The sequence below is a fragment of the Anser brachyrhynchus genome, assembly GCF_964034855.1.
Source record: "Anser brachyrhynchus genome assembly, chromosome: W".
Classification (NCBI taxonomy): Eukaryota; Metazoa; Chordata; class Aves; order Anseriformes; family Anatidae; genus Anser; species Anser brachyrhynchus.
The window spans coordinates 1,699,047-1,836,593 of record NC_137704.1 but is presented as its reverse complement, the minus strand read 5'-3'; the positions used below and the strand labels follow the sequence as shown (position 1 = coordinate 1,836,593).

Below are 137,547 nucleotides of genomic sequence, written 5' to 3'. Positions count from 1 at the left end.
AAAAATACAGAAGAGATCTAGGATACAGGATTTGATCACTGTTCATTACTCAGACAATGCGATGAGTATAATGTGCTAAAAGAGCAGAGCAAATAATAGTTCTCCTACTATACTGAAATTTCTGGCTGATGTGGGAGTAGCAGACAGGACTAATTCACACAACACCCAGAAAAAACTTGCTCTGGCAGGAGCAGGAGCATGAAGCAATTTTGAAGACTTGTTGTGTCTCTCATGCCTGAAATCTCTCATGTCTCTCCGACCTACAAGCTGTGTCACATACTCTACAGATTTGTTTGTTTTCCTCCTGAGTGCTGGCAGCTTCAGTACAATTGCTGTTCCAAGGCATATGTCCAGCTGGAACAGGAACTCCACATGCCAGAGGTGGGTGTGCAGCAGCCAGGTCTGCCATCTCCGCAAACATTTGGCTTTCCCCTGGGACGGGTGCCTGCAGCAGCTTTCCTTGAAAGTCATGTTCAGTGTTGTCTTCCTTTGTAGCTCCATCTCCTCCTCCAGCTACCCCCTTAGCACAAATGGCAGGCTCAGTCGCCTTTCTCCTGTAGCTCCCCAATGATCCTCTCTTGGACAGCCCTTTCTGCCTCCCTCTCCTTCATGCCCACAGCTCTTGGGTCAGGAGCCCGCTGAGCTGAGCCAGGCATGGGGGTCTGAGCAGGGCTGCCCACACTCCCTATTGACTGGAACACCTCCTCCTACTTCCTCATGGGGACTCATACACTGAAGGTTTAGGCATTTGCTGAAATGTACTAGACTTGAGAATCAATGATTAGGGCAGGGGCTATACCATCTAAGAAACAGCCTGAAGTGTGCTTAGGATATTAACTGCAATTGGTAGATAATAATAAAAAGTTGAAGCAGGTAAGCTGGTTGTGGACAGCTAATTCATGAAGTGAAAGGGAGGGAACACTTGGAAGACCTGAAAAAGTTCATCATATAAGGCATGGGTTTAGCATCCAAGCCAGAAACCCCCAGAGAATTGTGATTATCACTGGACAGGCTTGTGAAAAAGTCTCCAATTTAACACTACAAATCCTGGCACTAAGGTGTGTGACACTGCACCCTCCTTGCACAGTGCTCAGTGAAGATACCACAGTGAGATGTTATCACCTTTTGCTACAAGATCACTTTCTGCCCTGAGAAACAGATATTGAGACACTTAACAGTATGGTACCTGTTAAGATTTTCCATGTGTTACTCTGTAAAATTACCACTATTTCTATTTAGAGCTAGGGTTGATGACATCTACTAACCTTAGTTACTGGCAACATTTATTTTTGAATGCCTACTTTTGCAGGTAGTGGGTACTGTAATTCTCAGCCAGTATGAATTCCATTTTTGTTTTCTTGATCACTGTGCTTAATCCTTTAGGTATAGATCATTTTACAATTAGCTCATGATATTACACTCAATCAGTGTGGAACTTGAAGAACCACCATGTATTTTGTCTTTAATGTTTTTATGTATTCTTAGCATTTTGTAGACTGGTGAAAGCCAATGTTCACTACCTAAACATTTTTAAATGGACTCAATGGATATTTAAATAACCTACTTAAATTTATGAAGGATTGCTGAGAAAGCTATACTTCTATGTCAACCTCTAGAAACCTCACACTTTAGACAGTATGTCTGTTCAGCACAGTATCTCATCTTTATGATAAATGACTTCTTCATGGTATATAGACTTGAAATTCTAAAAAACATAGTTTACTTATCACTAGCATAGGTTGCTAAAGACTAATTTCTTTACAGAACTTGAAATAGGTATTATCAATTGGAAGCAGCGAAAATGCTTCCTTCCTGTAGCACGACTGTAATGTTTCTGAAAATTTTCTCCCTTTTATATTCTGTTTAATATTTTATGGTGGTATGGATAAAGAATGATTGATACAAGGACAGAAATTAGTTTTATTAACAATGGGATATCCACTGTAAATGTCTTTTAGTGACTATTTTACTACTTGCTGCAGTTCAGGTCTCTTCTAGGACTTAACAAAAATAGATTGTTTTCCTATAACTTCATGTTGGACAGACAGATATCTGTATCTGATATTTATTACAGTACAAGACCTATTTTCCCACTTTGTGGTTTGTTATCTGATGCATCCTAACAGCTTGTTTCTGCCTTTGTGTTTTTCTTTAATATAAATTATCCCCTGAATTTGCTCTACTATTCATGTGTTTTAATGCTCTGATGGATGCTTCCTGGCCCACCCTCCCTACCTGTTCTGACAAAATTATTTTCTAGCTTAATTTAAATGCCTTTTGCCCTACCCAGTAATTCTAGCTTTTGCCTATTTGTCTTGAGAATAAAATTACTTCTTTAGGCATTAGGAGTACCTGCAACTCATCTTTACTCTACTCTTGCACTCAATTGACCCTAGTTAAAACTATCAAAACATTGCCAGTGCTGTCAGCTCATTCTTCAGCTACATCTATATCTAGAGACATATATGCTGCCATTTCTACTTGATGTATCACTGGTTCCAATTTAGTCTTTAGTCTTCCCAAAGACTTACCAAATGATTCCTTTCCTGCTGCTTTGAACTGTTTTTTGCATACTAAAATTCTTCCCCATTTCCTGTACATAATGTATGACTTTGGCTCCGGGAGCTTAGGTAGTACCTCTGTAGTTTTTTATCTTGTCAAAGTATCACCCTTTACATTTACAAATGGAATGACTGACATTGACTGTGCTCTCTCATTTGCAGGCAGCACACTTTTTGCTAATACCAGTATCTATTGGTATTAGTTTCTAGCACATGCAAATTCAGCCATGCTGGTGCAAAAGGCTTTTTTTTTTTGCTTTTTTTTTGCTTTTTTTTTCTTTTTCCCTCTCCTTCTGTTTTTAAAACCTTCATGTCTCATCTCCCCATGGAACTGCTGTTTCTAGCTGATGAGCCTCTCTGTTTTTAGGAACTTTCATATGTATGTGATTGGCTGTGAAATTTCAGACCAGATCCAGCAATTAGAGGCAAACAAAGTTCAGACAAAACTGCAAGACAGAAAGTCTTTCTAAACCCCCTGTAACAAATTAAGAATTTAAGTAAGAATGCAAATCCACAGAAATGACCATTTGCCTGAGGCAAAGATCTGGAAAGGGCATTGTCATGACCAGTGTTCTACATCCATGCAAAAAGCTGGGATGTTGTCAAAAAGCCCAGTATCTGCAGTAAATGTGGGACATTTTATGTGAAAGAGTATTCAAAACAAAATTAAAATCTTTCATATGTCTCACTTGAAGGCAATAGCAATAAATGAGTCATTACATCTCAGACCCCTCTCATCATTGCAGATCTATGGCTGCTACTGTGTAAATCATAGAGTGCTGCCCATCTTTTAAGAAACATACCAGCACTCTGGTTTCATTCATTTTCCAAAAATAATGTATTGAAAATAGGAACACTGCACTGATGCAATACTTGTGTCTTAATTGCTGTCTACTTTAATACCGTTAGAGAAGTTGATAACAAGCTAAATATTATACAATTGGCAATTTTCTGCTTCAGCTGCCAATTTGTAATGAAGTAAGGAGACTTTTGTTACTGATTAAAAGGATACTTAGTGTTGCCCTTTTAATCATACATATTTACTCATTGCTACTTCTTTTTCTCTTGAATGAAGTGTATAAAAGTTATCATGCACACTTTTGGCTAATAAACTGTATATACTTTCACTTCACTAAGTGTATTGGACCTTAGGATCACTGACGACTTATGCTATGAAGGGATTTCTCAATCCTCTGGATTAATATCCTAGACTTTTGTGTTCTTTGACTTATACTGCATTGTTCTTGTTAGATCAGCTAAAAATTAACAATTAAAAAAGTAAAATTTTATTTAAATTCAAGTTTCTTTTTGCTCAGGCCTGCCTCTGGCACCAGCTAGATGTGGTGTTAGGTAAGAATGTTCTGTGATAGTTAAGTGAGAATGCCAAAAGAAAAACTTTGATGGGAGGAAAAGGAGTTTGCAGTTTTGCTGCAGGACTACACAAGCTATTCATGTTTGAGAATTCTTTTAGATCATTGGGTGTAAAGTTTTGCTTGAGCTAGAGATTTTTCCTTTTTTTTTTTTTAATTTTAATTTTAATTTTTTTCCAGAGGTACTAACATTATTTCTGGTAGTAGGCTTACAGATAGTGCTCTGGGTAAATACTAGGATTTATGCCTGTGTAGATCAGACTGGCATTTACTGCAAAGTGATAAAAAGAATCCCACATGTTACAAGCTTGCTAATATGAAGTTTTTGAGACAGCTGCTGCATGAAATTAGAATCTTTGCTGAAGATGCCTTTATAAGTCTTTACACAGTATTGAAATGTTGAAATGTCCTGGTAAAAACATCATTAGAATTATGTGACTCAGAGAATCCCACATGAATGTGTTGCAGAGACAGGCAGTACATAAACAATAGATCCCATTGGTAAAAACACAGAACAATGTTGCTGGAAACGTGACCTCAGAGATGAAGATGAAATCTAGAGGCAGAAATGATGTTGCTCCAGAGGGTATCATGGAATGGTGAGTGGCATAAAAACCTTTCACATCTTTGTGAAAATTTCTTTTTGGAGGAATGCTTTTGAATTATAAAAGGAATGGTATGTTCAGTTTACAGCACGTGAGATTTGTTCTGTGTGTTTAGTACATCCAGTTAAGTCAAGTCTAAACAGACTTTTTCTCAAAGCAGAAAAATAATCCTTTCGCCTTTCATTAGAAGATACCAGCTGATGACAGCCAAAATCCCTCCCCCAAACTCTCCACCCTGTGAAGTGTTGAATAGTTCAGACTTGCAATTCATTGAGCTCCTGAAATGTTGGATTTTGCCACATCGAAGAGGGGGTACACTAGATAATGTTGATGTAACCTGCTTCTCCTCTAAGTATGTGAAAAACTGGGTTTGCAAAAAAAAAAAAAAAAGTTTTTATTTCCACAATCATTCAGCCCCAATTTTTCTTTTTGCTAATTATAATGCCAGCAATATTTAGTTATTGCCATAATGAGCACAATAATGTAAAAAGTTTCTGAGCAGTAAGCCTAAAGAGACAACTAATTGCTGGTTTACATGATAGTCCTGGTATTCATTTTATCTCTTCTTTCACTCTGCCCTTTGCTGAAAATTGTAATGTAACCCCTCCTACAGTAACCCTTGGTTGCTTTATTCAATGCCACTGTGGTCTTCCACAATTATTTTCTGTGGCATTCACTGACACATCATAAGAACAGTCAGCAACCACTAATCATCTATGCCTCACTGAAACTGGGTTTGCCAGGAAAAAAAATTATCATCTTCATTTTATACTGGAGGAGCAGAGTGGCTGACACACAGCAAACGCACTGCAGAGCTGAGACGCCTCCTCACTCATAGTCCCAACCCCGTTGTTCTGCTTCACCTACCCTCTTCCTGACCGTAAGAAAGCACCGAGATTCCAGAAATTACCACAGATTTCCTCTGGTTTTCTGTCTGTGTTGTTGATTCTTGAATTCTTTTTAAAGACACTTTTGAAAATAATCATTTTCAATTTGGCACTCTGTGAAGATGTTTCCAAAAAGCCAATTTCCTTTTGTTACTGCCTGTACCCTGGGATGGCATAGCTGTGCTTCTAAATGACTCTCCTTCCCCTCAGGGTTTTTATATCAACAACTTTGCCTTGCTATGTCTTATATAAAACAAAAATTACTTCCTGACATCTGTCCAGCAGCTATTTTTTCTCTGTTTCCCTCCATGTACTATGCAGTTGTCTGTCCTAACATTTAAGCATGTCATTTAAAATTGTTGGGAAAAGTATGGAAAATATCCTTAGAATAAATTTCAGAGGCAAATTGCATACTTGACTCAAAACTGTATTTAAAAAAGAAAGAAAAAAAAAAGAAAAAAATCAGCTTAGTCTTTACAGAAAAAAATACATAAAATTGTTTTCTCATTGATACCATGGAGGATCTAAAAGACAGGTTCCATATTAATTTGCATCTTTCAGCAATCATGTTTTCTGAGACATTCATATTTATGTCTCTTACCTGATCAGACCTTACTGACATTAGTTTCAAAAAATTCAAAGACGTTTTTTGTTTTGAGAAAACCACTGAGGAAAAAAACCAAACAACTTTATTATAGTAAAGTTTCTTCATTGTAGTAAAGTTTCTAATTGAAACTATTAATATATTTAAATTGCCTGAGCAATTAAATATATGTTCTTTGTGGAATGCACTAGAACAAAAGAAGCCAGATATTGAACTTGACAAAACATTGATAAAGAAAAAAATGGTCTGGTTGCATTGTGGGAAAGCAATCTCTATGTTGAAAAATCTTTTCTGAGTACATGCTCAACAGGAAATACTTTCCACAAAGCCTTAGTAAAGCTCATTCTTAATATTGTATCCTTAAGGCACTCTAATGAAATGCGTGATAAAATATGTAAGTTAAAGAATGCACAATACTGCTGAAATAATATCAGATTTTGAGACTTGATATTTCCACTTCTTAATTCTGGGAGATTTTCACTTCAAATTGTGAACTGTATGTTAACATTTCTGCCTTTGATTGCTTGCAAACGGAGCTGCCATTAAAAATGCATTTACCAGAGAGAATAAGTATAAATGTCCATACACTTTGGTTAAATGTATCTTCAGTGATGAAGATATGTTATCTCCAGTTGTGAAAAGTCAAAGAACTTTAATGATCTACAGAAGAGTTAAAAACCACTTTGAGCTTGGACAGGTTTGTTCTCTGCTAATGCTTATGTAGTCTAAAGCCATTATACCTGGTCTGGGAAGAAACTCTCCATAGTTGGGTAGAGTCCCAGAGATCCCTTAAAACATCCCTCTTCTTTGGCTAGGACAGTTTTTTTCCTTCCTTCCTTCCTTCCTTCCTTCCTTCCTTCCTTCCTTCCTTCCTTCCTTCCTTCCTTCCTTCCTTCCTTCCTTCCTTCCTTCCTTCCTTCCTTCCTTCCTTCCTTCCTTCCTTCCTTCCTTCCTTCCTTCCTTCCTTCCTTCCTTCCTTCCTTTCTTTTTCTTTTTCTTTCTTTCTTTGTTTTTCTTTCTTTCTTTCTTTTTCTTTCTCTCTTTCTCTCTTTCTCTCTTTCTCTCTCTCTTTCTCTCTTTCTCTCTTTCTCTCTCTCTTTCTTTCTCTTTCTTTCTTTCTTTCTTTCTTTCTTTCTTTCTTTCTTTCTTTCTTTCTTTCTTTCTTTCTTTCTTTCTTTCTTTCTTTCTTTTTCTTTTCTTTCTTTCTTTTCTTTCTCTCCCTCTCCTGTAGCAACCTCCAGTAATATGAAGGGCCACAGTAACTTTTCAGGTAACACTCAGGTAACACTTGATTGAACTCTCTTGTTGTGGTTTAACCCGGCTGGCAGCTAAACATTGTATCCATTGTATCGTTCAACTTTTCCAGAGGCTGGTGCATGATAGGGGATGTGATACACCCACTCAATACCATGTTCTTTGGCCCAAGTGTCTATAAGGTTGTTTCGGAAATGAGTCCCGTTGTCTGACTCAATTCTCTCTGGGGTGCCATGTCGCCATAAGACTTGCTTTTCAAGGCCCAGGATAGTGTTCCGGGCGGTGGCATGGGGCACAGGATATGTTTCCAGCCATCCGGTGGTTGCTTCCACCATTGTAAGTACGTGGCGCTTGCCGTTGCGGGTTTGAGGGAGTGTGATGTAATCAATCTGGCAGGCCTCTCCATATTTATATTTCAGCCATCGTCCTCCATACCAAAGAGGTTTTGACCGTTTGGCTTGCTTGATTGCAGCACATGTTTCACAGTCATGAATAACCTGTGCTATAGTGTCCATGGTCAGGTCCACCCCTCGATCACGAGCCCATCTGTAGGTTGCATCTCTACCTTGATGGCCTGAGGTGTCATGGGCCCATCGGGCTATAAATAATTCACCTTTATGTTGCCAGTCCAGGTCCACCTGAGCCACTTCAATCTTAGCAGCCTGATCCACCTGCTGGTTGTTTTGGTGTTCTTCAGTAGCCCGATTCTTGGGCACATGAGCATCTACATGGTGTACCTTTACAACCAGGTTCTCTACCCGGGCAGCAATATCTTGCCACAATGCCGCAGCCCAGATGGGCTTGCCCCTGCGCTGCCAGTTGTTCTGCTTCCATTGCTGTAACCACCCCCACAGGGCATTTGCTACCATCCATGAATCAGTATAGAGATAGAGAACTGGCCACTTTTCTCGTTCAGCAATATCTAAAGCCAGCTGAATGGCTTTCACTTCTGCAAACTGACTCGATTCACCTTCTCCCTCAGCAGCTTCTGCAACTCGTCGTGTAGGACTCCATACAGCAGCTTTCCATCTCTGATGCTTTCCCACAATACGACAGGACCCGTCAGTGAACAAGGCATATTTCTTCTCATTTTCCGGTAGCTTGTTGTACAGGGGGGCTTCTTCAGCACGAACCACCTCCTCCTCTGATGATATCCCAAAGTATTTGCCTTCTGGCCAGTCCATAATCACCTCCAAGATTCCTGGGCGACTGGGGTTTCCTATTCGAGCCCGCTGAGTAATCAGTGCAACCCACTTGCTCCATGTAGCATCAGTTGCATGATGCGTAGAGGGGATCCTTCCTTTGAACATCCAGCCTAGTACCGGCAGTCGGGGTGCCAGGAGGAGCTGCGCTTCAGTACCGACCACTTCCGAAGCAGATCGAACTCCTTCATATGCTGCCAATATCTCCTTTTCAGTTGGAGTATAGCGGGCTTCAGATCCTCTGTATCCCCGACTCCAAAACCCCAGGGGTCGACCTCGAGTTTCCCCAGGTTCTTTCTGCCAGAGGCTCCAGGTGGGACCATTCTCTCCGGCTGCGGTGTAGAGCACATTCTTTACATCTTGTCCTTTTCGGACTGGCCCGAGGGCTACTGCATGAACTATTTCCTGCTTAATTTGTTCAAAGGCTTGTCGTTGCTCAGGGCCCCATTCAAAAGCATTCTTCTTACGGGTTACTTGGTAGAGCGGGTTTACAATCAGACTGTAATTTGGAATATGCATTCTCCAAAACCCCACGACACCTAGGAAAGTTTGTGTTTCTTTTTTGCTAGTTGGTGGAGACATAGCTGTTATCTTGTTGATCACATCCATTGGGATTTGACGACGTCCATCTTGCCATTTAATTCCTAAAAACTGGATCTCTCGTGCAGGTCCTTTAACTTTATTCTGTTTTATGGCAAAACCGGCCTTCAGAAGGATTTGGACTATTTTCTTCCCTTTCTCGAAAACTTCTTCTGCAGTGTCACCCCACACAATGATGTCATCGATGTACTGCAGGTGTTCAGGAGCTTCCCCCTGCTCCAGCGCAGACTGGATCAGTCCATGGCAAATGGTAGGGCTGTGTTTCCACCCCTGGGGCAGCCGATTCCAAGTATATTGGACTCCCCTCCAAGTGAAAGCAAACTGTGGCCTGCACTGTGCTGCTAGAGGGATGGAGAAAAATGCATTAGCGATATCAATTGTGGCATACCACTTGGCTGCCTTTGATTCGAGTTCATACTGGAGTTCTAGCATGTCCGGCACTGCAGCACTCAGTGGTGGCGTGACTTCGTTCAGGCCACGATAGTCCACTGTTAGTCTCCACTCACCATTAGACTTTCGCACTGGCCATATGGGACTATTAAAAGGTGAATGAGTCTTGCTGATCACTCCTTGGCTCTCCAGTTGACGAATTAGCTTATGGATGGGAATCAGGGAGTCTCGGTTGGTGCGATATTGCCGCCGGTGCACAGTTGTGGTAGCGATCGGCACTTGCTGTTCTTCAACCCTCAGCAACCCCACAACAGAAGGGTCCTCTGAGAGACCAGGCAAGGTAGACAACTGTTTAATGTCCTCTGTCTCCAAAGCAGCTATGCCAAAAGCCCAGCGGAACCCTTTTGGGTCCTTGAAATATCCTCTTCTAAGATAGTCTATGCCAAGGATGCACGGAGCATCTGGGCCAGTCACAATACGGTGCTTTTGCCACTCATTACCGGTTAGACTCACTTCAGCCTCCAATACAGTTAACTGCTGGGATCCCCCCGTCACACCATAAATACAGATGGGCTCTGGCCCTTTATAGCTTGATGGCATTAGAGTACATTGTGCACCGGTGTCTACCAAAGCCTTATACTTCTGTGCGTCTGACGTGCCAGGCCATCGAATCCACACAGTCCAATAAACTCGATTGTCCCTTTCCTCCCCCTGGCTGGAGGCAGGGCCCCTCTAGTCCTGGTCAGAATCTTCATTTCTGTGTTTAAAGGACTGCCTGCTGGAAGTTGGAGCAGCAAACCTTTCAGAGAACCCCTTTTTCCCAATTGTTTTCCTTTGCAATTCACGTACCCGTGCCTCTAGGGTCGCAGTAGATTTTCCATCCCATTTTCTCATGTCCTCTCCATGGTCACGTAGGTAAAACCACAGGGTGGCGCGGTGTGTGTGCCCACCATATTGTCTTCCTTGCATAGATGAACGTTTACCCCTAATAGCTGAGACACTGGTTTGTACAGGTGGGGAGGAAAATAATCTCTCTTCAAGTTGGTGGATCTTTTCAGAAAGTTTCTCCAAGGTATTCTCTTTTAGCTGGTGGACACTGGTTCGTTCAGGTGAAGGGGAAGATAATCTTTCTTCAAGTTGGTGGATCTTTTCAGAAAGTTTCTCCAAAGCATTCTCTTTTAGCTGGTGGACACTGGTTCGTTCAGGTGGAGGGGAAGATAAATTCTCTTTAAGTTGGTGGACCTCTTCAGAGAGTTTCTCCACAGCTGAGACACAGGCCTTTAGGGAAGAGGAGAGATTTCCTTCGTACTGCCGGAGTATTTTAGTCACTTCATTCACTGTGGGATTCTCCTCCGTTTTCCAGGCTAGTATTGCCAATGAGTTGGCATATGATGATGGGGCACTCTGTACAAACTTCCGCCACATGGGTAGTGTACACCGGACTGCATCTGGATCTGCGGATGTTTGTGCGTCGTCTAGGTCCTTATAAATTACTTCCCGTACGGCCAATTCCCTCAGGTACTGAATTCCCTTCTCCATGGTGGTCCATTTGCTTGGTAAACATACAAGTTCTTCCTTGAAGGGATACCTTTCCTTCACAGCTGACAGGAGACGCCTCCAGAGGCTGCGAGATTGTGCTCCATCTCCAATTGCTTTGTCAATGCATGCGTCCCTAGCAAGGGATCCCAGCCGCCTGGCTTCCTTGCCCTCCAATTCCACATAATTGGCTCCCGTGTCCCAGCACCGGAGCAGCCAGGTGACAAGCTGCTCGCCTATACAGCGACCAAAATCTTTTCGCACATCTCGTAGCTCACGCTGGTATAGAGTCCGGGTAATTACTGTTGATTTTTCGACATCCTCATCCTCATCTTCAGTCTTCTGCACCTTTGATGGCCGGTGTAGAGTCCGGGTAGTTACTGTTGATTTTCCGACATCCTCATCCTCATCTTCAGTCTCCTGCACCTTTGATGGCTGGTATGGAGTCCGGGTAGTTACTGTTGATTTTTCGCCATCCTCATCCTCATCTTCAGTCTCCTGCACCTTTGATGGCCCAGCCTCGTCTTCACTACGCCCAGACTTAGCAGAAGACTGTCTGCGTTTTAAACGACCTGAGCCTCTATACCATTTTTTCACCTTGTCTACAGGGGCAACTTGCACTGCTACAGCTCGTTTCTCTGACCCAGACACAGGGTCTGCCACAGGGGTTGGAATACCCTCTGTGGGGTCAACTTGCACTGCTACAGCTCGTTTCTCTGACCCAGACACAGGGTCTGCCACAGGGGTTGGAATACCCTCTGCGGGGTCAACTTGCACTGCTACAGCTCGTTTCTCTGACCCAGACACAGGAGTGGGAGCAGCTGCAGGAGCTGGGGCAGCTGCAGGAGCTGGAGCGGCTGCAGGAGCTGGAGCTGGAGCGGCTGCAGGAGCTGGAGCCGGAACGGCTGCAGGAGCTGGAGCTGGAGTAGCTGCAGGAGCTGGAACTGGAGCGGCTGCAGGAGCTGGAGCGGCTGCAGGAGCTGGAACTGGAACGGCTGCAGGAGTTGGAGCTGGAACGGCTGCAGGAGCTGGAGCTGGAGTAGCTGCAGGAGCTGGAGCTGGAGCGGCTGCAGGAGCTGGAGCTGGAGCGGCTGCAGGAGCTGGAACTGGAGCGGCTGCAGGAGCTGGAGCGGCTGCAGGAGCTGGAGCTGGAGCGGCTGCAGGAGCTGGAACTGGAGCGGCTGCAGGAGCTGGAGCGGCTGCAGGAGCTGGAGCTGGAGCGGCTGCAGGAGCTGGAGCGGCTGCAGGAGCTGGAGCTGGAGCGGCTGCAGGAGCTGGAACTGGAGCGGCTGCAGGAGCTGCAGCTGGAGTGGCTGCAGGAGCTGGAGCTGGAACAGCTGCAGGAGCTGGAGCTAGGTTGCTAGTAGCATCAATTGCAGCTCGATAGGCACAAGCCAGACCCCAGCACGCTACAGTGATTTGTGTCACTTTGGAACTGCCAGAGTCATGACACCTTTTTTTCAAGCATTCTGCCAGCTTTTTAGGATTTTGCAGTTGTTCAGGGGTGAATGTCCAAAACACTGGAGGTGACCACTGCTCTAGAAACCTGCCCATATCCTCCCACACTCCCTGCCACTCGCAACTATCCCGCCTCAAGACAGATCTCCGGATGAGATTCCTAAGTAGTTGTTTAACCCTCCACAAAATCTGAAGCGCATTCAGGAGACATAACAACAAGAGCAGGCTGGTCTGAGTATCCCAAGGATATTCAACATCTCGGAGAACCACCGTAACTAACTCGGGGGATAAGAGGGTGGTGGTGAAGGAGAAAGGGAGAGTGAACAGGTAGGGAAACATGTCTCCCCCTGTCCCCTTCACAGATTGGCTCCCTAACGAAAACAGGCAATAGGTGTAATTGCTAATAGTTTCCGAGATATGGTTTCCAAAGTATAGAGTCGACGTCAGTGCTGAGTACAAATACCAGGTTAAAGTCGTGACCAGATATTTCATCATTTCATAAGCCATTGCTACACCGCACAGTACCATAACAATCTTAAACCAGGGCCCGGAAAGGATAAACAGTGCAACAGGGAGCACATACAGAAAGTAACGCACCATAAAACTCAATTTGGAATACAGGTACAGCAGACTGGAGATTAAGGCAATCAACATCGTGACTAGCAACTATTAAGCAGGTCCAATACTTATACCAATTTTAGTTTAACACACTCTGGTCAGATTTGTCGATATCTCAACCCTTCGGGCCCCACGTTGGGCGCCAAAAGGACTGTTGTGGTTTAACCCGGCTGGCAGCTAAACACCACACAGCCGTTCGCTCACCCTCCCCCCTCCCTCTCTGGGATGGGGGAGAGAAACGGGAAAGTGAAGCCTGTGAGTTGAGATAAAGACAGTTTATTAAGACAGGAAAATAATAATAACAATAATAATAATAATAGTGATAATGGTAATAGTATTAACAATAATAATGTGTAAGAAAACAAGTGATGCACAATGCAATTGCTCACCACCCGCTGACCGATGCCCAGCCTATTCCCGAGCAGCCGGCCCCCCCACCCCGGCCAGCCACCCCTATATATTGTTTAGCATGACGTCAGATGGTATGGAATACCCCTTTGGCCAGTTTGGGTCAGCTGTCCTGGGTCTGTCCCCTCCCAGCTCCTGCTGCACCCCCAGCCTGCTCGCTGGCAGGACAGAGCAAGAAGCCGAAAAGTCCTTGGCCTGGTGTAAACACTGCTCTGCAACAATTAAAACATCAGCATGTTATCAGCGCTCTTCTCATCCTAATCCAAAACATAGCACCCTACCAGCTACTATGAGCTACTTAACTCTGTCCTAACTGGAACCAGGACAGCAGCTAACAGACTTTTAATCTTTTGATGAGATTGTGGAACACAATCAGGAAAAAAAAAGGCTGATGGATAACTGTAGAATAACTAGAGAATTTTTCTTCCTTTATGGTTTAGACATCAAAACTTTTGGAAATATTTCAGCAATAAAATGTAATATTTTACTTTACTATTCTTAATCATTAAAGGCACAGAAAGTAAAATATGCATATATATATACTGATATGACAGGAATTCCAAGTGAAAAACATCTTTTAAAAGTCCTGGAAATATGGCTCTATGGAAAAAAATAATAATACTTTAGGCTGAATTAAACTTTCAGGACTCTGCATGATCTCAATGAAACCAAATTCTTTTCCTCACCTCCAGCTTTTCTTCCTTGCTTACCTCCAAATTAATGGACAAATGAAACCTGGGGGAGACATTAGCCTTAAACCTCCAACTTCTAGAGCCAAATGAAAACATTTGATCCTGTTTTGTATCTGATCATCTATTTAAAGGGGAAAAAAATGTGTTTCTAGATTTTTGGATAAAGATGAATTTGAAAATACAGCACTGAGACAAAAATAGCCCAGCTCTGCACAATTTAAAGCAATGTTGTCATCCTGTTCCCCTTCTGCCAACATCCTGCCTGCAAAGCATTTTGGCTGGGAGAGAGGGTTGCCTTAACACAAGTATGCCACCTCTGCTACTTTGTTCCCCTCTCTCAGAGCTAAGCCTGGGTATCTCTGAGTTTTGTGTCATATTGGCATGCCTTTACAGTACCCCTACAGTATAATCTGTAGAAGTCTCCTAGAGTCACTGGAGGCGTACAACTCCGTAGCTAACCCCACACAGACAGGCACAACAGCAGGGGAACACCTTGACCCACTTGTTCACAGTCACCAATGTTGGAAGTACACTGAAAACAATCTGAAATGTTTTTTGCAGGTGAAGCAGGTATCTTTGTTAGAGATATACAATGCATAAAACTGTTAATACAGGCCTTAGATAGAGCAAACTGGTTATCTGATGGAGAAGATCTTGCTTGTCTTCTTATACCAGCCATTATGAGAAAACCTTTTGGGTACAGTCAAGTAAAAACAAACATTAGTTTTGTAATAAATTTCAGGAGTTTTTAATAGTTAACTTTAGTTCATTTCACTGTGAAATATTAAATGTCATCTAGCTATGATGCAGCTGCAGAAGTTCCCGTACTTCACTGGTACTGAAAAGCATTATGTGTATATGCAAATAATTTTAGTAACATGGGTGGAGCTAATACTTAGACAGTATTATGAAACAAATGAAATAGATTCCCCCCCCCAGTAATCCACATCAAAGATCAAGGAAAGAAATGTACACTCATTTTAAATTATTTATATATATTGTTCGAAGCTTTGTGGGAAAACCTAGAAAGGTAAGTGCTGGGTTAAAAGCATCTTAAAAAAATGCTGAAAAGCTGCTAAAGCCATAGTTGCTGACAAGGAGGAAGATTAGTGGCCTTATGCATTATATATTTATCTACTGTAGCAGTCCATAGGTCAGGTCTACTCATTTTTTATTCAAATACAATGTGCACTAGAGTTTGCTGGAAGCCAGTAGACTCAAGGAATTTGAATAACTTCATAAGTGCGATCTTTTGAAAAAGTGATGTGAAAGTGAGCATGAAAGTTAAGTCATTCTAAAAAGTGAGCTCAAGACTAAGTGAGACTGTTTCACCTAGGGTAGCAGACCCTTTGCATCAAAAATATTAAATTACATGTGCTTTCATTGTTCAGTGTAGTGTCTCAGCTTATGAATACCAGCCATCTTACAGCACAATGCTTTATTTTTGGTTTGATTCATATCTAAATGAATCATTATCTGCCAATAACCCAAGAAAATACAACCTTTTTCCCCGGAATAACTGTCATAGAACAAGAATGGCCTCTAAATCCTGAGAGATTCATGCAATACATGTTAGAATTTGTCTGCTTCTTGAGGGATGGTGGACAGATCACTTGTCACCCTTGTGCTTTTGAAAAGTTAATGTTTTTTTCTTCAGAATGACATTTACAAATGTGACTGATTGTGGGTCCAAAATTTAGAAGTTCGTATGAAACACTAACATGCAGTTATTCTTTTGTGTGTGTGTGTGTTTGTTTTGTTTTGCTTTTCTTAGTTGCAGCTGTTCCGAGAAATATTACATGCCTTTAAAGGAAGCCATGATGTTTGTTTCTGCTAGAGGCTCTGTGATCTTCCAGCTTTATCAGAAAGACAGCTTTATAAGTAGGCTCCACTGAAGAGATTTAGAAAAAAAAACGGGGTGCTGACATTAATAATTTAGTAGAAGAAATTATTTTATCTCTGCTATGTGACTAGTTTTGCCTTCTATATTTGTGTAAATGCAGTTACTGATCAGAGGGCTGATCAAGTAACAAAGAACTGGGGGGAAAGATCACCCTAATTTGTGAACCTGTTTCCTTTTTTTTTTTTTTTAACCATAAGGGCATTAGTTTTGGCACAAAAGACTGGGAAAGTACAAAAAGATAAAAAGGAAAAAGAAACTAGGGGAAAGGTCAAGGATGAAGTATATAGCAGTCCGGCAGTGCTTGTCTGACACATCATACTGTGTTACAGAATACTAATGCCGCAGAATAGGAGGGGATAGGGTCTGTTGACTCACTCAGGAAGCCTGCTATCTGCTGACTCAATGACTCACTGTTCCTTCACAGACAGAAAAAGTGGATCCTTACAAAAAGAGGACTTTAGAATCAGCTGAGTAGTTGAGGAAAGTCAAGGAAAAATCAGGTTTCATTGTAAGTGTAAGCAATAGGAAGGAAATGGGTTTTAACTTTACATGACATACAGTGTTCTGTTTTGTTTTGTTTTGTTTTGCTTTGTTTTGTTTTGTTTTGTTTTCAAATGTCTGTTTAGCTAGAAGAACAATATCAACTGACGTAAAAAAAATACCTGCAATAAAACCAGATTGTAAGAAAAATAAGAAAAGGTGGGGAAGCCTGGGATTTTGTTAGGTGACAGAAAGAAATATTAGTGATACCTTTATAGATAATGACTAAGGTGGGTTCCACCTGCTTAAGATAACAAGGGAAGATGCTGCCCACAGAGTATTTTGCAGATGTTCACAAAATGTCTTCAGAAAATAAACCTGCTGCAATCCTCCCCTTTGCTGAGGCAGGAAGGACAGGGATATTCAAACGGATCTGTGTGCATCTTGGGTTCAGTGTGTGCTTGCTGGGATTTGGATGAAAAAAAAATCACCCTCAGAGGATTCTTTGTGTTCGTTCTTACGTGATTTTATAAGCACTTTCAACAATTTTGTCATTGTTACTAGACAACTGCCCTAGTTCTTATTTGAAAGACCAGTCACAATGTTATTTACTTACCAAGCAGCTAAACTGGGATGAATTTCTCAATCTATTGGCCCAACTTCTCTGAGGAAAAAAGAGACATCCTGTTACGTCTTTATAGCTGGCATGTGGTAATTTAGACAAGTCCCCTCTCCTTCCCTTTTGTATCATCCTTTTTCTTTTAAGCTTAATTATAGAAACTTTAAGTATCCAGCTGAAGCAGGAAAGAGACAAAGGAGGCTGGAAGGAGCAAGAAGTTGGCTTGCCAGAACATGAAAAGGGTTCTCAGGTCTTGAGTTAGTGAGGTTTTGTTTTGTTTCTCTTTAATCCTCTCTGCAGCCATTGCCTACTGTGGCTATGAAATGTATTTTCTGTAAGGGCCTAGAGAGCACCTCTCTTCCTGGGGCTTTGGCTGCCTGGGCTCAGGGGCAATGCAGAGACAGTGCAGCTGACACCTGTCCCCTCCCTCTGGTGTTTCTGGAGAGACTCCTCCCAGACAGCACTGCAGGGAAGCCGGGGCTTCCCATGGGAGCTGATTTAAGCTGCCCTTCTAGTGCTTGGCTCCCAGCTGAGCTACAGCTGCCACTGCATTGCAGCCCTGCCTACGCCTGGCCATGGGCCCACTGATCCAGGCCCAGATGCTGACTGACACGCTGACACCCCGGCCTTATACTGGACCTTCCTCATCACTGTGGACCTGCCTGGTGACCCTCACAGAGCCTGATCGTGACCCTAATTTTCTGACTTGCATTCCTGGCTTGACCTTGGCCTTCACCTTGAACATGCCTGATGTGATGGGCTCTGAGCTGACTCTGGCTGCCATCCCTGGCCATGCCCTACTCACCTTGCTCAGGGTTGTGAGACAGTTCTGTGGCTTGCAAGCTGTTGGGATCTCCCTCAGCTCCCAGCTCCCCTCCCCTAGGGAGCAGCTGGCCCATGCTGCATGGTGATGGTTAGCTCAGGCCTTCTTCAGTCCTGAGCACAGATAGCCAAACCTCCAGGAGAAGGGATGCTCTCACAGTGCTTACACTCACTGAGGGCTGTTACTTTCCTAACGTCTTGCTTTATGGGATGTAGGATTAAACACAGTTTTTGCTAATTTTTATATATGTTAGTATACATACATGTGTCGAGGTTTGGGCATTTCTTTTGGTGTTTAAAGCAGTTGGACTGCTTGGCATCCTGGAAGAAAATTGTGCCTGTGAACAGCATAACAGCATCAGAACAATAAACAGTGAATGTCCAAACCCAGGGAATTAGGGGCTTAAAAACCAAAATTAAGTCTGCTTACAGCAAAGTGCTGAGCACAAAGGGGAATGGAACTATGCCAGGCTGTAACAAATACACCAGATTTTCAAAATGACAAACATATCTTTAGGAGTTTATCTGCATGCAGAATTCCACTCCAGTATCAGCTGAGGGCAATGCACTCACTCCCCCAAAGTTACTGGTAATCTTGAGTTTTCCATTACATCTTTCCTTTTTATAGTCAAACTGCTGTTACTTACATGATCTACTGGAGGACTGGAATATGCAGTTCCAACAAATGTGCTTTGTTCTTTTTCTACCCTTGTAATTCAATCTGCTTTTACCTTTGATCTGAAATCTCTTATGAGCTCAGTGCACAGGCTTCCTGTACAGTTTTTCATAGGTACAAGTCAGCATCTATTGTTCATTTGGTTACACAAGAGAGCTTTACAAATAGAGCAAGGGCAAAGACCTCATTCAAAGTTTTGATCTGAAATAAATTTAAAATTGAAATCCTAGGAACAACTAATCACTAATCATGAAATTTTACTTTAGTGAGAATGTGATTCTACCAAGTTTTGTTCCATGATGATCTTACTGCATGATTATAGTTTTGGGTGGGAAAGACACAATCTCCTTTCATTTCACCAGTGCTGATGCAAGAGATTGTAACCCTTACTGAAGGTTACCACAGTTTCAGATCTAGCAGTTGAGCTGCATGTATGAATATTCATTCACTAACCCACATGAGTTAACAAAGATATTTAAGCAGTCTGAAACAGCCTACTTTATTTTGATGGACCTGGACTGGGGAGCATTACACAATTGGCTCATTGGGCAGATCTGAGAGGGTTATTTTTATCTGATATGGCAAGGAACAGTAAATAGATGGGAACAAGATAGGGTAGCAGTTTTTCTCCATTGCTTTGTATCGTGTTGTCTTTGAGATTTGCCTGACTGGGGAATCAGAGAAATATGAACTTGGTGGTTTTGTTGACAAAAATGCCTTTCAGCTCACTTTTTTTTTTTTTTTAACAGGTTTCAGAATGCTGGGTCATAATATCCTAAAACAGACGTAGTTGCTCCCCTCCAAAACAAAAAGGGTATTAATACAGTTGATACATTAATTATGTGTGAAGTTGATACAAGTGGATACATTATGATGGATAATTACTAAGCTATCAAAATAGTTTAATAAAAGATGATGACAGATGGAGTTTTGCACTTGTGTTATGTTATAGATAGCTAGATGATGGAATAATAGTAAGGTGTGCAGAAAGGAAGACCAGGTCCTTTAAACCTTTAGAATGCACTCCACAAAATTATCTTCTCAGCAGAACTTCTCCACTTTCAGAAATTCAACTAAACTTGTGGAGATACCATTTATTTTTATTCTGCTGTAAGTGCATTTTCTTCTGCCGGGCTCCATTACAGTTGCTGCTACACTCCTGGACTGTCATGGACTTCCTGATGTCTGTACTCCTGTTGTGTTAAGTGGAAGCAAGAGCTGGCAAGGAACAGCCTTCAGTGTCTGTCCATTTTACTAGCTTTCCTTGAACTTCAGGGGATAGAACATTGAGAAACATCCTCCCACAGCCTGAGTTGCTTGTTGTCTGCCTTGAACCTGCCTAAGCTAGTTTAACTGATCTTGCCAGAACTGAATTAAGTAATACTCCCAGGGAGTCCTTTGCCAGTAAATCTAAGGACTTCATACTAAGTAACTTCATAGAGCCAAAGGAAGACAAACAGCTAGGGAAAATAACCTCTTCAACTTGCAAAGGAAAAGAAGGATGGCGACTACAGTCTCTTAGCCTTCTCTCAAAAACAAAGTACTCTTAAATTAGCCTACTGAATGTAAAATCAGTGAAGGTTCACACAAACTAACGGATTAAAAACTAAGCTTTTCAAAGTCTCTCACTTCTAGAAAATCTACAAACCTTTCCTTCATTATGATTCATTCTGACTGTTCAGAGTTCCTCTGAGTTCAGAGGAAGAATATTTTGTTGCTCAGATTCAGAAAACTTCCTGCTCCTGTAAAAAAGACAAAGCTAAAAGAGTGCTAGTTTAGATACAGATGCCTCTAAACTAATAGGAGCTTTTCCATTGATTTCAGTAGACATTGATTTAACTCCTAAGCAAGGAGTTATCCAGATGTTTGGTACTGATGAAATAAAGTCCCTTGTGCAATATTAACAAACCAAAAATGTGAAGACAGGAATGACTAATACAGAAATCAATGTTGTGCATGATTTATAATGTGCTCTGTAACTCCCTACCTACCAGTATAGAAATCCTTCACTACAGAATCAATATAGTTCTAATGCCCAGAATAGCAACATTTCAGAGCATATACATGTACTATTAATAGTACGTGTTATCCCTGCTTGAGGGATACTCATGAATGTCTTTGCACACGGAAGCTTTTGTGAATGCTCATGGCAGCCTGATTCACAGGCCCTTTGTGGTAGAAACAAAGTGGAACAGTACATTAATCAAGGTTAGAGATAAAAGAGCCACTCCAAAGCAGCTCTTCTGCAGTTCTCTAGCCCATCTCAACTCCAGGAAAGCACAGCACAGATGTTTGGATTGTATTCTTTGGGAAGACTTCAGTCAAAGAGAAATTTAGAACTTTAGACCATTAAAACAAGGATTAAAATATCAAAGTGGAATTCACAATCATTGCCAAAACAGCTGTTGTTTACTGTCCCTTAACAAATCAGATGATTTACGAAAAACATTTTCTTAACAATCAGATTACAGGAAGTCCAGTATTCCTAACAGATATTGCAGGCAGCCCTGAGCTTCTGTTCCAGCTGTACTGTTATATACCTTGACAGTCTCTGTGCTTTGTTCTTTAAGCAAACCTATTACCCCCAATGCACATAGCCAGGAAATGTCATGGAAGAAAAGGGAATCAACATGAGTGAGCCTCACGATGTTTAAACAGACCAGTTTTCATTAAGTGTGGATCATTCTTGGTTGAGTCCTGTTACTTTAGCCAGCAGAAATCATTGACTGGTTGTCTATGGTTGGTAAACCAAAGGTTCAGCGCTTTTGACTGTCATCTGTTCCCTTACTCCTCCTTTCAGTCATTCCTGTTTCATCTGAGATGTTATCAAAGACCAGGATCTGGTTTATAAAACCTTTTCTTCTTTGGCTTCTTGACATTCCTGAGCCTCTGTCAAGAACTTGTTGAACACATAGCTATTCAGGACTGCAGATTAAAACTTCCCCAGAGGCTGAAGCTCATTAAGGGCATCTCATATTTATATGTTAATAACAAAGTGAACTCAACATTTTTGTTTTACAGTTGGGAAGATAAAAACACTGAAGCTAGAACTCAACTACTCTGATAGCCTCTGATAATGAATGTCCAATTTGGGCATGACTTTCAGAAACGTTGAGTATCCAGGATCTCTAGCTGGAGCTGAGGAAGAGTTTGTTCCTGTGTAGAGTAATGTTATCTCCCTGCCTAGGTTTTCCCATTTCTTAAAGGAAAATTCTACATTATAAAACACAGTAAGATATTCATTTAAAACAGTTACATTAGCATTATGGGTTGGCTTTACTGCTGATTTTGAGCACTGTGGGTGAGGGGCTGTATTTCTGAGCATCAGAAAAACATTCAGAAGTAAACAAGCTATTAAATGTCACAACATCCATGTGGAGCATTTAACTACCATGGAAAAAACAAAGTAACTAGCCCCAAACTCTGTAGGTTAGGATAGATCAACACAGGTGGACACCAGCTCAATGGTTTTATGCTCCAGTCTCACTGGGAGACGAGCATCTGCAGTCTGGAAGCCATGCAACTGAATGAAATGGGACACCCAAACTTATATGCTCTGCCTCTCAATGCAGCTAATGAGTGTGAGAGGAATGCCATGTTAACAATGTGCCAGAACTTCTATATCACTAGTTTTATATTTAGCCAGTATGAAGTCTAGGGGAGGCCCTCTTCGTTACCAGTGAATTTTGAACCTTGATCTGCTGATTCTCACTCCCCTGCATCACTGACCAGAATACATCATCTTGTGTACACGTGGAATAATTCTGGAATCGCAGGCCAGCTCCATGGAATACAGTTCAGCAAGCATGTAATAGTCAGTTTTAATAGCAATGTTTGATTTAGCAGGTTGGTGAACTATGTGCTACAGCAAAAGATGAATCATTGTTTATAGATGGTGTCAAAGCAGCCAAGTGGAGTTTAACCAGAGTTTGTTAAAGTTACTGTGCACAAGTTACACACCAGTAACTCATATTCAAGGCCACTATCTTGTCAAAAGGACACTGTCCAGTGTGCTCCAGCAACACCAACATGCTTTAGAAGAGAAACATATTTAGCCATGTTTAAGAAAAAAGCCGTAGAGGTGGGGAGTTTGTGAAAACCTCAAAGTAGCAGGGAAGGACACGTGAAGGAGGAGGAGCGAGGCTGCAGTGGAAGCCTCTTTGAATTCCAGCAGAAGAACATTTCTCATGCAGTGAGACCCTAGACTTGATTCTGTCTCCAAAAGCTTTTAAAGCAAGATCTTTTGGTGCTAAGTCAGCACAGATCCACTGAAATCAGTAATGCTGAAATGATTTACAGTAGCTGACTAGCTGGCCTTGTTTTCTCTTTCTCTGTCAAGTATAAGGAAACATAAGCAGAGAAAGCTTGAACCTCCTTTTAGTTTTCTGTGAAATGTATTAAATAGTCTTCGTCCAGTAAGGCAGCTCTTTGAGCTTAATAAAAGAAATTCTCAATCACAGATGAAAAAGTTGCAGTTAACTAATAATAAGTAGCTAATTTCTAAAAAATAATAATAATAATAATAATAGAAAAGAAAAGAAAGAAAGAAAAGGTGTTTTAGGTGAATTATAGGACGTATCTTGGCTTTTGTGGTGGGGGAGTCTACATGAGAGCATATGAGAGAAGGGGGAAACTGCTCCTCTGAAAAGGAATGCTGTTCCTTTATCTTTGAGGATGTGTAGCTCATTAGTTTTCTGTTGAACAGCTTTCTCCTAGAACTTAAAGAGATTGTTTAAGCATTTGCTTTAAAAATACTGTCTTTGTGAAGTTAATGTTTTATTTAGAATTTAATCCTTTAGGTGTTAGAGACCTCTGGCAAATTTCTTTTGTCATAGGGAAAACAGGATAGAATAGTATTCTTCATTATTGAAAGAAAGATAGAAAGCTGTCAAAAGAAAATACAATACTGTTCACATATGGTACCAGCCAACAATCAATTCATCTTTCCTTACAGATCTTTCCTTTACAAGTGTATGCGATTTGCAAGTGAATGGGTCAGAAGTGGCCAAATCCCATCTGTATCAGTATCAAGACAGAGGACCTGATCTTGAATCCTTGTTTGCTTTGGAATCCACAATCAGCATTCAGCACAGTAATATGGGACCTGGTTCTGACTATAGTAAAAGCTTTTCATCAAAACGTAAAAAAAACAGACTGTACAAAGATGATAAATAAGGAAAATCAAACTAAAAGGATAGGATATTCTATGCTACAACCACAGAGATTGGCTTATCTTTTTATGATTGCCTTATTTATGCTGTATTCCCTTGTGCTGCATGAGGTATCACAGTATCACAGATTTCTAGGTTGGAAGAGACCTCAAGATCATCGAGTCCAACCTCCGACCTAACACTAAGTACTCCACTAAACCATATCGCTAAGCTCTACATCTAAACGTCTTTTAAAGACCTCCAGGGATGGTGACTCCACCACCTCCCTGGGCAGCCCGTTCCAATGCTTAATAACCCTTTCGGTAAAGAAGTACTTCCTAACATCCAACCTAAAACTCCCCTGTCGCAACTTTCGCCCATTCCCCCTCGTCCTGTCACCAGGCATGTAGGAGAACAGACCAACCCCCACCTCTCTACAGCCTCCTTTAAGGTAACTGTAGAGAGCGATAAGGTCGCCCCTGAGCCTTCCCTTCTCCAGGCTGAACAACGCCAGCTCCCTCAGCCGCTCCTCGTAAGACTTGTTCTCCAGACCCCTCACCAGCTTGGTCGCCCTTCTCTGGACTCGCTCGAGCACGTCCATGTCCTTCCTGTAGCGAGGGGCCCAAAACTGAACACAGTACTCAAGGTGCGGCCTCACCAGAGCTGAGTACAGGGGCACAATCACTTCCCTAGACCTGCTGGCCACACTGTTTCTTATGCAAGCCAGGATGCTGTTGGCCTTTTTGGCCACCTGGGCACACTGCTGGCTCATATTCAGCCGACTATCAACCAATACTCCCAGGTCCTTCTCGGCCAGGCAGCCTTCCAGCCACTCATCTCCCAGCCTGTAGCTCTGCTTGGGGTTGTTGCGCCCCAGGTGCAGGACCCGGCACTTGGCCTTGTTGAACTTCATACAGTTGGCCTCAGCCCATCGCTCCAGCCTATCCAGATCCTCCTGCAGAGCCTTCCTGCCCTCGAGCAGATCGACACACGCACTTAGCTTGGTGTCATCTGCAAACTTACTGAGGGTGCACTGGACGCCCTCATCCAGATCATCGATAAAGATATTAAAGAGGACCGGCCCCAGTACCGAGCCCTGGGGGACACCACTAGTGACCAGCCTCCAACCAGATTTGACTCCATTCACCACAACTCTCTGGGCCCGGCTATCCAGCCAGTTTCTAACCCAGCGAAGCGTACGCCAGTCCAAGCCCCGAGCAGCCAGTTTCTTGAGGAGAATGTTGTGGGGAACTGTGTCAAAAGCCTTACTGAAGTCAAGGTAGACCACATCCACAGCCTTTCCCTCATCCACCAAGCGCGTCACTTGGTCATAGAAGGAGATCAGGTTTGTCAAGCAGGACCTGCCTTTCATAAACCCATGCTGACTGGGCCTGATCGCCTGCTTGCCCTGCAAGTGCCGCGTGATGACCCTCAAGATAATCTGCTCCATGAGCTTTCCTGGCACTGTGGTCAAACTGACAGGCCTATAGTTCCCCGGGTCTGCCCTGCGGCCCTTCTTATAGATGGGCGTCACATTGGCTAGCCGCCAGTCAACTGGGACCTCCCCCGATAGCCAGGACTGCCGATAAATGATGGAAAGCGGCTCGGCCAGCTCCTCCGCCAGTTCTTTCAGTACCCTCGGGTGCATCCCATCCGGCCCCATCGACTTGCGCACATCCAAGCTCCGTAGCAGGTCGCCAACCATTTCCTCATGGATAGCGAAGGCCACATCCTGCTCCCCATCCCCTTCCACCAGCTCAAGGCACTGGGTATCCAGAGAACAACCGGTATTGCTGCTAAAGACTGAGGCAAAGGCGGCATTAAGCACCTCAGCTTTTTCCTCATCCTTAGTAACTAGGTTTCCCCTCGCATCCAGTAAAGGATGGAGATTCTCCTTAGTCCTCCGTTTCGCATTGATATATTTGTAAAAGGATTTTTTGTTGTCTTTAACGGCAGTAGCCAGGTTGAGCTCCAGATGAGCTTTGGCCTTTCTAATTTTCTCCCTGCACAGCCTCGCTACATCCTTGTAGTCCTCCTCAGTGGCCCGCCCTTTTTTCCAAAGATTATAAACCCTCTTTTTTCTGCTAAGCACAAGCCGCAACTCTCTGTTGAGCCAGGCCGGTCTTCTTCCACGCCGGCTCGTCTTTGGACACGTGGGGACGGACCGCTCCTGTGCCATCACGATTTCCTTCTTGAGGAGCGCCCAGCCTTCCTGGACTCCTCTGCCCTTCAGAACCGCCTCCCAAGGGACTCGGCCAACCAGCGTCCTGAGCAGCTCAAAGTCAGCCCTCCGGAAGTCCAATACAGCAGTTTTACTGGTCCCCTTCCTGGCCTCGCCAAGAATAGAGAACTCTACCATTTCGTGGTCACTCTGCCCAAGACAGTTTCCGACCACCACATCTCCCACCAGTCCTTCTCTGTTTGTGAAGAGAAGGTCTAGCGGGGCACCACCCCTGGTAGGTTCACTGACCAGCTGCGTCAGGAAGCTATCTCCCACGCTCTCCAGAAACCTCCTAGACTGCTTTCTCTGTGCCGTGTTGTGTTTCCAGGATATGTCCGGGAAGTTGAAGTCCCCCACGAGGACAAGCGCCGACGATTTTGCAACTTCTGTCAGTTGCCTATAAAACTCCTCATCCGTCTCCTCATCCTGGTTCGGCGGTCTATAACAGACCCCGACCAGGAAGCTAGCCTTGCCGGCCTTCCCGCGGATCCTAACCCACAGGGATTCAACCTTATCATTCCCAGCCTGGAGTTCCACAACATCAAAAGATTCTCTAATGTAGAGAGCCACGCCACCACCCCCTCTGTGCTGCCTGTCCCTCCTGAAGAGCCGATAGCCAGGCATTGCAGCACTCCAGTCATGGGAGCGGTCCCACCACGTCTCCGTGATGGCAACCAAGTCGTAGCCTGCCTGCTGCACAATGGCTTCCAGCTCCTCCTGTTTGTTACCCATGCTGCGTGCATTAGTGTAGATGCACTTCAGCTGGGCCATCGCCTTCTTCCCCGGCCTAGCCATTGTTTCCCCCGGCACAGCTCCAACAAGCCTTGTTTGAGCCCCGTCCCCCTTCTTACCTAGTTTAAAGCGCTCTCTATGAGCCCCGCCAGCTCCTGGCCTAGGATCCGTTTTCCCCTTGGAGATAGGGACCCGTCTGGGGCCATCAGGCCGGGTGCCGAGTAAAGCTCCCCATGGTGAAAAAACCCAAAATTTCTGTGCTGGCACCAGCCTCTGAGCCACCTATTAACCACGCGAGCTTTCCGTGTCCTCCCCGTGCCTCTCCCTTCCCCCGTAGGGATAGACGAAAACACCACCTGCACTCCCGCTCCCTCCACCAATCGTCCCAGCCCCCTATAGTCCTGTTTGATAGCCTTGAGGCTTCTCTTTTCAACATCGTCACTGCCAGCCTGGACTATCAAAAGCGGGTAATAGTCAGAGGGGCGAACCAGGTTGGGAAGCTTCCTGGTAACGTCTCTGACCCTGGCCCCAGGGAGGCAGCAGACTTCCCTATGTGTGGGGTCAGGCCGACAAATAGGGCCCTCCGTTTCCCTGAGGAGGGAGTCGCCCACAACAATCACCCTTCTTTCTTTCTTGGTGGAGGCAGTCCTGAGGCGTGGAGTCAACTTCCTCACCTCAGGCATCCTCCTGGGTAGGCTTCCTACCTCATCCTCACCCACCGGTCTCTCCAGCTCCAGGGCCTCAAACCTATTGTTCAAGGGCACCTGGGAAGGCGGCACCGGAAGGGGAGGGCATCTCCTGCGAGGTCGAGCAGGGACCTGTCTCCATTCCTCCTCAACTCGCAGGTCCCCTCCCTCTGCCCGATGGAGGCAGGGCAGGGGGTCCACCCCCCTTTGGAGCGTCTCACCCTGGTCCCTCTCCCTCTGGTCCTGCAGGGAGTCGCTCCACCAGTCTATCTCCCGCTCGCACTCCCTGATATCCCTCAACCTCTGCACCTCCTCCTTGAGTTCCGCCACCATGCGGACCAGGTCATCCACCTGCTCGCACCTCACGCAAGCAGTCTCTCTGCCTCCCGCCGATGGCAGCAAGAGGCTCAGACACTCCCCGCATCCGGAGACCTGAACTGCCGCATGTTTGGATGGGCAGTCGGTCTGGGTGCGTACTGACTTCCTAGAGAAAGCACCGTGCCTGGTGGAGACCATTGCCGCCCAGCTGACGGGAGAGTGCCGTTGGAGGAGTTGTCCCTATGGGCGGGTGTGAGCGCTCCGCCCTTCCTGCCTCGCTAACTGCCGCATCACTCCCTGTTTGCCCACCCTGGTCGCCACGCTCCTGGTCGCTCGCGCTCCCTAAGGGCTGCCTTTGAACGGCCAGAGGGAGGAGCTGTCGCTGACGCTGCTGGCTCCGCCTACGCCTCGTCAGCCTCCCTCACGAGGGCTGCCGGTGCCTGGCGGCTCCCTCACGTAGGCTCGATGCCCGAAAAATAGCCCTGCCTGTCCCGATCCCGCGCTCCGCTGCAGCACGCGTCTGCCCCGGAGCCGGTCGCCTCGGCAAGGTAGATATATTCTAGAAAGCTAAGTAAGTAAGTGACACTAATATAAACTATGCTTTGTGTGGTCAAGTTTAATATTTAATTAAAAAAACAATAATAACCTGAAATGCTTTCCAAAAGTGAAAATTTCTAATAGTGCCTAATATAAACTCCTGCAGGCATTGTTGGGTGCTAAATACAATTTCTTTGAAATTGTTCAATCTTTTGTTGAACTGGAGGAGGCTGCAGAGGAAGGCACAGAAACAAAGAACTTCTGGTTATTTTTCAATTTGAGATATCTGACTCATTCAGTTCTCCTTTCGGTACTGCCAATGATCTGTTATATGACTTCAGATAAGTCACTTCTAACTTTCCATATCTCTCATAAACAACTATAGCAACCTCTTTCCTTCCAGCATCCTGCCCCACTGTGTGTTGTATTACTTAGGTTTGCTCTGTGTTTAGCTCTATGGGCCTAGAATGTAGTTAGATTTTTGCAGTGTTACTGAATAACAACAGCAACAACAAAACATTAATTTTCTTCAAGGAAATAGTCTAAGTAATGTCACGAGTAATCTCAGTCACACCTTATCATATTGCAAAGGTCAGGAGTTATCTGATGAATGGTAACAGGTCTTTCAGAAAACTTCAGTAACTTATTGCACACTTATGAAGGGCATCTGAATGTTACTCTGGCCATCTGAAGTATTGTGTTACACTGGCATTCATCCTCTTGAAACGTGGAAATATACACCACAATAAATAACTTGAAATATGTAGGAAAGCTTTTGAAATTAACTTGGCTTATTAGAGAAAATGGAGATACTGTCCAAATGAGGATAAAGGATGAAATTCACTGAAGTTGAATGCAAAATGTTGCTTGATGTCAAGATGTCTGCACAGGCACTGGATAATGAACCATTTGTGAGGTCGTTCTTCAGGGAAGACTCTGAAGATCATAACAGATTACAGCCTAGCTCTAACCATTGCTTTAAATCTAGGATAAAGGTCAATATCATAGTGAGATCCTGGTAATATGGATTGACCAGAAGTGTTTCAATATAAGAACACAGCTTCTACTTCAGAAGAAGAATGAGGATCATCAGGCTAACAAACATGGCCAAAGAAGGGCTGAATGAAATAGAGCCCTTCAGCCTAAAGAAAAGAAGAATAGTACCTGATCTCTATTTTTGCAGAGCACAGAAGAGCCACCAAAGTCCTTGAAATGCACTGTGAGTCACTCAGTGTAACCATTATAAATGGTAAGATTCAGATTGCCTGGATTGGTTATGAAACTCGTTGTCAGAGGGTCTTAAAAACAGGTTTAACAGATTCCTGCCAGAAACGACAAATACTATTGTAGACAAGGGAGTGAAATAATGATCTCTTACAATGTGTCTCAGCCCTCTCTTTTCTAGGATAACTGACATCCCATCAGCTGATAGAGAGTCATTAGTATCACCTAGATAAGCAGGTGAAGGAAAATGTAAGAATCTCTGCATCCATAGGACTTCTTAAGGGCTTTAATTGCAACTTTATGTCAGAGCTCTGAGTGCACTTATAAAAACCTTAATTGCTGTGACTGGTCTCACTGAGCACCCACAGACCCTCTGCTCATGGCCCAGGCACACCATTTAAGTTTAGGCCTGAGCTGTATACCTTTCTCCATTCCTGCTTTCTACTGCTCCTAAATCGTTGTTTTTATTTCCTGGCTTCACCTAGAATCACAGAATCACAGAATGACTTGTGTTGGAAGGAAACTTAAAGATCATTTATTTCCAACCCCCCTGCCGTAAGCAGGGATGACAACCACTAGATCAGATTGGCCAAGGCCCTGTCCAGCCTGACCTTGAACACCTCCAGGGATGAGGCACCCACAGCTTCTCTGGGCAACCTGTGCCAGTGCCTCACCTCCCTTACAGTGAAGAATTTCTTCCTAACATCCATTCTAAATCTATCCTCTTTTAGTTTACAGAATCACAGAATCATCTAGGTTGGAAGAGACCTCCAAGATCACCGAGTCCAACCTCTGACCTAACACTAACAAGTCCTCCACTAAACCATATCACTAAGCTCTACATCTAAACGTCTTTTAAAGACCTCCAGGGATGGTGACTCAACCACTTCCCTGGGCAGCCTATTCCAATGCCTAACAACCCTTTCAGTAAAGAAGTTCTTCCTAATATCCAACCTAAACCTCCCCTGGAGCAACTTTAGCCCATTCCCCCTCGTCCTGTCACCAGACACGTGGGAGAATAGACCAACCCCCACCTCGCTACAGCCTCCTTTAAGGTACCTGTAGAGAGCGATAAGGTCGCCCCCGAGCCTCCTCTTCATTCCCCCTTGTCCTGTCATTATCCATCCTAATAAAGAGTCCCTTTCCATCCTTTTTATAAGACCCCTTTAAGTATTGAAAGGTCACAATGAGGTCTCCCTGGAGCCTTCTGTTCTCCAGGCTGAACATCCCCAGCTCTCTCAGCCTTTTGTCATAGGAGAGGTGCTCCAGCCCTCTGATCATCTTTGTGGCACTCCTCTGGACTTGCTCAAACAGCCCCACATCCTTCTTGTGCTGGGGGCCCCAGACCTGGACGCAGCACTCCAAGTGGGGCCTCACAAGGGCAGAGCAGAGGGGCACAATCATCTCCCTCCACCTGCGGCCTATCCCTCTGTTGATACAGCCCAGGATGCAGTTGGCCTTCTGGGCTGCAAGCACGCACTGCTGGCTCATGTCGAGCTTTTTGTCCACCAGAACCCCCAAGTCCTTCTCTGCAGGGCTGCTCTCAGTGAGTTCTTCTCCCAGTCTGTGCTCAAGTCTGGGATTGGCCTGACCCAGGTGCAGCACCTTGCACTTGGACTTGTTGAACCTCATTAGGTTCACATGGGCCCACTTCTCTGGCCTGTCCAGGTCCCTTTGGATGGCTTCCCTTCCTTCTCTTGTATCAACTGCACCACTCAGCTTGGTGTCATCTGCAAACTTGCACTCGATCCCACTGTCTGTGTCACTGATAAAGATATTAAATAACACCGGTCCCAAGACAGACCTCTGAGGGACACCGCTTGCCACCAGCCTCCACCTGGACATAGAGCCATTGACCATCATTCTCTGTGTGGCCACAGAGCCAATTCCTTATCCACCAGTGGTCCACCCTTCAAATCCATATCTTTCCAGTTTGGAGATCAGGATGTCATGTGGGACTGTGTCAAAAGCCTTACAGAAGTCCAGATAGATGACATTGGTCAGTCTTTCCGTGTCAACTGATGCAGTCATTCCATCAAAGAAGGCCACCAGATTGGTCAGGCATGATTTGCCCTTGGCGAAGCTATGCTGGCTGTCTTGGATTGCCTCAGTGTCTTGCATGTGCCTTGACATTGCCTCCAGGAGGGTCTGTTCCATGGTCTTGCCAGGCACAGAGGTGAGGCTCACAGGTCTGTAGTTCCCTGGGTCCTCCTTTCTACCCTTTTTAAAAATGGGAGAGATGTTTCCCTTTTTCCAGTCACCAGGGACTTAGCCTGACTGCCAGGACTTTTCAAATATGATGGAGAGAGGCTTGGCAACTGCATCAGCCGATTTCCTCAGGACCCTGGGATGCATGTCATCAGGCCCCATAGACTTGTACCTGCTCAGTTTCATCAGGTGGTCTCGAGCTTGCTCTTTCCTTACAGTGGGAGGTACTCTGCTCCCCCAGCCCCTGCCTAGAGATTCAGGGACTCAAGAGAAGTGGGAAGCCTGACTACCAGTGAAGACTGAGGCAAAGAAGTTGATAAGTACCTCTGCCTGTACCTTCATGTCTGCCATTACCAGTTCTTCGTCTTCATTTATCAGAGGCACTACACTCTCCCTAGTCTTTCTTTTGCTGCCAGTGTACCTGTAGAACCCCTTCTTGTTGTTCTTTGCATCCCTCACCAAGTTTATATCTGTCAGTACCTTGGCTTTCCTGATGCCATCCCTGTACATCTGGACACTGTTTCTGTATTCTTCCCAGCTTTCTGCCTTTCCTGCTAGCTTTCTTACAAATGGCCACGGAGGGTTCTTGTGCTTTAAGAAAACAACCTTAAAGAGTTGCCAGCTCTGTTCAGCTTCTTTGTTCCTAAGGACAGTGTCCCATGGGATCTTGTCCACTAGGTCTTTAAATAGCTCAAAGTTTGTTCTTCAGAAGTTCAAGGTCCTGACTTTCCTCTTTGCCAGGCCCGTATTCCTCGAGATCACAAACTCAGCCAGGGTGTGGTCACTGCAACCCAGGCTGCCTCCAGTCTTAACCTCTTTAATGAGCTCTTCCACATAGGTGAGCACCAGCTCCAGTAACTCTTCTCCTCTGATTGGTTTGTCTAATAACTGGACGAGGAAGTTGTCCTCAATGCACTCCAGGAGTCTCCTGGATTGCTTACTGCTTGCCACATGGTTTTCCCAGCAGACATGCAGGTGATCCCAGGAGGATGAGAGCCTGTGAGCTTCTTGTAGTTGGAGCAAGAAGGCCTCATCCATAGGCTCCCCTTGATTGGGCGGCCTGTAGTAGACCCCAACCACAAGGTGCCCTTTGCTGGTCTGGTTCTTAATTTTTACCCACAGGCTTTCAACCTGCTCGTGGCTGTTTCTCAGAGGCAAGTCTTCACAATCTATCAATTTCTTAACACAAAGAGCAACGCCCCCACCTTTTCTTCCCTGCCTGTCTCTCTTTTAAAGCATGTAGTCCTCCATTCCAATGACCTAGGGCCTGATTAATTATTTTGCCTTACCTGATGGCTACTAGACTGTTGATGGGCCCTGACCCTGCTTGGGGACCCTGTTTAGACCCTGTGGGACTGTATCCTGCCACTGAGGGCACTGCTTGTGCTGGGGGCACACTTGACTCATGGCTTTTTTGCCTTAAAGACCAGGCACTTTTTGATCCCTGACATTTAAAGCCATAACCATCAGAGACATCCTAGCATAACCAAAACGAAATCCTGATAGACCAGCAACTACTGCTAATAAACTATTGTTCTGATGTATTAAAATTTCTTGGTGTTGCTGTTTGACTGATACAGGCTTCATCAGCATGAGGGGTTTTATAAAATTTCTTGAGTGAACATGAAGGTCATTTTATGCTACTTATATTCCACTATTATACTTTTTTTTTGTCAGACCACCAGTTGACAAGTAAAACATCATACAAAACCAGAAATTTTTCTTATCTGTCCATTGTCTAAAATGTACTGATCTTTGCTGCGACAATACACCTCTAGCAGAGCAATTACCGATATTAAATTATTATTCAACCCCTTATCCTTCCCACACTCACAGACTGAAATAATATTGCACTCTTAAAAATAGCTTCTATATTAGATTACATAGAAAGCATCCAGTAGAGTGTCCTCCGATTATGTTATACATTCTGAGATCATTTTACGTATAAGCAATGATGTCATTCATAGGCGTAGCATACAGAGCAAAATAAAAGCATGTTAGTGAAGTAGAAACGAGTAAAGGTATTGGAGTAGCTTTATAGACTGATGATGTCTTCATAGCACAATCCATTTTAAGTGTTGTAGTCAATACTCCCATTGCATCAGTCAAATGCATATGATAACTATTATTCTATGCAGCTAACTAAATATATTACAATTTTATTGTCTAGCAAGGAATCTATGGTTTACATCTAGTACCTATAAATCCAAAACAAGGGCTAAATTCTGTGAAAATGAAATTGCATGAGATTCACCCAGCTAATATTGAAAGAACTGTGTTCAAGGAACTTTATCTGTGCAGCATGCTGAGAAGTCTTGAATGCCATTGTTATCACTGCAGATAAACATGAACAGTACTGACTACAGTACTGACTTGGTAATTAACATCAATGAAACAACATGACATTCTCAAAGAGGAATAAGCCATGATAACTTTATATAAATACACTGAAATATTTTTGGAATGTTGATTTCTTAAGAAAACTGAAAAACAGTCTGAAAATGAAGAGCTGGATTTTTTTATTTTTTAATTTTTTTTTTAAATTTTATTTTTAGCACTGAGTTACAAGTAGTAACCATAATTCCCTTACTCTATGCCCTCTTCTTAAGGACATGTGCTGCAAGTGCATATGCTTGTCAGAAGTGCTCAGGAGCAAAATTGTCTGGCCTCTGGTTAGCAGAATGGTTTCTCTTGCAGCTTTTAGGCAGTTATAAATTATGACACCAGATAAGTGTCCATGGACACCTCAGTTGGTGGCTTATGGTTACATCTCCCTTCTCTCCATTGCACTGAATATGATATTAAAATAGTTTAAATCCTTATCATTTTCTGACCTGTTTCCCCTGGTGATAACAGATACATTCCTTAATTCTAGAATAGGGCCTGGGTATTTTTTTCCTGTGCTTGTCTTGTATCTATGATAACAAAATTCTTTCCGATAACTATATTTTCTGGGTGTTGATACTTCTGTTAACTTCTGTCATGGCCTCATCCAGTGTTTTATGGCATGTAAAGCATGAAAGCTACAGGGCTATAACGTGTATGTCACATGAGACGAAGGCTTTCTGTGATCTTTCTGAAAGTGCTGCATGTTTCAATAACAATGTGTTGCTGCTTAGCTTTCCAAAGACATCTGGCAGGAGCAGAGACACCACTAATTAAATGAAACAAAACAAAACAAAAAAAAAACAACAACGACAAAAAAAACACCTCTGTGCAATATGTAGGTATGTATAGTGTGTAATTGACTCCCTGTCCCTCTCAAGCTAGGATGAGTTCCCCTCCTCTTCTGTCTTAATTAAACATCTCAGATCTACTGTACTCACGACGTGGGCAACAGTATCAGCTTGCCTATACTTCTGCTTGCCCTTGCCTTTCTTCAGGAGTCCACAGCAGAGCTACCTCCTATCCAATTCCTCTCTTTTAAATCAGCTGACAGTCACAGCTGAAGAGGTAAGAGGTAATAATCTTTGGACAGCTAAGAAAAAACATGACCTATCAGAAGATAAGTACATTCTAGAAATGAAGCGTGTAATAGAGAAAAACTGCAGATCATGCTGCTCAGAATCAAAAGAGTGCTGTGCTCCTGGGCAGAGCAGAATAAGGTTGCTATTCTTATAAAGATGATTAATGTGGACTTAGAAAAGGAGGATCATGCCTCACAAATCTGATATCCCCTCCTTAGGAGAGAAAAAGTCAAGTAAGCCACAGCAGAGAAGCTATTGACATAATTAACCAAGACCAGGGGAAAGCTTTCATGCAGCAATATACCGAGGACTTAACCCCAAAACCAAGATGTAAGGTAGATAGACAGCTTAAGTGGATAAGGAGGTAGTTACAGGTCCAAAGACAGAACAGTGCAAGGCAGGACCGCAAAGCCTAGAAATGAATTAATGTGGGATTGGAAGTAAAGAAGAACAGTGAGAGACAGCTGCGGGAAGATAACTTTGATTGTTATGTTTGGTCACAGACAACAGCCTCAAGGTGGCCAAGACAAGTACGCTGCTTCCCAGTTCATTTGGACTCACTTGTATCTCATGACAAAGCAACTTTTATAAACACTGTGAAAAAAATACATGCTTTGAACATTAGAAATATTTAAAAGCAGAGGAACCATAATAATCGACTTGATTATATATGTTATGGATGCTGAAAATCATCTATCTTTCAGGACCTTGAATAATTTCTTTCTCTTAGTGTCCCTAGGGCAATCCTGACTGCTGAGAAGCAATGCAGTGCCAGTGTTACGTGTAAGAACCTGAGGCACATGGAAGGTATGCCTCAGTTGTCTCGTGCCTCTAGCTCACTCCAAACAACCTCAAACTGTCACCGGAGGCACTTCTTTAAAGCCCGCCATTTTCCTAAAGCTGTGGTGTTGGACATGATTCTTGACTACTCCAGAGGGCCACCTTTCTGTGCTCACTGTTTTGCAGGCCAAGATCATGGAGAGTTTCTCCTACCATGGTTAAAATGGTCTGTGTTAGAAAAAAAATAACCATTACAAATATGTATGATAACATTTAGTTATAAACAGGCAACAACAGGCTGTTACACAAACAAATCTGAGGAGGGCATAATCCCCAAAGGGTAACAAGCAGTTCGAGGTGGTATTTTGGCTGCAAACAGTATGCCTGATTTCAGCGCTAGTAAACTACAAAGTACACCCTGGCAGTACGTTCACAAGGCCCCTGGATGGCCAGGAGGCAGCTGGATAGGAGGGCTCACTGTATTAATAAGCACTCTAAATGCCTATTATCAAAATCTTAAGAGGTAAATAACTTTCTTACAGAGGGTGGTGTGGCAAAGGATGTGGCTGCAATTAGAATTCTTGATCAAAGATTCTTCTTCTCTTTCTAATCCCATTCCCATTTGATTGCTTTGATTTTCTTTGTAATACATCTCAATAACTACTTGGACTTTGCAACACTGATCCTTCAGTGGATACAACCATATGAATAGGTCTGATGAAATCAGTGAAATTATTTACAGCTTTATTCAGCAAATACTGAATGGCATATCCAATTACCTCTGTGCAAATCTAAAGTAGGTAGTGAACTATTTTTGTAAATTGGCAGTTATCTCCATGAAACTAAGTACATACATATTTCTTTACAAGATAGGGATTTGAAGCAAGTTTACAGACACTCAGATACAGAAATACTGAGATATGAATGACACCATCATGGCAAAATCTGCGTTACCTGAAGATAATTTTGATGCATTGTAACTCTAAAGATGATTGGTTGCAGCTGTTGATGCAAGGGTCTGAAATGTCATCTGCATGGTATGTGTAAATTACAGTGGACACGTATGATCTTGTTTAAACAGTACTGCAGATAATATCAATTTATATATGAAGTACAAATGATACATCACATTGCCTGACTTCCATGTGTACCTCTGGAGTCTAATAGAACCTCCAGGTATGGTGGAAGGTTAACACAGACTATGTATACTGAAGTAAACATTGACTTCACTGCTTCCTTTTCGACTCCCCATGATATCTCTTCATCCACTAGGCATGATGCCAAATGAAAATCTTTGTACAAGTTCTTACAAATAGACTATCTTTCTATCTGTCAGTTGACCCTGGCTCAGCATATCTTGTGGTTTAACCCCAGTAAGCAACTGAGCTCCACACAGCCACTCCTTCATTTCCTCTGCATCAGGATGGGGGAAGAGAATCAGAAGGGTGAAAGTGAGAAAACTTGTGGGTAGATAGAGACAGCTTAATAGGTAAACCGAAAGCTGCTTGTGCAACCAAACCAAAATAAGGAATTCACTCATGGCTTCCCACTGGCAGGCAAATGTTCAGCCATTTTCTGGAAAGCCAGGTTCATCACACATAATGGTTTCTTGGGAAGACAAGTGCCATCACTCCAACTGCCCCTCCTTCCCCCTTCTCTCCCCACAGTTTTGTTGCCGATCATGATACTGCATGGCACAGGACATCCCTTTGGTCAGTTGGGGTCAGCTATCCCGACTGTGCCCCAGCTGTGTTCTGGCAGAGTACGTCCCTGGACTGCAAGAGTTGCAGGTGTCCCTGTACTACAAATAACAGTGATGCGTATTCGTATCTAAAATGCCTGGAATACTATGGAATTCCCAGTACAGATATCTCTGACAATTGAATGTTTTACACCTGAGAAGTCATATGACTGTGAATGAGAAACAAATGGAGGTCTCAGATAACTACAAGGAGAAAAAGTGGAGTGCCTGTGCCTGTGAAGTGTTTGGTATGGGTCCTAACAGAGGCATGATAAAGCACTTCAGAGAAGTGAAAATCCCTATTTTGTTCCAGAATAGTTTTCTAATCTGTTCTGCTCTGAAACAAGAAGAGTGAACTGATTTTACTTTGCAGAAACAAACTGAAACACCATTCTGGGAAGGTCTTTTTTGAACAGGTTGAATAACAAACAAACATATGCTCTTTCCCAAAGTCCAGGAATCACAGAATCACAGAAAGGTTTGGTTGGAAGGGACCTTACAGACCACCCAGCTCCAACCCCCTCCCATGGGCAGGGACACCTCCCACCAGACCAGGTTGCCCAAAGCCCCATCCAGCCTGGCCTTGAGCACCTCCAGGGATGGGGCATCCACAGCTTCTCTGGGAACCTGTGCCAGTGCCTCACCACCCTCACAGTGAAGAATTTCCTCCTCATATCTAATCTAAATCTACCCTTTTGTATTAGGAAGATAGTGTCCTGTGGGAGCAAGGGTCAGAATCTCTATAGCAGTAGACAAAGGGTATTGCAACAAGGGAATAACAGATAAGAAGGAGAGATGGTTTTTGTATTTTTCTACCAAGCTTTTGCAGGAAGCCTTCTGTCCCCATCCTGGGCAGATAACAATACTTTTTACTGTACTGCTCTGTATTAGAGGAATTTGCTGTCCTGGCACAGTGATAATCAGAAGAGGATGTCGGTCTGTGTAAAGAGCAGTAAAAGTTAAAACAGCATTTGCAGGATGACTGCTGTTTAGGGTGCAGTAATGGGGCAGAAAGGAGTCTCGGTGTTCTGAGGCTGACAGATACGCTGGTTCCTTGCCATTTCCCACCTTTAAACAATTAAAGCTACCGGGACCTTCTGACAGAAAGGCTGAACAAGAGTTCCCTGTAATAAAGTTTCTCCGCGGTTTTATTTTTTTGTTTTGTTTTGTTTTAGGAACTAATTCTCTTCTCCCCACCCCACCTCGTGACGAGGAGCGGCCGTGACGCGCGCGCAGCTCTCCCTTCCTCCCTTCTCACGCGCTCCCAGCCCAGGTGAGTTCCGCGCGGCTCCACCACATGGACATGGCCGCCCCCGGCCCGGCACGGCGCCCTCACAGCGTGGGCTGCGCCTCGGGGTCTGCCCCTCTGCCCCCGCTGGGCGCAGGGGTAGCTCCGGAGGCTCCGAGTACCCGTGCGGCCGGCCCGAGCTCGCCCCTTGCCGAATGAAATCACGCAGCCTCGCTGCCTGCGGCCGGGCCTTTTGGGACGCGCTGCCAGCCTCGAATAATCTCTCAGGCGAGGGCCCCTCCTCCTGCCGGCCGGCATCAGCCGCGACCCGGCGTGCGGCGCCGCGCGGGCGGCTGCGGGGCGTGTGGTGGTTGTGGGAGTGCTCGGTGGGTGGGACGGGGGGCTCCTCTGTTATTCTCGTAGCCCGTGTTTATTACCTGCTTGCACGCTTCGTGTACAGCGGTTAATCACATTACAGGAGTTGCCTTCTGGCACGTGTGCGCGCTGGTGTGTGCAAATGCGCCTGCAAAGTGTTAACAGCACGCTGTTGTCATTGCCTGTTATGTAACGAAAGAGAAATTTTTACTTGACCCGAAGCAAAAAATTAATGCATCCTGTTTTGATATTATCATATATGTAAAAAGGAAAGCTGCTGTTGGGCTTTCTGGCACACCTAGCAACACAGCCTTCAGAACTGCCATCCTTTCAGGAGTGAAGTGCTCTGTGGAGCTGTCAAAGCAAAAAGTGCTTACAGATCTTGTTTGGCTTCTGTGTATTCACAGAATGACAATGCACTTCTGAGTATTCATATTTGTGTGTTTTCTTGAAGTGGTACTGCATTATCTCTTTCCCTTCTCCCTTTTATAGGGTTTATATGGGGAGGAGTATTACTGTTTTCTCCATGGGAGTGCACGTTGGAAGATAATTGCGTAGCATAGGCTTGCTGAACAACTGCTCTCCCCAGCCTGTTTCAATGTGGGCTTGTGTCCTGGTTCCAGTTAGGACAGAGTTAAGTAGCTCATAGTAGCTGGTAGGGTGCTATGTTTTGGATTAGGATGAGAAGAGCGCTGATAACATGCTGATGTTTTAATTGTTGCAGAGCAGTGTTTACACCAGGCCAAGGACTTTTTGGCTTCTTGCTCTGTCCTGCCAGCGAGCAGGCTGGGGGTGCAGCAGGAGCTGGGAGGGGACAGACCCAGGACAGCTGACCCAAACTGGCCAAAGGGGTATTCCATACCATCTGACGTCATGCTAAACAATATATAGGGGTGGCTGGCCGGGGTGGGGGGGCCGGCTGCTCGGGGATAGGCTGGGCATCGGTCAGCGGGTGGTGAGCAATTGCATTGTGCATCACGTGTTTTCTTACACATTATTATTGTTAATACTATTACCATTATCACTATTATTATTATTATTGTTATTATTATTTTCCTGTCTTAATAAACTGTCTATCTCAACTCACCGGCTTCACTTTCCCGTTTCTCTCCCCCATCCCAGAGAGGGAGGGGGGAGGGTGAGCGAACGGCTGTGTGGTGTTTAGCTGCCAGCCGGGTTAAACCACAACAGTCCTCTTGGCGCCCAACGTGGGGCCCGAAGGGTTGAGATATCGACAAATCTGACCAGAGTGTGTTAAACTAAAATTGGTATAAGTATTGGACCTGCTTAATAGTTGCTAGTCACGATGTTGATTGCCTTAATCTCCAGTCTGCTGTACTACCACACTAATTAATTTGTGTCTGTTGGGTTGAAAAATTCCTGGTCATAGCCAAGAGCAGACCACGTTGAGTTGCACCTCGCAGATGAAATTCCGTTCTGCTAAAATCACTTTGACCTATGCTTAATCTCTGAGCGCCACTCTTGCAGTTCTAGCAGAAATTATAAACGGATGTTTCAGATACTGTTATTTAATTCTGGTAGTTAACAGATATGGGCTATGCAAAAGAGTACAAACCCGTTAATACCAAACTGCAGTGCTCAATGCACAGGTGTATATTGTTCGGGGGAAGTAAGCAGGCATATTTTATTTCATACTTATGTAAACAGAATCACAGTAATTGAGAATGTGGTCCATTGCACTGGGACACCAGTGGTGGCCTGCAAAAGAGCTGGAAAGCAGGCTGATCATTGTAAGGCTTACCAGCACAGAGATGCACACATTGCACTACATCCCATGTCTACAGTGCAATACACATGTTGGTTGGAGGTGGAGTGAGGGGGAGAAAACAAACTGAGGGTGAAAAGGGCAAAAAGGCAGCCTTCAAGTGAGATGGAGAGGGAAGAGTGAAGTCAGATTTGATTTTAAAAAGTGCCAAAATGCAGAAATATGAGTAGTATGTATGTCAATATAAACCATGTAGCAACTTCTTGTTAAGGAAGAGAGATTAGGAATAGAATTGCCGCCTTCACTGCCAGAATGGACATGTCTTAATGAGAACAACCATTTATTTGAGTGAAATGTGGACAGATCACCACAAGAAGGCTGCAGGTAAGACAGCTCTATGAGGTGACCACTGTTTCGTTTACAATTAAGGTACTTTCTACCTGCTTTCATGAAGGAGAACCAGGAGAGCAGAGGTAGAGATTGCAAGAGGGAGAATGGTTTTCTTTTTACTGGCATTAAAAGATTAAATTGTATTTTCATTAGTGCTGTTGTAAACGTAAAGAAATTTTTTCTTAAGCCGTGTGGGACTGGAAAGGGAGCCTGGGGAATGCTAGAGACTTCAGCAGAATGAGTTTGTTTTGCCATTCTTAAATTGAAGGAAGGAAGTAACTAGCTAACATTGCAAAAGCAGTGTCCTAGAGTGAGAGAGGCCTGGCATCTGTAACGATATGCCTACAGCAGACTGGAGTAATTCCTCCCTTCTCCTCTGCATCATAGGGAAAGGCTGGAGTGGCCCCCAGCAGGAAAAGACTCTTGACAACTGAACTGCCTTCAAAATGCGAGTCTTTGGGAAGAAAAAGCATTGAGCCTGAGGGAGCGAATATTACTCCTCGTGGATGCCTTGCATGAACAGAAGCAAACGCTGTGCATGGACAGAGGCAGGAATTTATTGTTTTGAGCATGGGTTGTGTTTATGCCAGAAGGAAGGTCTTAATGCTTTGGCTGGATGGCAAACCACATTTATAGAGGCAATCTCCAGAGACGCACATTGAGCTAGTGGTCACATCCCCTACCAGGATGATAAGGACAGATAATAGGATAAAACTGAGCATAGTAGGCTTTGTGCAGTCTGAGCACATTTGGCTCCTTCATCTCAAGTGACTGAGAAACTTTGTCACCCAGAACAGCACAATCAATACTTATGCATACAAAGAGCATACCTGTGACCAGTCAGAGAGAAGCCATTCATTGGGACGGTCCTCATTTTTGCAGGCTTGTTGGGTAACTGGCTTTGGCATGGAGCAGAAAGTTTCTGGCAGCTCTAACAAGCTTCCATCTGCCAGGCGCTGCTTGCAAAGCATATCTTGCTTCTGGACACCACCTCCACATGTCTGTGAACACTGTGGGAGATGAGAGTCAGTCAGCTTGCATCACACTTGCACCATGGCAAATGAGGGCAAAAATTACTTGTGAATTTGGGTAGAAATCAATGTCTAGTTTCAGCCAAGAAGAAAATATAACAACAACAAAAACAACAACAAAAAACAGAGATGTCACAGCAGACTTTAAAAAATGAAAATATTTTGGGAAGTAGAAGCAACATATTTTGTTTGTTTTCAGAAATTTATACAAAAGACATGGAAGCAACAACTTAAAATTACAGTACGGAGGTTGAAAAGCTGTCCTTTCCTATACCCCACAACTGGAAAATGAGGCACTTGCACATGATTTGGATGATTTAGGTTTAAGTGTCTGCCTGAGCTTTGTGCTACTGGCAGTGTCAGACAGTATGGAAAAGTCTTCACCAGCAGAAACTAATTCAAGATCTTCATTTACAGGATAGTATTATGCATATTAGATAACAGTAGCTATGATGTAAATATTTATCCAAATTCAGCTTATTAAAAAAGAGTTTGTATTAGTGAGAAAAATGGTGGAAATTTGAGTGTGGTAAATAAGAATTTCTCCAGTTGATTGCTTTGCCTTTTCTTCCTTTTGTAATTTTCATATTTCTCTTTTCTGAGATGCATGAGGTCTACTCCTACTGCATTTCAAAACTTAACTGTTCAGTCTTGAATTCCTGTCCTTCAAGACTTCTTGCAGTATGGCATTCCACTGATTTTTAACTCATGTGAAAGCTGTATAACAGCTGCAACCTGCTGTTGGCCTCAACAATTGGTTTATAAGGTTAGTATAATAACCCATTAAATAACCTTCAGTATTTATGGCTGTCATGACAGCAGTGTGTGCTCTTTCCAAAAGGTAAGGAGGAAGGTTTATTTGAGTGTCCTGGTTCCAGTTAGGACAGTTAATTTTCCTCCTAGTAGCTGGTAGGGTGCTATGTTTTGGATTAGGATGAGAAGAGCGCTGATAACATGCTGATGTTTTAATTGTTGCAGAGCAGTGCTTACACCAAGCCAAGGACTTTTCAGCTTCTTGCTCTGTCCTGCCAGCGAGCAGGCTAGGGGTGCAGCAGGAGCTGGGAGGGGACAGACCCAGGACAGCTGACCCAAACTGTCCAAAGGGGTATTCCATACCATCTGACGTCATGCTAAACAATATATAGGGGTGGCTGGCCGGGGTGGGGGGGCCGGCTGCTCGGGGATAGGCTGGGCATCGGTCAGTGGGTGGTGAGCAATTGCATTGTGCATCACTTGTTTCATACACATTATTATTATTAATACTATTATCATTATTACCATTATTATTATTGTTATTATTATTTTACTGTCTTAATAAACTGTCTTTATCTCAACTCACAGGCTTCACTTTCCCGTTTCTCTCCCCCATCCCAGAGAGGGAGGGGGGAGGGCGAGCGAATGGCTGTGTGGTGCTTAGCTGTCAGCCGGGTTAAACCACAACAGTCCTTTTGGCGCCCAACGTGGGGCACGAAGGGTTGAGATATCGACAGATTTGACCAGAGTGTGTTAAACTAAAATTGGTATAAGTATTGGACCTGCTTAATAGTTGCTAGTCACGATGTTGATTGCCTTAATCTCCAGTCTGCTGTACTACCACACTAATTAATTTGTGTCTGTTGGGTTGAAAAATTCCTGGTCATAGCCAAGAGCAGACCACGTTGAGTTGCACCTCGCAGATGAAATTCCGTTCTGCTAAAATCACTTTGACCTATGCTTAATCTCTGAGCGCCACTCTTGCAGTTCTAGCAGAAATTATAAACGGATGTTTCAGATACTGTTATTTAATTCTGGTAGTTAACAGATATGGGCTATGCAAAAGAGTACAAACCCGTTAATACCAAACTGCAGTGCTCAATGCACAGGTGTATATTGTTCGGGGGAAGTAAGCAGGCATATTTTATTTCATACTTATGTAAACAGAATCACAGTAATTGAGAATGTGGTCCATTGCACTGGGACACCAGTGGTGGCCTGCAAAAGAGCTGGAAAGCAGGCTGATCATTGTAAGGCTTACCAGCACAGAGATGCACACATTGCACTACATCCCATGTCTACAGTGCAATACACATGTTGGTTGGAGGTGGAGTGAGGGGGAGAAAACAAACTGAGGGTGAAAAGGGCAAAAAGGCAGCCTTCAAGTGAGATGGAGAGGGAAGAGTGAAGTCAGATTTGATTTTAAAAAGTGCCAAAATGCAGAAATATGAGTAGTATGTATGTCAATATAAACCATGTAGCAACTTCTTGTTAAGGAAGAGAGATTAGGAATAGAATTGCCGCCTTCACTGCCAGAATGGACATGTCTTAATGAGAACAACCATTTATTTGAGTGAAATGTGGACAGATCACCACAAGAAGGCTGCAGGTAAGACAGCTCTATGAGGTGACCACTGTTTCGTTTACAATTAAGGTACTTTCTACCTGCTTTCATGAAGGAGAACCAGGAGAGCAGAGGTAGAGATTGCAAGAGGGAGAATGGTTTTCTTTTTACTGGCATTAAAAGATTAAATTGTATTTTCATTAGTGCTGTTGTAAACGTAAAGAAATTTTTTCTTAAGCCGTGTGGGACTGGAAAGGGAGCCTGGGGAATGCTAGAGACTTCAGCAGAATGAGTTTGTTTTGCCATTCTTAAATTGAAGGAAGGAAGTAACTAGCTAACATTGCAAAAGCAGTGTCCTAGAGTGAGAGAGGCCTGGCATCTGTAACGATATGCCTACAGCAGACTGGAGTAATTCCTCCCTTCTCCTCTGCATCATAGGGAAAGGCTGGAGTGGCCCCCAGCAGGAAAAGACTCTTGACAACTGAACTGCCTTCAAAATGCGAGTCTTTGGGAAGAAAAAGCATTGAGCCTGAGGGAGCGAATATTACTCCTCGTGGATGCCTTGCATGAACAGAAGCAAACGCTGTGCATGGACAGAGGCAGGAATTTATTGTTTTGAGCATGGGTTGTGTTTATGCCAGAAGGAAGGTCTTAATGCTTTGGCTGGATGGCAAACCACATTTATAGAGGCAATCTCCAGAGACGCACATTGAGCTAGTGGTCACATCCCCTACCAGGATGATAAGGACAGATAATAGGATAAAACTGAGCATAGTAGGCTTTGTGCAGTCTGAGCACATTTGGCTCCTTCATCTCAAGTGACTGAGAAACTTTGTCACCCAGAACAGCACAATCAATACTTATGCATACAAAGAGCATACCTGTGACCAGTCAGAGAGAAGCCATTCATTGGGACGGTCCTCATTTTTGCAGGCTTGTTGGGTAACTGGCTTTGGCATGGAGCAGAAAGTTTCTGGCAGCTCTAACAAGCTTCCATCTGCCAGGCGCTGCTTGCAAAGCATATCTTGCTTCTGGACACCACCTCCACATGTCTGTGAACACTGTGGGAGATGAGAGTCAGTCAGCTTGCATCACACTTGCACCATGGCAAATGAGGGCAAAAATTACTTGTGAATTTGGGTAGAAATCAATGTCTAGTTTCAGCCAAGAAGAAAATATAACAACAACAAAAACAACAACAAAAAACAGAGATGTCACAGCAGACTTTAAAAAATGAAAATATTTTGGGAAGTAGAAGCAACATATTTTGTTTGTTTTCAGAAATTTATACAAAAGACATGGAAGCAACAACTTAAAATTACAGTACGGAGGTTGAAAAGCTGTCCTTTCCTATACCCCACAACTGGAAAATGAGGCACTTGCACATGATTTGGATGATTTAGGTTTAAGTGTCTGCCTGAGCTTTGTGCTACTGGCAGTGTCAGACAGTATGGAAAAGTCTTCACCAGCAGAAACTAATTCAAGATCTTCATTTACAGGATAGTATTATGCATATTAGATAACAGTAGCTATGATGTAAATATTTATCCAAATTCAGCTTATTAAAAAAGAGTTTGTATTAGTGAGAAAAATGGTGGAAATTTGAGTGTGGTAAATAAGAATTTCTCCAGTTGATTGCTTTGCCTTTTCTTCCTTTTGTAATTTTCATATTTCTCTTTTCTGAGATGCATGAGGTCTACTCCTACTGCATTTCAAAACTTAACTGTTCAGTCTTGAATTCCTGTCCTTCAAGACTTCTTGCAGTATGGCATTCCACTGATTTTTAACTCATGTGAAAGCTGTATAACAGCTGCAACCTGCTGTTGGCCTCAACAATTGGTTTATAAGGTTAGTATAATAACCCATTAAATAACCTTCAGTATTTATGGCTGTCATGACAGCAGTGTGTGCTCTTTCCAAAAGGTAAGGAGGAAGGTTTATTTGAGTGTCCTGGTTCCAGTTAGGACAGTTAATTTTCCTCCTAGTAGCTGGTAGGGTGCTATGTTTTGGATTAGGATGAGAAGAGCGCTGATAACATGCTGATGTTTTAATTGTTGCAGAGCAGTGCTTACACCAAGCCAAGGACTTTTCAGCTTCTTGCTCTGTCCTGCCAGCGAGCAGGCTAGGGGTGCAGCAGGAGCTGGGAGGGGACAGACCCAGGACAGCTGACCCAAACTGTCCAAAGGGGTATTCCATACCATCTGACGTCATGCTAAACAATATATAGGGGTGGCTGGCCGGGGTGGGGGGGCCGGCTGCTCGGGGATAGGCTGGGCATCGGTCAGTGGGTGGTGAGCAATTGCATTGTGCATCACTTGTTTCATACACATTATTATTATTAATACTATTATCATTATTACCATTATTATTATTGTTATTATTATTTTACTGTCTTAATAAACTGTCTTTATCTCAACTCACAGGCTTCACTTTCCCGTTTCTCTCCCCCATCCCAGAGAGGGAGGGGGGAGGGCGAGCGAATGGCTGTGTGGTGCTTAGCTGTCAGCCGGGTTAAACCACAACAGTCCTTTTGGCGCCCAACGTGGGGCACGAAGGGTTGAGATATCGACAGATTTGACCAGAGTGTGTTAAACTAAAATTGGTATAAGTATTGGACCTGCTTAATAGTTGCTAGTCACGATGTTGATTGCCTTAATCTCCAGTCTGCTGTGCCTGTTTTCCAAATTGAGTTTTATAGCACGTTACTTTCTGTATGTGCTCCCTGTTGCACTGTTTATCCTTTCCGGGCCCTGGTTTAAGATTGTTATGGTACTGTGCGGTGTAACAATGGCTTATGAAATGATGAGATTTCTGGTCACGACTCTAACCTGGTATTTGTACTCAGCACTGTCGTCGACTCTATACTTTGGAAACCATATCTCGGAAACTATTAGCAATTACACCTATTGCCTGTTTTCGTTAGGGAGCCAATCTGTGAAGGGGACAGGGGAAGACATGTTTCCCTACCTGTTCACTCTCCCTTTCTCCTTCACCACCCTCTTATCCTCCGAGCTAGTTACGGTGGTTCTCCGAGATGTTGAATATCCTTGGGATACTCAGACCAGCATGTTCTTGTTGTTATGTCTCCTGAATGCGCTTCAGGTTTTGTTTAAGGTTAAACAACTACTTAGGAATCTCATCCGGAGATCTGTCTTGAGGCGGGATAGTTGCGAGTGGCAGGGAGTGTGGGAGGATATGGGCAGGTTTCTAGAGCAGTGGTCACCTCCAGTGTTTTGGACATTCACCCCTGAACAACTGCAAAATCCTAAAAAGCTGGCAGAATGCTTGAAAAAAAGGTGTCATGACTCTGGCAGTTCCAAAGTGACACAAATCACTGTAGCGTGCTCGGGTCTGGCTTGTGCCTATCGAGCTGCAATTGATGCTACTATCAACCTAGCGACAGCTCCTGCAGCCGCTCCAGCTCCAGCTCCTGCAGCAGCTCCGGCTCCAGCTCCTGCAGCCGCTCCGGCTCCAGCTCCTACAGCCGCTCCGGCTCCAGCTCCTGCAGCCGCTCCAGCTCCAGCTCCTGCAGCCGCTCCAGCTCCTGCAGCCGCTCCAGCTCCAGCTCCTGCAGCAGCTCCAGCTCCTGCAGCTGCTCCCACTCCTGTGGCTGGGTCAGAGAAATGAGCTGTAGCAGTGCAAGTTGACCCCGCAGAGGGTATTCCAACCCCTGTGGCAGACCCTGTGGCTGGGTCAGAGAAACGAGCTGTAGCAGTGCAAGTTGACCCCGCAGAGGGTATTCCAACCGCTGTGGCAGACCCTGTGGCTGGGTCAGAGAAACGAGCTGTAGCAGTGCAAGTTGCCCCTGTAGACAAGGTGAAAAAATGGTATAGAGACTCAGGTCGTTTAGAACGCAGACAGTCTTCTGCTAGGTCTGGGCATAGTGAAGACGAGGCTGGGCCATCAAAGGTGCAGGAGGATGAAGATGAGGATGTCGAAAAATCAACAGTAACTACCCGAACCCTATACCAGCGTGAGCTACGAGATATGCGAAAAGATTTTGGTCGCTGTATAGGTGAGCAGCTTGTCACCTGGCTGCTCCGGTGCTGGGACACCGGAGCCAATTGTGTGGAATTAGGGAATTCTCTCCCCCATCCCAGAGAGGGAGGGGGGAGGGTGAGCGAACGGCTGTGTGGTGTTTAGCTGCCAGCCGGGTTAAACCACAACAAACTGGCTGATTAATATCCAGACAGCCCACCTCCCCTCTCTCTTTAATGTAAATATTCCTCTCTGTATCTATTTTCTACCCATGCAGGGCAGGAAATTTTGAACAAACAGATGCAGTCTCCTGAATTATTTTTAAATTTTTTTTTTTTTTTTGGGAAGCTTGGTGTCTCTGCCCTGTTTCTGAGATCTTTTTGTGGTGGCTGATAGGTGGCTCCCAATTCTTCTGCGTAGTCCAGACAGTTCAATTCCATTTCTCTCTTCACCTAGTAAAGGAGAAGGGTGATGTTGTGTTATGCTGAAATTACCAGGAATTGCTTATAGTTTGCAACAAGGAATTATGTCTGAGAAGTAGTAAACCACATGACGAAATATTAAAATATATACTAAGGCAGTTAAAAAGAAAATTATTTATAAAATCTTGGAGACATGAAAGGCCCTTCTCTCTTAGAGAGAGATATGCATAAATTTTAATGTGAGCCTCATTTTTTAGGATATACATTTTTCTTGAAAGATAGAATGGAAGTGCAGACTTGAACACTGTAAAGAAAGATGTATTTATGTTCTGTTTGGTTTGCTCTCTAATGAGTAAAAATAGTTTTTGTCCCAATTAGAATGTTATGAAGCTCAAAAGCTTCCAAAAAATTAAGCAAGTAAAACAATACTTTAGTTTTCAGCAAAAGAAAACATTTATCAGCCTTTCATTTGAGAACAATTCATTCCTGAGGAGAGAGTAAATCAAGAAAAATATGATTAAAAGTATTATTTCAAGATTGCCTAAGGACTGCAGTCATATACCAGAGCCAAAATGAGTTAGGCACTGTATAAACACAACAAAAGCATGTTCCCGCTGTCAGTCAAACAAATCCCAGGAAGTCTCTCATCATGACCAGATAAAAGAGTAAGACAAAACAGATCTTTTCTTGCTTCTTGCCCTTCAGTCACTCACACAGATTTGTTTTATGAAAAATAACTCGCTACTCAGTGTCAAATGCTATCGACAAATGCCAGAGAAAGCCAAACACAGTAACAAGATTCCTCCTTGTCCGCAGGAACACTTTTCTAGTATACTGTATTACTGCACCAGAGCTGTGCCTGCACCTGTCCTTCACCCCTGGAACCATTTCACTGGTCTGGGATCTCTGCTGACTTTTCTCCAGTGGAACCTTCCAGCTCCCACATTATTCGAAGAAAGGGGGTAGACCAATGGCAGCAAAGTTCACTTGGATTTACAGACAATATGAAGCAATAATTCTGAGAGGAATTATTTTTACACACATTTAGACACATCTTATTTAGACACATCCCATCTGAATAATGTGCTTGCTGTCTCTGTGTTCAGAAAGGTCTCACAACTCTGTTACAACACAGAACTGTGCTTGTGTCACAGGCAGGAGAGATGTGCCATAGTTTCACCTCACCCACCCATGCATGCAAAGTGTTTGCACTGTGTCTCCTGACATTCCTGCCTCCCACAGCTCCTGAGCAGAGCCAGTTCCTATATCCCCCAGCACCCCTTTAGAGGGGATCTAGGGCTTTGTGAGAGTACTGACTTAAAGAGATGCATCTCCCCACATTGCTACCTAATTATGCCTGGCTCAAAAATTAGCTTAAGGAAACATAGGGCAAGACTGATACTAAAGAAGACAATCCATACACCTAATTCTGCCATTTACTCATTCCTGTTTTTTTGTTTTGTTTTGTTTTGTTTTGTTGTTGTTATTGTCTTTTTTTTTCCTTTTTTTTCTTTTTTTTTTTTTTTTCTGCTTTTCACATATACTGGCATAAGTATTTGAGCACTTGCACAGTGAGCCAGAGTGCAAAATTAATCTAGGCTAAACCTAATTACACTTCAGGTTGGCTTTAACCAGGATGATTGTGTGACTGCACAGCACCTCTGGAGATTCAAGGGAATGGGTGCTACAAATAAGGGCAAGAAAGAGCTCCCCACAGCAGCTATTGACTCCTCTGGTAGAAGTGCTGGCAAATGCCGTCCTAAACTGCTGGTGGTACTGTGGCCTTGGCTTCTTCTACTGCAGTCATCATTTTGATCTCTTCTGCTCATACAAAAATCTGCAAACAATAATTAACAGAAAGGATTGATGGTCCCCACTGAAAGCAGAGAGGGAAAGCCAACCATCTCTCTGCCTCAGCACATGCTTATGAGCATCCACGCACATGCATATACTGCACAGGATTCAGGCAAAAACACCAATTTCATTGTTTGGGAGTCAGGGAGGCTGGTCCTTTCTCAAACTTGTGGAAAGAAGTTTCCACTTGTGGAAAGAAGTAAGTATCACTTACTCAGTAATAAAACAAAGAAGGACAAAGATTTATTAATGGATGTCTCCTATTTGAGGTCTGCAGAGTCGATATTTATAGTGGCTTGTAAAAATGAAAGCTTATATCCATATTCCTCCAGAAACACTATTGAAAACATGATGAACATCCTAATGGATTTAGCTAAGGAATAGAACTGTTTAAAAATAAATAGCCTTGAATCTGCAAAGAGTTATTTAAAAAAATTGCTTGGAGTGTTACAACACTGATAATTATCCTGTGTTTATCTGCCAGGAACACTGGGTCTTTTAAAGGCATTTAATTCAGAGAATCCTCCCTTAACAAGCATAAAGAGCCTTAGAAAAGAAAATGCTGTGCATTGCAATTTTGTTTGTTTGTTTCTTTGCTTAAAATTATTTTGAGAGAGTGCTTGGAAAAGCATGATGAACTTCATAGATTAAATCAAAGAAATGGCTTCAAATGGTGCCACGTGGGGTGCAGATGTTTCCCTCCACTGCCTGCGAAGCTTTACAGGCACCTTCCTGCATGGCCCTCTGTCTCTCCACAGGTGGGAACACCTCTCAGGGTCTCAGGGTGATGTGGAGACCTCTGTAAGGTCTGTAGGTTTGTCTTCCAAGAAGCCTCCTGCAGGATTTGGGCTGCTGGGTACTCCCTCCTGAAACAATGTGCAGCCATGCTGGCTACCCCCTGACTTGGCAGCCCTGCTGTGTGGCTGGGGCTCGCCTCCAGATGAAGTCTCAGCTACCAACATCCCATCCAGATGGTCTCTTCCCTTGCACATCCCAGGAGTCAACCAGTGGTAATAATGACAAAGTGCAATGCACTGGCCTGTTGATGCAGGTTTTCACATAGAGGCCATCCACAGGAAACCTGTGTGAGACAGAACTGCCAGGCCTGGCTTTGCTACAGGGTGGACCTCTTATGTACACAGGTTGGTGGTGCAAAGAAGGAAGACAGACATCTTTAAAAAATGAGAGGATGGAAATTAATTTTAGTGGATTAATTTATTTTTTCTTGCACTATACTGTTCTCAACAGAGGCAGATGACTACATGTAGAGAAGTGCATTGTTTATGTCATTTTCTCCTGGTAAAAGGGAGTCACAAGAACTATTCAGTGGCCACATAATGAGGAGCTGAATATACAGCTGTCCTTCCTGCAAAGTGTAGAGGACCTTAGTTAATCCACAGCAGTGAAATGCAGCACACATCCTCTGTCTCCACCTAGTCCAGAGAAGACAGCAGTTAACACAAGAGGTGCAACCTGGACAGTCTTATTTAATTCCTGATTCCTGTTAAAGCCTTTACACTTAATTGAGTGCCATCCTCCCTAAGATCTGTTTCATCTTTCAACAAGATTGAGAGCCTCTGTGCAGATATAAAAAATGCCTAAAACATTACTTTAGACAGGCAAAAATGTGTGTGATTACACTATTGAGGAAGACATTGAGTATCATATAATGAATGTCTCTTCTGGCTGTTCAAATAAAGTTGCAGAAAATTGCTTTCTGTAAGGACTATGGCCAATTATAGGCTTTTTAACTAGCACAGGCACATCTTATAGCATATGCTAACTTTATTATATTACGTGTTAGTAAAAAGCTATTTACCAATATAGCATTCATGTGTGGATACAGCCTAGCAACACTGAAAAGTACAACTAAGCAAATATGTGTATGTGAATATCAGTAGACAAATTAATGTTAAAGCATGAAATATAACTCAATTGTTTTAAACAAAGGACTAATGCCATAGGCTAGTTATCTAGTTTTGACAGAACATCAGGCTGGCATAAATTTTGGTTACTGGGAAGGCTGCCCAAATCCAGAGGTCTCCCATGAAGTATGGCTTCACAGATTTAACAGCTTCATTAGGTAAGTACATTAACATCTCCTTGGCTGTTAAGTCAAAGGCAGATTTTATAGATGGAGACTGGGAGTAATATGTAAGCACAGTGCCAACTGCTCATGGCTTTTTGATAACATGGAATGAATCCTTACACCCAGCAGAACTGAAGGTTTAAATAGACATTTTGCTTGCACCTCCACTGTACAGTGAATTTTCCCATTCCTCTCAACAGCCCAACAGTATAATTTCTTCCTTCTGCAGTATCATATCCAACATAAACACCTTTAAGTCTTTTGAATTGTGTATTTTCATTTGCAACCAGATGGCAGCAAATAAACTTATTTCAGGTAGCCTACCAAAGACAGAAAGCCTTGTACAGATCCATTGAGTAGACTGAAATTTTCAATATTAGTGTAAAAAGGCATGCATTTCGTGAAGTACCTCACACTTATTTGTGACTTTGAAGGATGAGGAGTGTTTCTTGCCCTAAACTAAATTCTTATTTGAGAATGGAAGGAATACCCATCATGCTCCAGAGATCCTCTCCTCCCTGATTGTTGTAGCTTTGTGTTCCTAGAAACCTAGAAATTCACTACTAACTGGAATCCACTGACTCCAGCTGACGATCACATTACAGATCTTTTTGTTTGGAACCTATGGTCAGCCATTAAAAGTTTTCAGTAATCTTGCATTAGAAATAGCAATGGCCATTATTTGCCTCTGAAAATCCTGATTCATTTTCATTAAGGAGCAAAAAGCCACACTTTTTCATTTTTTAATAGCTCATTAGAATGATTAATGAATCCTCTTAATAGGCTAACTCAAAACAATCTACTGATCATGCATGACTATTTTAATAATCATAAAATGAGATTAACTCACACATTCTTACCTCTTGCCATTCTGTAGGATACCAGGAGGGTGGGCAGTCAAAGCGATTACAGGCTTGCACGAGGGATGGCTTAGGTTTATGGCACAATTCATCTGCCAAGATCACGGTCTCGTTAGTTTCTCTTGATAATAGGTGAGAACAGACGACATCTCGTGTCTGCAATCCAACCCCACAGGTAAGACTGCAGGTGCTCCATTTCCCAATCTCCCATCTGTGAAGGGGTCAGGAGAGAAAACCTTAAGCACAATATGAAGTAGCCTTAATCCTTCTCTTTTCAAAATGACGGAGTGAAGAAGCAGTAAATGAAAGGGATTTCTCCTTTTCTGACCAAAGTGACCCTTCTTGTAGCTGAAGGATGAGGTTAAGAAGAGTATTAACTGTTCGTCTGCATTTTTGGTTTTTGTTAGAAGCTCTTGGGCTTCAGGTCTCTTGGACTCCTGCAATATCATAAGAACAAGTTTTGTGTTCTACATTAAAAGTTTTTGATGGGCAGGAGCCTAGATAATGTATTTCAAGACTGAATGGACTTCATTAGCTGGTTCTTTTCTGTCTTTAACCAAAAGAAAAAAAGCTAGTAACAATATTCATCAGAGGAATACATCGATGAATTCCTGAGTAGGAATTTCTTCCAGAAAATCCGGGGGAGTTTCTGGGGTTCCTGGCAGGCTTTTTCTTGTTGTTGAGTAGGGTGTGCTATGGCCTTGAAAGATGTAACAGGAGAGCAGAAAGACCCTCTTTACTGTCTGGGTAAACAACTACTACTGACCCAACCTTTCTCTGTGCTAGCTGTGTAAATTCTGAATCAACAGGATTTTTCATGGCTCATTTTCAGTGTTTATCACATGAAAACCAGATTTCTGGTGTTTGTCAGTACCGAAAACACCCTCTAATTCTGTCAGCGATACACAGAAAATTGCTTAAAATGTCAAGTCTCACTCTTGTACTCTACTAGAAGGCAATTCAGAGATATACAGAAACACATATACAAAGAAGTCTTGTATTCAGAGTGAGAATATAAGAGAATAGTCTTCCCATCCACTTCAGACAAAACACTAGACTGACATGAGCATACTCCTACATCCAAAACGAAAGTACAAAAGCCAGATACTGACACTTTTTCTAATCCTGAAGAATAGCTTTCTTGCCTGCATGATGTTACTGAAACTGATTGTCAGGGGAGTAAATTAAACATTCAGGACAAGGAAAGCTCAGACAACCTGCCCTTGTAGAAAGCAAAGCCAGGCAGAAACTAAAAGGAGTGATGATGATGAAAGACACCCTCTGGCTCCAACAGGACCGAGGGAGACAATGAAGGAAAGTTATGAAACATGTCAGCAACAAGAAGCAGAATTTATGAAGGAGCTATGGGGAAAAACTCTGATAGTTTAGGATTAGCAGTCAATGGAAACGGCTCAGCATGTTTAAAATGCACCATGTTAGTAAACATTTTATGGAAAAAAAACCATCATCCTACTCTCACAGAACTATTCTAACTTCTCTTTTTATTTTATAAAGTTGTGCTGTGTATTTGTTCCCTCTCTCTCAATAATATCCATAAACAAATTTAAAAGATTGTAGGTAAGAAATATATTTTCCTCAGTAGATAATAATGCAAAGGCCAAAAACGCCACTCTGCTCCCCTTCTGTGCCCCATCTGCTGATTACTTTGATTTTATAGTAGGACAGGATTTGCCCTGAGCATCACTGTATGCAATATTAATGACACTCTAGTTTGCTTTTAGACAACAGCCTTGGTAGTGAAATCTACCTCCTCTTCCCTAAATGCCACAGCTCTATTCTGCATTTTGCCATTAACAACCAGAAAAATGTGTTTAACCCTTTCTAAAAATCAATACACCCTGCATAGTGAGGAAGAAGTTGTTATGGCCACTTTCCAGTCTGTAATACACTGAAGGCCACTTAAGTCTGATACTGGGAGCTATTTAGCAGTGGAATAGGAGTGACATCTGGCAGCCAGCTAAACTAATCTGGAGTATGTTCTCCATATGAATGATCTTGGGGGATAGGTCTTCCCAGATTTTCCCATAAAATTGTCAGTCAGAATTAATGTGGATATCAGCTACCTTTCAGTTTTTGGCACGATCTAAACTGAGATGTTTGAGTAGGTGCTGAAAAGAAGGCATTTTCTTATTTCAGAATCTATTTTCATACATGGTTAGTTGCTAAAGTTGCTTTTATTCAAGTGATGGTAATAGCTGTTGCCTCCAGCAACTCATTGTTTGTTATTGGTATAAGAGCACAATGTTTCTGTTGGCAGTTCACATCTCAGTGGCCAGCAGGCCACATAAACTCTTTGGAGATCTTGGCTTCTGCAGAAGAGGGTGACTGTTTCTTCTTCCAGAAAGAAATGTTGCATTTCAATAAAGAGAAAGGATTTTTTTTCCTAATGTTTGAATTTTCTGTTGCAGGTTGCATCTGTTGCCCTACCCATAATATAATTTTATTCACAATTCCTTCCAGCTGCTCTAAATAGGAGAGTTCTCAGAGGTGCTCAGGAAATATGAGGTCAAATTCTCTCTTACCCTTGTGTTTTCATTGACTTTTTGGGCTTTCATAGATACAAAGCAAAGAATGTAGAATAGAGTAGGGATATGCAAAGTAGAGTAGGGATATGCAAGTAACCAAAATCACAGATGATATAGATGATTGGCAGAATTTCACAGTCCTACACAAATAGAGAGAGATCAGTGATAACCTTATTGAATAGAATCACAGGACTGTAGGATTATTTTATAATAGCTAAAGGTGATTGCACCACTTTGTAAAATAGGTAGGAGAGTACTACTACAAGTAGTTTATAACCTATCTTTCTTCTGTTGGAGATAGTAATTCTTTTTATTTTTAATTTTTTTTAGTATTGTCTTGCTGCAGTAATACAGTTTTATCCTTACTGTAGAGTGTTATGAAATGTGAGCTCAAATAATCCGTTTCTTATTTCATATGGTCTTTATTTGCACATTCCTCTGTCTTTTTATTTATTTATTTATATTTTTGATGATTTGGCCACACCGAACTGACTTTTCCAATTAGTATGACTTGCAAAAAATAATAAAAAAATAAATTTAAAGGAGAAGAATGGCATGATATCCTGCATGCAACTGATAATGCCAGAATTAAAATTCAAGTAGGATAATCTTACACTTAAAAAGGTAAATTAGGTAGTTACAGGATCAAGCTAAGGAAAGCTCACACAATTGGGTTTGGCATCTTTGTACGCTGACTGTGGTTGTTGTTATGGGGTAGACTTTAGGAAAAATTTGCATTCTTGCTAGTTTATAGTCCAGCTGAAGTCATTGGTTTGGTACTTCCTGTAGTGCTTACCAAAGCCCATTGAAGAGATTGCATGGGTTTGTTCTGGAATATTCTTTTGATCCCTCCTTCTTTCTCCACCACTAGTGCCCAAACCTATATGAATATGTAGCAACAGAGAAGCAGTAGCTTTTTAGCCTTTTTCACAGCAGAACTTTGGCATATCTGTTCCCCCAAGCCCCTGGCTTGTCCTAGCTCTAGGTCTATGATTTCATCACTTTTCTGTTTCCATCTCCTAAATGCCTAAATAGCAGTTATGTATTTAAGCACAACCTAGTCTTTAAAATATTTCAATTGTTGTATTTCATTAAAAAAACAAACAACGGCGTTCAAAAGGTAAAAGGAAAGTGTAGTGAGCAGAGGATGGTCTTAAAACTCAGATTATTTCAGGTATCATCACAAATTCAAAACACTAAACTGATCATAGAAACTTGGCACTTTCCAGATGAACCATCTCCTGCTTCTTGCAGACTGTTGCGATGCCTCAGTATTTTTTAATTTTTATTTTTTATTTTTACTTTTTAGAATTGGTGATTTGGACACATACATTTGTCTGAATGAACTAGTGAACCTGATTTGATTGCTCAAAGCAGTGGTTTTCCTTTATTTATTAATTTTTATACACAATGTTATGCGTGTGGTCTAAAACTCAACAGAAGACCGTGAAAAGCCAGACCAACCTGAGCACTAAATTTCTTGCACCTCCAGTAACTATAAAATAACAAAAGTGAATTAATAATGGTCATATTTTAGGAAAAGATAATACCCAGCTAGGAAATATCAGTCAGTTCATATTATGAATTATAATTATAATCTGTAATATGTTATTAAATAGTGATTTTATCAATAACTATTGTAATTTTTATAGGTCAAGGAGTAACTAATTTTCTGGAACATACTTATTGAGTGAGTCAGGCTTCTCTGGGCAGTGCTTATGCATGTGCTTAATTTCAGGTAAACATGCACTTTCCACAATTCATCATGCTCAGTATCTTTTAAAACATGAGCATTTGCAGATCCTTTAAATTAAAGAAAGAGAACAATTGCAAAGCTCCAAATTGCCAAAAAAGGGGCCAATGATCTGAAAATCTATATTTATATCACAACACAATTACTCTTTGCCATTACTGTAAAAATATTAGAGGTGCTTTTAAAAAATAGCTAATAATGCCATTTTCTTATAAAGAACATTCTTTCAACATACTTAACAGAAATCTTGCCTGCAAATGATAAATTCAACTTTAACACGCTATACTTCAAGGAGTTTCAAGTTTTGTGAGGGCTCACATATTCAATAGAACATAGCCTGGACACTTGAACCCAATGTCAAGCTGTTTAAAGGGAAAACAAAAAAGCCCCTAACACTTAACATGAGCGTGAGCTTCTAAATAGTTCTATCCAACTAATTTTATTTATAAATGAACTTTCCCTCTTTCTTGTGACAAGACAAAAAGTAGCAATGCTATATCGTGGCTAAGCATTTCGGGTGAAGAACCGAGGGACTGCGTGAACAGAACCCTTCTCCTGGCTCTTCACCGGACTCCAGAGGTGACTGAGACCAGCACTGCTGAGACACAGGCTAGCCTGTGAGTTTGTGAATAGCCCCTTTGAGTACAATGAGAACACTCAAGTGCTGGGCTTCATGCTCTTCTCCCACATTTCCCAACTTCAGATTTGCAAAGGCGTAACAATACTTTCTTTTCTCTTGGGTTTCATCCATGCTGTCTGCTTAGTCTGTAGTTTTGCAGCAGGGATGATCTCTTTCTCTGTCTTTATCTACTGCCTAGCACAATGGGACTCCCAGCTAGACAGGAGCCTCTAGGCATTAGTGTGTTGCAAATAACAACAGGGACAATAATGTACTGTTGCCTCAGTTTTGAAACTTCCTTCTCTTTTCTACAGAAACTGGACCCCACATAATAATTCTGCTAGCTAGCTAGACCAGAAAATGACACCAGTTATTAACCAGCTACTCATGGCAGGAGAGGCTGCTAGAATCAGAGCAGCTGCCCCTGTGGAGCCATTACCTTTCAGAACAAAACACTCTTGCACCCCCATAGTCAGCCTGGAAAAAGTAAACGATGTAGGCAGAACTTAAAAAAAAAATATATAAGCTTGAACCAAAGCATCCCTGTGGAGAGAATGGCTTTGGATCAGTCCCTGTATGCATGGTATATATGGTAAAAACAAAGCATACTAAGCTGTTAGGTGTTATAAGTGAAGGACATTTTCTAGAGATACACAATGTTCGTCCTGACAGAATCCCTTTAAGCACTGCCAAGAAAATTGAATACTGCACAGGAGAAGTAAATACCCTTCTACACAAAGACCTCACAAACTAGTTCTAAAAAAATGAAATTGTTGTCATTTTTATGCGGTTAAACCATATGAAAGTGATACAAAAGAACTCTTCTTTTTTTTTTTTTTTTTCTTTCTAAAATAAACATTCATCAGTGTGGAGAGAAGTTTGCCTGGAAGCATCTTACTTAACATCTGACACCTGCCTGCATAGAAACATTACTCAGTGCACAAGGGAGTGGTGGCAGCTGTGTATATGCACATGCAATGGACTAAATCACATACTACATTAATATTGGCTGCCTCCTGTCCTCAGCCTGTGCATCCTGCATGGGATGCTGCATAGTGAGAAGAAGTCTAATGGGAGCACATACTTCTCCCTTTCTTTTCTGTTATTGATCTGGAGCTGTGTTTGTGGCACATCTTCCTATTTTATTAGTGAGAAAAGCTTTCATGAGAATTCTTTAGCAGATTTTTCTTGGGTTGAGTAAGTATCTTCAGTGTCAGGTCTTAAATACCATTCAGAATGTGATCTTCAACTTTGGGCAGCAGAGAGAATTAGTGTTAATCCTGGATGGGAAGCATTGTTTCCTGTGAGGCTACAGGACTAAGATGAGGACTCCAAGGTGAGTTCCTGGCTTTATAATCGAACTAGTTTCAAAGAAAGGGGCATAAAAAGTAATGATTTAAATACAACTAATTTTCCATTCAGCTGTTAAATTATTCACTGTAAAATCAGACTCCTTTGAAGTGAAGTGTGAGAGCTAAGAATGGATGGTAAAACATTGAGTCGTGTCTCTAGGAAGTAATCTCCCTACTTCCATAACTCAGTCTGTGTTAGAGATTAGAGATAACATTAGAAATACACGAAAAGTATGCATATATCTCAGAGGAAAAGTGAGATGTAACTAATATTTGAAAAAGTTGATACTTTATTAAGAAATAAAACTTAAAAGGTAAAGTTATTTGTAATTAAGAGTAGCAACAGAGAAATAAGTCATACTTAGTTGTTGTCCAGTGCTAGTCCGACAAAATTTTACAGCCTAATTTTCAGTATTTCTAATGTGACAAGGGAGCAGAACTGCTCTGTGCAACAGGCAGGGTAAGATTCAGGGGGCTGCTGTGCACAAGGAAGAGTAAGGATCTTTTCTTCAAAAAACATCTTCCTTGCAAGTGAAGGTAATCCATTAAAAGAGAAGCCTATGCAGCCAACACATGCATGCAGATCAAAGGCTCAGTGAGAGTGTTCTGGGAGATGACAGAAGTGGCCTGCATTCACTCTCTAGGCTTATTGGTATCAGTGAATATTGCAGTTCATTATAGCTGAAAGTGGCAGAGAGCCAATATTTATATAACAGAGCCAAATGGAGGAAAATACAGGAGGAACTCAGAGGTCAAAGAAGAACAGAGGGTAAATGGAATATGCAACAACTCTACAAATGGCAATTTTGGTTGCTGGAGTAACTTTCTGACATACTTCAAGCAATATATGGTTCCTTACAGCAAATAACTCTTGCTGCTCCTTGAACTGAAGGCAGAGTTCATCAACCATTAGATCAGGTCAGAAAAGAGGGTTTGTGTTTTTATGCCAACATTTTGAACAGTCAGAGGTTGTCCAGTGGGTCTTTCGAGGGACTACAGCAGATGCAGAATGCATATGGGGCAACATGAATGGCAACTTCAGGTAAGTGAATCTGTTTGGCAGAGAACTGTTTTGAGAGATTAGCAGGCATACTGAATACAGAAATGTATCTCACAGAAGAATTTTACATTGTGTGATAATTGAGACACTGAGATAAATGGTAGCAATGGCTGTGTTTGATATAGGTGCACAGACCAGATTAGGCATGATAAACAAATGAGTTGTTTTTTGGCTCAAGTTTAGACTTGGGCTAATGCTCAAAGCATCAACTTCTTACGAGGATGTTGTTCAGTGCTTCATGTGTAATACACTGAAACTAAGTCTTCTGTAACCCCTTTCAAAGATGAATATAGTAAACAGTTGTGAAGCAGAGTATGTAGTGTAAAGGTGGAAATCTAGTTAAGAGGTAATACAGGAAGGTTTGAGGAATAAGACAGAAAGTGCACAAATTGTACTTGTAATGGCAGATGGCAGGCCATGAATGAGGACTGCAGGGTGGAACACGTATTTTGGAAACTACAGTGGAGCAGGATAATATCCCTTGCCCTAAACCTACACCAAAGTAATGCAAAAACACAAGAACCACTAATTTGTCAAATATATTGTGCCTACCAGTTTATGAAGTCCTCTCGCACACTTCTCTGAAGAAGTAGAGGGAGAGTTTAAGTTCAAACCCCGCTACCCAGACCAGAGCTGCTTTATGTCCAAAGCTCCCTGTCTCTGTTCACACTGGTGCACTCCATGCTTGGCTCTGTCTTGTAAGCCAACACCTTTTCATAGGCCTAAGTTTATGCCATATGGAAAATGTTAAAAAACAGCTGTTCTTGAAGAAGAAATCAACAAGCTTGCAGATACCAGAAGACAAAGAAAGAAAAAGCTCAGCAGGTGAGAAGGATGGGCAATGAACTGATCATTTGTAATCTGTACAATATCTAAAATGAAGCATTTTAGAAATGAGATTGTTGGAAATACATGTAAATGGCTTGGAAAGAATATACAAGAAACCTGACTTGCCTATCTGTAAGATCAACATTCATGAACATGTGGTTTTGTTCCACTGAGCAATAGGACTCTCCTCAAGTCCAAAGATTCCTTTCCTGAAATGATCAGTCCAGGAAAGAAGAGAAGGAGATGTCATCACTAGACTGAATGGACAAAGAAAGCAGATTCATGAATGAGGCAGTGTTCAGACAACAGTGAGTGGGCTTAAGTAATTCTCTAACAAGTCCAAGTTTTGTGAGCAGTACTGCCACAGAAACAGCAGATAACATGAGCTTCTTGCTGACCTGGCTGGCAGTATTACAGGGATAATATTTTTGTTAGGATGAACTGTTCTTGAACTATTCTAGCAGTGCAAAAGGTACAAACAGGCTGTCTTTCAAAATCAGGCATGCATCTCTCTCTCTCTCTCTCAGCAGGAGAAGAGGAGAATGTATGTATATACTTATGGTACTGTGGCTGTGTTGTGGTTTAACCCGGCTGGCAGCTAAACACCACACAGCCGTTCGCTCCCCCTCCCCCCTCCCTCTCTGGGATGGGGGAGAGAAACGGGAAAGTGAAGCCTGTGAGTTGAGATAAAGACAGTTTATTAAGACAGGAATATAATAATAACAATAATAATAATAGTGATAATGATAATAGTATTACTAATAATAATGTGTAAGAAACAAGTGATACACAATGCAATTGCTCACCACCTGCTGACCGATGCCCAGCCTATCCCCAAGCAGCCGGCGCCCCCACCCCGGCCAGCCACCCCTATATATTGTTTAGCATGACATCAGATGGTATGGAATACCCCTTTGGACAGTTTGGGTCAGCTGTCCTGGGTCTGTCCCCTCCCAGCTCCTGCTGCACCCCTAGCCTGCCCGCTGGCAGGACAGAGCGAGAAGCTGAAAAGTCCTTGGCCTGGTGTAAACACTGCTCTGCAACAATTAAAACATCAGCATGTTATCAGCGCTCTTCTCATCCTAATCCAAAACATAGCACCCTACCAGCTACTAGGAGGAAAAATTAACTCTGTCCTAACTGGAACCAGGACAGGCTGAACTTGAGAGATTCCCAATGCCTGCTTATGTTTGAATGTTTTTTCTTTGCAGTTCTTTTTGCAACACCCAATTTTTGCAACAGTCAGGCAATGCAAGAATCTTGTTCCAAGGGCACATCCAGACCCAATATTGTTTCTTTAACTTCCCCTTTGAGACCCTGATGCTTGTACTGATAATCTATTTAGTAACTTACTCATTTTTCTGCAATAAAAAAATGGAGTTCCTCATGCAGAGTGAGAATGTTCTAAACTCATTTGACAACGAAATGAAACAGACATAATTAAGTTTTTAGATTCATGGGAGAATCTACCAAGATTTGAGTCTAACCCAAAAATACATGAAAGGAAAGGTTATGGTTATATTTAAAATGATGGTGTCAGAGAGGTTACTGCGTATAAAATCAAATTTCTAATAAAACACTTTGTATCTCGACTCAAATAGCTGTAACAGTACTGATCTGTGGGCACAATGCAGGGTCTATAGAATGGCAGTTTAATACACTTCTCCCCTAACTTTCTCTGAATGAGAAACTGTTTCTTAGATCTTGGAGAAAATCTTAGCTTTAGACAGTACAGTCCGCTTCCTTGTGGGAAGAGGAATAAACTTGTCTGACATATAAGAACAACTTTGTTTAGATCAGGAGCTGTGACAGTGTGACTACTATAAATGGTTGTAGCAGGTTGTAGTGGGGTGGGGGTCTGTACATTCTCTTATGCAACAAGTGATAGAACAAGAGGAAATAGCCTCAAGTTGCACCAGGGGAGGTTTAAGTTGGGTATTAGGAAAAATTTCTTCTCTGAAAGGGTTGTGCGGCGTTGGAACAGGCTGCCCAGTGAAGTAGTTGACTCACCATCCCTGGAGGTCTTCAGAAGATTTGTAGATGTAGAGCTTAAGGACATGGTCTCATGGTAGACTTGGCAGTGCTAGGTTAATGGTTGGACTTAATGATCTTAGATGTCTTTTCCAACCTAAATGATTCCATGATTCTATGATTCTCATTAAATTAAAAACAAAAACGAATCCTCTGTCCAATATAGTTAAAACAATACAAATCTGTGGATAAGCTGGGTAGTAATTAAATACATTGTCATTCACCTCTCTATAAGTGCTTCAAATTGTTCCCAGGGCTGTGAATGAGTAAGCTCTACAAACAGTTGGTGACATTGTGAAATAAGTCAGCTTAGCTACATTTCTAATGAGTAATTGCACACCACAAACTCCTCTGTCAGTGAGATTTTGAATGCTTAACAATGTTAGCAGAGAGACTAGGAAGTTATCAGGAATGGATCACTTAATTGAAGATGGAAATTTTAATGGTCAGAAATAGAACAGCTTACTCTGCTACTGCAGATATGACAGACCTACTCGGCAGATTCAGCACACTTTGTTTAATCAGTCTCACTCCTTCTATAGGTAGTTAATTCACTCCAAATCAAACTGTAAATGAAAACACCTCCTCAATTTATTTCAAGTATGAATCTTTACTTATGTGTAAGTATTGTACAGAATTGTACAGTACATTTTCAGCAGTTAAGGCCACATTTTTATGCTTCTTTTATACACCTCATCTTCTCATCATTCAATATTTATTAGTTAAAAAGTATTGGGCATTCCTTTTAAACTGATACAATAAGTTACTTCAACAGTACTGTAAATGGAAGATATAATGGTTGTTTTCTTTTCCTCCTTTTTTAAAAGAAAGCGATGATGCATAGTAAAACAATCCATTTATAAGCCCCTGTAGCTAATCTCACAGGATAATGCTACTGAGAAGAAATTAATCCTGCCACAAAACTTTTGACCTATCACTGAATTTGGCTCAAGAACAAAGGCATGCTCTTTATCATTATTCTTGGGAAAACTTTCTCTCTAGAGTGAAATCCTGCCATTGAGGCAGTGAATTAATACTCTCAAGAAAATTAAGAATATATACAGAACAAGCTAAGAATTAGAAATTAATATCTGAAATGCAGAAGTAAGAGCATGTTTGTTCAAAATATTGAAAAAAAATCAAGTGGTAGCAAATATTAAGTTTTAGTTTATACACACATTTCCAGACCTAGCATCTAAGCATCCTAACCAGATGGATCCTGCTTGCCCCAGCTTCATGAAGAGCTTTCTGATTAGTTTGCCATCTTCACTGATGATCACACCTCTCCTACGTCCTGAAAACATATACTCCTGGTGATAAGATACAAGATGCATACCTTGGGGGGCAGGGATCCAGGCTACAGGCTTTCAGCAGCTGTGGAGGACGGCGGCTCATTATGCACAATGTTTCATCTGCAGTCTCCCTGGTTTGCTTGTTCAGGCAGGTCACCACAGCCTCCTGGACACCTGCACACAAAAATGCATGGTCACTGCCAGCTCCCGGTACCCAGAGGGGCATCCAAGGGCAGAGACAGCCCCGCAATTCCTTTTTTCTCCTCTGTTGGGAACAAGCCTTCAATTGTAACTCTTGTAATTTTCCTGTAACAGTCACACATTGCCTACTGCACCTTATATGTCTGGTTTCCCAGCTGACAGGGAGATGGTCTAATCAAAACTCTGCATGGGATGCTGGGCTTGTCCTTGCTCTCATTCTCACTGTGTGTCTCAACAGCATTGAGAAGTCTGTAGGTTCGTTCACTACTTACCTTGCCTGGGCAGAAAAATGTACAGTGCTCTCCAGTGATGCCTCCATTCATAGTATGTGCAGTCATGCTGTTTATTTGTCAGCCAGGCAGGTTAGGGTGTAAAGATAGCCTTGATGTTGGCACGCTATATTTTAAGAAACTAAGATTACTCTAAGTACAAAAGTAAAGCAAAACAAGGTCAAGTATCAGCTATTTTTCTATATCCAAACTAACACCTGCACTGGAGATGCAAAACTGCCAGGTGTGTCTGAGAACTGGTACAGAAGAGGGGTAGCTGTGAGGACTAAGAGAGAAGTTGGAAGATTGGATGATTAGGCTACAACTTGGAAAATGCTTGTTGATACCAAATTTGTCATGTACTCTTATGCACGCCAGTTACTCTGTCTCAGTTTTCCTGTAAAATAGGCATATCAAGATTTTTTGGATCACATGGTTAGAAAGATAGAAAATCAAGCATTGCAGCACTACATGTTATAGGAAAGACTACTTAGTGAAAGAAGTCTGCTGGATCTACTTCTTCCCCGGGGGTTGTGTGGATAGTTATTTGCCTAAATTCCCTAAAAATCTAATCCACAGTGGTTCAAGCAAGATAGAAGTATGCTCTTTACATTCATCCCAACCTCCTGAGTTGGGAAAAGGTTAGCTGAACTCACAATTGCATCATCTTTTCAAAATCAGCAATTAGTTTTCCAAAATATCTTACAATCTTTTGAAGATACCAGTGGGGGGAGGGGGGAAGAAGAAAAGTGGGAAGCTCAAACAGCTCCACGAGCAGTGTAACAGAATCATCAATGCTTTTTGCTATTTCTAACGCCAGAACACGTCATTAGGCAAACAATGACATCATATTGCTCTACAGGACCAAAGAACTGTAGCTCATCATAGGTTCTGCACTCCTGAAATCATTCGTAGATTCATTCCTCTTATTCTCAGTACAGGCTGAAGAGAGGTCCACAGCAAAGTGGCATGCTGAACAATTTATAGGTTTCTATGTGCTTGTGCAAGCCTATTCAGGACATGCCTGTGACCCTATCCCCAAGCATTATCCCTGCTGTACTCAGGTGCTGAAAAGAAGAAAGAAACTTGACATTTTGGGACATTTGGACATTTTTTCGACAACAAAATTACTGAAGACTCTTAAGTCAGCCAACATTGCTATGGGTTTCATTCTTCAGAAGATGGCCGCATACTTTCAAACAATTTTTCTATTCAAGTAATCTCCCCAAACACATTTATACATAAACAATATGTTCTCTGCCCTGTCTTGTTCAGTATGTTTCCAACCCAATTGTTTTTCTGTTGAGTATATTGCAAAACGAGGCATATGGACTCCCCCCTGGGACAGACTGCTCCTGTCTGCAGAACAGAAGCAGTTCTCTAACTGGTGGGAAATGGCACTGTGTTGAAATTATTGGTCTCTACTTTGCATTGATCACTTGAGCAGGCCTAAATAGCAAGACCAAACTGATGAACACAGGGGAAAAGGACCACTAGTCCTGAGGAAGGGAAATGTTGGAAAGTACTTCTCTTAACTGTGTGGAAAGAAACCACTGAGTTCTGCATACTGACAATTTCATTGTTTGATAGGGATAAGGCTAAACACATCTGTTATGTGCTTTTCAGATCAGAATTTTGTAAACTAGGTCTATTTCCACAGTTTCAATTTCTCCTCTCTGAAGTGTGTCACTAATGAGCTGTTGACCAATGATTATCAATTACCTCAGCGCTTTTGCATTGCCTGGTTCGGAGCTGACTATCCAACTCTGATTGACTGTGAGGTCTTGAATTCCGCCTCTCCTCCATTTCTCCATCCCAACCCAGATGATTTCATAGAATCATAGAATATCCAGAGTTGGAAGGCTTTATCAAGCTCATGGAGTCAAGCTCTGAAACTACTGCTCTTCAGCTTTTACTATACAACTGTCCCCAAACCCCACAGTGTGCTCATTAGGACCACATCAGGAGTTGAACTCGACCCTTGTGGATCCCTTACAACTCTGATTCTACGATTCTATTACCCATGCTTCCTCCTGTCACCTAAATTATCTCTGATTGTATTTCCAACAATTTTAGTCTATTCTACCAGCATTCTACTCTGCTCATTGTGATTACCATTCAGAAATTCTTGCAAATTTTTACCTTATAAAGATTTCAGTATGACTATTAATCCTGTCTGATGGCCTGGGTATTGAAGAAAAAGGCTCCTCCTGAGCTTAGCTAGTCCGTTGTTCCTAGATCTGGTAATGACAGAGATTGCTGGCTATAACAGTATGTGCCAATGACTAAAAAAAAATCTAGCTTGCTCTAGCAGCAAACAAATGTGCTCAAAATCACTTTTTTCAGCTTCTCCTTGATTCTCACATGGAATTCATTTCAGCATATTGATAACATCTATCCTCTGTTTTTGATAGGTCAATGAGGCGATTGGTTACAAACTTTAAATCAACAGAGGGATCACTGTACCTTTAGAGGATATAAAGAGCTACTGTCTGTCAGAAGCTCCACAGTATGGAGACCATTAAAAAAAGTGTATGAACTTCAAGAAATTTGCTTGTCAAATAAGTGAATTCTAAGCACTATTATGGACAATATTACCAGAACAAAAGCTGTTCTCTTTAAAATTGCTTTCTCTGAAAAAAAGAAATCAGTTCTGAGTGGGAAATTGCAATACAAAATGGTATAAGGGTGGGACATGAATCTAAGCAGTTTAAGTTAACTTTCAAAATACCATCAAATGAGATTTTCTATGTTTATATCTACCAGAATAGAATAATTGTTACATGATATTTGATGACAGCTCTGGGAAATGCAGCTACTAACAGCAGACTAAATGGCTAACTAATTCCTTCTGGTTGCTACTTCTAGGAGGTGAAAGGTTACTTCTGCATCTATCCAATTTCTTCTCTTGAGATTCCAAAACCAATAAAATTAGTTTGACCTGTCTTGCACCTATGGCTGCAAAAGTATCTGACTTAGCATCTGCTAATCTGCAAAATTTGGAGCTGACATCAGACAAAAAGAAATCTTGGCTAAAGGTTTTTGCTGACAATTATAAAGCAAAATGTCTCTGTCATTTCAGTCTATGTTGGAAAAATATGCACATAATCACTGTATTTAGAGAAATGACTTCATTTCAACAGGACATTTCTAGAAGATATTAAGGTTTCAGTATTCACAGCGCAAATGTGACAAATCATTAGTGCTCACTAGTAGACTCAATATGTGACAGATACTCCTGTAAAGTCAGTGTTCATCACCACTTAGCATACATTAGTGTCAGATTTTTTATGTAGGAATCAAAGCAATAGAGGCAATGATATGACAACTCTTTGTGAACTGCTCTAAACACTGACTACCATCAGCAAGATAATAGTAAGCTTAGAAACCTCTTGCATTATTTTCCATTAATTATTACTGTTGTTTATAAGTTTGCAACATATTACTGGTAAATCTGTGTAGATCAAACTCTTAAGCATTCATGAGTTATTGAGTGGTTTCCAGTCCTAGTGTATTCATTCTGTATTTATGTATATGTAGCCTGAAACTTCTCATGTAAAAAGAGAGCACCTAACAAAATCAAGATTTAATTTAAAAATAATGGAGAGAGCTTATTTTTCAGAACTAGCTAGACAAAATGATGGGAAAAATGAATATCAGAGCACATTAGTATTCCCTAACATGTGGATCCTGTGACCTTGATTAACACTGAGAAGCTCCAAGCATCAAGTCTGCTAGCTTCAGGCAATTACACCATTAGTACTTTTTTACCATATGTTTTCTTAGCAGTGAGATCAGAACTAGTGGCACTTAGTGGTAGGAGTTACAGAACCAGCTGAGCCCTTAGAATATCAATAATCAAATGCATCTGCTATGGGAGGACCATTTGTTTCCACGTCTATATTTGCACAGCACAAGTCAAGAGATAAAAACTAAAAATGACATATGATTCTTGCCTGTATCACAAAATCACTTCAGCAATTTTTGTGTGAGTGCAATCTGAATGATCTGCAGATACATGGAAACAGTAATACATGAAACATTGATCATTCTTGGTGACAGCCAGAACATGGAGCCTCAAAGTCCTGTGTAAAACATGTCATGCACTTGGGCATTTTACAGTTTTCATCCAAGCCTTTTCAAATAGATGCATCAAAGGAACAAGTCCATGGGTGTTCTCACTGAAAAGCATGCACTTAAAGAGGGAAAGCACATGCAACACAGAAACATTTTGCACTTACCTCCTCCACAGGACTCTGAGCACTCTGTATAGCCCTCATATCGCCAGTCATAGAGCTCATCAAATTCCTGCAAGCTGCCATAGAGCAGGTCGGTTTCCTCTGGGGTATATTCAGTTGCCTCTCCACTGCAAGGGCCACTGTAACAGGCTCTCTGAGACACAGGTTTTAGACCTTCACATTCATCAATGGGCAAGTCAGCGACAGACTGAGAGAAAGACAGGAGCACCTGACATTTCACAAGCCGCACCTGGCTGCCCACTCCACAGGTGACACTACAGGAGGACCAAGCCTCAGGAATAAACCTGTGAGGGAAAGAGCGAGCACAAGGTGAGCAATGTCCATAAACAACCAGGCAAGCAAAAGTAGCATAGGCCAGTCCAAGCCAAAGTCCGTTTAATGAAAAATACATGCTTCACCTTATCACCATGCTATAATGAAATACACATAAAAACCATGATGTAGGAGTTGAGCTGGCAACTCACCAGCAACAGTAGAAAGGCTCTCAAGAACTTTTGGAGTATCTCATCTCCAGATAGGAAGACAAATGCTGAGAGCACCTATGCTTATCCTAAAAGCTCTCAATGTAAGGAGTCCTGGAAACTCCTGATGTGCACCACAATCCCACTACTTTTTTCTAGGATTCAACCTAAAGCACCTTTGCCTTAGGTGATAACACAGCTATGTCATTAAAACTTACTAAATAGGCTGTTATATACTACGTACAGTGTTCTGAGGAAAATAATGTCAACCATTGAACCTGTGCTGCAGAAACTGTCTTTAAAACTTAATTCAAAACCATGAAAAGATAAAAGCCCACCATCTTTTTAGCTTTTTACTATTATTATTATTTTTCCTAGTGCATTTCATTTCCGTTCTCATTATTAAAAGAGTGTTCTATTTCTATTCTGGATTTTTCTGACTGTTACTCTTGTCTCTCTGATTAGGAACCCTTACATACTCCAGATTTTTGCCTCTGAAGGTCTATATATACGTTAATCAAAACACTTTGCAGCTATCTTTACAATAAGCAAAAAAGACCGAATTCTATACTTTTGGTGCCATTTTCCTCAAAAATGGCATTGCCTTCCAGGGCAGAAGGCAATACATACATCTGTTCCACAGAGTAGGTCTACCTAAAGCTATTGGAAATTCATTTCTTACCTTGAGAATCCTATGAACAGCCTGATAGGGAGAGAAAGGAAATTTAGTTTTGTGATTATCATCCTTTACAGTTTTTGTATGCACTTTTTTTTGTTGTTGTTGTTTAATCCACTACCTTTCTCTAGTTGACAAAAGGACCTTCCCTTCACTAAGGAAAAACCTGAATCCAAAACCAAGAGGGGAACTTGGTGCCCCCACAGCCTGTATGTACCAGGATCCCTCACTGGAACAACTTGGTCTCTTAGAGCAGATACTGTGCATTTCTCTACCCACTTTTTGTGGGTGCTTATAACATGTTGTTATAGCCCTCGTATCCATTGCTAGCACTATACACGGGAAGTAATACAATGGAAATAAATGGATTTTATATATTATTGGAACATTTGGAACTGTTCTTTATACTGCTCTCAAAACTGCAAGATTTCATTCTGAAGGAAAACCTTTGAGAAACTAACAATGAAAAGTGATTCCATTTCTCTATCCTAAGACATTCTATCTTGCAAATGACAAAGATTGGTTTTGTTTCAAAGACCGTTAGAGTCCAGTGGAGGGCCACAAAGATGATACAGGGTCTGGAGCATCTTCCCTATGAGGAAAGGCTGAGAGACCTGGGTCTGTTCAGCCTGGAGAAGAGAAGACTGAGAGGGGATCTCATCAATGTGTATATATACCTGAGGTGTGGGATACAGAGGGATTTGGCCAACCTCTTTTCAGTGGTTTGTGGGGACAGGACAAGGGGCAATGGCCACAAGATAGAGCACAGGAAGTTCCACACCAACACGCGAAAGAACTTCTTCACGGTGAGGGTAATGGAGCACTGGAACAGGCTGCCCAGGGAGGCTGTGGAGTCTCCTTCTCTGGAGATATTCAAGGCCCATCTGGAGGCCTACCTGGGCAACCTGCTCTAGGGAACCTGCTTTGGCAGGGGCATTGGACCCAATGATCTCTCATGGTCCCTTCCAACCCCTACAGTTCTGTGATTTGGTGATTTTTCATTTTGAAGGGATTATAGTTTTTAACAGTACAGGTGGGCCACTCATATTATTTTCTCTGTGCTATTATTATAATACTGTTTTGATGCAGAAAACCTCCTGTCACAGATTAAACAGTCCATGTCAGCCACTGTGATTTAGATACTTTGATTAATTTGAACATAAAGCTTCTTGGCATGACAAACTAAGATGTAAAAATCTTAATCAGGTTACAAAAAAAGTCACTGTGGATGTCTTCATCAAAAGCCCTATTCCCTGTATTTTTTAACATTCAGAATTGTTGTGTAACTTTGCCTTGTTGAAGGGCTGCTGTATTCCAAACCAAAAGGGATTATATTTTGCCAGGCATTAAAATTACTCATTTAGAAAAACAGAGACACTTTACACACTCAGTATTTACACATGATGTATATCACCCATACAAACACAGGAACAAAAGAGAAAGGAAACAAAAGAGAAGTAAGAACTTTAATAAAGCATACTGGATTCTTTTTGAAATGATACTTGACCTACAAATGCCACATATTACTTTATTTTGCCCTTGTCAGCAACTCATAATGCAAATATTGGAATACCTTCAGGAAATTATATTTTATTCAGCTTTCCAGGCTCAATTTCTACATTTTAAGTAATACATTTGAAACGCAATTTTATTCAAATATAACTGCTGGCTGCTGAAGCACAGAGTGAATTGGTAGAACCAAGAGGTGTAAGCAGGAAAAAAAAGGGGGGGGAGTGGGAGAAAAAAAAAATACAAACAACAACAACAACAAAATATAAAATCTCCAAACAGGAGTTGTCATTATATACTGAACATTTATGTGATGTGAATGTATAGTATAAATACATACACTGGTTCCGAATTTTCCATCATCCTTAATTTAATTACAAAGGAAATTACAAAGGATTTGAGATATCTTTGTGTGGTCATTAATGATAAATGTTGCCAAATGGTGAGCACAGAACATAAAAAGTATGTGAATAATAAGCAGTCAATTCCATGGGTTTAAAGTTATTTGTTCTGCATATAGCATATCTTCCACTGCGCACTATTGTGCTTTTCTGTATGCTCACAACTGTGTCTTCTTTGAAAACTAAAGTGGCGGAGGTTTATAGAGAAGGAGATATTTTAGAAAACAGGAAATGATGGAGGTGCTTCAGATGTCATTGTACATTGTTTAATTAAATCCTGCTTTAACACCAGTCCCTGTAATAACAGCCATAATAAGTAAGACAAACACAATGGCTAGTTGCTGTGTTGTTACAGTAGTAGCTATCAGCCAAAGCCCAACTGGGCTAATTGCTGCACAAATAAAAACAAAAAGATGACTCTTGCCTCAAACAGATTACTTTGAATATTTTATGGCTCGTAGCAGACTTCCCAGTGATTAGCATGTTACTATTGCATCAAAAATCATCTTTTATTCCTCTGCACAGCAAAAATAACACTTTTTCCCTCACAGAAAAATGCAGAATTGAGTGTATTCTGAGTGCTCTGTTGAAAAGAGAAGTCTTTTGCTCCCACTTTAGAGAGAACAGTACTGGGTGAAGTGAAAGCTGGAAGGAGGGAACATCATGACCTTTCTCTGTTATGATTGACCTAACCATGCCTGCTGCTACCCAACTGCATGAGTGTTGCCTACATTGTGGCACCCAGCTGTAGCTGTGCTATGGCAGAAGGGCACCTCTGCCTACCATTCCCCTGGGCATCTGTGTAGGCAGCAGTTTTCTCAAGCTTGAAAGGAAACAGGTTAGAATGAAAGGTGGAAAACTATCATTTAAAAAAAAAATTAGAAATTGATGTCTCTTGTAAACAAATGCCTGTGCTTGTTTCCTTGACCTGGAGGCACTTATGGTGATGGACCAACAACCATTTCCCATTACAGAAACATGCTGGCAAAATAGCAAGCTCTGGACTTAAACAATGAATTGCATTTTTGGATGTTCTTTTTTGTTTGATAGCTGTTAATGCTTCACATTGTTCACAACATTAATGTTAGCTAAAAGAAATGGATTGTTGCATGATTTACCATGTGCACAAAAGCCTACAATGGGCCACACAGTGCTCTATGAGCAGAGGAAAAGAAATGTAATGCCACTGACATTAATGGACTTCTACAGGATTCACTCAGGTGTGGTACAGTGCAGGTTTAAGTTCATTGCTTTTGTAGGGTAAGACTTTTAAATACATTTTAATGTAACAGCAAAACTAACATATGGGTGTTTGTACATATACCACTTAATACAAATACATTGGTCAACTTTTGAAACACATTGCAGTCCAGCATTCAGGCTGTACACATACAATTTACCTGCAAGAACAAACAAATTTCAGCTGTTCACAGAATTGTAGGAATGTGTGAACACTTGGTAGGTGCCACTTGCCGAGTTCAGTTTTGCAACGACCATTTGCATTTGTCAGTATTATTAAGTATTAACGTTTACATTTGAGAATGCCTCTTTAGATAACAATTTGCCTAGTAATTTAAAAGAACTTATTTTTAAATTATATAGATGGAATGCACCAAAAAAACCCAGCTTCTGTAGACTAGCTGAGGCACGGCTAAGGATTGCTGTATATTCCCCTCCATGAAGTAACATATAGGTGACTGAGAAAATCAGAAGTGAAACACAAAGACAGATTCAATGCTCAGTAATGGGAGATCTTCCACACAGTTCACAGTGGGTTCAGTTCCAGACACACGAAAAAGAAAGATGGTATAGAGACTGATATCATTTATGCTTTTGAGAATTTTTTTTTCCACTGCTACTTAAATGACATATTGCCCTCAGCTTTTATTACTTAGTGCCATTTTTAAAAATCCATCATTGGGTAAATCCATTATTTAGGCAAAGGCTGAAATTCTGAGAACCGTACATACAAATAAAACAGGGTGTTCAAAAGCACTGAAACCCATCTCTTAAATCTCCTAAAACCAGATACTACTGGTGAAATAAAGTTCTCATTGGCTTGTTCAAAGGCTTAGTAGACTTCTGTGCCAGAACTAGTAACTCAACTCAGACTTCCAGACTCCTTGTCTTGCACTGAAATGCAAGCCTGTCCTTCTTCTTCAGGAGAGGCCACCTTTCTATGGGATTTAACATGTAGGTAATACCACAGGATGCTCACACAGCACTGGGGCTGTTCCAAGAAGTGTAACAGAGGAGGTCATGACCATCTGTCAATAAAATCTCAGGGCTCCATCTGTAAGAGTAATGGCACAAGAGGCACTTGTATAGGTTCAATTCCAATTGGAGTGATTATGATCTATCCCTCTATAGTTTCTCTTCAGTTTAGTTTGAATATGGTCTTTTCTTTCCACTTTGTGTCAAATCACTCTGTATAATTGGTGCTCTCCATAAGCTCACCACTGTCTTAATACCCAGGAAAAGATATCTGATTCTGTCCTTTACAGATATCAGACATTTATTCTAAGCAGTAGTAATTCTCTAAAGAGGTGTCTTGAATGAATAGTAAGAACTCATTAACTAATATTAGGCTGCTGCACTGCTCATCTCTGTGACCGACCATGTGGATAGTTTCATTGTACATAATTAGATCATAATATGGAGAAGTTTCCCTAAACTCGCTTCTTTCTCTTTGTCATATAACACTGATAAGGAGGACAAACAACAGCATAACATTTGATAGTATCTGTGTGACAACACTACTATTTTGGCAATGCAATAGAAATAATGTACTTAATTCTTGAAGTAAAGCATTTGCAGGCAGTTTCAAATTTACATATTAACCTGTGAATTTGGTATAGACATAACTGTAGAAACTATTTAACAGTGAAAACCAGAATGGCATAGATTCCATGTCTTTGGAAATGTATATACCTTCTGAAAAGTAAGAAAGAGATATTGGGTAACTGCCACACTGGCCTCTCTGTCCAAATCCAGTTCCCGGAGGGCTCTGCCCCCCCACTGATGCATGTCAGGAATTTCCTTTTGTTTCTTACTGAAGTGGCCCCATCACTACGATGGTGCCATCTGGCATCCAGATATTATTGTTTGCTTTTTTTTTTTCCCCCTTCTTTTTATGGCTAGCACAAGGGTTATTTATGGCAATATGTTAAAAGCTGGGTATGGTGTTAACATACAAAAGCATTTCTCAAGAGTTAGTGACAGAAATCTTTTAAACACCCCCCCCCCCACACCCATAAAACCAATCTCATTACACGCAGAAGAACCCATGCTTTTTAAGTCATGATCACTGTTCTTTCTGACTCCACTGTAATGTTGTGCTGGTGTAATCAGCTACAGTGCAAGAGGTCAGACAGAAAGATACTGTGGCTTCTCTCTTTGATAATGTCTTATCAAAGACAGAAATAGAAATATAGAAATAGAAATAATGTATTTCTAAGGCCTACTGAATGGTCGCTTCAGAGATGGACAGAAATAGGAGAACAATGCATACAATGCCATAAGACAGCAAGGACTTCTCCCCTTACACCTTTGTCTTAGCAGAGATTACAATACTTGCTTACTGGTCTGGAGTATTTCCTATTAGTTCTGTCAAAAATTAATATTTAATTGACTCTGTGTAGGGATGCAGCAGGTCAAACACAAATTTAACCGTCCCGTCTAGCCTCCAAGTGGCTGAACTTGTTGTAAGTAATTCTTTGACCAGCAGAACCAATGAAGACCAATTTAACATGGATTTGGATTTTAAGGTTGAAAGCCCAAGTGGATTCTCTGATTTCTCTTGTGGACCAAACTCTTTTAGAAAGTGTTCCTTCAGATGGGGAATTAGTAGGCTGACAGTTTTCTACCTAACCATCTATTTCAGTGAAACATGCGGGAAACTACCACTGAATTTCCTGGTGAATATTAACCAAATTTGACAGAGGGGTAAAGTTCCTTGTGATAACTTTGTACCTCTGTCAAATTCCGTTAATAGCAATAAATTCAGACATAACTGAGGGAAGAGGAAGGCAAATGACAGACAGACATATACAGACAAAATTAAACTCTAAGACTTGCTTCCTTTGGAAAATCCTGAAGAAATAAACAATGGAAGTCATTAGACGCAGACGGAATAAAACTGCGGCATCTGCTGCCCTAGCAGCACAATTTAGAGAATGATCACAAATTACAGGTAGAAGGACAGTGCAAAAAATGTATGTAGCTTTATAACTCATAGTTTTCAATTTCATAACAAAAAATTATTCAATAGAAAGTCATTATAATCACAAGGCAGCATGAGACCTCAAAATATACAAGAAATTTTGTGGAAAATTTCTGCTTTTGCTTTTAAGTTTCCAATCAAAAGTAAACTTTGAGGAGGACAAAACAGTTGCTTATAGATGGGAATTGCTTTCTTTGCCTGAAGAATGATAATGAAGAAGAGATGACAGTGTTAGGGGCAAAGTGCGGTCTGCTGGCTACAAAGAATTATCCTGTCTGTAGAGGAGAAGGGGGGCAGTGACTTGATAACATAAGAAAGCTCAGGAAGAACATCAGATGAAGTATAGAAGGATGAGTCCTTACTGACATCTACCTATGTGCAGTCATGAAATCAGTTGCTATTGCATCAGTACAGAGCAAGCAGGAAAATCACATAAACATATCTTGTCTGAAGAAACTTCCAGCATTTCAGCTTCTAGCAGATACACTCACAAACTCAGTACTGCCTTCTCAGCACTTGGCTTACCATTTCTCTGGAGGGCTCCTGCTTTACAACTTCTCCCTCTCCACTCCATGCTGTCTCTCCTCTCCCCATCATTATCTCCCTGACAAACTGAGGTGTAGGGTCTCAGAGAAAGCCTGTCCTGGCTCCCTCAGTTCAATTCCCACCCTCAAACCAGCTCCGCTCTACTGAATTAGGGCAAGGGGAAGGCCTGCTCAGAGAAGGGGAAGCACACAATTAAAATTATTTTTTACAAGCCCTGATGTGTCTTCTGAAAATATTTACAGCAAAGTAAGACACTACAAAGAAATGAGATGCTTAGGTAGATAAACAGTATCAAATAGAATCATAGAATCAAAGAATATCCCGAGTTGGAAAGGACCCATAAGGATCATCAAGTCCAACTGCTGGCACCGCACAGGTCTGCCCAAAAGTTTAGACCATGTGACTAAGTGCACGGTCCAATCGCTTCTTAAATTCAGACAGGCTTGGTGCCATGACTACTTCACTGGGGAGCCTGTTCCAGTGTGCAACCACCCTCTTGGTGAAGAACCTCTTCCTGATGTCCAGCCTAAACTTGGCCTGCCTCAGCTTAACACCGTTCCCGTGGGTCCTATCACTGGTGATTATGGAGAATAGGTCCCCTGCCCCTCCACTCCCCCTTGAGAGGAAGTTGTAGACTGCGATGAGGTCCCCCCTCAGCCTCCTCTTCTCCAGGCTGAGCAGGCCCAGTGACCTCAGCCGCTCCTCATACGTCTTCCCCTCTAGGCCCTTCACTATCTTTGTTGCCCTTCTCTGGACACTCTCCAACAGTTTAATGTCCTTTTTGTAATGTGGTGCCCAGAACTGCACACAGTACTGGAGGTGAGGCCGCACCAGCGCAGTGTAGAGCGGGACGATCACTTCCCTCGACTGACTAGCAATGCCGTGCTTGATGCACCCCAGGATACGGTTGGCCCTCCTGGCTGCCAAGGCACACTGCTGGCTCAAATAGGTGTCAATAGGTAGTCATGTTCTAATTACTCAAATTCACAATCAGCAAAAGAGCTGGCAACATCACACACAGTCTCACACCAGCTGGCATTTGATCCAGCATCTAAAAAAAATCTCACCATTTCTGACACTTAGATTAGCATGCAACTACACTCCACGCTGACCATTTATCAGTCAATACACATGGGTGATAGTCCAATATCTGTCAGCATGGTGAGCCATGGGATACTACCTTGTGTCTCTCTAGCTAGAGAAGGAGAAGCCAAAAGATGCATTATCCTGTAATTCACCTTACTTTTCAACGTATTGGTGTATTTGAAATTGTTATGTAGTCGAGTGATGCTATAAAACTTGGCTCCAAAGTTGATTGTTAACTGTGTCTTGGTGAATTCTGAATGTTTTGTCTTTTTTTTTTTAAATGTCACTATATACCTTTAAAAATCTAATAAACAGAACCTAAATTGAATATGTGTTTAAAGCTAGAAATTAAAGAAAAACACTATTAATAGTGAAGCACTGAAACCAATTTTCTGGGGAAGTTCACCACTCAAGGTCACTGTCAACAGATTAGATAGTCTGAAACAATGTGCATATGGCTGTTAAGGTTTACAGACAGGGATTGCATGGATGTGCCTTTCAGCACAAGCTTTCTAAGTTTTTATTTGGCCTTTCTGGCTCATGCCTTATCACTAGAAATCATTCCAAGCTAAACACAAGACATGGATATCTCCAAGCTTTGGGAAAGTTTGTACAAAGAGTCTGACTTTTCACCCTCTATTTTAGCTACTAGTCAACATGTATAAAAATCTATAGCTGAATTAAATTTAATGTCATATCGATTTCTCATCAGCCTAAAATAAAGATTATTCATGCTTGCAGAGTCGTGCCTTGTAAGGAGAAAGAAATGTACAAAATGTTGCCCCATGGCAGAATGAACTTAGACTAGACAGTGCTCCACTGTATTAGTATCCCACTGGTATCATTAAACTGTCGCGTGAGATGGGGTAAAAAGATAACAAGACCTTTGGCGGTCAGGGCCTTTATTGCAACAGTAAAACTGTAAAGTAAGATGTCATAGATGCAATTAAAACTATTTAAAATTCTTGAACTCCTTCTTCTTTCCCTGTTAGAGCACCACAAGTAATACACACATAAGCTTTTCTAGAGTATTTTATTAAAATGCATATGCTTATTCTATACAAATCCCTTCTTGCTAATATTTAAAGCTACACACAGTCATATAAAATATTACTGCACTCTTTTTCTACAGTACTAACAACAGTCTTCAAAAAATTTACCTAAAACTTTGCCACTGTATGAAATTGCTGCAAATTTTTCCAAATATGACCACATATCAGCATGATTCCATTTGGTAAAATACCTGGCAATACATATTTTTATTTACGCCTTCAGAAGTTAATTGCAGTTTGCTAAATGCACATTTAGTTAAGTGGTTTACTATAGTGTAGCAAGCCACAAGCAAACATTCAGAAATACAGAATTTTCTAGACTTTGCTTGTGAATGAATCAACTAACAAAGTTTATTCTGGAAACAGTAAAACGGCTTATTATATTATATGCTATAGCTGCTACTAATATATATATATACACGTGTGAATATCTGCAGTTTTATAAATGTGTGTATATAAATGCATGTGTGTATACATGTATGCATTTATGTACACATGAGAGATGGATTAATAAATTTATTATTCGGAGGGTGCTTTATGTATATCTCTTGCTCTGTGTCAACGTTCCAGTTGCACACAAATTCAATTCAGGAGAATTGAATCTGTGCCAAAATTACAATTCTATTGCATAATGAATAATATTTATTAGTCCAATACACAGCTGCAGTTGCAACTAAAATACCATGTGCTCAGCCATGAGGAACTGATACTGATTAAACTATGAACACAAGTTACAGTTATAGCACTCATTTTTCATAGTTCCAGGATAAAAAATCTGAAACATAATCATAATAGTATTTGTAATTTCTCAGTCTCATTGCTAATGGCTTATATGATATGCCATTCTTACTGCAGTGTCCTTTTCATTGCTATTTTATTAGGCTAAGGATGATTAATTATTCATAAAGTACAATAAAACACAATTCTAAAGGAATTTCTGAGAGTTTTTTAGGTCACTTAATTTTTCTAAATTCTCCTGCACTTCTGCTGTTAATGAAGTGGAGTGCATGTGGAAACTGCTAGATCATATTTTCAACAGCACCATGTCATGAATTTGGTATACCAGTTCAGATTCCTACAATTAGATTTTCTTACTGATATGTTAAAAAGGCAGCTATCACCTCTATATGGAAATATTCTATTCCAGTTTTTCATTGTAGGCTTCCTTTTTTTTTCTTCAGCACTAACTGTTACTATTTTATGCCCTCCATGTCCTTCTGACTCAAAATATACAAAACAGAAGACAAATGAATAGAAAAAAAGAAAAAGAAGAAAAATAGGGACAGAATGAATTAATTCTATATACCTAAGAGGAGAAATGCAGTTTCCATTATTTCGGGCAGCCTAGGGCGTGCAAGGGGATTGTCAACGTATATACATAGGCAAATCTGCCATCCAAGAGGTTCCATGGCAGGAGGACGAGTTGGGTTTATGAATGGGTTACAAGGTGCTGACTGAGATCACTCTTGCAAAGATAGCTAGGCAAGGGCGATTAAGTGGCTAGGAAAGCAGGTTGGGAAAAACGCATGAAATTATGAAGTATGATGATAAAGCAATCCAAACCATAGGGCTGAGGTTTTAATTTATTTTTTGTTAGAGTTAATTCACTTCATTTGCTGCTACTACACTATTCTTGGGGGGTAGGGTGGGGGTGGGGATGCTCACTGGCTGCTCTGTATTTTACCTCTTATTTCACAGGTCTATTGTGATGATAAATAAAGATGCTGAGGTGCTGAGACACAATGGTGTTGTGCATCATATAACTACTTTAGGTAGACAGACTCACACTATAATATTATTGTAAATGACCTTAAATAAAACATGCATATATTTATTCAAATTCAGTCTGCATTTGTCCTCTTAAACTGTGCCTCTTCATACTTAAATGTGACACAGCCTTAAGTGCACTAATTTCCACCACGTCAGTTCAGCTCCAGATCCTCATCTCACAAGGAACTATTGTGAAAATTTTTTTAAGACTTACGATAGTTCTTCAGACACCACTGCTCCTTCTTCCAGCTCTTGAGCCTGTTTGTACCATGGCAACTTTGCTTCCACAGGAAGTTTCTCTACAGAACAAACACAAGCACATCAAAACAAAAACCATGCAGCAATGCTCCTATGTGTGCCTGCCTCTCCTCTCTCACTGAGTTAGCCTCATGTGTGTCTTCATTCACATGGAGGCTGAGGACAAGAGAAAGGGGACAAGGGACAGAATTATGGAGTTCTTATTATGGAGTTGTGACCTGGATTATAAAGCTCACGAGATTAGTTATATGACCAGATAGTTTATTATTGCAGCTAAAAACGCTATGGTGTTCTAAGGTGAATTAAGTCACATTTCAGAACACGCAACTGGGCTACAAAACTAGGCATATTTAAAAGTATTTTTTTGGAGTCAGACTTGCAAGTGTAATGACCCTTCATTGAAAGCTGTGAAGGCAAAATGTATAAACTCCTTGTGCTCACTCTTGAATTTTAGAACTTCAGAAGACACATTAATCTTGTTTTTGATAGATTACAAAAAGGAAGAAAATCCTGATTTGATGAGTGATACCACAAAACCCAGAGAAACTGTAATCAAATGGTCAAGCTATATTTTCAACTTTATCAGTTCATTGGCTATGTGGATTTAAAAAACGAGCTTGATACTTTTTCTGTCATTTCTGATGGAAAACAGTGGAGCTGCTTTTTCTCCCCTCCAGGATATGCACACAACATAAAGAGTTGCTCTGTTCTGGTGAGTGCAAGGCCATTCCATTTTTTGAGCCAAATTCCGCTCTCATGCGGTGTCAAAGTGGAGCATTTCAGCTGAAGGCAGTGGAGCTGTTTTAGCTCTACAGGAGTATGAAGTAAGAGCAAATTTGGCACCATAATTTGAAAATGAGCTCTGCATTTTAACAAAAATGTTTTGGGCCAGGATCAGGGTAAAAACACAAATAAAACAGAGTGAAATTCAGACCACTAAAGAGAACAAGGGATAGGCTTATTTGCCATTCACAAGCCACATAAGCCTTTCAAGTTTAGATAATGTGTAGATATTTATTTGCCAATAGGAGCAGATTAATGTCATTCAGAATATTTGAGAATTTTCTGTAACTTTGTTGTGGATAAGAATGACCTTTTCATATATGTACATGAAATTTCCAAACTGTTAGATGTATCATCGAGGAACAATAATTTACAACTTGATTTCACAACTACTGCAGCTTTTCTTGGAGCAAGATATTAGCCGGGAAAAAAAGGGACAGTAATATAGTTACTATGCCTGTCTCCCAGAAATAGCTTGCCAAGTTCTTACTCTAACATATTTATTAGTGCCATTTGAGGATGAATATTTGCCAGCACAGCTCTTAGTTTAATCCATATTTTACCGCTTTTGTTATCCAAAAAATGTAGGAGATATTTCTATTTATATGCATTGCAGCTTGTTTTATGGGTTTTGGAAAGCCATATCTTGCTTCTACACTTTTTTTCCTTGGATGCAAGTGCTTGTAAAAAGCAAAAGCTCTCATGTACAGTTGTCTGCTACATGACTTTTTAAATAAGATTTCTTTTTTAGAGGTGTGTATTCAACAGCAGAGACAGATAAAGTCAATTATAATCTACATTGTAAAATGATTTGGAGGATCAGAAATGTTGATGTTATACAGTGTGCTTAGACAAAAAAAAAAAAAGAAAAAGAAAGAAAACCACTCCTAACATAAACTACTGAAGACATTTTAATTTTGGAGATTAAGGTAAAATCTTTGTTTTTGTCAGAGAGTTCCAGTGAAAAACACTTAAATCTTATATTATACATAAAGTTCTATTACATGAATGCACATTCTCTATTAAAATTGAAAATCATTTCTTAATCCAGGGTTATCCTTTTTTCCCATTATTGGTGTAAAACAGAGTGCTTGAATAAACTAAAATGAAATAAATAACATCAACTATTTGCATTTTGATTTTCTTTAGCACAGTGCATTAAAGTAAAAGTGTATTCCACAGTTTTTGTTTTGATATTTTAATCAGCTAGGAACATTGTTTTCCTGCTTTATTTTAATCCAGCTCCAGAAGGAAAAAACATGCTAAGATTAACACATTCAACAGAAGTGAGGTACTTTACTACAACCGCTGCTTTAAATTTATAATGCTAGATTCATGACATAAAAATTACAAGCTTCCATCATATAAATGGAATAATTTGGATTGGAAGAGACCTCTGGAGAATGTCTGGTCCAGTTCTCTTCTGAAAGCATGATATAGCCCTCAGTTACATGGGTCTTCAAACATTACCACCTTCATTATGGAGGAAGAACTGAGAGAGAATTGCAGAACCAAGATGAAGAGTAAAATTAAACCCAATCAAAACAGTATTCTTCACGTAGAGCCTTCCATCCCATGGGAAAAGATGGGAGAAAGAAATAACCACCTACAACCGGATACTAATGATGTATGTACTACAAGGTGCAGCACAAGAATTCATCTAGGGTAAAGATGCCACTCTGTTGCAAGAGTCTGCTTCCAGCAAGCAGACGTACAACAGCCATTTGTTCCCAGACAAATCCCATTTGAAGAGTCTTCTTGATGCAGGCAAGCATAGCTTTCCTAGCTGGTCTTGCAGCTTTTCCCAGGTTCCATAGGCAGAAGTCAGTTGTGGGTGGTATACACCACCTGATTTTTGGCATCTTACTGCATTTTGCTTACACTGCAAGCTGCAGGCAAACAGGAGTTTGCTTTACTTGGGATCTGAACATTCTAAACAGATAAAGCCCCATAAATGTGGCTGTTTGACTGAGCCCAAGCCCACTGCATCTCAGAGTCATGCTAGCGCAGCCAGCACGAGCCTTTTATTCATCCTGGAACATGGGCTGACTGAGCTCATGTTGTCCAGCAGTGTGCAGTGTAAACACACCCATTGCTCCCCTGAGGCTCTGCATCTGGGTTTTGCCACTGGGTGGCTGGTAGATGCAGTGAATTCCCATGTTCCAGACAGACTGAAACACTGCAGCTTGACAAGCTTGTCTAATACAGGCCGGTGAGCACAGAAACTAAAATTCCAAATTTCACTCTTCCACCTCGGATCAGTATGAAGTCGCAGGCCACTTCATAATAAAGGTTCTTAATATGGACCAGCAATTCATTTTTCAGAAGGAAAAATTCATTTTTCAGATTTTTTCTTATGTTGGAGTTTAAGTCTCTGATTAAGTTCAACTACATTGCTGGAGCCCAGAAATTACCATAAATTACTGAAGGTACAGACACAAAAAGGTTTCATCGATAGAGATGTACATACATACAAACACATACACACTGATATACCTGTGGAAACAAATTCTTGGGACTGGTGCTACTGGCCATTGCCCATTTACCTAGTCTCCAGGACTGATGGGACTTCTATCCCATAAGAACATCCAAAGGGCTCGAGAAGTTTGTCCTTCTCTCAATAAACTGTGGGGAATTTACCCCAATCTTACTCTCTATGGGGCCCAAGTCAAGAAACCATACCAATTGTGAGTCCCCCTTGTATAAAGATGCTTCAAGTATTTTTGCAGCCTTGCTAATAAGAGGAACTTCATGGTGCAATACACAATGCTTGCTTCTGTCTGATTTAAGCATCCAAGTTGTGAACAGGCTCTTTAAAATTATGGCTATGTTTATCTAATTTGAATGTTATTTACATATTTAATTCCTTTAGAATACAGTGCAAGTTTAGCTTTGATATGATCAATGTGGTTTAAACTGCTTACACTGTGGTCAAATTTACATGTATTTTTGCTTGCTGGATCACAAATTAACAAAACCCTAGAGCTTATAAGTATGAAGAGCCAGCATTCACTCTACCTGGCTAGCAGGCAAACTGGAACAGGAATGGCAGGCCTTAAATGTGAAAATTCAGAATTCAGTGCAGGTGGAAACAGTGTTACTAATGACAAAACAAAATTGCTCAACATGGAAAAACGCTGAAAACTTTATGAGAATCTTTCTCTCATTGCCTTTGGGTTTGTAGCAAGGAGTGGGTACAATGCATTCTTCTTTTATGTGTGGCTTTGTTTTAGAGCTACAGCCTCCTGTATGCATCCCTCTGTGATCAATGCAAAGAACCACACGGTATCTGAGCCCTTGCCCACAGGTCACAGTGCACTGGAAAAAGGAAATAAAAGGAGGAATGAGGCACTGATTGCGGTAGGCCATGAGCGTGACAAATAAAAAGGGAATGTGCAACAGAAGTACATGTACAGCAGAGGTCAAAACATGATACAGAAACACTCAACCCTGATAATAAATTATTCATAATATTTGGTAGTTACAGATGAGGCATAAAATTGGCATATATATTTGCCTTTGTGTTCTGCACGTTTATTTGGTTTAGACATTTAGCCTGTGGAACATTTTTTTTTTTCTGTGTCACACTCCCAGCACTGGCTACTTGGCTTGTGGCCATCCATCCCAGATTGGATTTGCTCAGTAACACCCTGTCAACTTCACCTGGAGCCACTCTGCTTTGCTTAAACAAAGTATTGGAGCTTATGGGTTAACAGGGGTGACACAGCTATTTTGAAACATAGCACCAAACGGAATGGGAAACTATTTAGGCTTTCTTCCCTCAGACAATTAAGTCTTTATTTATGGTAAGGTACATCATGTTTTCACCTCCCTCTCCATCCTTTTTGTAAGCTCTCTTTAAGTATTGAAAAGGTACAATGAGGTCTCCCTGGAGCCTTCTCTTCTTCAGGCTGAACAGCCCCAGCTGTCTTCATAGGAGAGGTGCTTCAGCCCTCTGATCATCTTTGTGGCACTCCTCTGGACCTACTCTAAAAGATCAACATCCTTCACGTGCTGGGGGCCCCAGACCTGGACGCAGCACTCCAAGTGGGGCCTCACAAGGGCAGAGTAGAGGGGAAGAATTACCTCTCTCTCCCTGCTGGCCACCCCTCTGTTGATACAGCCCAGGACACAGTTGGCCTTCTGGGCTGCAAGCATGTACCTGCTGGCTCATGTCGAGCCTTTCATCCACCAGAACCCCCAAGTCCTTCTCTGCAGGGCTGCTCTCAGTGAGTTCTTCTCCCAGTCTGTGCTCAAGTCTGGGATTGGCCCGACCCAGGTGCAGCACCTTGCACTTGGACTTGTTGAACCTCATTAGGTTCACATGGGCCCACTTCTCCAGCCTGTCCAGGTCCCTTTGGGTGGCTTCCCTTCCTTCTGTTGTATCGACTGCACCACTCAGCTTGGTGTTGTCTGCAAACTTGCTGAGGGTGCACTCAATCCCACTACGTCATTGATAAAGATATTAAACAGCACCAGTCCCAAGACAGACCCCTGAGGTACACCATTCGTCACTGGCCTCCACCTGGACATAGAGCCATTGACCACCACTCTCTGGGTGCAATCATCCAGCCAATTTCTTATCCACTGAATGGCCCACCCTTCAAATTCATCTCTCTCCAGTTTGGAGATCAGGATGTCACGTTCACAAATAGCTTACTGCTTTTGTTTTGTGCATTTCACTCATGTTCTCAGTCTATTGTTAGTAGAGGATCACAAATCAGTATTACAAATCTGATTTATTCTTCCATCATTCTCGTTAATCACACTAATCCTATTAATACACTAAACCTCAGTATTTACTTTGTAGATAGACAAATAGCATCATTGAAACAGAGGTCACGGTAATGAGGCAGGAAAATAATGAAAGTTACTAATTCAGCATGCTTACTAAAATATTAGCATTATTATCTGATTTAAAGATGTATTCTTAATACAGTAAATACAAAACCATCAAAGCGAAACTCATTACCGGTGACCACTCCTGAGCAAGCCACTTTGGGCAGTCAAATATATTGCAAGGTTGGACAACAGGCATCTTCGGAGTATACATGCATTTCCATTCTTCCACAGGGCTAATATGCCCTTGAATGTCTTCCTCCACACATGAGACACTGCGGCTTTGAATGCCCCCTCCACAGGAGGAGGAACAGGCAGTCCAGGGTGTACTTTCCCACCTGGGAAAAAGCAAAATGTAACAGAGAGGTGTTAGGAAAAGGAACCCTTGCTGCCCCCATCACAGCCCCACAAATGCATAAACTGTTAACTGCAGTTGGTTTTCTTTTATTTCTGGTTACCATCAGTAAAAATTGCACATACATGTTTTATAAATGGTGATAACTACAAAGGACTCCAATGGGTGCTGTCTTTAAGTCACAGACTAGTAATGTGAAACCTCCTCTCTCCACTAAACCCATAACTACTACCATAGAAACTCTAAATACTTTTAAATTGATTCCTTTTATTTAATTGATGGGATTATCATATCTCCACAACTTGCCAGATTCTGAGAAGTCTTTGTTACATATTACTAGAGGGTCAGTAAGCTCCCGAACTTATGATGTTCCTTTTGCTAGAATATACAGGGAAAAAGAAGTGTTTTTTTTGGGCGAAACAACTGAGTTGAGGAAAAAAAAAAAAAAAAGAAAAGGATTAGTGGAAATTATCAAAGAAGAGAAGAGGAGGCTATACTGACAGGTTACATGGTATAGACCACATAGGCCTTGTTTCTTTACATCTGAGACAGTGGGAGGAATTCAGAAACCATCTTTTCTCAACAGGTGACATTTGAAAATGTAATGACAAATTCCCAGAACAATGTGTATGTTATGAAAAGTCATGCATACTTATGAGAACAATCTTTTTTTTTTACAATGATGCATATACATTAATGTATGTATCATTTTATATGTGTGTATATCTGTTTGCATAAAATGCAGACTGGTATTTCCTCTCTCATATTCAAACCACTGTCACAGAGAGGACACAGGACTACTGCCATGATAGTCATGAGTGTGGCTATTCCTTTTGACAAGGAAATTTAAAAGAATATTTGAAAGATTGATTTTGGTCACAATTTTTCATTTTTTGACTTTTTTTCTTCCTAATCACAACAAAGGAATTATTTTTAAGTAACCCTCAAAGGATCACCAAAATTGTTAAACAAAATGAAAAATACTTATCTTTCCCTCTGACTTTTCATCATATCAACCCATCTTATTCTGACCAGCTCTAGCACATTTAAGCACTACCCACAGTTGGCTAATGGCTGAAAGTGCAGTAAAACCCTGTGTGAAATGGTTTATATTAATAGCTGTTTATGAATGGTAAATCCACTGACTAATTCTATGACTTACCACAAAGAAGTGGTCAAACCACATTTACACCATGTCTTATCCATCATCATGTGTTCCGCATAAGCTCTGTATGTCATAAATGGGTAAATGGACAACATTTTTAATTCAAATATGCTACCTGTGGCTCTTCTGGACAACTTTCCCAGCTAAGGTTTCTAAATACCAAAAATCTAAATGAAGAAGTCTCAAACTGAAATTTGGAAGCAGCAGAAACTCCTGCCACCAGCCTGAGGTAGGCATAGGAGCGCTGTGGCTGGAATTCCATGGAGTCACTGGGACAGGCTGCTGGATGCCTTGTGCAACCTTGGCAATACAAATCAGCTTAAATCTTGGCCAGCAGTTTGGTCTTTAGGTTTTATATGAACATAAGACAGAAAGCTAAAAGTTTTCTCTGCCGTACAGCTCTTCAAGAAGGAGTCACAGCTCCTTCTGAGTTACAAAATGTGCAACGCTGAGGATCTGTGGGAGGAAATGGTAATGCATTAAAGTAAGCACTGTATCTACTGAACTGTACCTTTCCTTGGTGATAAAATTCAAGGCAGAGGGATAAATAGGGAAATCTTGCAAAAACACTTTCCCAAATTTTGTCTCTACTTCTCCAGGAGTGTTTGTCATTCTCCTCTGCCCCTGATATTAGGTGCCACTATCAGACAAGTACTTTTGTGTGTGTGTGTGTATGTTAGGTTGGTTGGTTGGTTTGGGGGATTTTTTTTATTTTTATTTTTTATTTTTCCTAAACTCTGCAGGTTGGGAGGAAAGACATATTTTGTCCTTCTGGCTTAGCCCTCTCTTGTGCCAGCCTCATATTCTGTTCAGTGTCTGCTGTCTCTGTCTCTGAGAGAACTGATCTGTGGCTGTGTCTTCCATTAGCCACTCACTGTGGTCTGTATATGATTTCTTCACCAAGCTGAGACTAACGTGTTACCATGGAGGCTTTTTTTTTTTTTCTTTTTCCCTGTGGCATGATACTATGGAACACAATAAATTAACAAAGGAAGAAACAAAGCACAATATCACTGCATGTCCAGGCAGTGTTTCAAACCCAACGGGTTATTCTCCTTCAGCATTTTTATCAGCACAAGCCTTATTAACTGTTTTAAAAGTAATTACTCAGGTAATTATTTTCATAAGAATCTCATGTCTTACATTAAAGACATTTTAATTGTGAGATATTAAATAACATACACCAGGCCTTGACCTTATTCCTGTCCCTGATCTCTGAGTTCTCAGAGGAGCCAATGGATTAATGCCCCTGGGAAGGCATTAGCATTGGTTTGCTGGATCAGGACATATCACAAATGCTGTCTAAAACGAAAATTTCACAATTTATAAGCATGCAGGAAACAGCACTGTCAGAGAGAGAGAGCTGATGGTTCATTGCAAAGCCACAGATCACAGTCCTGTTCATAGGTGAATAAAGGGAGGGAAAAGGAAAGGTGAGAAAGAAGATGGAGGGATGGGTAGGGTGGGGATGGGTGGGGGGAGAGAGAGAAAGAAAGGGACCACACACTTAATAAAGCTACATTACTGCTTCAGCTAGAATACTGTTTCAGCTCTGCAGCAATAGAATTTATAACAGGTTAGTGCCTGAACATCTGCAGGTTAACGTGCAGCATTCAGAGCAAGAGGAAAGACACATCTGTTACCTTGATTTGAGAGCAAAGCAGAAATACAGAGAAGACTAAAAAAGCCGTAAATGTATTAGTTAATCCTAGCATCTGGTTGATTGTTTTACATACTGAGGAAGGGGATGGTAGAGGTCATAGGGCATGATCTGCTTGTATCCGTCACTGTTAGGAACAATAATGCCAACCCTCTGAGTAGAAGGTACACATAATAAAATAAACACTAAATGATTACATTATACAACTTTTTTTTTCTTTGCAATATTATATCTATCTCTCTCTCTATAAAACATAACAAAGAAGATATTTTACCTCAGTTTCACATTTAAAACTTTTGCTTTCATCCAACAGTTTCCAAAGCATTCAAAGATCAAAACACCAATTGCTACTTTATTTTTATGAAGATACTATTCTTTGACTAAGAACCAACCTATTAACACAAATGATCCAAATGAACTGTTCAAATATTACTTAAATTTCTAAGGTGACTATCTGCCATAAAGAAAAAAGAATCTACATGTAATACTTTCTTAGAGTTTGGATCCAAAGTCACTGAAGATAATAGGAGAACTGTCCGTTTCAGAGAGCTCTAGATCAAACCCTTTTTTAGCTATTATATGGTTGTTTCTGCCCTTCAGATAAAATGTCTGCTTTAAGCAGGGCTGGGATTAGAAACTGAGAATACCACAGTGCAAATAAACAAATCTGCAATTCATGTCTCTCCACTTTAAATCTGTTGCATTTCATTCATCTTCAGAACCTGTCTCATTATTTGAGCTTTACTGGAAGCCAGAAGGAACTGGAGAGAAGAGTAACATGTCAGGGATTGCTAGTTTTTCTTTGGCACTGACATGACTGATTGGCTTGGTTAGCTAAAATGTAATTAGCATAACATCTAAAGCATATAACATTTTTTACAACAGGCAATAGTGTAGATCAAAATTAGTAATTATCTGAGCCATTATCATGCCATTATCACGTGTGAGATGGATATCACTTGACATATTGGCAACTCCAAGGACTCACTGAATTGCTAGCCTGGAATTTCATACTTTGTCTGCACTTTTTATAGATTCTGACAGAGTAACTCTCTTCCCACATCCTCTCCCAATTACTAGTCATGTCTATTAATGTGAAACATGATCCCAGAGCACCTCATAAGACAGCTTCATCAGAGCCAGTGTGCAACAGGGGACTTAGATGGTGCAGGTGGACAGAACTATCAGAGTGAATGCCAGTTGTAGTAGAATAGAGAGCATGTCCCTACACAAGTAAGAATGAGAGGAAACTGGCTGAAAAGAATGAGGGTGGTGTTTGAGAGCCTTATATAGAAAAGAGATTATATGTATGTTGCTGTGCATTTCTGTAAGGAGAAGAGAGCAAAGGAGAGGGAAGGGAGAAAGTATTCCCCATCCTCAAAACAGTTCCCTGAAAAGTGGTCTAAGCATTCAAAGGAGACTTGACATGCTAAGTCTTCTTTCAGTCAACAGGATTTTTATGGGCAATTTGACTGTGATAGGAGAATGGATCCCATTGTGTTTTCACAGTGAAGAGTCAGCATTAGGTCAGTGTGCTGGAATTTTCCAGCTAAAGCACGGAAAGACACAGAAGCCCTGGGAGTGTGTGATGAGTTATGAACGGCTCCTTCTCAGGTTAGCAACCTTTGCAGTCACAGGAGTCCTCTGTGCTGGTCTACAAGATATCTGTATCTACAGAGAGCTGCCCATCTCCACAAAAACTGAAAATATAGGGCAGACAGATCTGGTATTGGGAAACTTTGGAAAAGACAAATGTGTCACTTATGCAACGGCCAGCAAGAAAGTCTTCAGACTTAGTTCAGACTTAGACTGGTAAATGCCTGCAAAAGTGAGAAATAGATTTTTTTTTCTTTTTTTGATACCTTTGGGAATCTGTGCTGTTTCCCTGACTGCCCTACCACTGCTGCTGAGTTCTCTGAGCACTCCGAAGCCTCTTGCATTTCCCAGCTCATCAGCTTGCTAAGGAGTGGTTGAAAAAAAGATTAATATACCAAGTTCAGAAATGCAATAATTATACTATAAAAGCATCTACTGCCTAAGAAAGAAAGAGATTTCAAAACATTTCTCTCTCATTGCAGTGAGAAATGTTGTCTTTCTAATAAACACAGTCTGTATGCATAATCCAGGTCTACATGCATTAGAATGCATAATATCCAAGGCCATTCCAATGGAAATAACTGTACCACGTCCAAACACTGTTGTGAAGATTAAATAACATTTACAAGGCACTAAATTAATATTGTCATTGGAAAGGCTTACCCTCAAAGAATTCTGCATACATAAATTGCATTTCTGTAAATGGTATAAAGCTCCAAAGGATTATTGACACTGTCCTTGTGCATGTGAGAGGCTGCCAAAGGCTCTCATATTACTGCTGCAAGATGGTGATTCCCAACAAGGTAAGCCCCATGGTCACAATAAAGAAAAAGACCCTCACACTAACACACAAAATTTAAATTTATGACTTTGAACATCAACTTGAAGATACAACAGAACAGCAGATGGGTATTGTACCATTAATGGCAACTGGATTTTTATTAGCTAGTCTTATTGGTTTTGTTTGTTTGCACACACAAAAAAAGCAGACCTAAGTGGACTTTATAAAAAAGAAAACAAAACCCTCACATATGACTTTGGTGAATCATGTACTTTTTAAGTGGACAGCGTGGCTTAAATTCCATGAACCTATCAATCCATCATAATCCTACAAAAATACAGAAGAGATCTAGGATACAGGATTTGATCACTGTTCATTACTCAGACAATGCGATGAGTATAATGTGCTAAAAGAGCAGAGCAAATAATAGTTCTCCTACTATACTGAAATTTCTGGCTGATGTGGGAGTAGCAGACAGGACTAATTCACACAACACCCAGAAAAAACTTGCTCTGGCAGGAGCAGGAGCATGAAGCAATTTTGAAGACTTGTTGTGTCTCTCATGCCTGAAATCTCTCATGTCTCTCCGACCTACAAGCTGTGTCACATACTCTACAGATTTGTTTGTTTTCCTCCTGAGTGCTGGCAGCTTCAGTACAATTGCTGTTCCAAGGCATATGTCCAGCTGGAACAGGAACTCCACATGCCAGAGGTGGGTGTGCAGCAGCCAGGTCTGCCATCTCCGCAAACATTTGGCTTTCCCCTGGGACGGGTGCCTGCAGCAGCTTTCCTTGAAAGTCATGTTCAGTGTTGTCTTCCTTTGTAGCTCCATCTCCTCCTCCAGCTACCCCCTTAGCACAAATGGCAGGCTCAGTCGCCTTTCTCCTGTAGCTCCCCAATGATCCTCTCTTGGACAGCCCTTTCTGCCTCCCTCTCCTTCATGCCCACAGCTCTTGGGTCAGGAGCCCGCTGAGCTGAGCCAGGCATGGGGGTCTGAGCAGGGCTGCCCACACTCCCTATTGACTGGAACACCTCCTCCTACTTCCTCATGGGGACTCATACACTGAAGGTTTAGGCATTTGCTGAAATGTACTAGACTTGAGAATCAATGATTAGGGCAGGGGCTATACCATCTAAGAAACAGCCTGAAGTGTGCTTAGGATATTAACTGCAATTGGTAGATAATAATAAAAAGTTGAAGCAGGTAAGCTGGTTGTGGACAGCTAATTCATGAAGTGAAAGGGAGGGAACACTTGGAAGACCTGAAAAAGTTCATCATATAAGGCATGGGTTTAGCATCCAAGCCAGAAACCCCCAGAGAATTGTGATTATCACTGGACAGGCTTGTGAAAAAGTCTCCAATTTAACACTACAAATCCTGGCACTAAGGTGTGTGACACTGCACCCTCCTTGCACAGTGCTCAGTGAAGATACCACAGTGAGATGTTATCACCTTTTGCTACAAGATCACTTTCTGCCCTGAGAAACAGATATTGAGACACTTAACAGTATGGTACCTGTTAAGATTTTCCATGTGTTACTCTGTAAAATTACCACTATTTCTATTTAGAGCTAGGGTTGATGACATCTACTAACCTTAGTTACTGGCAACATTTATTTTTGAATGCCTACTTTTGCAGGTAGTGGGTACTGTAATTCTCAGCCAGTATGAATTCCATTTTTGTTTTCTTGATCACTGTGCTTAATCCTTTAGGTATAGATCATTTTACAATTAGCTCATGATATTACACTCAATCAGTGTGGAACTTGAAGAACCACCATGTATTTTGTCTTTAATGTTTTTATGTATTCTTAGCATTTTGTAGACTGGTGAAAGCCAATGTTCACTACCTAAACATTTTTAAATGGACTCAGTGGATATTTAAATAACCTACTTAAATTTATGAAGGATTGCTGAGAAAGCTATACTTCTATGTCAACCTCTAGAAACCTCACACTTTAGACAGTATGTCTGTTCAGCACAGTATCTCATCTTTATGATAAATGACTTCTTCATGGTATATAGACTTGAAATTCTAAAAAACATAGTTTACTTATCACTAGCATAGGTTGCTAAAGACTAATTTCTTTACAGAACTTGAAATAGGTATTATCAATTGGAAGCAGCGAAAATGCTTCCTTCCTGTAGCACGACTGTAATGTTTCTGAAAATTTTCTCCCTTTTATATTCTGTTTAATATTTTATGGTGGTATGGATAAAGAATGATTGATACAAGGACAGAAATTAGTTTTATTAACAATGGGATATCCACTGTAAATGTCTTTTAGTGACTATTTTACTACTTGCTGCAGTTCAGGTCTCTTCTAGGACTTAACAAAAATAGATTGTTTTCCTATAACTTCATGTTGGACAGACAGATATCTGTATCTGATATTTATTACAGTACAAGACCTATTTTCCCACTTTGTGGTTTGTTATCTGATGCATCCTAACAGCTTGTTTCTGCCTTTGTGTTTTTCTTTAATATAAATTATCCCCTGAATTTGCTCTACTATTCATGTGTTTTAATGCTCTGATGGATGCTTCCTGGCCCACCCTCCCTACCTGTTCTGACAAAATTATTTTCTAGCTTAATTTAAATGCCTTTTGCCCTACCCAGTAATTCTAGCTTTTGCCTATTTGTCTTGAGAATAAAATTACTTCTTTAGGCATTAGGAGTACCTGCAACTCATCTTTACTCTACTCTTGCACTCAATTGACCCTAGTTAAAACTATCAAAACATTGCCAGTGCTGTCAGCTCATTCTTCAGCTACATCTATATCTAGAGACATATATGCTGCCATTTCTACTTGATGTATCACTGGTTCCAATTTAGTCTTTAGTCTTCCCAAAGACTTACCAAATGATTCCTTTCCTGCTGCTTTGAACTGTTTTTTGCATACTAAAATTCTTCCCCATTTCCTGTACATAATGTATGACTTTGGCTCCGGGAGCTTAGGTAGTACCTCTGTAGTTTTTTATCTTGTCAAAGTATCACCCTTTACATTTACAAATGGAATGACTGACATTGACTGTGCTCTCTCATTTGCAGGCAGCACACTTTTTGCTAATACCAGTATCTATTGGTATTAGTTTCTAGCACATGCAAATTCAGCCATGCTGGTGCAAAAGGCTTTTTTTTTTGCTTTTTTTTTGCTTTTTTTTTCTTTTTCCCTCTCCTTCTGTTTTTAAAACCTTCATGTCTCATCTCCCCATGGAACTGCTGTTTCTAGCTGATGAGCCTCTCTGTTTTTAGGAACTTTCATATGTATGTGATTGGCTGTGAAATTTCAGACCAGATCCAGCAATTAGAGGCAAACAAAGTTCAGACAAAACTGCAAGACAGAAAGTCTTTCTAAACCCCCTGTAACAAATTAAGAATTTAAGTAAGAATGCAAATCCACAGAAATGACCATTTGCCTGAGGCAAAGATCTGGAAAGGGCATTGTCATGACCAGTGTTCTACATCCATGCAAAAAGCTGGGATGTTGTCAAAAAGCCCAGTATCTGCAGTAAATGTGGGACATTTTATGTGAAAGAGTATTCAAAACAAAATTAAAATCTTTCATATGTCTCACTTGAAGGCAATAGCAATAAATGAGTCATTACATCTCAGACCCCTCTCATCATTGCAGATCTATGGCTGCTACTGTGTAAATCATAGAGTGCTGCCCATCTTTTAAGAAACATACCAGCACTCTGGTTTCATTCATTTTCCAAAAATAATGTATTGAAAATAGGAACACTGCACTGATGCAATACTTGTGTCTTAATTGCTGTCTACTTTAATACCGTTAGAGAAGTTGATAACAAGCTAAATATTATACAATTGGCAATTTTCTGCTTCAGCTGCCAATTTGTAATGAAGTAAGGAGACTTTTGTTACTGATTAAAAGGATACTTAGTGTTGCCCTTTTAATCATACATATTTACTCATTGCTACTTCTTTTTCTCTTGAATGAAGTGTATAAAAGTTATCATGCACACTTTTGGCTAATAAACTGTATATACTTTCACTTCACTAAGTGTATTGGACCTTAGGATCACTGACGACTTATGCTATGAAGGGATTTCTCAATCCTCTGGATTAATATCCTAGACTTTTGTGTTCTTTGACTTATACTGCATTGTTCTTGTTAGATCAGCTAAAAATTAACAATTAAAAAAGTAAAATTTTATTTAAATTCAAGTTTCTTTTTGCTCAGGCCTGCCTCTGGCACCAGCTAGATGTGGTGTTAGGTAAGAATGTTCTGTGATAGTTAAGTGAGAATGCCAAAAGAAAAACTTTGATGGGAGGAAAAGGAGTTTGCAGTTTTGCTGCAGGACTACACAAGCTATTCATGTTTGAGAATTCTTTTAGATCATTGGGTGTAAAGTTTTGCTTGAGCTAGAGATTTTTCCTTTTTTTTTTTTTAATTTTAATTTTAATTTTTTTCCAGAGGTACTAACATTATTTCTGGTAGTAGGCTTACAGATAGTGCTCTGGGTAAATACTAGGATTTATGCCTGTGTAGATCAGACTGGCATTTACTGCAAAGTGATAAAAAGAATCCCACATGTTACAAGCTTGCTAATATGAAGTTTTTGAGACAGCTGCTGCATGAAATTAGAATCTTTGCTGAAGATGCCTTTATAAGTCTTTACACAGTATTGAAATGTTGAAATGTCCTGGTAAAAACATCATTAGAATTATGTGACTCAGAGAATCCCACATGAATGTGTTGCAGAGACAGGCAGTACATAAACAATAGATCCCATTGGTAAAAACACAGAACAATGTTGCTGGAAACGTGACCTCAGAGATGAAGATGAAATCTAGAGGCAGAAATGATGTTGCTCCAGAGGGTATCATGGAATGGTGAGTGGCATAAAAACCTTTCACATCTTTGTGAAAATTTCTTTTTGGAGGAATGCTTTTGAATTATAAAAGGAATGGTATGTTCAGTTTACAGCACGTGAGATTTGTTCTGTGTGTTTAGTACATCCAGTTAAGTCAAGTCTAAACAGACTTTTTCTCAAAGCAGAAAAATAATCCTTTCGCCTTTCATTAGAAGATACCAGCTGATGACAGCCAAAATCCCTCCCCCAAACTCTCCACCCTGTGAAGTGTTGAATAGTTCAGACTTGCAATTCATTGAGCTCCTGAAATGTTGGATTTTGCCACATCGAAGAGGGGGTACACTAGATAATGTTGATGTAACCTGCTTCTCCTCTAAGTATGTGAAAAACTGGGTTTGCAAAAAAAAAAAAAAAAGTTTTTATTTCCACAATCATTCAGCCCCAATTTTTCTTTTTGCTAATTATAATGCCAGCAATATTTAGTTATTGCCATAATGAGCACAATAATGTAAAAAGTTTCTGAGCAGTAAGCCTAAAGAGACAACTAATTGCTGGTTTACATGATAGTCCTGGTATTCATTTTATCTCTTCTTTCACTCTGCCCTTTGCTGAAAATTGTAATGTAACCCCTCCTACAGTAACCCTTGGTTGCTTTATTCAATGCCACTGTGGTCTTCCACAATTATTTTCTGTGGCATTCACTGACACATCATAAGAACAGTCAGCAACCACTAATCATCTATGCCTCACTGAAACTGGGTTTGCCAGGAAAAAAAATTATCATCTTCATTTTATACTGGAGGAGCAGAGTGGCTGACACACAGCAAACGCACTGCAGAGCTGAGACGCCTCCTCACTCATAGTCCCAACCCCGTTGTTCTGCTTCACCTACCCTCTTCCTGACTGTAAGAAAGCACCGAGATTCCAGAAATTACCACAGATTTCCTCTGGTTTTCTGTCTGTGTTGTTGATTCTTGAATTCTTTTTAAAGACACTTTTGAAAATAATCATTTTCAATTTGGCACTCTGTGAAGATGTTTCCAAAAAGCCAATTTCCTTTTGTTACTGCCTGTACCCTGGGATGGCATAGCTGTGCTTCTAAATGACTCTCCTTCCCCTCAGGGTTTTTATATCAACAACTTTGCCTTGCTATGTCTTATATAAAACAAAAATTACTTCCTGACATCTGTCCAGCAGCTATTTTTTCTCTGTTTCCCTCCATGTACTATGCAGTTGTCTGTCCTAACATTTAAGCATGTCATTTAAAATTGTTGGGAAAAGTATGGAAAATATCCTTAGAATAAATTTCAGAGGCAAATTGCATACTTGACTCAAAACTGTATTTAAAAAAGAAAGAAAAAAAAAAGAAAAAAATCAGCTTAGTCTTTACAGAAAAAAATACATAAAATTGTTTTCTCATTGATACCATGGAGGATCTAAAAGACAGGTTCCATATTAATTTGCATCTTTCAGCAATCATGTTTTCTGAGACATTCATATTTATGTCTCTTACCTGATCAGACCTTACTGACATTAGTTTCAAAAAATTCAAAGACGTTTTTTGTTTTGAGAAAACCACTGAGGAAAAAAACCAAACAACTTTATTATAGTAAAGTTTCTTCATTGTAGTAAAGTTTCTAATTGAAACTATTAATATATTTAAATTGCCTGAGCAATTAAATATATGTTCTTTGTGGAATGCACTAGAACAAAAGAAGCCAGATATTGAACTTGACAAAACATTGATAAAGAAAAAAATGGTCTGGTTGCATTGTGGGAAAGCAATCTCTATGTTGAAAAATCTTTTCTGAGTACATGCTCAACAGGAAATACTTTCCACAAAGCCTTAGTAAAGCTCATTCTTAATATTGTATCCTTAAGGCACTCTAATGAAATGCGTGATAAAATATGTAAGTTAAAGAATGCACAATACTGCTGAAATAATATCAGATTTTGAGACTTGATATTTCCACTTCTTAATTCTGGGAGATTTTCACTTCAAATTGTGAACTGTATGTTAACATTTCTGCCTTTGATTGCTTGCAAACGGAGCTGCCATTAAAAATGCATTTACCAGAGAGAATAAGTATAAATGTCCATACACTTTGGTTAAATGTATCTTCAGTGATGAAGATATGTTATCTCCAGTTGTGAAAAGTCAAAGAACTTTAATGATCTACAGAAGAGTTAAAAACCACTTTGAGCTTGGACAGGTTTGTTCTCTGCTAATGCTTATGTAGTCTAAAGCCATTATACCTGGTCTGGGAAGAAACTCTCCATAGTTGGGTAGAGTCCCAGAGATCCCTTAAAACATCCCTCTTCTTTGGCTAGGACAGTTTTTTTCCTTCCTTCCTTCCTTCCTTCCTTCCTTCCTTCCTTCCTTCCTTCCTTCCTTCCTTCCTTCCTTCCTTCCTTCCTTCCTTCCTTCCTTCCTTCCTTCCTTTCTTTTTCTTTTTCTTTCTTTCTTTGTTTTTCTTTCTTTCTTTCTTTTTCTTTCTCTCTTTCTCTCTTTCTCTCTTTCTCTCTCTCTTTCTCTCTTTCTCTCTTTCTCTCTCTCTTTCTTTCTCTTTCTTTCTTTCTTTCTTTCTTTCTTTCTTTCTTTCTTTCTTTCTTTCTTTCTTTCTTTCTTTCTTTCTTTTTCTTTTCTTTCTTTCTTTTCTTTCTCTCCCTCTCCTGTAGCAACCTCCAGTAATATGAAGGGCCACAGTAACTTTTCAGGTAACACTCAGGTAACACTTGATTGAACTCTCTTGTTGTGGTTTAACCCGGCTGGCAGCTAAACATTGTATCCATTGTATCGTTCAACTTTTCCAGAGGCTGGTGCATGATAGGGGATGTGATACACCCACTCAATACCATGTTCTTTGGCCCAAGTGTCTATAAGGTTGTTTCGGAAATGAGTCCCGTTGTCTGACTCAATTCTCTCTGGGGTGCCATGTCGCCATAAGACTTGCTTTTCAAGGCCCAGGATAGTGTTCCGGGCGGTGGCATGGGGCACAGGATATGTTTCCAGCCATCCGGTGGTTGCTTCCACCATTGTAAGTACGTGGCGCTTGCCGTTGCGGGTTTGAGGGAGTGTGATGTAATCAATCTGCCAGGCCTCTCCATATTTATATTTCAGCCATCGTCCTCCATACCAAAGAGGTTTTGACCGTTTGGCTTGCTTGATTGCAGCACATGTTTCACAGTCATGAATAACCTGTGCTATAGTGTCCATGGTCAGGTCCACCCCTCGATCACGAGCCCATCTGTAGGTTGCATCTCTACCTTGATGGCCTGAGGTGTCATGGGCCCATCGGGCTATAAATAATTCACCTTTATGTTGCCAGTCCAGGTCCACCTGAGCCACTTCAATCTTAGCAGCCTGATCCACCTGCTGGTTGTTTTGAAAGAACTCCAACTGGGAACTGAACTGGGTTTCACTTCTGATTTTCTCAGTCACCTATATGTTACTTCATGGAGGGGAATATACAGCAATCCTTAGCCGTGCCTCAGCTAGTCTACAGAAGCTGGGTTTTTTTGGTGCATTCCATCTATATAATTTAAAAATAAGTTCTTTTAAATTACTAGGCAAATTGTTATCTAAAGAGGCATTCTCAAATGTAAACGTTAATACTTAATAATACTGACAAATGCAAATGGTCGTTGCAAAACTGAACTCGGCAAGTGGCACCTACCAAGTGTTCACACATTCCTACAATTCTGTGAACAGCTGAAATTTGTTTGTTCTTGCAGGTAAATTGTATGTGTACAGCCTGAATGCTGGACTGCAATGTGTTTCAAAAGTTGACCAATGTATTTGTATTAAGTGGTATATGTACAAACACCCATATGTTAGTTTTGCTGTTACATTAAAATGTATTTAAAAGTCTTACCCTACAAAAGCAATGAACTTAAACCTGCACTGTACCACACCTGAGTGAATCCTGTAGAAGTCCATTAATGTCAGTGGCATTACATTTCTTTTCCTCTGCTCATAGAGCACTGTGTGGCCCATTGTAGGCTTTTGTGCACATGGTAAATCATGCAACAATCCATTTCTTTTAGCTAACATTAATGTTGTGAACAATGTGAAGCATTAACAGCTATCAAACAAAAAAGAACATCCAAAAATGCAATTCATTGTTTAAGTCCAGAGCTTGCTATTTTGCCAGCATGTTTCTGTAATGGGAAATGGTTGTTGGTCCATCACCATAAGTGCCTCCAGGTCAAGGAAACAAGCACAGGCATTTGTTTACAAGAGACATCAATTTCTAATTTTTTTTTTAAATGATAGTTTTCCACCTTTCATTCTAACCTGTTTCCTTTCAAGCTTGAGAAAACTGCTGCCTACACAGATGCCCAGGGGAATGGTAGGCAGAGGTGCCCTTCTGCCATAGCACAGCTACAGCTGGGTGCCACAATGTAGGCAACACTCATGCAGTTGGGTAGCAGCAGGCATGGTTAGGTCAATCATAACAGAGAAAGGTCATGATGTTCCCTCCTTCCAGCTTTCACTTCACCCAGTACTGTTCTCTCTAAAGTGGGAGCAAAAGACTTCTCTTTTCAACAGAGCACTCAGAATACACTCAATTCTGCATTTTTCTGTGAGGGAAAAAGTGTTATTTTTGCTGTGCAGAGGAATAAAAGATGATTTTTGATGCAATAGTAACATGCTAATCACTGGGAAGTCTGCTACGAGCCATAAAATATTCAAAGTAATCTGTTTGAGGCAAGAGTCATCTTTTTGTTTTTATTTGTGCAGCAATTAGCCCAGTTGGGCTTTGGCTGATAGCTACTACTGTAACAACACAGCAACTAGCCATTGTGTTTGTCTTACTTATTATGGCTGTTATTACAGGGACTGGTGTTAAAGCAGGATTTAATTAAACAATGTACAATGACATCTGAAGCACCTCCATCATTTCCTGTTTTCTAAAATATCTCCTTCTCTATAAACCTCCGCCACTTTAGTTTTCAAAGAAGACACAGTTGTGAGCATACAGAAAAGCACAATAGTGCGCAGTGGAAGATATGCTATATGCAGAACAAATAACTTTAAACCCATGGAATTGACTGCTTATTATTCACATACTTTTTATGTTCTGTGCTCACCATTTGGCAACATTTATCATTAATGACCACACAAAGATATCTCAAATCCTTTGTAATTTCCTTTGTAATTAAATTAAGGATGATGGAAAATTCGGAACCAGTGTATGTATTTATACTATACATTCACATCACATAAATGTTCAGTATATAATGACAACTCCTGTTTGGAGATTTTATATTTTGTTGTTGTTGTTGTTTGTATTTTTTTTTTCTCCCACTCCCCCCCCTTTTTTTTCCTGCTTACACCTCTTGGTTCTACCAATTCACTCTGTGCTTCAGCAGCCAGCAGTTATATTTGAATAAAATTGCGTTTCAAATGTATTACTTAAAATGTAGAAATTGAGCCTGGAAAGCTGAATAAAATATAATTTCCTGAAGGTATTCCAATATTTGCATTATGAGTTGCTGACAAGGGCAAAATAAAGTAATATGTGGCATTTGTAGGTCAAGTATCATTTCAAAAAGAATCCAGTATGCTTTATTAAAGTTCTTACTTCTCTTTTGTTTCCTTTCTCTTTTGTTCCTGTGTTTGTATGGGTGATATACATCATGTGTAAATACTGAGTGTGTAAAGTGTCTCTGTTTTTCTAAATGAGTAATTTTAATGCCTGGCAAAATATAATCCCTTTTGGTTTGGAATACAGCAGCCCTTCAACAAGGCAAAGTTACACAACAATTCTGAATGTTAAAAAATACAGGGAATAGGGCTTTTGATGAAGACATCCACAGTGACTTTTTTTGTAACCTGATTAAGATTTTTACATCTTAGTTTGTCATGCCAAGAAGCTTTATGTTCAAATTAATCAAAGTATCTAAATCACAGTGGCTGACATGGACTGTTTAATCTGTGACAGGAGGTTTTCTGCATCAAAACAGTATTATAATAATAGCACAGAGAAAATAATATGAGTGGCCCACCTGTACTGTTAAAAACTATAATCCCTTCAAAATGAAAAATCACCAAATCACAGAATTGTAGGGGTTGGAAGGGACCATGAGAGATCATTGGGTCCAATGCCCCTGCCAAAGCAGGTTCCCTAGAGCAGGTTGCCCAGGTAGGCCTCCAGATGGGCCTTGAATATCTCCAGAGAAGGAGACTCCACAGCCTCCCTGGGCAGCCTGTTCCAGTGCTCCATTACCCTCACCGTGAAGAAGTTCTTTCGCGTGTTGGTGTGGAACTTCCTGTGCTCTATCCTGTGGCCATTGCCCCTTGTCCTGTCCCCACAAACCACTGAAAAGAGGTTGGCCAAATCCCTCTGTATCCCACACCTCAGGTATATATACACATTGATGAGATCCCCTCTCAGTCTTCTCTTCTCCAGGCTGAACAGACCCAGGTCTCTCAGCCTTTCCTCATAGGGAAGATGCTCCAGACCCTGTATCATCTTTGTGGCCCTCCACTGGACTCTAACGGTCTTTGAAACAAAACCAATCTTTGTCATTTGCAAGATAGAATGTCTTAGGATAGAGAAATGGAATCACTTTTCATTGTTAGTTTCTCAAAGGTTTTCCTTCAGAATGAAATCTTGCAGTTTTGAGAGCAGTATAAAGAACAGTTCCAAATGTTCCAATAATATATAAAATCCATTTATTTCCATTGTATTACTTCCCGTGTATAGTGCTAGCAATGGATACGAGGGCTATAACAACATGTTATAAGCACCCACAAAAAGTGGGTAGAGAAATGCACAGTATCTGCTCTAAGAGACCAAGTTGTTCCAGTGAGGGATCCTGGTACATACAGGCTGTGGGGGCACCAAGTTCCCCTCTTGGTTTTGGATTCAGGTTTTTCCTTAGTGAAGGGAAGGTCCTTTTGTCAACTAGAGAAAGGTAGTGGATTAAACAACAACAACAAAAAAAAGTGCATACAAAAACTGTAAAGGATGATAATCACAAAACTAAATTTCCTTTCTCTCCCTATCAGGCTGTTCATAGGATTCTCAAGGTAAGAAATGAATTTCCAATAGCTTTAGGTAGACCTACTCTGTGGAACAGATGTATGTATTGCCTTCTGCCCTGGAAGGCAATGCCATTTTTGAGGAAAATGGCACCAAAAGTATAGAATTCGGTCTTTTTTGCTTATTGTAAAGATAGCTGCAAAGTGTTTTGATTAACGTATATATAGACCTTCAGAGGCAAAAATCTGGAGTATGTAAGGGTTCCTAATCAGAGAGACAAGAGTAACAGTCAGAAAAATCCAGAATAGAAATAGAACACTCTTTTAATAATGAGAACGGAAATGAAATGCACTAGGAAAAATAATAATAATAGTAAAAAGCTAAAAAGATGGTGGGCTTTTATCTTTTCATGGTTTTGAATTAAGTTTTAAAGACAGTTTCTGCAGCACAGGTTCAATGGTTGACATTATTTTCCTCAGAACACTGTACGTAGTATATAACAGCCTATTTAGTAAGTTTTAATGACATAGCTGTGTTATCACCTAAGGCAAAGGTGCTTTAGGTTGAATCCTAGAAAAAAGTAGTGGGATTGTGGTGCACATCAGGAGTTTCCAGGACTCCTTACATTGAGAGCTTTTAGGATAAGCATAGGTGCTCTCAGCATTTGTCTTCCTATCTGGAGATGAGATACTCCAAAAGTTCTTGAGAGCCTTTCTACTGTTGCTGGTGAGTTGCCAGCTCAACTCCTACATCATGGTTTTTATGTGTATTTCATTATAGCATGGTGATAAGGTGAAGCATGTATTTTTCATTAAACGGACTTTGGCTTGGACTGGCCTATGCTACTTTTGCTTGCCTGGTTGTTTATGGACATTGCTCACCTTGTGCTCGCTCTTTCCCTCACAGGTTTATTCCTGAGGCTTGGTCCTCCTGTAGTGTCACCTGTGGAGTGGGCAGCCAGGTGCGGCTTGTGAAATGTCAGGTGCTCCTGTCTTTCTCTCAGTCTGTCGCTGACTTGCCCATTGATGAATGTGAAGGTCTAAAACCTGTGTCTCAGAGAGCCTGTTACAGTGGCCCTTGCAGTGGAGAGGCAACTGAATATACCCCAGAGGAAACCGACCTGCTCTATGGCAGCTTGCAGGAATTTGATGAGCTCTATGACTGGCGATATGAGGGCTATACAGAGTGCTCAGAGTCCTGTGGAGGAGGTAAGTGCAAAATGTTTCTGTGTTGCATGTGCTTTCCCTCTTTAAGTGCATGCTTTTCAGTGAGAACACCCATGGACTTGTTCCTTTGATGCATCTATTTGAAAAGGCTTGGATGAAAACTGTAAAATGCCCAAGTGCATGACATGTTTTACACAGGACTTTGAGGCTCCATGTTCTGGCTGTCACCAAGAATGATCAATGTTTCATGTATTACTGTTTCCATGTATCTGCAGATCATTCAGATTGCACTCACACAAAAATTGCTGAAGTGATTTTGTGATACAGGCAAGAATCATATGTCATTTTTAGTTTTTATCTCTTGACTTGTGCTGTGCAAATATAGACATGGAAACAAATGGTCCTCCCATAGCAGATGCATTTGATTATTGATATTCTAAGGGCTCAGCTGGTTCTGTAACTCCTACCACTAAGTGCCACTAGTTCTGATCTCACTGCTAAGAAAACATATGGTAAAAAAGTACTAATGGTGTAATTGCCTGAAGCTAGCAGACTTGATGCTTGGAGCTTCTCAGTGTTAATCAAGGTCACAGGATCCACATGTTAGGGAATACTAATGTGCTCTGATATTCATTTTTCCCATCATTTTGTCTAGCTAGTTCTGAAAAATAAGCTCTCTCCATTATTTTTAAATTAAATCTTGATTTTGTTAGGTGCTCTCTTTTTACATGAGAAGTTTCAGGCTACATATACATAAATACAGAATGAATACACTAGGACTGGAAACCACTCAATAACTCATGAATGCTTAAGAGTTTGATCTACACAGATTTACCAGTAATATGTTGCAAACTTATAAACAACAGTAATAATTAATGGAAAATAATGCAAGAGGTTTCTAAGCTTACTATTATCTTGCTGATGGTAGTCAGTGTTTAGAGCAGTTCACAAAGAGTTGTCATATCATTGCCTCTATTGCTTTGATTCCTACATAAAAAATCTGACACTAATGTATGCTAAGTGGTGATGAACACTGACTTTACAGGAGTATCTGTCACATATTGAGTCTACTAGTGAGCACTAATGATTTGTCACATTTGCGCTGTGAATACTGAAACCTTAATATCTTCTAGAAATGTCCTGTTGAAATGAAGTCATTTCTCTAAATACAGTGATTATGTGCATATTTTTCCAACATAGACTGAAATGACAGAGACATTTTGCTTTATAATTGTCAGCAAAAACCTTTAGCCAAGATTTCTTTTTGTCTGATGTCAGCTCCAAATTTTGCAGATTAGCAGATGCTAAGTCAGATACTTTTGCAGCCATAGGTGCAAGACAGGTCAAACTAATTTTATTGGTTTTGGAATCTCAAGAGAAGAAATTGGATAGATGCAGAAGTAACCTTTCACCTCCTAGAAGTAGCAACCAGAAGGAATTAGTTAGCCATTTAGTCTGCTGTTAGTGGCTGCATTTCCCAGAGCTGTCATCAAATATCATGTAACAATTATTCTATTCTGGTAGATATAAACATAGAAAATCTCATTTGATGGTATTTTGAAAGTTAACTTAAACTGCTTAGATTCATGTCCCACCCTTATACCATTTTGTATTGCAATTTCCCACTCAGAACTGATTTCTTTTTTTCAGAGAAAGCAATTTTAAAGAGAACAGCTTTTGTTCTGGTAATATTGTCCATAATAGTGCTTAGAATTCACTTATTTGACAAGCAAATTTCTTGAAGTTCATACACTTTTTTTAATGGTCTCCATACTGTGGAGCTTCTGACAGACAGTAGCTCTTTATATCCTCTAAAGGTACAGTGATCCCTCTGTTGATTTAAAGTTTGTAACCAATCGCCTCATTGACCTATCAAAAACAGAGGATAGATGTTATCAATATGCTGAAATGAATTCCATGTGAGAATCAAGGAGAAGCTGAAAAAAGTGATTTTGAGCACATTTGTTTGCTGCTAGAGCAAGCTAGATTTTTTTTTAGTCATTGGCACATACTGTTATAGCCAGCAATCTCTGTCATTACCAGATCTAGGAACAACGGACTAGCTAAGCTCAGGAGGAGCCTTTTTCTTCAATACCCAGGCCATCAGACAGGATTAATAGTCATACTGAAATCTTTATAAGGTAAAAATTTGCAAGAATTTCTGAATGGTAATCACAATGAGCAGAGTAGAATGCTGGTAGAATAGACTAAAATTGTTGGAAATACAATCAGAGATAATTTAGGTGACAGGAGGAAGCATGGGTAATAGAATCGTAGAATCAGAGTTGTAAGGGATCCACAAGGGTCGAGTTCAACTCCTGATGTGGTCCTAATGAGCACACTGTGGGGTTTGGGGACAGTTGTATAGTAAAAGCTGAAGAGCAGTAGTTTCAGAGCTTGACTCCATGAGCTTGATAAAGCCTTCCAACTCTGGATATTCTATGATTCTATGAAATCATCTGGGTTGGGATGGAGAAATGGAGGAGAGGCGGAATTCAAGACCTCACAGTCAATCAGAGTTGGATAGTCAGCTCCGAACCAGGCAATGCAAAAGCGCTGAGGTAATTGATAATCATTGGTCAACAGCTCATTAGTGACACACTTCAGAGAGGAGAAATTGAAACTGTGGAAATAGACCTAGTTTACAAAATTCTGATCTGAAAAGCACATAACAGATGTGTTTAGCCTTATCCCTATCAAACAATGAAATTGTCAGTATGCAGAACTCAGTGGTTTCTTTCCACACAGTTAAGAGAAGTACTTTCCAACATTTCCCTTCCTCAGGACTAGTGGTCCTTTTCCCCTGTGTTCATCAGTTTGGTCTTGCTATTTAGGCCTGCTCAAGTGATCAATGCAAAGTAGAGACCAATAATGTCAACACAGTGCCATTTCCCACCAGTTAGAGAACTGCTTCTGTTCTGCAGACAGGAGCAGTCTGTCCCAGGGGGGAGTCCATATGCCTCGTTTTGCAATATACTCAACAGAAAAACAATTGGGTTGGAAACATACTGAACAAGACAGGGCAGAGAACATATTGTTTATGTATAAATGTGTTTGGGGAGATTACTTTAATAGAAAAATTGTTTGAAAGTATGCGGCCATCTTCTGAAGAATGAAACCCATAGCAATGTTGGCTGACTTAAGAGTCTTCAGTAATTTTGTTGTCGAAAAAATGTCCAAATGTCCCAAAATGTCAAGTTTCTTTCTTCTTTTCAGCACCTGAGTACAGCAGGGATAATGCTTGGGGATAGGGTCACAGGCATGTCCTGAATAGGCTTGCACAAGCACATAGAAACCTATAAATTGTTCAGCATGCCACTTTGCTGTGGACCTCTCTTCAGCCTGTACTGAGAATAAGAGGAATGAATCTACGAATGATTTCAGGAGTGCAGAACCTATGATGAGCTACAGTTCTTTGGTCCTGTAGAGCAATATGATGTCATTGTTTGCCTAATGACGTGTTCTGGCGTTAGAAATAGCAAAAAGCATTGATGATTCTGTTACACTGCTCGTGGAGCTGTTTGAGCTTCCCACTTTTCTTCTTCCCCCCTCCCCCCACTGGTATCTTCAAAAGATTGTAAGATATTTTGGAAAACTAATTGCTGATTTTGAAAAGATGATGCAATTGTGAGTTCAGCTAACCTTTTCCCAACTCAGGAGGTTGGGATGAATGTAAAGAGCATACTTCTATCTTGCTTGAACCACTGTGGATTAGATTTTTAGGGAATTTAGGCAAATAACTATCCACACAACCCCCGGGGAAGAAGTAGATCCAGCAGACTTCTTTCACTAAGTAGTCTTTCCTATAACATGTAGTGCTGCAATGCTTGATTTTCTATCTTTCTAACCATGTGATCCAAAAAATCTTGATATGCCTATTTTACAGGAAAACTGAGACAGAGTAACTGGCGTGCATAAGAGTACATGACAAATTTGGTATCAACAAGCATTTTCCAAGTTGTAGCCTAATCATCCAATCTTCCAACTTCTCTCTTAGTCCTCACAGCTACCCCTCTTCTGTACCAGTTCTCAGACACACCTGGCAGTTTTGCATCTCCAGTGCAGGTGTTAGTTTGGATATAGAAAAATAGCTGATACTTGACCTTGTTTTGCTTTACTTTTGTACTTAGAGTAATCTTAGTTTCTTAAAATATAGCGTGCCAACATCAAGGCTATCTTTACACCCTAACCTGCCTGGCTGACAAATAAACAGCATGACTGCACATACTATGAATGGAGGCATCACTGGAGAGCACTGTACATTTTTCTGCCCAGGCAAGGTAAGTAGTGAACGAACCTACAGACTTCTCAATGCTGTTGAGACACACAGTGAGAATGAGAGCAAGGACAAGCCCAGCATCCCATGCAGAGTTTTGATTAGACCATCTCCCTGTCAGCTGGGAAACCAGACATATAAGGTGCAGTAGGCAATGTGTGACTGTTACAGGAAAATTACAAGAGTTACAATTGAAGGCTTGTTCCCAACAGAGGAGAAAAAAGGAATTGCGGGGCTGTCTCTGCCCTTGGATGCCCCTCTGGGTACCGGGAGCTGGCAGTGACCATGCATTTTTGTGTGCAGGTGTCCAGGAGGCTGTGGTGACCTGCCTGAACAAGCAAACCAGGGAGACTGCAGATGAAACATTGTGCATAATGAGCCGCCGTCCTCCACAGCTGCTGAAAGCCTGTAGCCTGGATCCCTGCCCCCCAAGGTATGCATCTTGTATCTTATCACCAGGAGTATATGTTTTCAGGACGTAGGAGAGGTGTGATCATCAGTGAAGATGGCAAACTAATCAGAAAGCTCTTCATGAAGCTGGGGCAAGCAGGATCCATCTGGTTAGGATGCTTAGATGCTAGGTCTGGAAATGTGTGTATAAACTAAAACTTAATATTTGCTACCACTTGATTTTTTTTCAATATTTTGAACAAACATGCTCTTACTTCTGCATTTCAGATATTAATTTCTAATTCTTAGCTTGTTCTGTATATATTCTTAATTTTCTTGAGAGTATTAATTCACTGCCTCAATGGCAGGATTTCACTCTAGAGAGAAAGTTTTCCCAAGAATAATGATAAAGAGCATGCCTTTGTTCTTGAGCCAAATTCAGTGATAGGTCAAAAGTTTTGTGGCAGGATTAATTTCTTCTCAGTAGCATTATCCTGTGAGATTAGCTACAGGGGCTTATAAATGGATTGTTTTACTATGCATCATCGCTTTCTTTTAAAAAAGGAGGAAAAGAAAACAACCATTATATCTTCCATTTACAGTACTGTTGAAGTAACTTATTGTATCAGTTTAAAAGGAATGCCCAATACTTTTTAACTAATAAATATTGAATGATGAGAAGATGAGGTGTATAAAAGAAGCATAAAAATGTGGCCTTAACTGCTGAAAATGTACTGTACAATTCTGTACAATACTTACACATAAGTAAAGATTCATACTTGAAATAAATTGAGGAGGTGTTTTCATTTACAGTTTGATTTGGAGTGAATTAACTACCTATAGAAGGAGTGAGACTGATTAAACAAAGTGTGCTGAATCTGCCGAGTAGGTCTGTCATATCTGCAGTAGCAGAGTAAGCTGTTCTATTTCTGACCATTAAAATTTCCATCTTCAATTAAGTGATCCATTCCTGATAACTTCCTAGTCTCTCTGCTAACATTGTTAAGCATTCAAAATCTCACTGACAGAGGAGTTTGTGGTGTGCAATTACTCATTAGAAATGTAGCTAAGCTGACTTATTTCACAATGTCACCAACTGTTTGTAGAGCTTACTCATTCACAGCCCTGGGAACAATTTGAAGCACTTATAGAGAGGTGAATGACAATGTATTTAATTACTACCCAGCTTATCCACAGATTTGTATTGTTTTAACTATATTGGACAGAGGATTCGTTTTTGTTTTTAATTTAATGAGAATCATAGAATCATGGAATCATTTAGGTTGGAAAAGACATCTAAGATCATTAAGTCCAACCATTAACCTAGCACTGCCAAGTCTACCATGAGACCATGTCCTTAAGCTCTACATCTACAAATCTTCTGAAGACCTCCAGGGATGGTGAGTCAACTACTTCACTGGGCAGCCTGTTCCAACGCCGCACAACCCTTTCAGAGAAGAAATTTTTCCTAATACCCAACTTAAACCTCCCCTGGTGCAACTTGAGGCTATTTCCTCTTGTTCTATCACTTGTTGCATAAGAGAATGTACAGACCCCCACCCCACTACAACCTGCTACAACCATTTATAGTAGTCACACTGTCACAGCTCCTGATCTAAACAAAGTTGTTCTTATATGTCAGACAAGTTTATTCCTCTTCCCACAAGGAAGCGGACTGTACTGTCTAAAGCTAAGATTTTCTCCAAGATCTAAGAAACAGTTTCTCATTCAGAGAAAGTTAGGGGAGAAGTGTATTAAACTGCCATTCTATAGACCCTGCATTGTGCCCACAGATCAGTACTGTTACAGCTATTTGAGTCGAGATACAAAGTGTTTTATTAGAAATTTGATTTTATACGTAGTAACCTCTCTGACACCATCATTTTAAATATAACCATAACCTTTCCTTTCATGTATTTTTGGGTTAGACTCAAATCTTGGTAGATTCTCCCATGAATCTAAAAACTTAATTATGTCTGTTTCATTTCGTTGTCAAATGAGTTTAGAACACTCTCACTCTGCATGAGGAACTCCATTTTTTTATTGCAGAAAAATGAGTAAGTTACTAAATAGATTATCAGTACAAGCATCAGGGTCTCAAAGGGGAAGTTAAAGAAACAATATTGGGTCTGGATGTGCCCTTGGAACAAGATTCTTGCATTGCCTGACTGTTGCAAAAATTGGGTGTTGCAAAAAGAACTGCAAAGAAAAAACATTCAAACATAAGCAGGCATTGGGAATCTCTCAAGTTCAGCCTGTCCTGGTTCCAGTTAGGACAGAGTTAATTTTTCCTCCTAGTAGCTGGTAGGGTGCTATGTTTTGGATTAGGATGAGAAGAGCGCTGATAACATGCTGATGTTTTAATTGTTGCAGAGCAGTGCTTACACCAGGCCAAGGACTTTTCAGCTTCTCGCTCTGTCCTGCCAGCGGGCAGGCTAGGGGTGCAGCAGGAGCTGGGAGGGGACAGACCCAGGACAGCTGACCCAAACTGTCCAAAGGGGTATTCCATACCATCTGATGTCATGCTAAACAATATATAGGGGTGGCTGGCCGGGGTGGGGGCGCCGGCTGCTTGGGGATAGGCTGGGCATCGGTCAGCAGGTGGTGAGCAATTGCATTGTGTATCACTTGTTTCTTACACATTATTATTAGTAATACTATTATCATTATCACTATTATTATTATTGTTATTATTATATTCCTGTCTTAATAAACTGTCTTTATCTCAACTCACAGGCTTCACTTTCCCGTTTCTCTCCCCCATCCCAGAGAGGGAGGGGGGAGGGGGAGCGAACGGCTGTGTGGTGTTTAGCTGCCAGCCGGGTTAAACCACAACACAGCCACAGTACCATAAGTATATACATACATTCTCCTCTTCTCCTGCTGAGAGAGAGAGAGAGAGAGATGCATGCCTGATTTTGAAAGACAGCCTGTTTGTACCTTTTGCACTGCTAGAATAGTTCAAGAACAGTTCATCCTAACAAAAATATTATCCCTGTAATACTGCCAGCCAGGTCAGCAAGAAGCTCATGTTATCTGCTGTTTCTGTGGCAGTACTGCTCACAAAACTTGGACTTGTTAGAGAATTACTTAAGCCCACTCACTGTTGTCTGAACACTGCCTCATTCATGAATCTGCTTTCTTTGTCCATTCAGTCTAGTGATGACATCTCCTTCTCTTCTTTCCTGGACTGATCATTTCAGGAAAGGAATCTTTGGACTTGAGGAGAGTCCTATTGCTCAGTGGAACAAAACCACATGTTCATGAATGTTGATCTTACAGATAGGCAAGTCAGGTTTCTTGTATATTCTTTCCAAGCCATTTACATGTATTTCCAACAATCTCATTTCTAAAATGCTTCATTTTAGATATTGTACAGATTACAAATGATCAGTTCATTGCCCATCCTTCTCACCTGCTGAGCTTTTTCTTTCTTTGTCTTCTGGTATCTGCAAGCTTGTTGATTTCTTCTTCAAGAACAGCTGTTTTTTAACATTTTCCATATGGCATAAACTTAGGCCTATGAAAAGGTGTTGGCTTACAAGACAGAGCCAAGCATGGAGTGCACCAGTGTGAACAGAGACAGGGAGCTTTGGACATAAAGCAGCTCTGGTCTGGGTAGCGGGGTTTGAACTTAAACTCTCCCTCTACTTCTTCAGAGAAGTGTGCGAGAGGACTTCATAAACTGGTAGGCACAATATATTTGACAAATTAGTGGTTCTTGTGTTTTTGCATTACTTTGGTGTAGGTTTAGGGCAAGGGATATTATCCTGCTCCACTGTAGTTTCCAAAATACGTGTTCCACCCTGCAGTCCTCATTCATGGCCTGCCATCTGCCATTACAAGTACAATTTGTGCACTTTCTGTCTTATTCCTCAAACCTTCCTGTATTACCTCTTAACTAGATTTCCACCTTTACACTACATACTCTGCTTCACAACTGTTTACTATATTCATCTTTGAAAGGGGTTACAGAAGACTTAGTTTCAGTGTATTACACATGAAGCACTGAACAACATCCTCGTAAGAAGTTGATGCTTTGAGCATTAGCCCAAGTCTAAACTTGAGCCAAAAAACAACTCATTTGTTTATCATGCCTAATCTGGTCTGTGCACCTATATCAAACACAGCCATTGCTACCATTTATCTCAGTGTCTCAATTATCACACAATGTAAAATTCTTCTGTGAGATACATTTCTGTATTCAGTATGCCTGCTAATCTCTCAAAACAGTTCTCTGCCAAACAGATTCACTTACCTGAAGTTGCCATTCATGTTGCCCCATATGCATTCTGCATCTGCTGTAGTCCCTCGAAAGACCCACTGGACAACCTCTGACTGTTCAAAATGTTGGCATAAAAACACAAACCCTCTTTTCTGACCTGATCTAATGGTTGATGAACTCTGCCTTCAGTTCAAGGAGCAGCAAGAGTTATTTGCTGTAAGGAACCATATATTGCTTGAAGTATGTCAGAAAGTTACTCCAGCAACCAAAATTGCCATTTGTAGAGTTGTTGCATATTCCATTTACCCTCTGTTCTTCTTTGACCTCTGAGTTCCTCCTGTATTTTCCTCCATTTGGCTCTGTTATATAAATATTGGCTCTCTGCCACTTTCAGCTATAATGAACTGCAATATTCACTGATACCAATAAGCCTAGAGAGTGAATGCAGGCCACTTCTGTCATCTCCCAGAACACTCTCACTGAGCCTTTGATCTGCATGCATGTGTTGGCTGCATAGGCTTCTCTTTTAATGGATTACCTTCACTTGCAAGGAAGATGTTTTTTGAAGAAAAGATCCTTACTCTTCCTTGTGCACAGCAGCCCCCTGAATCTTACCCTGCCTGTTGCACAGAGCAGTTCTGCTCCCTTGTCACATTAGAAATACTGAAAATTAGGCTGTAAAATTTTGTCGGACTAGCACTGGACAACAACTAAGTATGACTTATTTCTCTGTTGCTACTCTTAATTACAAATAACTTTACCTTTTAAGTTTTATTTCTTAATAAAGTATCAACTTTTTCAAATATTAGTTACATCTCACTTTTCCTCTGAGATATATGCATACTTTTCGTGTATTTCTAATGTTATCTCTAATCTCTAACACAGACTGAGTTATGGAAGTAGGGAGATTACTTCCTAGAGACACGACTCAATGTTTTACCATCCATTCTTAGCTCTCACACTTCACTTCAAAGGAGTCTGATTTTACAGTGAATAATTTAACAGCTGAATGGAAAATTAGTTGTATTTAAATCATTACTTTTTATGCCCCTTTCTTTGAAACTAGTTCGATTATAAAGCCAGGAACTCACCTTGGAGTCCTCATCTTAGTCCTGTAGCCTCACAGGAAACAATGCTTCCCATCCAGGATTAACACTAATTCTCTCTGCTGCCCAAAGTTGAAGATCACATTCTGAATGGTATTTAAGACCTGACACTGAAGATACTTACTCAACCCAAGAAAAATCTGCTAAAGAATTCTCATGAAAGCTTTTCTCACTAATAAAATAGGAAGATGTGCCACAAACACAGCTCCAGATCAATAACAGAAAAGAAAGGGAGAAGTATGTGCTCCCATTAGACTTCTTCTCACTATGCAGCATCCCATGCAGGATGCACAGGCTGAGGACAGGAGGCAGCCAATATTAATGTAGTATGTGATTTAGTCCATTGCATGTGCATATACACAGCTGCCACCACTCCCTTGTGCACTGAGTAATGTTTCTATGCAGGCAGGTGTCAGATGTTAAGTAAGATGCTTCCAGGCAAACTTCTCTCCACACTGATGAATGTTTATTTTAGAAAGAAAAAAAAAAAAAAAAAGAAGAGTTCTTTTGTATCACTTTCATATGGTTTAACCGCATAAAAATGACAACAATTTCATTTTTTTAGAACTAGTTTGTGAGGTCTTTGTGTAGAAGGGTATTTACTTCTCCTGTGCAGTATTCAATTTTCTTGGCAGTGCTTAAAGGGATTCTGTCAGGACGAACATTGTGTATCTCTAGAAAATGTCCTTCACTTATAACACCTAACAGCTTAGTATGCTTTGTTTTTACCATATATACCATGCATACAGGGACTGATCCAAAGCCATTCTCTCCACAGGGATGCTTTGGTTCAAGCTTATATATTTTTTTTTTAAGTTCTGCCTACATCGTTTACTTTTTCCAGGCTGACTATGGGGGTGCAAGAGTGTTTTGTTCTGAAAGGTAATGGCTCCACAGGGGCAGCTGCTCTGATTCTAGCAGCCTCTCCTGCCATGAGTAGCTGGTTAATAACTGGTGTCATTTTCTGGTCTAGCTAGCTAGCAGAATTATTATGTGGGGTCCAGTTTCTGTAGAAAAGAGAAGGAAGTTTCAAAACTGAGGCAACAGTACATTATTGTCCCTGTTGTTATTTGCAACACACTAATGCCTAGAGGCTCCTGTCTAGCTGGGAGTCCCATTGTGCTAGGCAGTAGATAAAGACAGAGAAAGAGATCATCCCTGCTGCAAAACTACAGACTAAGCAGACAGCATGGATGAAACCCAAGAGAAAAGAAAGTATTGTTACGCCTTTGCAAATCTGAAGTTGGGAAATGTGGGAGAAGAGCATGAAGCCCAGCACTTGAGTGTTCTCATTGTACTCAAAGGGGCTATTCACAAACTCACAGGCTAGCCTGTGTCTCAGCAGTGCTGGTCTCAGTCACCTCTGGAGTCCGGTGAAGAGCCAGGAGAAGGGTTCTGTTCACGCAGTCCCTCGGTTCTTCACCCGAAATGCTTAGCCACGATATAGCATTGCTACTTTTTGTCTTGTCACAAGAAAGAGGGAAAGTTCATTTATAAATAAAATTAGTTGGATAGAACTATTTAGAAGCTCACGCTCATGTTAAGTGTTAGGGGCTTTTTTGTTTTCCCTTTAAACAGCTTGACATTGGGTTCAAGTGTCCAGGCTATGTTCTATTGAATATGTGAGCCCTCACAAAACTTGAAACTCCTTGAAGTATAGCGTGTTAAAGTTGAATTTATCATTTGCAGGCAAGATTTCTGTTAAGTATGTTGAAAGAATGTTCTTTATAAGAAAATGGCATTATTAGCTATTTTTTAAAAGCACCTCTAATATTTTTACAGTAATGGCAAAGAGTAATTGTGTTGTGATATAAATATAGATTTTCAGATCATTGGCCCCTTTTTTGGCAATTTGGAGCTTTGCAATTGTTCTCTTTCTTTAATTTAAAGGATCTGCAAATGCTCATGTTTTAAAAGATACTGAGCATGATGAATTGTGGAAAGTGCATGTTTACCTGAAATTAAGCACATGCATAAGCACTGCCCAGAGAAGCCTGACTCACTCAATAAGTATGTTCCAGAAAATTAGTTACTCCTTGACCTATAAAAATTACAATAGTTATTGATAAAATCACTATTTAATAACATATTACAGATTATAATTATAATTCATAATATGAACTGACTGATATTTCCTAGCTGGGTATTATCTTTTCCTAAAATATGACCATTATTAATTCACTTTTGTTATTTTATAGTTACTGGAGGTGCAAGAAATTTAGTGCTCAGGTTGGTCTGGCTTTTCACGGTCTTCTGTTGAGTTTTAGACCACACGCATAACATTGTGTATAAAAATTAATAAATAAAGGAAAACCACTGCTTTGAGCAATCAAATCAGGTTCACTAGTTCATTCAGACAAATGTATGTGTCCAAATCACCAATTCTAAAAAGTAAAAATAAAAAATAAAAATTAAAAAATACTGAGGCATCGCAACAGTCTGCAAGAAGCAGGAGATGGTTCATCTGGAAAGTGCCAAGTTTCTATGATCAGTTTAGTGTTTTGAATTTGTGATGATACCTGAAATAATCTGAGTTTTAAGACCATCCTCTGCTCACTACACTTTCCTTTTACCTTTTGAACGCCGTTGTTTGTTTTTTTAATGAAATACAACAATTGAAATATTTTAAAGACTAGGTTGTGCTTAAATACATAACTGCTATTTAGGCATTTAGGAGATGGAAACAGAAAAGTGATGAAATCATAGACCTAGAGCTAGGACAAGCCAGGGGCTTGGGGGAACAGATATGCCAAAGTTCTGCTGTGAAAAAGGCTAAAAAGCTACTGCTTCTCTGTTGCTACATATTCATATAGGTTTGGGCACTAGTGGTGGAGAAAGAAGGAGGGATCAAAAGAATATTCCAGAACAAACCCATGCAATCTCTTCAATGGGCTTTGGTAAGCACTACAGGAAGTACCAAACCAATGACTTCAGCTGGACTATAAACTAGCAAGAATGCAAATTTTTCCTAAAGTCTACCCCATAACAACAACCACAGTCAGCGTACAAAGATGCCAAACCCAATTGTGTGAGCTTTCCTTAGCTTGATCCTGTAACTACCTAATTTACCTTTTTAAGTGTAAGATTATCCTACTTGAATTTTAATTCTGGCATTATCAGTTGCATGCAGGATATCATGCCATTCTTCTCCTTTAAATTTATTTTTTTATTATTTTTTGCAAGTCATACTAATTGGAAAAGTCAGTTCGGTGTGGCCAAATCATCAAAAATATAAATAAATAAATAAAAAGACAGAGGAATGTGCAAATAAAGACCATATGAAATAAGAAACGGATTATTTGAGCTCACATTTCATAACACTCTACAGTAAGGATAAAACTGTATTACTGCAGCAAGACAATACTAAAAAAAATTAAAAATAAAAAGAATTACTATCTCCAACAGAAGAAAGATAGGTTATAAACTACTTGTAGTAGTACTCTCCTACCTATTTTACAAAGTGGTGCAATCACCTTTAGCTATTATAAAATAATCCTACAGTCCTGTGATTCTATTCAATAAGGTTATCACTGATCTCTCTCTATTTGTGTAGGACTGTGAAATTCTGCCAATCATCTATATCATCTGTGATTTTGGTTACTTGCATATCCCTACTCTACTTTGCATATCCCTACTCTATTCTACATTCTTTGCTTTGTATCTATGAAAGCCCAAAAAGTCAATGAAAACACAAGGGTAAGAGAGAATTTGACCTCATATTTCCTGAGCACCTCTGAGAACTCTCCTATTTAGAGCAGCTGGAAGGAATTGTGAATAAAATTATATTATGGGTAGGGCAACAGATGCAACCTGCAACAGAAAATTCAAACATTAGGAAAAAAAATCCTTTCTCTTTATTGAAATGCAACATTTCTTTCTGGAAGAAGAAACAGTCACCCTCTTCTGCAGAAGCCAAGATCTCCAAAGAGTTTATGTGGCCTGCTGGCCACTGAGATGTGAACTGCCAACAGAAACATTGTGCTCTTATACCAATAACAAACAATGAGTTGCTGGAGGCAACAGCTATTACCATCACTTGAATAAAAGCAACTTTAGCAACTAACCATGTATGAAAATAGATTCTGAAATAAGAAAATGCCTTCTTTTCAGCACCTACTCAAACATCTCAGTTTAGATCGTGCCAAAAACTGAAAGGTAGCTGATATCCACATTAATTCTGACTGACAATTTTATGGGAAAATCTGGGAAGACCTATCCCCCAAGATCATTCATATGGAGAACATACTCCAGATTAGTTTAGCTGGCTGCCAGATGTCACTCCTATTCCACTGCTAAATAGCTCCCAGTATCAGACTTAAGTGGCCTTCAGTGTATTACAGACTGGAAAGTGGCCATAACAACTTCTTCCTCACTATGCAGGGTGTATTGATTTTTAGAAAGGGTTAAACACATTTTTCTGGTTGTTAATGGCAAAATGCAGAATAGAGCTGTGGCATTTAGGGAAGAGGAGGTAGATTTCACTACCAAGGCTGTTGTCTAAAAGCAAACTAGAGTGTCATTAATATTGCATACAGTGATGCTCAGGGCAAATCCTGTCCTACTATAAAATCAAAGTAATCAGCAGATGGGGCACAGAAGGGGAGCAGAGTGGCGTTTTTGGCCTTTGCATTATTATCTACTGAGGAAAATATATTTCTTACCTACAATCTTTTAAATTTGTTTATGGATATTATTGAGAGAGAGGGAACAAATACACAGCACAACTTTATAAAATAAAAAGAGAAGTTAGAATAGTTCTGTGAGAGTAGGATGATGGTTTTTTTTCCATAAAATGTTTACTAACATGGTGCATTTTAAACATGCTGAGCCGTTTCCATTGACTGCTAATCCTAAACTATCAGAGTTTTTCCCCATAGCTCCTTCATAAATTCTGCTTCTTGTTGCTGACATGTTTCATAACTTTCCTTCATTGTCTCCCTCGGTCCTGTTGGAGCCAGAGGGTGTCTTTCATCATCATCACTCCTTTTAGTTTCTGCCTGGCTTTGCTTTCTACAAGGGCAGGTTGTCTGAGCTTTCCTTGTCCTGAATGTTTAATTTACTCCCCTGACAATCAGTTTCAGTAACATCATGCAGGCAAGAAAGCTATTCTTCAGGATTAGAAAAAGTGTCAGTATCTGGCTTTTGTACTTTCGTTTTGGATGTAGGAGTATGCTCATGTCAGTCTAGTGTTTTGTCTGAAGTGGATGGGAAGACTATTCTCTTATATTCTCACTCTGAATACAAGACTTCTTTGTATATGTGTTTCTGTATATCTCTGAATTGCCTTCTAGTAGAGTACAAGAGTGAGACTTGACATTTTAAGCAATTTTCTGTGTATCGCTGACAGAATTAGAGGGTGTTTTCGGTACTGACAAACACCAGAAATCTGGTTTTCATGTGATAAACACTGAAAATGAGCCATGAAAAATCCTGTTGATTCAGAATTTACACAGCTAGCACAGAGAAAGGTTGGGTCAGTAGTAGTTGTTTACCCAGACAGTAAAGAGGGTCTTTCTGCTCTCCTGTTACATCTTTCAAGGCCATAGCACACCCTACTCAACAACAAGAAAAAGCCTGCCAGGAACCCCAGAAACTCCCCCGGATTTTCTGGAAGAAATTCCTACTCAGGAATTCATCGATGTATTCCTCTGATGAATATTGTTACTAGCTTTTTTTCTTTTGGTTAAAGACAGAAAAGAACCAGCTAATGAAGTCCATTCAGTCTTGAAATACATTATCTAGGCTCCTGCCCATCAAAAACTTTTAATGTAGAACACAAAACTTGTTCTTATGATATTGCAGGAGTCCAAGAGACCTGAAGCCCAAGAGCTTCTAACAAAAACCAAAAATGCAGACGAACAGTTAATACTCTTCTTAACCTCATCCTTCAGCTACAAGAAGGGTCACTTTGGTCAGAAAAGGAGAAATCCCTTTCATTTACTGCTTCTTCACTCCGTCATTTTGAAAAGAGAAGGATTAAGGCTACTTCATATTGTGCTTAAGGTTTTCTCTCCTGACCCCTTCACAGATGGGAGATTGGGAAATGGAGCACCTGCAGTCTTACCTGTGGGGTTGGATTGCAGACACGAGATGTCGTCTGTTCTCACCTATTATCAAGAGAAACTAACGAGACCGTGATCTTGGCAGATGAATTGTGCCATAAACCTAAGCCATCCCTCGTGCAAGCCTGTAATCGCTTTGACTGCCCACCCTCCTGGTATCCTACAGAATGGCAAGAGGTAAGAATGTGTGAGTTAATCTCATTTTATGATTATTAAAATAGTCATGCATGATCAGTAGATTGTTTTGAGTTAGCCTATTAAGAGGATTCATTAATCATTCTAATGAGCTATTAAAAAATGAAAAAGTGTGGCTTTTTGCTCCTTAATGAAAATGAATCAGGATTTTCAGAGGCAAATAATGGCCATTGCTATTTCTAATGCAAGATTACTGAAAACTTTTAATGGCTGACCATAGGTTCCAAACAAAAAGATCTGTAATGTGATCGTCAGCTGGAGTCAGTGGATTCCAGTTAGTAGTGAATTTCTAGGTTTCTAGGAACACAAAGCTACAACAATCAGGGAGGAGAGGATCTCTGGAGCATGATGGGTATTCCTTCCATTCTCAAATAAGAATTTAGTTTAGGGCAAGAAACACTCCTCATCCTTCAAAGTCACAAATAAGTGTGAGGTACTTCACGAAATGCATGCCTTTTTACACTAATATTGAAAATTTCAGTCTACTCAATGGATCTGTACAAGGCTTTCTGTCTTTGGTAGGCTACCTGAAATAAGTTTATTTGCTGCCATCTGGTTGCAAATGAAAATACACAATTCAAAAGACTTAAAGGTGTTTATGTTGGATATGATACTGCAGAAGGAAGAAATTATACTGTTGGGCTGTTGAGAGGAATGGGAAAATTCACTGTACAGTGGAGGTGCAAGCAAAATGTCTATTTAAACCTTCAGTTCTGCTGGGTGTAAGGATTCATTCCATGTTATCAAAAAGCCATGAGCAGTTGGCACTGTGCTTACATATTACTCCCAGTCTCCATCTATAAAATCTGCCTTTGACTTAACAGCCAAGGAGATGTTAATGTACTTACCTAATGAAGCTGTTAAATCTGTGAAGCCATACTTCATGGGAGACCTCTGGATTTGGGCAGCCTTCCCAGTAACCAAAATTTATGCCAGCCTGATGTTCTGTCAAAACTAGATAACTAGCCTATGGCATTAGTCCTTTGTTTAAAACAATTGAGTTATATTTCATGCTTTAACATTAATTTGTCTACTGATATTCACATACACATATTTGCTTAGTTGTACTTTTCAGTGTTGCTAGGCTGTATCCACACATGAATGCTATATTGGTAAATAGCTTTTTACTAACACGTAATATAATGTTAGCATATGCTATAAGATGTGCCTGTGCTAGTTAAAAAGCCTATAATTGGCCATAGTCCTTACAGAAAGCAATTTTCTGCAACTTTATTTGAACAGCCAGAAGAGACATTCATTATATGATACTCAATGTCTTCCTCAATAGTGTAATCACACACATTTTTGCCTGTCTAAAGTAATGTTTTAGGCATTTTTTATATCTGCACAGAGGCTCTCAATCTTGTTGAAAGATGAAACAGATCTTAGGGAGGATGGCACTCAATTAAGTGTAAAGGCTTTAACAGGAATCAGGAATTAAATAAGACTGTCCAGGTTGCACCTCTTGTGTTAACTGCTGTCTTCTCTGGACTAGGTGGAGACAGAGGATGTGTGCTGCATTTCACTGCTGTGGATTAACTAAGGTCCTCTACACTTTGCAGGAAGGACAGCTGTATATTCAGCTCCTCATTATGTGGCCACTGAATAGTTCTTGTGACTCCCTTTTACCAGGAGAAAATGACATAAACAATGCACTTCTCTACATGTAGTCATCTGCCTCTGTTGAGAACAGTATAGTGCAAGAAAAAATAAATTAATCCACTAAAATTAATTTCCATCCTCTCATTTTTTAAAGATGTCTGTCTTCCTTCTTTGCACCACCAACCTGTGTACATAAGAGGTCCACCCTGTAGCAAAGCCAGGCCTGGCAGTTCTGTCTCACACAGGTTTCCTGTGGATGGCCTCTATGTGAAAACCTGCATCAACAGGCCAGTGCATTGCACTTTGTCATTATTACCACTGGTTGACTCCTGGGATGTGCAAGGGAAGAGACCATCTGGATGGGATGTTGGTAGCTGAGACTTCATCTGGAGGCGAGCCCCAGCCACACAGCAGGGCTGCCAAGTCAGGGGGTAGCCAGCATGGCTGCACATTGTTTCAGGAGGGAGTACCCAGCAGCCCAAATCCTGCAGGAGGCTTCTTGGAAGACAAACCTACAGACCTTACAGAGGTCTCCACATCACCCTGAGACCCTGAGAGGTGTTCCCACCTGTGGAGAGACAGAGGGCCATGCAGGAAGGTGCCTGTAAAGCTTCGCAGGCAGTGGAGGGAAACATCTGCACCCCACGTGGCACCATTTGAAGCCATTTCTTTGATTTAATCTATGAAGTTCATCATGCTTTTCCAAGCACTCTCTCAAAATAATTTTAAGCAAAGAAACAAACAAACAAAATTGCAATGCACAGCATTTTCTTTTCTAAGGCTCTTTATGCTTGTTAAGGGAGGATTCTCTGAATTAAATGCCTTTAAAAGACCCAGTGTTCCTGGCAGATAAACACAGGATAATTATCAGTGTTGTAACACTCCAAGCAATTTTTTTAAATAACTCTTTGCAGATTCAAGGCTATTTATTTTTAAACAGTTCTATTCCTTAGCTAAATCCATTAGGATGTTCATCGTGTTTTCAATAGTGTTTCTGGAGGAATATGGATATAAGCTTTCATTTTTACAAGCCACTATAAATATCGACTCTGCAGACCTCAAATAGGAGACATCCATTAATAAATCTTTGTCCTTCTTTGTTTTATTACTGAGTAAGTGATACTTACTTCTTTCCACAAGTGGAAACTTCTTTCCACAAGTTTGAGAAAGGACCAGCCTCCCTGACTCCCAAACAATGAAATTGGTGTTTTTGCCTGAATCCTGTGCAGTATATGCATGTGCGTGGATGCTCATAAGCATGTGCTGAGGCAGAGAGATGGTTGGCTTTCCCTCTCTGCTTTCAGTGGGGACCATCAATCCTTTCTGTTAATTATTGTTTGCAGATTTTTGTATGAGCAGAAGAGATCAAAATGATGACTGCAGTAGAAGAAGCCAAGGCCACAGTACCACCAGCAGTTTAGGACGGCATTTGCCAGCACTTCTACCAGAGGAGTCAATAGCTGCTGTGGGGAGCTCTTTCTTGCCCTTATTTGTAGCACCCATTCCCTTGAATCTCCAGAGGTGCTGTGCAGTCACACAATCATCCTGGTTAAAGCCAACCTGAAGTGTAATTAGGTTTAGCCTAGATTAATTTTGCACTCTGGCTCACTGTGCAAGTGCTCAAATACTTATGCCAGTATATGTGAAAAGCAGAAAAAAAAAAAAAAAAGAAAAAAAAGGAAAAAAAAAAGACAATAACAACAACAAAACAAAACAAAACAAAACAAAAAAACAGGAATGAGTAAATGGCAGAATTAGGTGTATGGATTGTCTTCTTTAGTATCAGTCTTGCCCTATGTTTCCTTAAGCTAATTTTTGAGCCAGGCATAATTAGGTAGCAATGTGGGGAGATGCATCTCTTTAAGTCAGTACTCTCACAAAGCCCTAGATCCCCTCTAAAGGGGTGCTGGGGGATATAGGAACTGGCTCTGCTCAGGAGCTGTGGGAGGCAGGAATGTCAGGAGACACAGTGCAAACACTTTGCATGCATGGGTGGGTGAGGTGAAACTATGGCACATCTCTCCTGCCTGTGACACAAGCACAGTTCTGTGTTGTAACAGAGTTGTGAGACCTTTCTGAACACAGAGACAGCAAGCACATTATTCAGATGGGATGTGTCTAAATAAGATGTGTCTAAATGTGTGTAAAAATAATTCCTCTCAGAATTATTGCTTCATATTGTCTGTAAATCCAAGTGAACTTTGCTGCCATTGGTCTACCCCCTTTCTTCGAATAATGTGGGAGCTGGAAGGTTCCACTGGAGAAAAGTCAGCAGAGATCCCAGACCAGTGAAATGGTTCCAGGGGTGAAGGACAGGTGCAGGCACAGCTCTGGTGCAGTAATACAGTATACTAGAAAAGTGTTCCTGCGGACAAGGAGGAATCTTGTTACTGTGTTTGGCTTTCTCTGGCATTTGTCGATAGCATTTGACACTGAGTAGCGAGTTATTTTTCATAAAACAAATCTGTGTGAGTGACTGAAGGGCAAGAAGCAAGAAAAGATCTGTTTTGTCTTACTCTTTTATCTGGTCATGATGAGAGACTTCCTGGGATTTGTTTGACTGACAGCGGGAACATGCTTTTGTTGTGTTTATACAGTGCCTAACTCATTTTGGCTCTGGTATATGACTGCAGTCCTTAGGCAATCTTGAAATAATACTTTTAATCATATTTTTCTTGATTTACTCTCTCCTCAGGAATGAATTGTTCTCAAATGAAAGGCTGATAAATGTTTTCTTTTGCTGAAAACTAAAGTATTGTTTTACTTGCTTAATTTTTTGGAAGCTTTTGAGCTTCATAACATTCTAATTGGGACAAAAACTATTTTTACTCATTAGAGAGCAAACCAAACAGAACATAAATACATCTTTCTTTACAGTGTTCAAGTCTGCACTTCCATTCTATCTTTCAAGAAAAATGTATATCCTAAAAAATGAGGCTCACATTAAAATTTATGCATATCTCTCTCTAAGAGAGAAGGGCCTTTCATGTCTCCAAGATTTTATAAATAATTTTCTTTTTAACTGCCTTAGTATATATTTTAATATTTCGTCATGTGGTTTACTACTTCTCAGACATAATTCCTTGTTGCAAACTATAAGCAATTCCTGGTAATTTCAGCATAACACAACATCACCCTTCTCCTTTACTAGGTGAAGAGAGAAATGGAATTGAACTGTCTGGACTACGCAGAAGAATTGGGAGCCACCTATCAGCCACCACAAAAAGATCTCAGAAACAGGGCAGAGACACCAAGCTTCCCAAAAAAAAAAAAAAAATTTAAAAATAATTCAGGAGACTGCATCTGTTTGTTCAAAATTTCCTGCCCTGCATGGGTAGAAAATAGATACAGAGAGGAATATTTACATTAAAGAGAGAGGGGAGGTGGGCTGTCTGGATATTAATCAGCCAGTTTGTTGTGGTTTAACCCGGCTGGCAGCTAAACACCACACAGCCGTTCGCTCACCCTCCCCCCTCCCTCTCTGGGATGGGGGAGAGAATTCCCTAATTCCACACAATTGGCTCCGGTGTCCCAGCACCGGAGCAGCCAGGTGACAAGCTGCTCACCTATACAGCGACCAAAATCTTTTCGCATATCTCGTAGCTCACGCTGGTATAGGGTTCGGGTAGTTACTGTTGATTTTTCGACATCCTCATCTTCATCCTCCTGCACCTTTGATGGCCCAGCCTCGTCTTCACTATGCCCAGACCTAGCAGAAGACTGTCTGCGTTCTAAACGACCTGAGTCTCTATACCATTTTTTCACCTTGTCTACAGGGGCAACTTGCACTGCTACAGCTCGTTTCTCTGACCCAGCCACAGGGTCTGCCACAGCGGTTGGAATACCCTCTGCGGGGTCAACTTGCACTGCTACAGCTCGTTTCTCTGACCCAGCCACAGGGTCTGCCACAGGGGTTGGAATACCCTCTGCGGGGTCAACTTGCACTGCTACAGCTCATTTCTCTGACCCAGCCACAGGAGTGGGAGCAGCTGCAGGAGCTGGAGCTGCTGCAGGAGCTGGAGCTGGAGCGGCTGCAGGAGCTGGAGCGGCTGCAGGAGCTGGAGCTGGAGCGGCTGCAGGAGCTGGAGCCGGAGCGGCTGTAGGAGCTGGAGCCGGAGCGGCTGCAGGAGCTGGAGCCGGAGCTGCTGCAGGAGCTGGAGCTGGAGCGGCTGCAGGAGCTGTCGCTAGGTTGATAGTAGCATCAATTGCAGCTCGATAGGCACAAGCCAGACCCGAGCACGCTACAGTGATTTGTGTCACTTTGGAACTGCCAGAGTCATGACACCTTTTTTTCAAGCATTCTGCCAGCTTTTTAGGATTTTGCAGTTGTTCAGGGGTGAATGTCCAAAACACTGGAGGTGACCACTGCTCTAGAAACCTGCCCATATCCTCCCACACTCCCTGCCACTCACAACTATCCCGCCTCAAGACAGATCTCCGGATGAGATTCCTAAGTAGTTGTTTAACCTTAAACAAAACCTGAAGCGCATTCAGGAGACATAACAACAAGAACATGCTGGTCTGAGTATCCCAAGGATATTCAACATCTCGGAGAACCACCGTAACTAGCTCGGAGGATAAGAGGGTGGTGAAGGAGAAAGGGAGAGTGAACAGGTAGGGAAACATGTCTTCCCCTGTCCCCTTCACAGATTGGCTCCCTAACGAAAACAGGCAATAGGTGTAATTGCTAATAGTTTCCGAGATATGGTTTCCAAAGTATAGAGTCGACGACAGTGCTGAGTACAAATACCAGGTTAGAGTCGTGACCAGAAATCTCATCATTTCATAAGCCATTGTTACACCGCACAGTACCATAACAATCTTAAACCAGGGCCCGGAAAGGATAAACAGTGCAACAGGGAGCACATACAGAAAGTAACGTGCTATAAAACTCAATTTGGAAAACAGGCACAGCAGACTGGAGATTAAGGCAATCAACATCGTGACTAGCAACTATTAAGCAGGTCCAATACTTATACCAATTTTAGTTTAACACACTCTGGTCAAATCTGTCGATATCTCAACCCTTCGTGCCCCACGTTGGGCGCCAAAAGGACTGTTGTGGTTTAACCCGGCTGACAGCTAAGCACCACACAGCCATTCGCTCGCCCTCCCCCCTCCCTCTCTGGGATGGGGGAGAGAAACGGGAAAGTGAAGCCTGTGAGTTGAGATAAAGACAGTTTATTAAGACAGTAAAATAATAATAACAATAATAATAATGGTAATAATGATAATAGTATTAATAATAATAATGTGTATGAAACAAGTGATGCACAATGCAATTGCTCACCACCCACTGACCGATGCCCAGCCTATCCCCGAGCAGCCGGCCCCCCCACCCCGGCCAGCCACCCCTATATATTGTTTAGCATGACGTCAGATGGTATGGAATACCCCTTTGGACAGTTTGGGTCAGCTGTCCTGGGTCTGTCCCCTCCCAGCTCCTGCTGCACCCCTAGCCTGCTCGCTGGCAGGACAGAGCAAGAAGCTGAAAAGTCCTTGGCTTGGTGTAAGCACTGCTCTGCAACAATTAAAACATCAGCATGTTATCAGCGCTCTTCTCATCCTAATCCAAAACATAGCACCCTACCAGCTACTAGGAGGAAAATTAACTGTCCTAACTGGAACCAGGACACTCAAATAAACCTTCCTCCTTACCTTTTGGAAAGAGCACACACTGCTGTCATGACAGCCATAAATACTGAAGGTTATTTAATGGGTTATTATACTAACCTTATAAACCAATTGTTGAGGCCAACAGCAGGTTGCAGCTGTTATACAGCTTTCACATGAGTTAAAAATCAGTGGAATGCCATACTGCAAGAAGTCTTGAAGGACAGGAATTCAAGACTGAACAGTTAAGTTTTGAAATGCAGTAGGAGTAGACCTCATGCATCTCAGAAAAGAGAAATATGAAAATTACAAAAGGAAGAAAAGGCAAAGCAATCAACTGGAGAAATTCTTATTTACCACACTCAAATTTCCACCATTTTTCTCACTAATACAAACTCTTTTTTAATAAGCTGAATTTGGATAAATATTTACATCATAGCTACTGTTATCTAATATGCATAATACTATCCTGTAAATGAAGATCTTGAATTAGTTTCTGCTGGTGAAGACTTTTCCATACTGTCTGACACTGCCAGTAGCACAAAGCTCAGGCAGACACTTAAACCTAAATCATCCAAATCATGTGCAAGTGCCTCATTTTCCAGTTGTGGGGTATAGGAAAGGACAGCTTTTCAACCTCCGTACTGTAATTTTAAGTTGTTGCTTCCATGTCTTTTGTATAAATTTCTGAAAACAAACAAAATATGTTGCTTCTACTTCCCAAAATATTTTCATTTTTTAAAGTCTGCTGTGACATCTCTGTTTTTTGTTGTTGTTTTTGTTGTTGTTATATTTTCTTCTTGGCTGAAACTAGACATTGATTTCTACCCAAATTCACAAGTAATTTTTGCCCTCATTTGCCATGGTGCAAGTGTGATGCAAGCTGACTGACTCTCATCTCCCACAGTGTTCACAGACATGTGGAGGTGGTGTCCAGAAGCAAGATATGCTTTGCAAGCAGCGCCTGGCAGATGGAAGCTTGTTAGAGCTGCCAGAAACTTTCTGCTCCATGCCAAAGCCAGTTACCCAACAAGCCTGCAAAAATGAGGACCGTCCCAATGAATGGCTTCTCTCTGACTGGTCACAGGTATGCTCTTTGTATGCATAAGTATTGATTGTGCTGTTCTGGGTGACAAAGTTTCTCAGTCACTTGAGATGAAGGAGCCAAATGTGCTCAGACTGCACAAAGCCTACTATGCTCAGTTTTATCCTATTATCTGTCCTTATCATCCTGGTAGGGGATGTGACCACTAGCTCAATGTGCGTCTCTGGAGATTGCCTCTATAAATGTGGTTTGCCATCCAGCCAAAGCATTAAGACCTTCCTTCTGGCATAAACACAACCCATGCTCAAAACAATAAATTCCTGCCTCTGTCCATGCACAGCGTTTGCTTCTGTTCATGCAAGGCATCCACGAGGAGTAATATTCGCTCCCTCAGGCTCAATGCTTTTTCTTCCCAAAGACTCGCATTTTGAAGGCAGTTCAGTTGTCAAGAGTCTTTTCCTGCTGGGGGCCACTCCAGCCTTTCCCTATGATGCAGAGGAGAAGGGAGGAATTACTCCAGTCTGCTGTAGGCATATCGTTACAGATGCCAGGCCTCTCTCACTCTAGGACACTGCTTTTGCAATGTTAGCTAGTTACTTCCTTCCTTCAATTTAAGAATGGCAAAACAAACTCATTCTGCTGAAGTCTCTAGCATTCCCCAGGCTCCCTTTCCAGTCCCACACGGCTTAAGAAAAAATTTCTTTACGTTTACAACAGCACTAATGAAAATACAATTTAATCTTTTAATGCCAGTAAAAAGAAAACCATTCTCCCTCTTGCAATCTCTACCTCTGCTCTCCTGGTTCTCCTTCATGAAAGCAGGTAGAAAGTACCTTAATTGTAAACGAAACAGTGGTCACCTCATAGAGCTGTCTTACCTGCAGCCTTCTTGTGGTGATCTGTCCACATTTCACTCAAATAAATGGTTGTTCTCATTAAGACATGTCCATTCTGGCAGTGAAGGCGGCAATTCTATTCCTAATCTCTCTTCCTTAACAAGAAGTTGCTACATGGTTTATATTGACATACATACTACTCATATTTCTGCATTTTGGCACTTTTTAAAATCAAATCTGACTTCACTCTTCCCTCTCCATCTCACTTGAAGGCTGCCTTTTTGCCCTTTTCACCCTCAGTTTGTTTTCTCCCCCTCACTCCACCTCCAACCAACATGTGTATTGCACTGTAGACATGGGATGTAGTGCAATGTGTGCATCTCTGTGCTGGTAAGCCTTACAATGATCAGCCTGCTTTCCAGCTCTTTTGCAGGCCACCACTGGTGTCCCAGTGCAATGGACCACATTCTCAATTACTGTGATTCTGTTTACATAAGTATGAAATAAAATATGCCTGCTTACTTCCCCCGAACAATATACACCTGTGCATTGAGCACTGCAGTTTGGTATTAACGGGTTTGTACTCTTTTGCATAGCCCATATCTGTTAACTACCAGAATTAAATAACAGTATCTGAAACATCCGTTTATAATTTCTGCTAGAACTGCAAGAGTGGCGCTCAGAGATTAAGCATAGGTCAAAGTGATTTTAGCAGAACGGAATTTCATCTGCGAGGTGCAACTCAACGTGGTCTGCTCTTGGCTATGACCAGGAATTTTTCAACCCAACAGACACAAATTAATTAGTGTGGTAGTACAGCAGACTGGAGATTAAGGCAATCAACATCGTGACTAGCAACTATTAAGCAGGTCCAATACTTATACCAATTTTAGTTTAACACACTCTGGTCAGATTTGTCGATATCTCAACCCTTCGGGCCCCACGTTGGGCGCCAAGAGGACTGTTGTGGTTTAACCCGGCTGGCAGCTAAACACCACACAGCCGTTCGCTCACCCTCCCCCCTCCCTCTCTGGGATGGGGGAGAGAAACGGGAAAGTGAAGCCGGTGAGTTGAGATAGACAGTTTATTAAGACAGGAAAATAATAATAACAATAATAATAATAATAGTGATAATGGTAATAGTATTAACAATAATAATGTGTAAGAAAACACGTGATGCACAATGCAATTGCTCACCACCCGCTGACCGATGCCCAGCCTATCCCCGAGCAGCCGGCCCCCCCACCCCGGCCAGCCACCCCTATATATTGTTTAGCATGACGTCAGATGGTATGGAATACCCCTTTGGCCAGTTTGGGTCAGCTGTCCTGGGTCTGTCCCCTCCCAGCTCCTGCTGCACCCCCAGCCTGCTCGCTGGCAGGACAGAGCAAGAAGCCAAAAAGTCCTTGGCCTGGTGTAAACACTGCTCTGCAACAATTAAAACATCAGCATGTTATCAGCGCTCTTCTCATCCTAATCCAAAACATAGCACCCTACCAGCTACTATGAGCTACTTAACTCTGTCCTAACTGGAACCAGGACACAAGCCCACATTGAAACAGGCTGGGGAGAGCAGTTGTTCAGCAAGCCTATGCTACGCAATTATCTTCCAACGTGCACTCCCATGGAGAAAACAGTAATACTCCTCCCCATATAAACCCTATAAAAGGGAGAAGGGAAAGAGATAATGCAGTACCACTTCAAGAAAACACACAAATATGAATACTCAGAAGTGCATTGTCATTCTGTGAATACACAGAAGCCAAACAAGATCTGTAAGCACTTTTTGCTTTGACAGCTCCACAGAGCACTTCACTCCTGAAAGGATGGCAGTTCTGAAGGCTGTGTTGCTAGGTGTGCCAGAAAGCCCAACAGCAGCTTTCCTTTTTACATATATGATAATATCAAAACAGGATGCATTAATTTTTTGCTTCGGGTCAAGTAAAAATTTCTCTTTCGTTACATAACAGGCAATGACAACAGCGTGCTGTTAACACTTTGCAGGCGCATTTGCACACACCAGCGCGCACACGTGCCAGAAGGCAACTCCTGTAATGTGATTAACCGCTGTACACGAAGCGTGCAAGCAGGTAATAAACACGGGCTACGAGAATAACAGAGGAGCCCCCCGTCCCACCCACCGAGCACTCCCACAACCACCACACGCCCCGCAGCCGCCCGCGCGGCGCCGCACGCCGGGTCGCGGCTGATGCCGGCCGGCAGGAGGAGGGGCCCTCGCCTGAGAGATTATTCGAGGCTGGCAGCGCGTCCCAAAAGGCCCGGCCGCAGGCAGCGAGGCTGCGTGATTTCATTCGGCAAGGGGCGAGCTCGGGCCGGCCGCACGGGTACTCGGAGCCTCCGGAGCTACCCCTGCGCCCAGCGGGGGCAGAGGGGCAGACCCCGAGGCGCAGCCCACGCTGTGAGGGCGCCGTGCCGGGCCGGGGGCGGCCATGTCCATGTGGTGGAGCCGCGCGGAACTCACCTGGGCTGGGAGCGCGTGAGAAGGGAGGAAGGGAGAGCTGCGCGCGCGTCACGGCCGCTCCTCGTCACGAGGTGGGGTGGGGAGAAGAGAATTAGTTCCTAAAACAAAACAAAACAAAAAAATAAAACCGCGGAGAAACTTTATTACAGGGAACTCTTGTTCAGCCTTTCTGTCAGAAGGTCCCGGTAGCTTTAATTGTTTAAAGGTGGGAAATGGCAAGGAACCAGCGTATCTGTCAGCCTCAGAACACCGAGACTCCTTTCTGCCCCATTACTGCACCCTAAACAGCAGTCATCCTGCAAATGCTGTTTTAACTTTTACTGCTCTTTACACAGACCGACATCCTCTTCTGATTATCACTGTGCCAGGACAGCAAATTCCTCTAATACAGAGCAGTACAGTAAAAAGTATTGTTATCTGCCCAGGATGGGGACAGAAGGCTTCCTGCAAAAGCTTGGTAGAAAAATACAAAAACCATCTCTCCTTCTTATCTGTTATTCCCTTGTTGCAATACCCTTTGTCTACTGCTATAGAGATTCTGACCCTTGCTCCCACAGGACACTATCTTCCTAATACAAAAGGGTAGATTTAGATTAGATATGAGGAGGAAATTCTTCACTGTGAGGGTGGTGAGGCACTGGCACAGGTTCCCAGAGAAGCTGTGGATGCCCCATCCCTGGAGGTGCTCAAGGCCAGGCTGGATGGGGCTTTGGGCAACCTGGTCTGGTGGGAGGTGTCCCTGCCCATGGGAGGGGGTTGGAGCTGGGTGGTCTGTAAGGTCCCTTCCAACCAAACCTTTCTGTGATTCTGTGATTCCTGGACTTTGGGAAAGAGCATATGTTTGTTTGTTATTCAACCTGTTCAAAAAAGACCTTCCCAGAATGGTGTTTCAGTTTGTTTCTGCAAAGTAAAATCAGTTCACTCTTCTTGTTTCAGAGCAGAACAGATTAGAAAACTATTCTGGAACAAAATAGGGATTTTCACTTCTCTGAAGTGCTTTATCATGCCTCTGTTAGGACCCATACCAAACACTTCACAGGCACAGGCACTCCACTTTTTCTCCTTGTAGTTATCTGAGACCTCCATTTGTTTCTCATTCACAGTCATATGACTTCTCAGGTGTAAAACATTCAATTGTCAGAGATATCTGTACTGGGAATTCCATAGTATTCCAGGCATTTTAGATATGAATACGCATCACTGTTATTTGTAGTACAGGGACACCTGCAACTCTTGCAGTCCAGGGACGTACTCTGCCAGAACACAGCTGGGGCACAGTCGGGATAGCTGACCCCAACTGACCAAAGGGATGTCCTGTGCCATGCAGTATCATGATCGGCAACAAAACTGTGGGGAGAGAAGGGGGAAGGAGGGGCAGTTGGAGTGATGGCACTTGTCTTCCCAAGAAACCATTATGTGTGATGAACCTGGCTTTCCAGAAAATGGCTGAACATTTGCCTGCCAGTGGGAAGCCATGAGTGAATTCCTTATTTTGGTTTGGTTGCACAAGCAGCTTTCGGTTTACCTATTAAGCTGTCTCTATCTACCCACAAGTTTTCTCACTTTCACCCTTCTGATTCTCTTCCCCCATCCTGATGCAGAGGAAATGAAGGAGTGGCTGTGTGGAGCTCAGTTGCTTACTGGGGTTAAACCACAAGATATGCTGAGCCAGGGTCAACTGACAGATAGAAAGATAGTCTATTTGTAAGAACTTGTACAAAGATTTTCATTTGGCATCATGCCTAGTGGATGAAGAGATATCATGGGGAGTCGAAAAGGAAGCAGTGAAGTCAATGTTTACTTCAGTATACATAGTCTGTGTTAACCTTCCACCATACCTGGAGGTTCTATTAGACTCCAGAGGTACACATGGAAGTCAGGCAATGTGATGTATCATTTGTACTTCATATATAAATTGATATTATCTGCAGTACTGTTTAAACAAGATCATACGTGTCCACTGTAATTTACACATACCATGCAGATGACATTTCAGACCCTTGCATCAACAGCTGCAACCAATCATCTTTAGAGTTACAATGCATCAAAATTATCTTCAGGTAACGCAGATTTTGCCATGATGGTGTCATTCATATCTCAGTATTTCTGTATCTGAGTGTCTGTAAACTTGCTTCAAATCCCTATCTTGTAAAGAAATATGTATGTACTTAGTTTCATGGAGATAACTGCCAATTTACAAAAATAGTTCACTACCTACTTTAGATTTGCACAGAGGTAATTGGATATGCCATTCAGTATTTGCTGAATAAAGCTGTAAATAATTTCACTGATTTCATCAGACCTATTCATATGGTTGTATCCACTGAAGGATCAGTGTTGCAAAGTCCAAGTAGTTATTGAGATGTATTACAAAGAAAATCAAAGCAATCAAATGGGAATGGGATTAGAAAGAGAAGAAGAATCTTTGATCAAGAATTCTAATTGCAGCCACATCCTTTGCCACACCACCCTCTGTAAGAAAGTTATTTACCTCTTAAGATTTTGATAATAGGCATTTAGAGTGCTTATTAATACAGTGAGCCCTCCTATCCAGCTGCCTCCTGGCCATCCAGGGGCCTTGTGAACGTACTGCCAGGGTGTACTTTGTAGTTTACTAGCGCTGAAATCAGGCATACTGTTTGCAGCCAAAATACCACCTCGAACTGCTTGTTACCCTTTGGGGATTATGCCCTCCTCAGATTTGTTTGTGTAACAGCCTGTTGTTGCCTGTTTATAACTAAATGTTATCATACATATTTGTAATGGTTATTTTTTTTCTAACACAGACCATTTTAACCATGGTAGGAGAAACTCTCCATGATCTTGGCCTGCAAAACAGTGAGCACAGAAAGGTGGCCCTCTGGAGTAGTCAAGAATCATGTCCAACACCACAGCTTTAGGAAAATGGCGGGCTTTAAAGAAGTGCCTCCGGTGACAGTTTGAGGTTGTTTGGAGTGAGCTAGAGGCACGAGACAACTGAGGCATACCTTCCATGTGCCTCAGGTTCTTACACGTAACACTGGCACTGCATTGCTTCTCAGCAGTCAGGATTGCCCTAGGGACACTAAGAGAAAGAAATTATTCAAGGTCCTGAAAGATAGATGATTTTCAGCATCCATAACATATATAATCAAGTCGATTATTATGGTTCCTCTGCTTTTAAATATTTCTAATGTTCAAAGCATGTATTTTTTTCACAGTGTTTATAAAAGTTGCTTTGTCATGAGATACAAGTGAGTCCAAATGAACTGGGAAGCAGCGTACTTGTCTTGGCCACCTTGAGGCTGTTGTCTGTGACCAAACATAACAATCAAAGTTATCTTCCCG

General features: G+C 41.2%; 2 protein-coding genes across 3 annotated transcripts; one reads left to right on the top strand and one right to left on the bottom strand.

Moving 5' to 3' along the window:
• Positions 1-47,938: 47,938 nt before the first annotated feature.
• LOC308184664 (ADAMTS-like protein 1) lies at positions 47,939-91,562 on the bottom strand. Of its 2 annotated transcripts, none has more exons than XM_080571961.1 (8): positions 91,089-91,562; positions 87,966-88,170; positions 86,164-86,311; positions 82,167-82,251; positions 70,212-70,513; positions 65,545-65,674; positions 54,020-54,230; positions 47,939-49,246 (listed from the first exon to the last, which is right to left on the bottom strand). In XM_080571961.1, exons 1-8 carry the CDS (start codon positions 91,118-91,120, stop codon positions 49,028-49,030), a joined length of 1,332 nt encoding a protein of 443 aa, XP_080428087.1. In that variant the 5' UTR covers positions 91,121-91,562; the 3' UTR covers positions 47,939-49,027. The 2 variants fall into 2 exon arrangements, with proteins under 2 accessions (XP_080428087.1, XP_080428088.1); XM_080571962.1 differs by lacking the exon at positions 47,939-49,246 and adding an exon at positions 52,309-52,503 and having other exon boundaries at positions 91,089-91,558.
• Positions 91,563-105,544: 13,982 nt separating this feature from the next.
• Positions 105,545-134,573, top strand: LOC308184984 (ADAMTS-like protein 1; the record flags this gene model as incomplete). The annotated part of the gene is made up of 5 exons (XM_080572528.1): positions 105,545-106,430; positions 110,968-111,097; positions 122,414-122,624; positions 130,765-130,944; positions 134,556-134,573. The coding sequence occupies exons 1-5, from the start codon at positions 106,022-106,024 to the stop codon at positions 134,571-134,573; spliced, it is 948 nt and encodes a 315-aa protein (XP_080428654.1). The 5' UTR covers positions 105,545-106,021.
• Positions 134,574-137,547: the final 2,974 nt, after the last annotated feature.

Bases quoted from the DNA above. Each gene is read 5' to 3' on its own strand.
- LOC308184664 (XM_080571961.1), bottom strand. From the start codon at position 91,120: ATGCCCTATGACCTCTACCATCCCCTTCCTCA. The intron at 86,312-87,965 runs GTAATGAGTTTC...TCCTTTTTCCAG, and splicing joins TTGCTCAGGAGTGGTCACCG to TGCACTGTGACCTGTGGGCA. The intron at 70,514-82,166 runs GTAAGTCTTAAA...TTTCCCTCACAG, and splicing joins GTGGTGTCTGAAGAACTATC to GTTTATTCCTGAGGCTTGGT.